The following is a 144,179-nucleotide window of genomic DNA, read 5'->3' as shown; positions in this document are numbered from 1 at the left end:
CATGATAATGGAGCAAGCAAAAGAATTCCACATGTCTGAATTTGAAACTGTTGAAAACATCAGAATTAACTGTGGTTCTCTCTGCACTTGTTTCTGTCAGGTTTACTTCTGCAATTCCTCGGAGGACGGATGCCAGGACGGCCGGACCTCACGATTGTTAGAACATAACCTGAGATTCGGGAGATGGGTGAAAAGACCATTCAAGAGGCCATTTACATCTCACAATAGCACATCACTACATTAGCATGGCCTCCCAGTTTAGAACTGGAACTAAATTTGCAACACAATTGTTATAGAGTAGATTCCACCCATCTCCTATGAACACTGAACACACACCTCCATCACTACACCCTCACAGCATCATCACCTGGAATAGATCAAGTCTATTCAGACTGAACACTACACATCATGAGAAGATAAAGATGACATAGAGTCCAAAAGTGTCACTTCACTAAAGATCTATTGTGCATCTTCACACTAACAGATCCAGATAGCTTCACACACATAGGATGGTAAAGCTGATCCCATGATAACCGAGGCACACATAGCATACGCTATGTATCACAACACTCTGCCAACTCATGAGAAAACACTGTAATATACATATGAATGGCTACAGTCACAAATCAATGATGCAAAAACAAAATTAAAGCAGAGGCAGACCTGCTATTAATTTTTTTTTTTTTTTTTTTTTTTTTTTTAATACAGGATGAACAAATAAAGCAAAAACAATATAAACAGAAGGGAGGAGAAGGAATTATGCATAAATACATCGCAGTTGTATGCTACATGGCTTAGACAGCTTTATACTTATACAACTTTGTCACAATATCCACGCATATTCTCAAATATAAATCATTGTATACCTGCATACCTAAAATTATATGTATGCACTAACCCCCCTATAAAAAATAAAAATAAATAAATAAATAAAAAAGAATAAATAAAAGAAAGAAAGAAAGAAAGAAAAGGAAACACTGAACAACAAAGCCAAACTGGTGAGGTTAACCATTCTGCCATTACTGTTTACTTAGCTAAAGATGTCTTTACATTCTTTATATATCAACCACTTTTCCCAGTCCCTTTTAAAAGCACCTTTTTTCATCTTTAAAATATATGTAAGTTCTTCCATAACCATGGTTTCTTCAATAATTCCAAACCATTGTTTACACTTCAAAGTAGTATCTTTAAGCCAGTTCCTAGTTATAGTTTTTTTGCAAGCCGCAAGAAGGATCTTACATAAGTATTGATCACTTTTAGGGACTATGCCTTTAATATTTCCCATTAGTAGAAACATAGAGGTTCTAGGTATTTTAAATCCAAACACTTCCGACATAACTACCTGCACATCGTCCCAAAAGGACTGGATTTTCTCACAGCTCCAAAAAATGTGTGTGTGATCCGCTTCTAACTGTCCACACTGCCTCCAGCAAGCTTGTTGTCCGGAGACTTGTTTGTTTCTGATCTTAGGTGTTATAAAGAAGCGGATAAGGCACTTCCAGCAAAACTCCCTCCATATTTGTGAACTGGTAGTAGTTTGGTGTATTGACCACAAGTCATACCAATCCGTTTCTGTTATTTCAATCTTTAGTTCTTTATCCCATTTCAATTTTATATATAATGTAGAGGACGGGCCGCTACACATCAACACTTCATACAAATAAGAAATTATTCTGGGTAGTGTATGCTCATGCTCATAGGCGTCCATCATCATTTTAGTAAGGGGATGGATATCATTTACTTTAACTTTCCTTTTTTTGTTGTAGTAGTCCCTTAACTGGAAGTATCTAAATAAATCCTGATTTCTTATTCCAAAGTTCTCCTTTATGTCCTGGAAACTTCTAATTTCACCCTCTGTAATTACACAGCACAATGCTGTTATTCCCCTATCCCTCCACTGTTGAAATATTGGGTCATCCCTTCCTGATTTAAATTCCTCATCCTGAGTAATCCACCTAAGTATTCCAATTTCTTTCTCCAATTTGAATTGTTTAACAATAGAATGCCATACCTTCAATGAGAATGTTGTTATTGGGTCCAGTTTGTCTTTAATATAACCATGGATTTTACTCTCCCCTATAAGTGACTGAACTTGAAGATCTTGTATATGTGTTTCTATGTTTTTCCACTTGGCTATGTAACTAGAGGTACACCAATATAAGATGGGACGCAACTGTGCTGCACAGTAATAATTTTTAAGACTTGGAAGAGCCATGCCACCTTTCTCTCTAGGTAATTGGAGTGTTGAATAGCGGACTCTGGGTCTTTTACCCCCCCATTTATACCTGGATATTATTTTGTCCCATTCAAAGAATTGCTTTGGTGGGATTTCCACTGGGAGGGATTGAAACAAATACAGCAGGCGTGGTAAGACATTCATTTTTATTCCTTTTATCCTATCACTGAAGCTCATGGGATATGTGGACCACCTCTCAATGTCACTCTTTATATTATTAGTAATTAGATCGTAGTTGGCCCTATACAATTTTGTTAAGTCTTTAGTCATATTTATACCTAGGTATTTTATACATTTTGCGTCCCAATTAATGTCATAGTTTTGTTTGAGTTGCGTGTTTGGTTTACAATTAAGCATAAGAATTTGGGTTTTTGTTACATTTAATTTGTATCCAGCATATTCATTAAATTGCTCTAATACTTGCATAAGGTTTATGAAATGTTTTTTTGGGTTCAGTTAAATAGATCATAACATCGTCTGCAAAAAGACAAATTTTATGTTCCATGCCGTTAATTTCGACCCCTGGAATCAACAAGTGCTGTCTGATTGATTGAGCCAGTGGCTCTATATAGATGGCAAATAGAGAGGGACTAAGACAGCAACCCTGTCTAGTTCCTCTTTCCAGGAGGAATCTATCTGATAGAGACCCGTTTACTCTTACTCTAGCTGTTGGGTTCTGATATAATGACTTGATACACTGGATAGATTTGTCATTAAAACCCAACTTTTCTAATGCTAAGTAAAGAAATTCCCAGTTGACCCTGTCGAAGGCCTTCTCGGCATCAAGACTGATTAGGCCTATAGGTAATTTATTTCGATGAGCCTTATCTATTATATGGAGAGTTCTTCGTATATTGTCGTATGTTTGTCGACCTTTAACAAAACCTGTTTGGTCTTCGTCTATCAAGTCTGGTAAGAACAATTGTATTCTGGATGCCAAGATAGAGCTAAATATTTTATAGTCTGTATTAAGAAGTGATATGGGTCTATAGTTTTGACAATATTCCCTGTCTTTTTTCTCCTTGGGGATAACAGAAATGATAGCCTCTTTCCACGATGGAGGGGTTTTCCCTTCTTTTATGACCCAATTGAACGTGTCCCTTAGTAATGGCATCAGTTCTTTGTTGTAAGTTCTATACCACTCTGAAGGGAAACCATCGCTCCCTGGTGATTTGCCTGATTTGAATTTGCCCATGACCTGTTGTAGTTCCTCCGTGGTTATTTCTGCGGTTAGACTTTTATTTTGTACTTCACCAATAGAGGGCATATCTAATGTATTAAGGAATTCTTGTGTTTTGGTTCCATTCATACCAGAGGTCTGTTTGTATAATTCTTCATAGTACTTCTTAAATATATTTCTAATATCTGTCGGTTCGCATTTAATTTGATTCGTTTTGGGGTCTCGTATTTTGGAGATTAAATTATCAGTTTGTTGCTTCCGCATTCGTCTTGCCAATAATTTAAGTGCTCTCGGTCCTGATTCATAGTAAGTTTGTTTCACGAATCTAGCCTTTTTCTCCACTTCTGACTGCAACAAGCTGTTAACTTCCTTTCTCAATTCTCCCATTTGAGCCAACACCTCTTTATTTGATTTATGCTTATGTTTTAACTCCAATTGTTTTAATTCTGAAATAAGTCTCTCATAATGAGCTATCCTTTCTTTTTTAAGAGTGCTTGTAATAGCTATTAATTTTCCTCGAATCACTGCTTTTAATGCATCCCATAGTATAGAGGGGTCCACCTCTCCATTGTTATTTTCCTCCAAATATCTTTTTATTTCTATTCGGATTTGCTCAACTACTGATTTATTATTTAATATTCCTAGATTTAATCTCCACAACGTGTTCCTTCTTTCCTCTCCCAGAGAGATCTTCATATAAATAGCATTATGGTCTGATACGTCAGCTACCCCAATACTACAATTCTGTATCCGGTGTCTGTTTTCTTCTTGTAATAGAAAGTAATCTATTCTAGAATACACAGAATGCGTGGCAGAGTAGTGACTATAATCCTTCTCTAATGGGTGTAATTCCCTCCAGACATCAATTAGGCCCAATTCTGTACATATGTGATTCATGAATTTTGTTACATGTTTTTTGTTTCTTTTATGGCTTGTAGTATCCAGGTCATGATTAAGCACTATGTTTAGGTCCCCTCCACATATACCAACCCCCTCCATCTCCTCCGCCACAATATCAAAAAGTACTTTGAAATATTGTTTATTGCTTTCCGGTGGGGCATAAACATTTATCAAAGTTACCATGGTATTATTAATTGTTCCTTTAACAATAACATATCTCCCTTCTTTATCCTTTACTTCTTTGTGACAATCAAAGTTAACACCTTTTGGAATTAAGATAATGACCCCTCTCTTACGATGGTTTGGACATGAACTATAAAATATATTTTTAAAACCCATTTTTTTCAGTTTTTCATGTTCCTCATTCGATAAATGTGTTTCTTGGAGAAAATAAATATGTTTCTTTTCCTTTTTCAATTTGGCTATAACTTTAGCTCTTTTGACTGGGTTCCCTAGTCCATTAACATTCAAAGACATTATCTCAATGTCTCTCTCCTGCATTCAACTATCTCTATAACAATCACTGTATAATGATAACCCCACTGGCACACATTTGAACAAATACAAACTACTAAACAACTTTTACATAAACCAAAACATATTAGATTAACTGAAAAGATATCAACTGACCTCCAGATGGGTATGTTTACCCATAACTTAGGGTTTTGAGTCACTGTCTCCATAGAGAGGGAAAGCCTCGGCTGAACTGAGGGCCCCCTTCTAGATATGAGATGCAGTCTGTAAGATGTTTTTGCACCCATACTAGATATATTTTCTTCATTGTCCATGTCTCCCCTAAGTCAATGCATGTTCACAAACGCCTCTCACTGTATTATTGAATTGTTCTAAATTACGGTCATCGCGCAACATTATTTCCCATTAACCCCTTATGTATTAGTCCCTTGTTCACGTCGTCATATAGAGGGTTTCTTACTAATTCACCGTGTTTGTTCGCCGAAAATCCTCCAGCCGTTTCCGTGCTCTTTTGCTTGTCTCCGCTCTCCGTTCTCTGCCGACCCGTTGCCATGCTAAACTTTTCCGTGCCTCGAGTCGTTCCAGTAACGTTATTGGCCCGGCTGCATCTTCGGAATCCGTCACTTTATATCCTCTATCACGCAAGTCTTTCTCCACTTCTCCCGCTTCGTTGTATGTTTTTACTCCATTATCCCAATGAACTCTCATCTTTGTAAATGGAGTCTGAAATCGAATCCCCTCTTCTTTCAAAATTTTCTTGGCTTTAACATACGACTTGCGTTGCTGCACCACAGCCGAGGGGTAATCATGGTCGAAGAAAATCCTCCGCTCTCCAAGTGTGATTATTTTCTTTTCCCATGCTCTTCTCAGGACTTTCTCCTTCGTATTATACTGTAGGAAATTCACCACGATGGCCCTCGGTGGTTGATCTGTTTTAGGTTTCGGCGCCAGAGCCCTGTGCGCCCGCTGAATTTGACAGTCATTTTCAATGTCAAGTTTACTCCGGATAATTTCTTCGACGAACTGAGTAACAGACCCTTTCTCGGCCTCTTCTGGCACTCCGAAAATCCGCAGGTTATTTCTTCTGGACCGCGACTCGAGGTCCGTAAATTTTTCCATCATCTTTTTGTGTTCTTGTATGAAGTCGTGTAGTAGACCATCAGTCTCGGTGCTCCAGCACTCCATTTCTTCAACCCGCGACAAGGTGGCCTCAGCTTTTGCATTTTGTTCCTTTATTTCTTCTGTTGTTGCCACGATTTTTTTATTTATGTCCTCTTTAAACTCATCTAGCTCGCGTTTCATCTGGGTTTTGAGTTCATCTTTAAATGACCCAAGCTCCGCTTTCAGCTCGCTGCGAAATTCCTGTATCTGCTTACTAATAGCATTTAAGCCCGCGCGCAGAGCGTCTGAAGTTTCTCGGTCGCCATTTTCTCCTTTTTCTTGCATGCTGTCTGTCTCTGTTCGTTTGGAGTCTTTACCTTGCTTTTCGAGGTTTCTTTTAGCTTTATATTTGTTGCCTCCGCTCATCTCTCAGCACACGAAGATTCTCAACAAATATATATCGAGTTTAGCGGAGTTTTTAAACTGACTTAAGGGAGCTCACAGCTTAACCTGCCATCGTGCTTCACTGCCCAACCGGAAGTCCACCTGCTATTAAATTTAAAAATGTTTAAACTTTCTGATTGTTATTAGGGTGGTTGGAAGGTCAGAGGGCCCCTGATTTCTCAACAACCACTAATAACAGAAACATCATAACAAATAGATCTGAAGTGTGAGCGCTTCAAACAATTACAGAATTTACAATTCAACCCTGTCATTGACTGTGACTTAGCCAACAACAACACACACACACACACACACACACACACACACTCTCTCTCTCTCTCTCTCTTTCTCTCACACAAACTCTCACACTCACACACAGACGCACACACACACACACACCCTCACACACCCTCACACAAACACAATCTCACACCTGCTGCAAGGAATGAACAAGCATGTTCCAAGTCACTTCTTAGATTTGCATAAGTGGCTTACATTGGAAGATTCCTGAACAAACAGTGATTCTTCATATTTTTTTTATTTTTGAATATTATTGTTATTACAAGACGTATTGATGCATACCATTTATCTGATTATTTGAGTTGCACTGACCTCTTGCTGCATTTCCTTTGAATAATTCAGACCAAAAAATATATATATATTTAAGAATTGGATATTTAATATGAGACATCCTTACCATTCAGGACCTTGAGAAACATTTGAGACAGATGTACCATTCACACCTGCTGACAAGAACATGGTATTTTACATTGAATGACATGATGTTGTTTTGTTGCATTATGCGTTTCTAAGGATTTCTTCGCGAGTTCAAGTTTATATGGGTTCAATCGTGAAGCGGACATTTAAGATGCTTTTCAGGTGTCTCACACAAAGCAGTGTGAAGCCAAGGAGAACACCTTCATCCACTGAGGTCTGTCCAGACAGCCGCACCGTTGGGAAGTGACAGGATTGGTCAAGAAGGGACAGATTATCATCATGGGGAAGGTGCCAGGGAAGTGGAAGTTTCTCCATGAAGGAATGACACGTCAACTGAACAAGTCAAAAGGTCCAGATTGACTCTATGAACTTTGCTCACATCACAGGAAGAAAGCCTGAACGCCTCATCCACCTGCTGGACTCAAGCTACATACACCTGGTGAGAACAGGTGTTCTGTAGGTGAACACAGCCCTCTGAGCTTCTACAGATGCTGACATTGCAAAGACAATTGTTGAGTTACATCTCAATCACGACAAACGTCTTACTGTGACCCCTTAAGTGTCTGAATGTGACCCACGGGGTCAAGGAGGGACCTGTAAGACTGGAAAACTGGAAACTGGGTGAAGAGATAGACCACTGGTCTATGAGACAAAGGACCTTGGCAAATTAACATTTGAACTATCACACACACACACACACACTTCTTCCCCGCATCCCCCACTCTCGCAGTGACACATAAAAACTCACATAAGAATATCTATGGTTTGATGTGAATGATTATCATTGAGTATTATGTTTGGTATCATTTGAAATGTCTCAGGAATGAGTGGTACAAATGTCTCATTCCCAAAGTATAAAACAAAAGGTAATAAGGTTTTTTAGAAGTTTAGAGAAACTGGCACACAAAGAAAGGTGGACAAATGGCCTTTCTCCCCTACCCCCAAAATAAGGTGTAACCTGAATGCAAATTACCATTGAAAAGAAGTTCTGGCTATTTAATGGAATGCAGCAAGGAACCGTGGCTTTTTCTGTATTTCAGATAGCCCATGAGGTAGCTCATGTAGTTCGTAAATGTTGGGTTTGCATCTATTTCTCTAATCCTAAAACATTTGATGATTTGCATTGATTATCTTTCAATTGATTATGGAATTGTTATAATACATTTACCTGACATAATAAATTGTTATATTTGATTATTCTAACAGACTTTGACTTTATTTTCATTGGAGTTAAAAGGAATAGTCAAACATTAACGTATACTTAATGATGCACAGATATCATTGAAAAACACTTTCATTTTATGGAGTCAGATGAAACGAGTTAATACATAAGATAAATATGTATTGTATTTAATTAAAAATCCCTTTGCCATTGGAAGAGACGGAACGCGCATGTGACCTTCACCTCTAATCGAGGACCGCAGTTGGCTCGAATTAGACGGACTTACACTTTCTTTAATTTTATTCACTTGTTATTCCTCTAAAATATATCTTACCTGTTTTTCCAACTTAAACAGTGTGTCCCTGTGCTTCTTTGCTGCTAACACAGTCTCTTGAGCGAATTCTGGTCTTCTGATCGCTGGTCCATAGATTGAAGCAGTGTCTTCTTTCACGCCCCTCTGTGTCTTTTACTGAGGAGAGTGAGGGTAACACACTTGCCACGACACGGGTTACACATGGCGTATCATGAGGCAGGCGGCTCACGCTGCCAACATGTGCTGCCTTCTAGGGGTACTCCACCGTGACATAAAACTGGACAATCTACCTATTAACAGCGAGACATCTGAAGTCAAGCTGATTGACTTTGGCTGTGGGGACATTCTGAGTTCGCCGTACATGTCATACTCTGGTATGTATTGTCACTCAAAGCTGCAGTTTGGCACTTTAACTCCTGTGATGAGTTAGGCGGTAAAGGAAACGTATCAGACAAAATATATTTCCTCCAGGCACAGCAGCGTACTGTCCTCCAGAGTACCATGTCAGGGGGAAGTACTACGGCAGGCAGGCGACGGCATGGTCACTAGGGGTTCTGATGTTCGTGATGTTTCCCTAGTGACTATGACCTGATGCTGCTGAAACGGAAGCTCTGGTCCAAACCCAACCTGTCAACAGGTGAGATCTAGAGATCTATCCTTTGTTTCGCAGGCAATGAACAGATGGATCCTTCATGTCCTACCCTACCCCAGAATTCATTGCACACCAGTGACGACAGGATTTCTTGAGAGTAATTGCCGGATTACACTTTGTTACACAAGTGATGTGGATGTTATATATGTATATATATATATATATATATATATATATATATATATATATATATATATATATATTTATATATAAAAAATGTTTAACAACAATATAAACAGGCAAGAGAATAAAGAATAAGCATGCATGGAAATACCTTTGTTCAAGTATGCATTCCCTCAACAGGCATACAGCCTCTCGGTCACTGTTGGTTATTTGGTCATCCAAATCAGCATCTGTCATGCTTGTGAATCAAGACAGGGTGAATAATCTGTGAAGGACAAATGTATGCAAAAAATAAAAATATAAAACAAGAGTGGCTTGAATAAGTAATAATTGAAATCAGACATAATGTCTGCCTTATATTGACATTTTTACAATGGATATTCAAATGTGAAATCTTTCAATGAATATAGGACCAACAAGGAATCAAATATATTTTAATGTTCAATGTACCCACACTGTAAGGGAAAAAGATAAATCATGCAGTTGCAACAGAGTTGAAATTAAGCATACTTGGATAAAATGTCAAAAAACTGTAAAGTAAAGTGGATGTCAAACCATAACCATAAGTTAGGGGGACATACTGGGCGTCCACAGTGCCACATCATCCCTGAACAAGTATGTGAAACGACGTCTTGGGTAATTATAGATCTTCCTTATGTACCCAAGGGCATTGTCATAATTTTGTTTAATTGCACAATGATAATTGTCAGCCTGACTTCACTCTTTACAAACTGAAACCACATGAAAATCTATTTTTAAAATGTAAAATAAATCAATGTTACACTGAATTATTTTTAAATGTTTGTTGGCCTTCACAGATCATTCAATCTCTCAACAACCGAAGCAGCACTGTGATGAAGAAGTTTGTTGAGGCTGTTGACCACGTGTGCCATCAAAAGTCCACTGTGACCAAGGCGGAGAGAACAATGCCGTTTGTCTTTTCATGGAGGTTTTTCGAGGTTCTGACAGAGGGAGTGCTTTGTACACATTTACAAAAAGATCATATTGTGTGGGCCTAATATGATGACAGCTATCAAAGCTTCATTCCAAAACGTCAATAGAAGCTTCGAATGTAAATATGACATGACAAAAATGACATTCAGTACATCTATATATATAAATGGTCAGAATGACAGCTATGGCCATTCTAGAATTCCGGTAGCTCTAGTGTTAAAGTGGCAAGTTCTGTAAATTTCCAAACATCTTTCAGAATTGAAGTTCAAGAACGTTGTGGTGGATTTGTTTTCAATGGAATAAGAGCATGTCATTGTTAAACAATACCATTAACAATGGAAGAGGACTATGGAGATGTTGAGAAGAACCATGGATTCAACATTCATAATGATTTTTCCCTCCATAATGCATGATAAGAAAATATTTTGTGAGTAAGTAGATGCAATTCTCTGGGCAGATGTAAATTAGAGGCGTGATCAGTTAAGTTCAGTGATTGCAGTACTACAAAAGTAAACATTTGCTGCATGTTTGTGTAGGCTATGTAATTTTTTGGTGTAGGGGGAAAAACGTATAACAACCCCTCATTGAAAACTTTACAATAAACATGTATTGTCATTAGTGTATTTGTGTGTCTATAGCTGAATATGTTATAAAATCAACAGAGAACACACCTGTAGTTTTTATGATACTACATTTGCTTTTAATTAATGCATTACTAGAATAGACTGCAGTGCTTCATTATGCAGTGAGTACTGAACAGTTTCATCAACATAATGGTGTGTTTAGTGTGTTGTGTTAATTGTTTTGAGAGCAACTCAATTGAAGAAGTTCGATTGAAGGGGATTAACCCCCTCCCCCCTTTCTGATTCATGTATTTGTGTTTACAGTTGCTTTTTATTGTGTTATTGTTTTAATTGTTGTGTGTTGTTATGATTTATGTGATGCAGTTCCTGTATTTTGAGCCCAAGACAAATTTCTAATCACTAATGATTTTCTAAATTTTCAAATAAATAATACAATAATTATTTATGCTATTTATGCTCATTGTTCATTTTTAAAGACAATGTTCAAAATGTATTTTAGATTAAGTCCTGCAATTTACAATCTTAGTCTGTTCTTTGTGCTGGTGCAAGATAGCCACACCAGTAAGTCCAATGTGCCAACACGTAATTTATATATAATTTATATAATTTGCGTTATATAATTTACGCGTTAACACGTCATACGCATCAATGCGTAATTACGTGTTAAGACGTAATTACGTGTTTATATGACAGTTTCACACGTTTTGGCCTTTTGGCCTTACATACTTGACTGCAGTTTTCCGTGTACAGACCACACCTTTCTCAAAACGATCTCCATTCACACGGATCCGTGAAAACGACTAAAAGCGTTGGGTTCTGCTCATATACTGTAAGTTTCTGCTGCCAGGCCGTAAGTTGGTGATGAAACACGTAATACGCATGTGCATGATGGCATCGTTTTCGCTTTTTTGTTGTTTACACTGAGACTTGCACTTTGAAACCCTTTTCAGGCACTCAAAACACCATTGTTGTGTAAATGAATGGCCAAAACGCATAAAAAGTCTTCAGTTTTTAGTTGAAAATGGTGTTGTGTAAATGGCCCCTAAATAGCAAAGAAATTACAAATCGAAGTAAAGATGAAACAGGTGAGCAATCAGCTGAGCGAAAAGATTTTTTTAGAATAGAGACAGATCAAACATGATCATTAGAGATACAGTACTATGCAAAAGTCTTAGGCATGTTAGTATTTTCACCCCAAAAAAAAATGGTTTTAAGCCAGTTATTTATATATTTTGCTGTAGCGTCTCAGTGGGCAATATCAGTTTACATTTCCAAACATTCTCTTTACCATTAATTGTAGTAATGCAGTTAATTGTTGTATGCACAATGAGTCTGATAACAGCTGGTATGCTCCTTACAGAGATCTGATCTCACCATCATCAAGTCTGTCTGGGATTACATGAAGAAACAGAAAAAAAAAAACTGAGACAGACTAAATCCAGAAGAACTGTGGCAATGTCTCCAAGACGCTTGAAGAAATACCTACGTGAAAAACTATGTGCAAATGTAGGACTAAATCTTTTTCAAACTCAAAGGGTGCTCACACCAAATACTGATTTAATTTAGTTAATAAAAGTTAATTAATAAATGAAATATTTTTATGACATTATTTTTGAAAGCATCCTCAGCATTTTTACACAAGTGCCAAAGACTTTTAACAGTACTGTAGCTTTAGAGGTAGGTCTCTTCAAGCATCTTGGAGATGTTGCCACAGTTCAACAGACCACATTGACAATGATGCAATTTTGAAGAGTAAAAGTCCATCAATATTGAAAGAAATCTCCAGAGAATTCTAGAATTCACCTCACAAGGACATCTTTTCAATGCTTTCAGGCAATGGTTGTACTACATTCCTGATTTATTCTACATAGCATCAGCAGTCTTCAAAGGTGTGCAAGCACAGTGTCAGATTTGGTGTTTGTTGGCCCATGCAATGAGATCTTCTCTCAAAGAATTTGTTTCTCCATCCTCTTCAGAGAGAGTGACAAATACAGTGTCATGACCTGGAAAGAACTCACTGCTTTTATCTATGTAGTGTATCCTTTTGATTTAAGGATATATTTTTACTCTTTTTTAAGGAACAGCCTGTACTACACTGAAATTGATCTGGCCGAGGATGAAATATCTCTATATTTGTTTTTGGTCAGATTTTGGTGAGGATTACAAAGAATATTTTTGGCTGCTCTCCAGCGTTTCGTATATTCTCTTCTGCCAACTTGTCTTGTGTTTTCTATTCTTAAAGATAAGACATTAATGTTGTGATTTAGTGTAATTGTAGCCTATTAATTTTAATAGAATCCTAAAATTGTTTACAAGAAAAGACTCAATGTTTTTGAACGTTTACCTGAATGTGAAAATAGCCTGTTAAGTAAAGGAAAAACAATATGAGAATAAATGCTTTATTCCAACACTAGCAAATATTTATGTTACGATCAGGCAGGAATGAAGCAGAGAGTGAATCCAATCGCAAGCACTTTAATGATCCAACAAACAAGTAATCCAGGGTAAATACAGAACAAGGTACACGGAACTAGGAACCTCGCAACATCAAACAACGACCGACAAACACCAACTGAAGAACATGGGTATAAATACACAGGCAAACAAGCTAAACAAGATAACAAGGGGGCGTGGCTAATCAGAAACACCTGGGAAGACTAATAGACAGACAGGGAACCACTAAACATGACAAGACAAACCCACACCGTGACATAGCCCCCTCCCTATGGGCAGCTCCTGACGCCCATAAAACACCAAAAAGATCAGGAGGGCGGAGAAGCGGAGGCGGACTTGGGGGAGGGATGGAGGGCCAGGCCCGCACGGGGAACCGGGGCCTGGGCCATGGAACGTGGGCTGAGCAGGCTGCGCAGGCGACCAGGGCGGAGCAGGACGCGCAGGCGACCAGGGCGGAGCAGGACGCGCAGGCGACCAGGGCGGAGCTGGCAGTACGGGCGGCCACGGCGGTTAAGACCCCTCGGGCGGCCACGGCGGCGCATACGTGGCGTGAACGGTCTCTGGCTGAGCAGAGCTGACGTGAACGGTCTCTGGCTGGGCAGACGTGACGTGAACGGCCTCTTGCTCGGCCGTCTCTGGCTGGACGTGAAGCTCTGGCTGGACGTGGCTGACGTGAAGCTCTGGCTGGACGTGGCTGACGTGAAGCTCCAGCTTGGCAGGAATAAGCTCCGGCAGATCGGTATCGGCGGACAGAGAATCGGTCAGCAAAAGAGCCTGGATGATATATTCCTTCAGACTACAGCTAGGGTGATGGAGTGGCATAAAGGAGTAGAGTGGCTCGGATAGCCCTCCTCGGAAGAATACCATCAAGCACACCTCATCAAAAGATGAGACATGTGCCAGTTTAAGAGAGAGTGAATCCAATCGCAAGCACTTTAATGATCCAACAAACAAGTAATCCAGGGTAAATACAGAACAAGGTACACGGAACTAGGAACCTCGCAACATCAAACAAAGACCGACAAACACCAACTGAAGAACATGGGTATAAATACACAGGCAAACAAGCTAAACAAGATAACAAGGGGGCGTGGCTAATCAGAAACACCTGGGAAGACTAATAGACAGACAGGGAACCACTAAACATGACAAGACAAACCCACACCGTGACAATTTACATCCAAACATGATTTGCATGATTATAATGATCAGTGCATAACATACACTACAAAAGTTCAAAAGTTTGGGGTCAGCAAGATGTTTTAATGTTTTTGAAAGAAGTCAATTATTTTATTTGATCAAAAATACAGTAAAAACTGTAATATTGTAAAACCATTCTTTTAAATTGTAATAATGTTTTCTATTTTAATATATTTTAAAATGTAATTTATTCCTGTGATGGCAAAGCTGAATTTTCAGCATCATTACTCCAGTCTTCAGTGCTTTTCAGAAATCATTTTAATATGCTGATTTGCTACTCAATAAACATTTCTGATTACTATCACTTTAGTCCGTAAAGCTCAGAGCTGCTCAGTTGCTGGTTTATTTCACATAAACTTTGACTGCATCTTTTTAAAGGTGAAGGTCTGTCACAGCTATTGCTACTTCTTACAAGAGCACTCTACTGAACCAGGGAAATTAATAATAAAAAATATAAATGGAAATGGTTTTATATAAAAATAATTTTATAAATTAATTGTAAAAAAAGATATAATATTGTGTAGTCTATAATAGACAGCCGATTTAATCATTGAGAGATTTATTTGTGAGGAACTAATTGTCTTAAAGGGGTGGTTGATTAGCATAAACAACATCTGCAAAGTTACAACGCTCAAAGTTCAAAGCAAAGGAAGATATTTGCTTTTAAATAAATCATTTTTTAAAGACTACAACAAACGGCTGGTAGGGACTACACGACATTCCTCCCGGGTTAGTGACATCATCACTAACCCTAAAATTTACATAAACCCCGACCCCGGGAACGCAGTCCATGTTGAGAAGAGGAAGAGTTTGTGAGTTGCACATTTGTGAGTCTGCTCTAGGCCCTGTCCCAAATGGAACCCTAAGCACTCGCGGTCTTCCTCTGAGTCCGCACTTTCGCGACGTAACGCCGCTTTGAATGTCGGGAAGAAGTCTGCTGTGGAGTCCGCATCAGCGCGGGCTCGGCAAAAGTGCGCATCAAGGGCGCAAATCGACCGCAGAGGGGGCGCTCGCGCAGTGGCGCAGATAGGATTTTTTAACTGGGGGGGACCAAGCTGTCAGCAAATGATTTAAACTCAATTCGTTATTTTGCGTAATTTGGGCTTTAACTAGTGCTCAAGTAGTTTCTTTATGTAATTTGGGCTTTAACTAGTGCTCAAGTAGTTTCTTTATGTAATTTGGGCTAATGATTTGCACTAAAAAGCCATTGGGGGATTCTTGTTTGAAATCATGGATAAACAACAATGAACAAAGGTAAACAAAGGCCTGATAGTATGCCAATCACCCACCAAATCTTCATGTCTTCAGCAAAGTATGTTTTATTTAAACATTTGCTTATCTCAGCATACAAAGTCTATCATTATGAACAAAAAAGCAAAGAACCTATGTGCAAAAAATAAAAATAAAATAACAACAACATATTTTCTACTGTGGCTGCCCTCCTGCAGATCCTCACTTGACTGACTAGGGCCTGCCTTACTGTCATCAGAAATCGCCTGAGGCCAGGAGGACAACAGTTTAAATCTTATAATTTCAGTTAACCCTCTATACCTCTATAGAATGTGAATAAATATCAATGTGAAATACAACATATTCCTGAGAATTAATGGCTAAAACTACTATTTCAAAAATGTCTAAGAATAACTAAAAAATTTAAATTTAAGTGTTAATTACAATTTTGTTGCAATTTATAGATTAGAAATATCTTTCAAATGATGTATGACATATTAAGAAATGTTTTTCATAGCCCATAGTTTAAGAATCTATATCCTCCGTTGCTCCGTACAATAAAAAAAAACATGATTTCCTGCTATAAGAGGATGTCAAAAGTTTATGTAGGCCTTTATTTGTTGTTTGCATAAACCTTGCACCACACAAATTTACTTATAGTGGTTTACACGACAGTGAACATACCTCATCAATTTATACAGTACAATGGGTTAAATGATAAGATAAAACATTATTTCCTGACGGCGATAAAATGTTTGATTTATCCAACCATTCTTTTTGTGTTCATTCATTATTTGTCTCTGTCCACTCACCTAAATGCATAGTTATGGTCTCCACATTTTGCTGTTTACTAAGTGCAAAAGCCTTGTTGTCAGACTAGCTATTCCCCTTAACAAATCTAATCTGCCACATCTGGGAAAGTCAACAGGCATAGGATACTTACATTGTTTGTTTTTTGAAAAAACGAGGTGATTGTTTTTGTTTTTTGTCTCTTCATTGCCTTTATGTGGCATTTATACAGTTGATTTTGTTCAGTTCAGAAAATCACCGACTCAGCTCAGTCATAGATGATGGTATATGATCACTATGTTACCGCTCCGGTCCTACAGGCACGATTAAGGCAGCTACCTGCTCCTCATAGGACCCTGGCGACGTCACTCAGGAGGAGTCGTAGCACACACACACACACAGAGAGAGAGTGTAAACGTCGGTGGCATGAAGGCATCGTGTGTTTATTGACAACAGAACAGCGTGTAGTGAGAACGTGGGCACAAAGTAATGGTGACCGGTGTAGATCAGCCTGCGTCTGCCCCGACCCGATTCTGAAGATTCTGAAACTCTACTTTGGCTAATGTACATATAGCGAAAACATTGGTTAATCCTCTGTTTTACCGATTTTGGTCACCTTTTGTAGGGATAGTGAGGGGGGGACGGATCGGGTCACTATAAATCTGGGGGGGTCATGTCCCCCCCGTTCCCAGTGCCATCTGCGCCCTTGCGCTCGCGAGCACCCTTCTGAGATCTAAAAATGACAAATGGGACACACTGCGGTCTCACGGACTTAACGGACACGCGGCAGCCATTGTAAGTCCACAAGACCGAAAGTGCACATGAAGTGTGCCATCTGGGATTGGGCCCTACTGTAGCATCTAACTTTTCACATGCAATACAGTACGCAACACAAATGCAATAGCATGTCACTCTGTAAGCATCTTGTAACAGTTCCCACACAAGCGATTTTATAGATTATCATGACAGAATATGCTAATCAAAGACTTGAAGATAGTTAACTCCACATCAGCAACATAAATTCATCAACTAACCATTCAGAAACGTCCTGTTACATTCTAAGTGTTGTCACTTCTTCTTGAGTCTCTCCATTATTGTCCGACTCCAGTTTAAACATAAAAGGCAAAACAGTTTCTGACATTTTAGTGTGTGTCTGCATGAGGTAATCGGAGCTGCTAACACACACACACACACACACACACACACACACAAGCTCTTGAAGCTCCGCCCTCTGTGCCGGAAGCAGCAGCTCATTTGCATTTAAAGGGACACACACAAAACGACATGTTTTTGCTTACCCTCAAAAAGGGACCATTTTAACATGCTGTAAAAAATAATCTGTGGGGTATTTTCAGCTAAAACTTCACATACACACTCTGGGGACATCAGAGACTTATTTTACATCTTGTGAAAAGGGGCATTATACCACCCCTTTAACATTTTATTGGAGCCTTACACACATACAATTGGTGACAGCTATTATACATGCGGCTTGATGCAGTGCAGGAGATGCAAATGTATAAAATTAAATGATGACATTATGTACAAAATGAAATTATGTTTTATTAACAAAGTTTGGGAGGAGCACGTTCAAATGATCTATCCAATCAGCACGAGAGGAGGCCTATACTGTATATATATCGTCACCTATGTTCCTCAGCTTTCTGCATCCCTCCGCCAGACCGACGACTCACTCTTGGCTAGTTCCTATCACAGCCAGGGATACGGGGGTACAGGGTACTCTGGGTTCGGGCCAAAATACAGAGCTCGGAGCCCTCTCCAGACAGCACGCCAAATATGCATACTCTTTACTCTATCCGATTATTTGTAAGTGTGAACGAGTTAAATGAATAGCTTATTCATAAATTAGGTCAGCTGGAACCGAGAACACTTCCTATAACACCCAATGTACCCGATGTTACAGAAGAATGGCATCTAAGCTAATATTAGTCTCTCTGTTTATCCTGAGGTTAACATAGTCGGGTGGATCGAGATCAGATGGAGGACCTAGACACGACCACAACGCATCCCTGAAGTGTCAGCAGAGATTGTGTCAACTAGACTCTCCTCTCTGAAGGCTTCATCGACACGACAGCCATCATCCTCAACAAACCCGACTCCATACCGGTGTGACTCCGATCTTCAACCAGATGGAACTGGATAATATTCTGAACGTTCCAATCCAATCAAATCTGACTTCTGACCTATAATGCTGCCTGAATCATAATCAATTCAATTCAATTCAAATTTATTTGTATAGCGCTTTTCACAATACACATTGTTTCAAAGCAGCTTTACAGAAAGTGCATTTCAGAAATGTACATTGAAAAAATACAGTTAGTTAATCATGTATTAATTTAGGGCATAACACATCGAGTGGTCGCTGCCGAAGGAACCCGCGCCGAACAGGCTCGACGGATGTTTCCTGCAAAGTCGCCGCCGTTCAGCCCCAGCAAGCAGGCCCGCTCCGTTCCTACCGGAGCTTTACACGGAGTTGACAAAGTCGTGGAACACACCCTTCTCTTCGAGGCTTCAGTCTCAGACCTCCGCGTCGCTCTCCCAAGTGGACGGCGCCGCCGAGAGAGGATACACGGCTATTCCTCCTGTGGAAGAGACGGTCGCAGCGCACCTTTGTCCGCCCTCCGCGAGATGGCGGTCAAGGTCAGCCCTCCCGTCCAAAGCATGCAGAGCCATGTCCGCCTTGGTCGGCCGCGCATATGCCGCCTCCGGCCAGGCCGCGTCTGCTCTCCACTCCATGGCTGTTTTACAAATCCTGCAAGCCGACCTCCTCCGTGAATGGGACGAGAAGGGCCAGGACCCAGCTGCGGTTACAGATCTGAGAAGCGCGACGGATCTCTCTCTCCGCGCCACCAAGACCGCAGCTCAAGCCATCGGACGAGCCATGGCCGCGTTGACTGTGACAGAGAGGCACCTCTGGTTAACGCTTGCGGATATGAGGGAGGCTGAGTGCGCCACCTTCCTGAACGCGCCGCTCTCCCCTACTGGTCTCTTCGGCCCAGCGGTGAACGGGATCGTTGACCGTTTTTCTGAGGTACAGAAGACCACGCAGGCCATGAACCTCTTCCTGCCGCGACGCTCAAGCTCCGCCACAGGCCGCTCTCGCGAGAGACAGAGCCAGCCTCCGGTGCGAACCAGCACCCAGCGTCAAGCACAGCCTCAGCCTTCGCAGCGACGCCAGGGCGGCCGCCCTAGGTCGCGCTCAGACAGCCGTCACAGACCGCCACCCCCCAGAGGGCCTCGGCAAAAGATCACGCTGAAGTCTGAGCACGCGAAGCCGTCCTAACCAAGAGAGAGAAAAGACGCGCGCGTCCCGCTGCGGCCGGACCGCCGTCAAAGGTTATTTCCCTGACAGTCCCCTTCAAACAGGCTACTGCAGTGGTTCATTCGGCAGCCAACGAGCCGGTTCATTTACCCTCTCGCCTGCACACAAACGCCGTTTTCACGGCGACCCAGAGAAATCTCAAAAAGAGTATAATGTCTGGTCCGGCTCACGCCGTTGGTGTTTTAAGTGTAGTGAAAGTGCCCACGCCCCAGTGTTCACCCCTACACACAAGCACATCAAATCTCGTGTCACGCACAGAGCACACTCTCATAAAGCGCAGAAAAGCCGCTCGAGTGTTGAATATAAGAAATGTGTCCACAGGTCTGTGCCCACTATCTGCCCGCTCTGTTACACGGTCAATAAAACAGGTTATGAATGTAAGTCTCGTGCCCGCCGGAGAGCGTTCACGCTTACTAACACACACCTCCCCCCGGGCGCCGCCCGCGCGTTTAAATGTTATCACAAAACGCAGGGCATTGATAAGACGCTCCCCATCCGTTATGATCGGGGCGTCAAATACACTTGTAAGTCTCGTGCCCGCGCACACGCGCTCACGCTTACAGAAAGCTTTTCCGCCCAAAGCGCTGCTCGCGCGTCAAAAAGTGAGAATAAAATGCTCCCCATCCCTTATGATTGGGACACCTCACATAAATCAGACGGTCTCGGCTTTCAGCGAGCAGCCATTGCCCAGAACCGAGAGCGCGCGCGCCGCGCTTTCGGCTCCGGCTCAGTTTCACAAGCCCGCAAATGGCGGCGATCTGAACCCGGAGGCCATTCGCCCCCTAGCGGCTCGTATAGCTGCGTGGGAAACTATCCCAGGGATTTCAGAATGGGTTCTGAGCACAATAAAGCAGGGCTATACACTTCAATTCATTCGCCGTCCCCCGCGCTTTCGAGCCCGGACCGCGACGATAGTGAATGCGGAAGTAGCACACCTACTTCACGCAGAAATAGCAAAACTGCTGTGCAAAGGGGCTATAGAAAAAGTACCGCCTTCTCTGAGCGAGTCAGGCTTTTACAGCCGATATTTTCTCGTACCCAAGAAGGACGGAGCTTTCAGACCTATCCTAGATCTGAGACATTTGAACAAAGTGCTTGCAATAAGACCGTTCAAAATGCTTACGACCAGAAAAATCCTCGCGCACGTTCGCACGAGGGACTGGTTTATTTCTCTAGATCTGAAGGATGACTATTTTCAGATTCAGATATTACCCCGTCACAGGCAATTTTTGAGATTCGCCTTCGACGGTCAGGTATATCAATACACCGTCCTGCCGTTCGGACTGTCTCTAGCATCCCGTACATTTACGAAGTGCATGGACGCGGCGCTCGCCCCCCTGAGAACTCAGGGGCTGCGAATAATGAACTATCTGGACGATTGGCTGATATTGGCACAGTCAGAGACGGAGCTGTTATCTCACAGAACAGTGCTTCTCAGTCACCTGGAAAGCTTGGGTCTCACGGTCAACTGGACCAAGAGCTCATTAATGCCCAGTCAGTCAATTTCCTTTTTAGGAATAGAACTGAATTCTGTGGCCATGACGGCTCGTTTGTCGACACAGCGCGCGCGCCGTGTTCGCCGCCTAGCCGCGTCTCTCCAGAAGGGCAGCTTTCTCCCTTTGAAAACGTTTCAAAGGATGCTGGGCTGTATGGCTTCAGCGGCAGCGGTGCTCCAGCTGGGCCTACTGTGCATGCGCCCGCTCCAACGCTGGTTGAATGCTCGCGCGTCTCGCCGAGCCTGGGTTTCTGGCGGCCAGAAAATCAGAGTGACTCAGACCTGCATAGCGGCTCTGCAGCCCTGGTTAGTAGCCGACTGGTACCAGCAGGGAGTGATGATGGGAACCATCTCTTATCAGAAAGTCATTTCGACAGACGCGTCCAACTCGGGTTTGGGCGCGCTGTTCGAGGGCAGACCGGCCTTTGGCCAGTGGTCAGACCAAGAGAAGTGTTTTCACATAAACTGTCTGGAAATGATAGCGGTCGAGAACGCGCTGAAGTGCTTCCTCCCGTTCATACAGAACCAACATGTTCTCGTCCGCTCGGACAACATGTCTGTGGTTTCCTATGTAAACCGTCAGGGCGGTGTCAGATCCAGAAACCTCTGCAATCTGACGGAACGCATCCTTATTTGGTCCCAGATGCACCTGCGCTCGCTGAGGGCGGCGCATGTGCCTGGCCATTTGAACGACGGCCCAGACAAACTGTCCAGGGACAACGTTCCCCCAGGGAAATGGTCCCTGCACCCCCAAACAGTCCAGAAACTGTGGCGCCTATTCGGCAGAGCGGAAGTCGACCTATTTGCGTCAAAAGAGAACGCTCATTGCCCGATGTTCTTTTCGAAGAACGAGGACGCGCTGGCCCAGGTCTGGCCCAGCCTCCCACTGTATGCTTTCCCTCCGGTCTCCCTGTAACCACAGGTGATCAAGAGAATCAGGGAAACGCGCCACTCGGTGCTCCTCATAGCTCCGCACTGGGAGAATCAGAATTGGTTCCCGGAACTAGCACGGCTGTCACATGCAGCTCCGTGGCCTATTCCGGTGAGGCCAGATCTCCTCTCTCAGGCTCGCGGCTCGATCTGGCATCCCCATCCAGAGCGCTGGTCTCTGCACGCATGGTTGATCAACGGGTACTCGTTGCCCTGCCAGAAAGAGTGATGAACACGATCACGCAGTCTAGAGCTCCTTCCTCGAGAAGGCTCTACGCGTCTAAATGGTCTGTGTTCTCCAAGTGGTGCACCGACAGAGATCTGGACCCGCGGACGTGCGAGGTTGCGCATCTGCTCACTTTCCTACAAGAGCTGATGGATAAAGGGAGGTCCCCATCCACGCTCAAAGTTTATGTGGCGGCCGTGGCGGATTTCGCAGAATCGACGCACGGCCAGTCACTGGGAAGACATGAGCTGGTCATCCGCTTCCTTAGGGGAGCTAGAAGGATAAATCCGCCGCGCCCCCCAGTCGGTTCCTATGTGGGATCTTACCTTGGTCCTCGAGGCCCTGAAAGCCTACCCATTTGAGCCACTAGACTCCGTGGAGTTAAAATACCTATCACTAAAAAACGTTTTTCTGACCGCGCTGTCATCAGTCAAACGTGTGGGGGACCTGCACGCGCTGTCAATCAGCGCGACGTGTCTTGAGTTCGGGCCGAATGACTCTAAAGTCATCCTCAAACCTAGACATGGCTCTGTTCCAAAAGTGATGGGCACTCCTTTCAGAGCGCAAGTCATTTCACTGTCGGCTCTGCCAGCGTCAGACAGTGAGACAGACGTGAATCTCCTTTGCCCGGTCAGGGCGCTGAGGTTTTACACTACGCGCTCCGCCTCTTTCAGGCGCACGGAGCAGCTGTTTGTTTCGTTTAGTGGGCGCACCAAAGGTCTCGCTGCCTCGAAACAGACTCTGTCCAGATGGATAGTGGACGCTATAGCGACCGCTTACACGTCAAAAGGTCTGCAATGCCCTCTGGGCATCAGGGCTCATTCCACTAGAGGCATGGCCTCATCGTGGGCGTGGTCCAGCGGGATTTCTATCCACGACATATGTGTAGCGGCGGGCTGGAGCTCCCCGTCTACCTTTGTCAGGTTCTATAACCTAGAAGTTCCCGCCCTGCAGGCTAAACTTCTGTCAGTCTAATCGAGTTGTGCGTTCTGCCCAGATATATCATGCTCAGACCACTCTCACGTGACTCAGCTCTCCTGGTTGAGCTGCACTAGTAGGGATGTGCTATATGCTTATACAGACCAGTGCTCTGCTCTGTATTCCCTATGTGTGCTTATGTACGAGTGATGGCCCGCGTGGCTGGCCACCTTATTTTTTCCACTTATTGGGTTCCCCGAGAAACCACGGCGACTCATGGGTGGTTGCTTGGCGCGCACGGCGTTGACAAAAAGTTCCCGTAGCGTAAGCTAAACTTACGCAATACGAGAGAACCTCTCGTAAGAGAACGTACTCGGTTACTAACGTAACCTCGGTTCTCTCTAGAGAGGGAACGAGTATTGCGTAACCGGCCGTGCTCGCGCCACGAGCGACTTCGCTTCAGTTGACGAAAACCAGGGAATTCAGCCTACAGCCCCTTCTTTTATACGCTAAGCCACGCCCATTCTGGCGGGCTATGACGCTATGAAGGCGCGGGCGCCCTTCATTGGGCGTGACGTCACGCGGGGCTCACTGGTAGGCTGCAGCAGATGCCCGCAGGGCAGCCAATGAGCACGCAAGACTGCCTGCTCTAGGTCTGCTAGCTGCTGCACTGCGTTGACAATGAATACAAAATTAAGGATAATTTTTTGGTTTCAATATCTCGAGAAGATGAATCTTTCCCGTAGCGTAAGCTAAACTTACGCAATACTCGTTCCCTCTCTAGAGAGAACCGAGGTTACGTTAGTAACCGAGTACGTTTTGGTTCCTTGCCACTGTCACCTTTTTCGCCTTTATTCGCCATTGGCTTTTGGCTTGCTTAGTTGGGGACATTTAATTCACATAATACTCAACAATAATATTCAACAATATTATTGATCTACCTGCATTGACACCATTATATGAGAATTGAACTGAGACGGACGATGGCATCACGGTTTTCCCCAGAACGGCTATATATTAACTAAATTAATAACTTTTTTACAACAAAAATGAAACATCACTGAACTTACTTAAGCTGGACTGTGATGCTATTTTCTTCTAGAAACAAACGTTGTTGCATTATTTCCCTGTTATCTCTGTAAAGCTGTTTTGAAACAATCTATTGTAAAAAGCACTATATAAATAAAGGTGACTTGACTATTTCTTTCCCCCAAAAAATAAAATAAAAATTCTTACTGACCCCAAACTTTTGTTTAATGTTACAAAAGCTTTCTATTTCAGATAAATGCTGTTCTTTTGAACTTTCTATTCATCAAAGAATCCTGAAATAAAAATGTAAATAACTGTTTCCAACATTGATAATAATGAGAAATGTTTCTTGAGCACTAAATCGTCATACTATAATTATTTCAAAAGAATCATGTGACACTGACTGAAGACTGGAGGAATGATGCTGAAAATTTATGGAATTATTTTTGTGCCGATAAAAATGAACGTAACTTTTCAAGAAATCAATGAAAATATAAATTGAAACTGAATAAAATATCTTTGAAACTGAAAAAGAATGAATCGCAGGCAATTTTTTTTTACTTTGTTTTTAATGCACTGCATGTTTTGCTAACTATTCCTCATATTTCTTTTACTGATCTAAACTTACAAATGCGCTTCAAGAGTTTTCATTTACGCTTCTGAAGTTTTCGTTTACGCTCCCTGAGTTTTCGTTCGCTGTTCTGACACAATTCTCTCGTGGGGGCGGGGCTAGTAGCAGTGTGTTCTCATTGGTTACTGAGTTTTTGATTGACAGCTTTCTTGACCTGGAAGTGAAGACGTCAGTGTTGTGTTTACATGTGTGGATCTATTTTTTACAGTCTATGGTGTGGATGTGAGCGTCTGTAAGCGCAGCTTTCTGTTTCATTTAGGTGATATTAAGTTTATATCTGTATTTATTTACTGCTACACTATATTGTTGAGATGATTTCTTATAGAAGGAATAGTACAGACAAATGATATAATTTGTCATCGTCGATATCAGAATACTGGATAGCCTACTCGTGGTAAGTCAGATTTTTTATTTTTTTATTATTAATTAATACTAAACTAATACTATTTATAATACAGTACTTGCTTTTTCAGGTGGAGAGGCATATTAGAGCTCAGTGAGAGCCCATAACATTATACAGCAGTGTCGTCTTGATTTAATTGGTAAGTTAGCCCAATCATTACATGACTTATCTAACGTTACATACGGTTACATTACAGTCTTCGATTAGATCATATTTCCCCCTGCCACCCCAAACAACATTGGGCTAGAGTACTGTACAGTATCTGTACTGTAGCCTACAGTACAAAAAGTACTGTATCAGACAATGACCGATGCCATTGGATCAGAGCGCTGTCAATCACTGCCCGATTCAACTTTGGCAATGTAAAGCCAATTCCTGATTAATTTGCGATGCAGAGTTTTTAAAAGAGGAGAGACAGGACTTGACCACATTCCATGTCTCTATTCATAATATGTAAACACTCAATTATTTTGAAGTATCACCCTAGGCGCAATATTTATTCTGCAAAATGCAACAAAATGCTTTTTCTGTGTCCATATTTGAGCAATAATAATGCAAAAAAGAAAAATGTTGAATTTTCAATAATCTTTAATAATAAATATATGTCCAAATGCAAACCCTAATACATGCAAGTAATTATGACTGAAAACATCCAGCAACTAGGGAATACACAGCCATGGATAAATGTTTATAGGGCTATACAGCCATCTACTGGTTACACAACAGTATTACAGATGATAAATGGTGCATGACTCGGAGGTAAACATTTAGTACTGTAAAATCCCTTAAAACATTTATATAATTTGTTTGAAATAATTAATTTAAGTCTGCAACTTGTTACTGCATGTGGGAGTTCAAAGCAGTTTGTATTGTTAGATTATAATACATTTCCTTTCTCATTTTCCAGGGAGTTGAGCAACTTTTCCATAAACAAAATTCTGATGCTGACAGAGGATGGAGTGATAATACCAGAGATCAACTGTCTCCATCAGACAATAATGTTGCTTTGTTCAGACATATCACCTTTGAATGACTGGGATCCTGATCTTCAGACACCTGATGTATTTTATTTTAATATTATAAAATAGCAAATATTTTAATTTCTTTGGAGCTCTAGATTAAAACAAACACAGTTTACAAGTACACAAGAGGTTGCAGTGTATTCTTATTAGTCTATGCTGATCATGGATTAGCATACCAACAGCATATGAATGGGATAGTTCACCCAAAAATAAAATTCTCACTTATTTTACTCACCCTCATGCTGTCCCAGATGCATTTTACTTTCTTTCAACAGATAAATACGAATTAAGATTTTAAGGAAAGTAATCCATCTCTGCGAGTCCTAAAGATGCTTTAAAAACCACACACAGTGACCGTGATGTCCATGCGACCTCAGTGGATGAATCAATGCCTTCTGGAGTGAAACAATAGGATAAGAAAAATACTAATAATGTAAACCGTATTAAAAATCACTTCCGACCAACTGTCATACATGGGTTACAATCCACTTGTCTTTTATATGGACTCACAGAGATGGATTATTTCCTTAAAAATCTTTGTAATTATGCATTTTGTATGTATATTATGAGAATACTGTGCATTACATGTATAGTATGCAGTTAATGTTTTGTGAATTCTGGTCTTTTCTGTCACAACATAATCGCATCCAAGACTTTCACTTTGATACTTGTGTATATGCTGTAGTGACAATAAAGAATGTAAATTTATTTGATTTTTTAATTAAATTCATTTAACTGATTTTATAAGTCATAATTGAACCTGTTGATGATTGTTCAAATATATTTACCATTTTAAATATTAGAAGATAATATTAACTAAATGAAATAAATAAAATTATCAGCATGATTAAAAAAATGGCAACAAAAATATTCTTTGTGTGAAATATGTAATGAAATGCCCTTTGAGGTCTGTATCATCTGACAGCATGCAAGCCACGATTGTAATTTTCATAGTTTAAATTCCTCTTATTTAAGTGATCATACATTTTGATGGTGTAAATGCATATGGTAACAATGAGAAATTTGATGGCCATGGTTGCCAACCTTGATTACCTGGTTGAAGTGAAACTTTCTTGACGGCTGAATAAATCACAGACGTATACTAGTAGGCTATTCTCTTGCACAACCTAATCAGAGCCTAACATGCAAAAAAATCATCAGGAATAAACAAATATTCTGCTAAAACATTGGACACAATATTTTAAGTAGGCATATACAGTAGGCCTACTTTGATGTACAATTACACCTGAATAGACTGAAGAGATCTCTTGCGCTCCTAAAATGTTCTGTTGACAAAGTAGTAGCAGCAGCAGGTAAATACAGATAAAATTCAAAAACAAACATAACTTAATATCACTAAAATTAAATAGAAAGATGCGCTTACAGACGCTCACATCCACACAAGTAAACGCAACACTGTAGAGTTGTGACGTTCGCGAACGAACCGATTCTTTTGAACGGCTCATAAACATGAACGATGGGAGCCGAGTCGCGGCTGGAGGGGAGCCGTTCTTTCTGTCGTTCTTTTTTCATGCGTGTTTCACACAGATGCACACAAATTAGCTCCTCAGTTATAGGGGAAGGGGCGCACCCAGCGCAGGGGTGCTACTTAGTGATGGGCGGATCGATCCTAAAGTATCGATACTTCGATACTGACGTGGTATCGAAAAGGATCGATCCTCACATAAAAATATCGATCCAAATGGGTATTTTTTTTACCAGTATTTTTTTATTAATTTAGCACGCAATTCAGTGCGAAAAATAAGCGAATGTTAGCGGGTAATTGTGTAGGATAGAACCTTTTCTCCTAGTCATCTGTATACAAGACGAAACCAATCAATCACAGAGAGCGTTCGCTGCTGGTGCTTCGCTGAGCTCACAGGCCCAGTGCGTTTGGGAAACGAAGCCTTGCTTAGACGACAGAGAAACAATCGGGAGTTATTTCGCAATAAACAAACCAAAACTGTACATAACGATTTAAAATGTTGACGTCAGTAAGATCTTTTTTATGAAATTAATATTTTTATTCAACAAGGATCGATGCATTAAATTGATCAAAAGTGACAGTCAAGGGTTTTACACTGTTAAAAAAAATCTACTTCATATAAATGCTGTTCTTTCAACTTTGTTCATCAAATAATTCTGCATAAAATGTTTCATAGTTTCCGACAAAATATGAAACTGTTTTCAACATTGATAATAATAAGAAATGTTTCCTGAGCAGCAAATCAGCATATTAAAATGAATTATCATCATGACTGGAGTAATGATGCCGAAAATTCAGCCTTGATCACATGAATAAATTACAGTTTACTATGGCATAGAAAACAGATAGCCTATGTTAAATTGTAATATTACAGTTTTTACTAAGAGAAATAAAAATCTTACAGACCCCAAACTTTTGAACAGTAGGCTAGTACTATAATTAGGGTAGTTTTGTAAAAGTCACTGACTAATTAAAGGGGAGTTGAGAGCACAAATCACAAAATAGGACTAGTAGTCATGAAAACGTGTTCAGATTTAGCATATTAATGATGCATTCACCTCATAAATCATGACACACTGCTCTAGCACAGGCAAGTGCATACAAGTTCAAATGCATGCTTTTAAAATGAAAAAGTATCGGTATCGGTATCGATATCGGCGATACTGGCCCTGTATTTACTTGGTATCGGATCGATACAGAAATTTGCAGTATCGCCCATCACTTTCTACTGCCTAACATCATGATGATAGTTGTGCACGCGCGCGCATCCTTTACGTGAGTACTCCAGTGGGAAAAAACCCTACGTGCTGTCATTGGGTAGGAGCAGAGCCAATGACTTATGCCGTCACATGGTTACTCCAGTTAAAAACAAAACAAAAAAAAAAACACTAAAGTAACACTAAGTTCCTTTGTAAATAAATACAAAGGAACTGCTTTGTATTTATTTACATTGCATTTTGTGTTCATGTTATTGTATCTACAGTATATATTTACAACTTTAAATAGTTTTTGTTTTTTATCAAAATGTTCTTGTGGTATTGTATGAATAACATAAGTCAACATAGCTTTACACATACACATACTTTGTACTAAAGGTAAATCCAAAATAGTGATATCACTTTCTAAGCAGAGGGATGTTGTGCAACCCTATGGAATATAGTCCACACATGACAAATGAGGTAATAATCAATATTTCAGAATAATTCAAACTCAGATATTGGTGTGTGATATCTGAGTTTTAATTAATTGACTACAAATCTCACCTCATCATTCCTCCCAGTGATTATTTCCAGGATAAACTGAGATTCCCCCAAGCTGGCTTCTTTAAACTGACTAAATATTTAAAAAGAGCCAAAAGAGCCGTTCTTTTGAACGGCTCTTTGAAAGGAACGGATCGCAAAGATCCGGATCTCCTCAAAGAGCCATAAATCCCATCTCTACAACACTGGCGTCTTCACTTCCAGGTCAAGAAGCTGTCAATCAAAAACTCAGTAGCCAATGAGAACACACTGCTACTAGCCCCGCCCCCACGAGAGAATTGTGTCAGAACAGCGAACGAAAACTCAGGGAGCGTAAACGAAACCTTCAGAAGCGTAAATGAAAACTCTTGAAGCGCATTTGTAAGTTTAGATCAGTAAAAGAAATATGAGGAATAGTTAGCAAAACATGCAGTGTATTAAAAACAAAGTAAAAAAATTGCTTGCGATTCATTCTTTTTCAGTTTCAAAGATATTTTATTCAATTTCAATTTTTATTTTCATTAGTTTCTTGAAAAGTTACGTTCATTATTAGCGGCACAAAAATAATTCCATAAAAATTCAGCTTTGATCACAGGAATAAATAACACTTTACTATATATTCACATAGAAAAGAGCTGTTTTAAATTATTGTAATAATATTTAATATGAAGGTTTTTTGTTTTGTTTTTGTTTTTAATCAAATAAATGCAGCCTTGATGAGCAGAAGAGACTTTTAAAAAAAACATTAAAAATCTTACCGATCCAAAACTTTTGACTGGGTGCGAAAAGGACCCGGAAATGTAGTCGCAGAGCGTTTGTTTGTAAACGGTTGCTTAATTTCTAGAGAAAGTCCAGATAATGTACACCCAGCGCTACATTAACGTTGAGCTGCATGTGGGCAAAGAATATAGAAGAACATATACGTATATATATAGTCAATATACGTTCTTTGATGTGGGCGTGTGCGTCATCCGGAAGTGAATGTGCGGGGACTATCTGTGGTGAGTTGGTTGCTATGCGACGTGTCCTGGAAGTGAATGTGTCTTGTTGTAGAGCGTTGAATCATGGCTGCTTCAACAGTCAATAATGATAGCCGTCACAAAAGACAAAAATGCAGCGAGAAGCTGCCTTTACAAGATAGAGAGATTATTAAACCCTCCATAACAGAGCTCACCAAAGAAGTGCGGACCAACATCCTCTGTACGGTGGAAGGATGCGGGAAGATTCTGCCTAACACTCCAGCACTCAACATGCATCTGGTCAAGTCCCACAGAGTCAAGGTACAACACCATGATACATTTGCTATTTAAAGTTTTTATGTCTTTTCGCCTGAGTTTTCTCTTCTGTTGTTTAGTCTGTTTATTGTAATTGTCTTTCGTGCGTGAACTCAAATTAATAGTATTTGAATTAGGCCTAGTGAACTGTTACTGTGACAGTAGTATTAGGAGAAGTGTTGTGCACCAGTAACGTTAAATGTTTTATTTTAGGAAAGCGGAAGACAGGATTAATACAACTTTAGTATTTTCTTACATAATGTGATGTATTTACATTGTATCTGTCATCATGCTGTTAGGTGGTCGGTCTGTGCATTGTTTAGATCAGGGCTGGGCAACTCTGGCCCTCGACATCTACTTTTTCCTGTAGAGTTTAGTCTAACGTTAACCCTCATCAAATACACCTGAGTCTTCAGGATAACTCGAAAGATACAGGCAGCAGGTGATTTTCAATCAAATGTTTTATTCTACTTTAAGCACAAAGCTAGCTATATAACATGCACTAGTTTTGTATTTTACACTCAATGTCAATGGTAACACTTTACAATAAGGTTCATTAGTTAACATCAAAGTATTAACTAACACGAACTAACCGTGAGCAATACATTTGTTACTGTATTTGTTCATCTTTGTTAACGTTAGTTAAAAAGGGGGGGGTGAAACACTCAGTTTCAGTCAATCTCATGTTAATCTTGAGTACCTATAGAGTAATATTGCATCCATCATATCTCCAAAAAGTCTTTAGTTTTATTATATTTATAAAATAAAGATAGGCTGTACCGAGTCTTTCCGGAAAAAGCCGAGCGGGTGGAGGCGTGCCGTGTGGGCGGAGCTAACACGCCGATAGACACACAGATATTTGAAGCAGTTCTACTCACCGCCTGCGGTTCCAACGCAAGACCGTTAACCTTTAGTGTTGGGACTGCTCCATCCTTGATAACTAAACGAGAACAAGACCACTTGCACAACTGTGTTGATGTTCTGGAAAAACAAACTCCATCCACTGGTCCCTTAACGCTTGGGTCTTTGGGAATCTGTGCAGTGTTGTCTTGCCTTGGCAACCGAAAACACACTTCTTTGGTGACATATTCGAGCGCAGCCGATGCACAGCGCTTTGATGGGCATAGGTTACGGCTATCGCTTTACAGCTGCGCGCGCGCCCTTCCGAGAGAAGTGCCCTTAGGACCGTATAAGGAAATTCCGGCGCATCTGACGTCATACGCGCCCATACTCGAAAAAAACTTTCCGAAACTTGTGACAACCAGGAAGGAGTATTTTGAGAACAGAAATACTCAATCAAACGTACAACTTAATTTTTGAAACTTTGTCCATGTTTAGCATGGGAATCCAACTCTTTAACAGTGTAAAAAACTCACTATGCATGAAATAGCATTTCACCCCCCCTTTAATAAAAAAAACAGTCATTCATTGTTTGTTCATGTTAGTTCACAGTGCATTAACTAATGTTAACAAGACTTTTTAATAATGTAGGCTATTAGTAAATGTTGAAATTAAAATTAACAAAGCAACTTATTGTAAAGTGTTGTCATGACAGTTTACTTTGAACTCTACTTTTACTAAACTAAAATTATAGTTACAAACCCCAGATAAGAAGTATTTCAGAAATGATTGTGGTTGACTGCATTTGCATAATATTAAGAGAAACCACACTGTTAATGCGATCCTGAGGATGTTAAACACCAACCATCAATGCATTGAATGAGAGCTGCTAGACGAGCTGACAGCCTGAGTGACGTAACCCAGGGCTCCCCGTTTGGAGTCTGATTTCTGAATAAGAAATTTCTAGCCATGAATAATTTCAGCTGTTAGAATTTTGCTGTTTGTTTATTTGTTGTGCAGCAAGGGAAAGCAGTGCACAGTTTTTCTTCTTGTTGCAACATGACTCGTAAATGCATAAAATCCAATCTGATCGTTCAGACTAAAAAGCATTAAAGGAATATCGTAGTGGCCAAAAGTAGTGACAGGCCTTGAAAAATGGACATCTTCACTCGTTATTCAAATTTTATTAAACATTTGTTAAAGGGTTTGTAAGCATATTGCATAGTTGTGCTTGGAGGCAATTGTTTTATTTGATTAATAAAACTTTTAAGGTCATTAAAATGATCCTTTACGGACATCACTTTTGGCCACTACTATAGTTCATCCATAAATTATAATTCTTAAATGATTTACTTATCCTCATGCTGTTTTCAGATCATTTTCTGTCACTTGTGGGAAAATGAAGATATTTGAAAATACTTGGTTTAAAATTAGTACTTTAAAAAAAAAAATTATTACCAGTATTTAACGAGTTAAAATCAATAAAGTTGAATCCACCCTTATTGTGAGAATTTGATATCACTGTATCGTCCGCTAACTGACTAATAATTATCTCTGTATTTCCAATGTTAATCCCTTTTACAGTGTATCATGTAGCTACTCTCTTTATTGGCTTACTTTTCAATTATAATGGTAACCAAGAAAAACTTCCATGAATAGTTAATATAATAATTGAAGATTTCTAGGCTGTACAGCCAGTCAGATAAATCAACAGGAAAAATATGAGAACTATGAGATAGTTCTATGAGAACACCCTCAGTGTGATGATTGGCTGTACAAAATCATTTCAATTTATTAGATGATGTTGCTAGCACCATCCACTAAGGTATCGCATCACTGATGCCTCAAAAATAACATGCTTGCGGCATCACAACTGTTTTCTTCTTCAGGAAGACTGTTTATCTGTCTGTGCCTATTTCTTTTTTTCTTTTCTCTCCATGCTTTGGATTTCATTGTGTTTGGTGACCTACGTTGTGTAGATTATTTTCTTCAGGGTGAATGCAATGGCTTTTCGACGTGTGTATCTCATATTTCCATAGCGTCAGCAACTAGTGCAGCATTGAGTACCTATGACAGTAGGGAACCAAGGTTACATGTAACCGAGATGTTTTTTGCCACTGACTGACACAAGCAATATCCTTGTTGTTTCTTTTTCATCTTTTAAAGTCATTTCTCACTGTTTCTTTTGATTTCAGGAGGGTCTGGTCAACCCTACAGTAAGAAAGGACATTAAGGATTCACAAAAGCTCTACTGTTGCCCAATAGAAGGCTGCCCAAGAGGACCACACAGGCCCTTTTCTCAGTTTTCGCTTGTTAAACAGGTACTTGCCATTGTTATATGCATGTTTCATTCTATTATTTTTTTCCTCACTGTTCCTTAAGCTAGGGCTGGGAGATATGTCAAAAATAAGAACACAATGTTTTTTTTCCATATTGATCAATATTGATATTTATCACAAATTCAATATATAATTTGATAATGCTGCCAGCTTGAATATCTTGACAATGACTAAGCCTAGAGAAACCAGAGTTTCTCGTTTATTACATTTTAGAATATATGTTAAAGGAGTAGTTCACTTTTTAAAAAACTTTTGCTGATAATTTACTCACCCCCATGTCATCCAAGATGTCCATGTCTTTCTTTCTTCAGTCGAAAAGAAATTAATGTTTTTGATGAAAACATTCCAGGATTTTTCTCCATATAATGGACTTCAATGGTAGCCAAACGGTTCAAGGTCTAAATGACCGTTTCAGTTCCGCTTCAAAGGGCTTTAACCCTCTGGGGACCAGAAACGCGCCGGCGCGTTTTGCTCGTTTTTTTTCACATAGCAGAAAAATAGACTTAAAGTACTACCATCATTTCTGTTCATATAGAGTTAAGAAATATGAAAAAATAATCTGGTAAATGTCTACTTTTTTATGTGCCCACATACAATCGAAATAAAATATTGTGCTTTTGTAAAATAAAGAAAATAAACAGGGTGTGCGTTCTGCCTCTCAGTCACCGTGAACTTTTTTTCTGGAGCACGTCTCTAATCTTCAACACAACTCAGCTAATACTATTCACCCAGCCATAAGCAATATATCTTTTAAATCATTTGAGTTTGTACTTTTAAATGATCCGATTCAAAACTAAAATTAATATTCTCCGTTTATGTCATCTATATAAAAAGAGAGACGTGTCAGCCCGTCTCATTATCGTTCTCGAGCTGATTATCTCTGGTAATGTGACACGCCCACGGAGAGCACGCGCTATTCAAACGCAAATATGTGAAGCAACACATTGAGACGCGTTAACGCCCATAAACTCTGAAAACACACATTATTTTTTAGTCAGATTAATCTACTGTCGTCTTGCGCGGCTATATGAGGAACAATCCTGGGACATTTACCACTGGGTTTATTTTCAATTCGAGGATGAACAGATTCAGCTGAGAAGTAAGTGTTTTTTGCAAGTGCTTTGTTCTAATCGCGATATAGAATAACGTAGTGTCTGTAAACGGAAAAATAGCATACTGTTTAAAATGTGAATCATGTTTGTGTGTGTGTGTGTGAATGAATGAATGAATGAACGCACAGATACGCACTGTTACAGACTAAATAACAGACAACATTTCGTTGACTCGTTTTGGATAAAGTTTTTACTCTAAAATAGACATCAAATAAGCTTTTTTTGGAGTTTCTGCTCATATGTTAAATATATAGTATGTTTTGTCAATAAACTAATCAACTAAGATGTTATAGTGTTTGTTCAAGCTATATCAAAATAATGAATCCTCAACTGTGAAATATGTATGATCAAACTAAGACATTTATGGAGAAAGACAATTTTCTTTTCAAGATATTCCAACTCTAACTTTGAACTTTGAACTGAAATAAAACCATGTCTATATGGTGAAGGGTGTGTGATAGAAGTGTCCAGACGTATGCACCCTGTATTTTCCTTATATAAATCCAAACAATCTAAAAGCCATTCTTTTTTAAATCTCCTCATTCTTTGTGCAAGGCTCCTGTAATGATATGGCCTGATAGCACCTAATAGGGCCATTATGGGGAGGGTCTTGGTCTTTCTCAGGTGTGGAATGCCACACATATTAATGAGAGATCACGCCTCCTGCATAAAGCTTTCTCAAACAAAACACGTCATTAAAAATGTAAAAGACTTTATTGACTTATCTGAATGAGTAGTCAGGATGATTCTCACATAGTTTTGGAGCAAATATTCTAGGCTATGTGATACAATTTTCAAAAGTCTTGTGAAGAAATAATCAATATGTGTTTTGTGGTCTTATTTCAGCAACTTTCATTTTTATTTTTTTCAATAACCACGCATAAACATTATTCTATTAAAAATACAAACATGTACATACATGTTGCTCAGATATCATGGTAGCCAAGTTTGTGCTATATAGAGTGAATTTACACCTTTGCCATTAACATGTTTATAAATAACTGAAAAAAGCACAAATGTCAGTGCATGTCAAAACATCCCAAGGGCCCCAAAAACACTCTGGTCCCCAGAGGGTTAAACGATACCAGACGATGAATAAGGGTCATTTCAAAAATAAATAAAAAAGTTAAAGTTTTATAGGCACAAATGCTCGCCTTGTGAACTCTCCTGTTCGAACTCGTTCATCAAAATGAACGAATCTTTTTTCGCGTCATTGACTCGTTCATCAAAATGAACAAATCTTTTTTCGAGTCAATGAACAGGAGAGTTCGCAAGGCGAGCATTTGTGCCTATAAAACTTTAACTTTTTTATTTATTTTTGAAATGACCGATCGTTTCGCTAGATAACCCTTATTCATCGTCTGGTATCGTTTAAAGCCCTTTGAAGCTGCACTGAAACGGTCATTTAGACCTTGAACCGTTTGGTGCCCAGCAAAGTGCATTATATGGAGAAAAATCCTGGAATGTTTTCATCAAAAACATTAATTTCTTTTCGACTGAAGAAAGAAAGACATGGACATCTTGGATGACATGGGGGTGAGTAAATTATCAGCAAAAGTTTTTTTTAAAAGTGAACTAATCCTTTAACAAAAATAGAATAACGTAATGTAAACTTTTAACTGAAACATGCTTTTTCTGCCTTAAAATAATAGAAGTTAGGTTGCCTTGTAACTTATTAAAATGGTTGCAGTAAAAATCTCAAATATTTGAAGAGGTACAACCAATACAAAAATTATATAAAAAACACGTTATGTGCAATTAAAATGTTTGTACAACTCAATTTGAACTATTTGAGCATTGATTATTAAATAATTGTGATTAACTAAATTTTATTTTGATTATTAATTTATTTTTTATTTATTTTCGGTTTCCAGCCAAATCCATCCGCAATTTTTGGTTTAGGCCCAGAATTTTCGTTTCTTTGCATCACTAATAAAAACTTATTCTGTGTGAACTGGCCCTTAATCTGCTCTTCGTTACTTTTTAAGAAACCCAAACCACTTCCATATAGTTGATGTTATGGTACCTCTTTTTCAACAATTTGCTCACCTTGGATGGTAACGCAAGTTCGGCTTCTCTTTCGTTCTTGTTTCCTTTGACGGCTCCCTGCAGACTGACTGGCTGTTTTTGCAATTATTTCTGGTGTGTGATATATAGACTAGTAGGGTTATGCATATCAAGTAAAAATATCCAGAGCTTATCATCATTAACGACATCAGTTTTATTTTCGATCTCAATATGATAGTTTATCTCCCAGCCTTTCTTTCAGTAAACTGACACCGTTTCATTTTTATACTTTCCTATAACTCAGTGGTTCTCAAAATGGGGTATGTGAGATGACAGAGAGGGTACACAAACAAAATGCTGAGTTTTGCCATTCTATTATTCTGCCCTGTGGTTTCTCCAGTTAATAAAATTAAATCCAAGCATGCATTTCTAACAGGCAAAATGCCGCATCTAATGTAAAAACAGGAAAAAGGTAGTGCTGTAAAAGATCAAATTAAATAATCTTTTGCTGCCTAAACTGACTGCATCCACACAAGCAGTGTGGCGGGGGCAAGACCATGAAGGGCTTTAAATGTGTTAAGGAGTATCTTGTATTGAATACGAAAGCAAACGGGTAGCCAATGGATTCTGTGTGGAATAGGAGTAATGTGGGAAGAGGACCATAACATTTTTTTATTTTCATTTAATACATCTTATAACATTATTTATGACTTTGTAATTGCATTCATACCACCTTTATACCACCATACCACTAGTATCACCTGGCTTTACATTTATAAAGGTAAAAAATGCACCTTAAAATCAATTTAAGAGGGGAAAATATTGTCCCTTAATGGTAAAGGTGTGACTGCAGTCTAAGTGGAAGAGAGGGGGTACGCAGAAGGATGTTAAGTGCCTCAGGGGGTACGCCAAAACGTTTTGGAACCACTGCTATAACTTGATATATATTTTATGTCCTGCTAGGAAAAAAACTGCTAACTAACATGTTTTCTAATCTTACTAATGGCATAGCACTTTATGAAGATGCATGCAGAAAAGAAGCACAAGTGTTTGAAGTGCAGTAATGGCTACAGCACTGAGTGGGACCTGCGGAGACATGCTGAGGATTGTGGGAGGACATACAGCTGTACTTGTGGTTGTCCTTATGCCAGTAGAGCAGCACTTCTGTCTCATGTCTACAGAACAGGCCATGAGGTTCCCAAGGAGCACAGGTACTCCGTTTATCTGGCTAAGAATCAAAACTGTGTTTTAGTGCTGGTATATTTTGTATTGGGGAAAACATGAAAAAGATTGTATGATTTCCCCCGTGGCTTGCTTAAATCATGATAATAATCTTCTTTCTAGTGGATATCATGTCTGACCTCACCTAGGACATTATCTTTTATTAATATCTTATGTCCTAGTTTAAGGTTGTTAATCATAGTGTGTCTTATTTAAAATGCTCAAAGTGTCAGTATTTGTCTTCTAGGTATCCACCAGTGAAAAAGAGGAAGATGGAAAGAATGTCAAGCAGTGCAGCAAATGGTATGCCTAATGAACAAATAAACGAAATTCCAGACTCTAAGAACAAGCTCACTGAAGGAGCATTTTCAACCATACTAGTCTCTGAAGCCCCAGACAGAGCACAACACAACACCAACCAACCTGGAAACTTCCAGAAGCTCCTTCTCCCGAAGCCCAAATTGGCCCTAGTCAACGTTCCTGTTATGCAGTTCACCCACCTGCCTGTTCTCCTCCCCTCTGCAGAGAGTAGTGCCTTGAGGTTGTTGGTCTTGTCTGTGGATGCACAAGGGTCCGTAAACACTGTGCATATTTTGTCACCGTCGGTCGAAACAGCCATGCCTGATCTGAACAACAAGACTTTCAAAGAGACCTTTCCTGTACCTACATCGGGCCCAGAAACTTTTAGCACAGGAGTACAGGTCAATCTTGAAAGTCAAGTCTCTTTGGGATATCCAAACAACAAAAGCACTTCAACAAACATTCAAACTGACATCTCGTACCTCAACAAAGGGATGGATGCTGGACCAGTGACTGTTTCCCCCTGCTGTGAGGCCTCAGTATCCTCTTGCTCTCAGACAGACATCAGTGTAAGCGCTCAGATTCAGCTGCCTATTAGTGTGCAAACCCAGACACTACCCTCACGAATCAAAGCCACTTTTTCCATTGGGGCACAGACAGATGTTTTCAGTTTCTCGTCCTTTAATGTGACCCGAGAAACACAAACAAGCTGTTCTGTAGCTCCAATGCATGAAAGCCAGATGGACCAAGCGATGTGCACAAATCTTTTTGATACTGATACACTCAGTGTCTCTACTCAGACTGCAATGGCTGATGCGACTTTTAGAACCAGTAGTTTAGAAGATCATCTAACCAGCACTGGAGCAGGGCTTTTTGAGGACAAGGCTGCTGCATCCATGTGTTTTGGGGCCCAGACTGACATTTTGCACCAAAACACAGTTGCAGACAACCAGACTCAGACCATGATACTCTTTCGTGACCTTGAGAATATATTATCTGACACCATAACTGGGGCAGCTTCGAGCTGTGGTTCAGGTTTAGCTGCGCATGAACCGCATCACACTGGTATTGACTTTGACTTTGAGGAGTTCCTTAATGCAACACACATTCAGACTCAGACAGAAGAAAGTGGCTTGAACAGTCTGAACACAGAGACAACTTTGGAACTCCTGGACATTGAGACACAGACTGACTTCCTGCTCTTTGACAACCTTGGTAATGGGCACAACAGTGAGGTTGGAACAAGGGTGCAACCAAATGACCTGGAGCTGGAGATGTTTGACACCCAGACCCAGACAGACCTCAACTTCCTGCTAGAAACGAGTGGGCACATGCCTCTTGGGAGTATCCTCAGACAGTCTAGTTTCAGCATGAGCACGGAGTCCTCGGACACAGAAACACAGACTGAGATCAGGCCGGCTCCATTTTCTCTGCCTTGCTCCCATGATGGGCAGGTGAGACTCAGCAGTGCTGAAACTCAGACCATCTCCAGTTCCTTTCACAGCCTTGGCCACCTCTTCCACACTAGCAATGAGACCCAGACAGCAGTCGATGACTTTCTTTCAGCAGACTTGGCCTGGAACATGGAGTCTCACTTTAGCTCGGTGGAAACCCAAACGTGCGAGGAGCTCATCTCATTGTTTCGACACAATGAGAAAGCCAAAAGCTGAAGGATCCATCAAATGTGATTTGATTGGTTTAGTTTACATAATGGAGTCATTCCTAGTATCTCCCTCAGCAAGGGTGGCAGAACTTAAAAACAGTCCCTTAAAATCATCTAGAACTCAGTCTGTCAGATAATATTTGTATGAATACTGTAGAATCGTAGACATAATTCAACAATAAGGTATTGCATATCTGCCCAGATCTAAGGATGTATGAATATACCTTTGCAGCACTTTATTACCTCATTATCAATGTTCAAAATATATCGGTAGTCCTAAAAGTATTTTGTTTGTTGCTGTAGATCAGGTCAGAGCCTCTCGTGGGAATGTGTAGTAAGTTGGTACTGGTGTGTGTGTGTGTGTGTGTGTAAAAAACAAGTCAAGAAATCAGAAATTATAAACATTCCTTCCACATGTAAAATGTCTTGTCTTGTAGATATACTTTCCAGTCTAATGTTTAGATGACTTGAGTCTTATTGTCTTTATACGTTTTTTTTCTTCTAAACCTTGGGCTGTTTGTTTGCTTTGTGATGTATAACAACTTATGTTACATTTATTTGTGCAATGCTCTAGACCCATCTACTAGTCACTGTGAGTAAATTTGGGTCTTGATCCATGACAGAATTCATGTAAATATTTCTTGCTGACTGTTATGGCATATTAATTTTAATCTTTACATCCTAAATCAGATCAATTTGCATATTATGCATGTTTCAGATGTCACATTTCCTTAAAAAGAGGAGCTGGGACATTGCTCTTGTTTACTGTGATGTGCATTCTGTACTGTGAGTAGATTCAAATAAGTAAATCGCAAAAGTTTACAGTAAAACAAAACCTTTAATATTTCTTTAAAAGCATGTATCAATTTTGTTGGGATATGTTCTAATGATTTCAAATACCAGTTTAAACTTGCTGTTTAAACCTTTTTGTTGATGCCTTAATTTAAGTGTTAATATGCTTTTGATGGAGATACTGAAATCACAGTGCTGCTTAACGGAGGAGAAGCAAAATTGCTGTCCTTAGTTTGAGTTTTTATTTTCTTCATTTCGTAAGAGATTTTAATGTGTATATTTATTTGGTTTTGGTTATTTTGAATATTTCATCTCTAAGTGTGGTGTAAAATCACTAGCTCATTCACTACTCCTTGGCCTTACTACACTGAAAGCCAACCATAGCTTTATTTTCATTGTGTGTGTGGGTGTGTGTATGCGCACACACACACTTAATGTACTTAATGTATATATTGGAAATTCCACAAGTAGAATGTGACGCGGTGTCTGTTTCCCTTATGACGTTACATTGGCTGCTTCTCAACATTGTAACTGCAAAAGAGCTTTAGTATTTTCATGCCAAACATTAGAGACTCTCATATTCAACCACTACATTCATTAAAATGTTATTTAGATCTTGGAATAAATACTGCAAATGAATATGTGTTCATTTTGTTTAGGCAATGATGTCATAGTAAAAACTTCCTTTAGAAAACTTGAAAGAGTCAGCTAAGCTCGTGCATGCATTTCTTTTGTGCCAAGAATAACTTTTGTGTTGCTTTTTGTCATTGTCAACATGTTTCTAACTTAACTTGGTTTAAGACATTGTTTATAATTATGTTTATTAATATTGATATAATGATTATTTTTGTTATTTGAAGGCTTGTCATTTGTACTTTATGGCTATGTTCTGTTGTTTAGGCTATGCTGATGCACATGAAACCGCAAAATAAACTGCAGAGAAGATTTTCTTGGCCATTAATCGAATCAAGCATAATGTTGTTGTTTATATTACACTAATACCATAATGTGATTTATTATTTTCTTCTTTTCTCTATTATTGTCAAGAGCAAATATTATTAGTGTCAACAAATGATTCTGTTGTAAATCAAGTAATTTTGGCACATACAGCTGGTCACAGATTTTTAGGACAAATTTCCCAGTTGTCATGGAATCGTATTATTCAAAGCTACATACAAATGGCACAGGATATAAAGTACTATTCAGCTGTATAAGGACAGAAGAGACTTTACTAGTTTGCACACCTGTATTAAGCTGTTAATCAGAATCATATTTTTTTTTTACATTTTTTATTTTAAATGGCATGGTTCTGTAGCTGACTGTAGTAAAAGTATCCTGCAGTCTAAAAAAAAAAAAAAAGAACAAGCATACTTGGAAATCTCTTTGTTGCATAATCATCTTCATTTAGCACACATATAGTACAGTCTTATGCTGTTTATAAAAAAGCAATCACAACACCTATTTACCTGTACTCCATTAGTAATATTCACACAGCCATGCGAACTGTAGTTCCAATCAGCATTAGTCGATGATCTTCAGGTCTTATCAGATCTCTTGTTTTGTGGCCAGAATACAATCTATAACTGGTGTTGTTTCTGGTGGAAGGCCTTGTCAATTCTTCCTGCCTGAGGTTTCGGCCCACAGTGCTGGAAGGTAATTCATACTTATTTTGAAAAGTGATGTTAAAAGTTGGTAGCATTTGAGTGCTGTCCTGGGATAGCCAATGTTTTGTGTTGGGAGATCCCTTAAACCTGTAGCTGTTCTCTCCTGGGATAAAGTTTGTGAGGACCTCAACGGCATTTCCTGTGGCAGCAGCGGTGACTGCATCAGTGGCCCCGGTCATCATGGCCTTGGTGACTTCTGCTTGGTGCCAGTCTGTTGACTGTGCTCTTTTAAAAACACTGTTGCTCCTTAGGTTTCTGGACTCTCGGACAGGTGGCAACACATTAACGCTTCTGATGCTAAAAGCAACTCTCTTTTCCTTCAGCATTTGACATGGTTCGGTATGGTAATGGCAGACTGATGGTAATTTGTTTTGTTTACACTGTTCATCTCCAGAATGCAATTTGTTGATTAATGGCCCTGACATATTTTGCAGAGATAGGCTGAAAGAGTATAGTTCATCTGAGGAGGTAGGGGGACGAACGGTATTTTGAGTTTCCTTTGCAAGGTCCTGAAGTGTTGGGGCAGTCTTTCTAAAAGTTTTCAGAGCATTTCCAGCAGGGTAATAAATGGGCAGATCAGAAAGTTTAAGGTCTGCACACAGGAGACAGTGAGAGTCTATGATGTCTTGCTTGTTTTTCCCCTTCCTATGCAGTTGAAGTAATACAGCAAAGGGGGGCAATCTCCCCCAACCTTCAACCTGTTAAAAAAAATGCAGTTTGTAACTCTGAAATTATTAACAGATGCAATATTTAAAATGTGGGAACACTATTGAAGCTGCATCTGAAATGTATACCACAAAGACTTTACACAGAAAAATGCATTTTCTGTGACTGTTCAATTCTGCACCGAGAGAACTTGCATTTACACTCAGTATAACTTCAGAAATAATGTTATGTAGTTAATGTGTAAACATGAAACTATGCGTATACAATTGAAGCTTGTTTCCGCGACTTTTATCTCACAATTATGACTTTTTTTCCTCACAATTGTGAGTTTACATCTTGCAATTATGACTTTTTCTAGTTATGCCATAGTAATATATCAATTTGCAATTGCGTGTTATGAATTGCGGGCCGGGTTATAGGCTAAAGTCAGAACTGTGAGATAAAAACTCTAAATTCTGACTTTTTTCTAAGAATTGCGAGGTTTTTTTTCCACAATTCTGACTTATTTTCTTTGCATTCGCTAGCAAAACCTTTGTACTCCCTCGCAAAAACTTTTGCATTTGCTCGCAAAACTTTTGTGTTATTTGCGATTAAACGCAAAGTGTATCAGGGGGGATGGTAACGCAAAACATTTGCCAAATAATTTCCGTCTCATTGTCTTTACACAGGATCAGTAGCAACCCTTTGTGTAAAGATGATACACAACACACAATTGATGATTGTCAATAATACAATAAATATTTATACAGAAAATATGACCAAATTACATACTAACATTTAGAACAACATCCTATGTCCAACATGTGTTGTTGTAAATGTTAGTACACATGTAATTGGTCATATTTTCGAAATAAATATTTATTTTATTATTGTCATAATATAGGCCTATGAGATTTATAATAAGTTGAATTATATAATTAATCCCCATGTGGTAAACAATTACTGACAAAATATAGCAGATACAAAAAGGGACAGCGAATGATATGCATACGTAAAAAGACAGATCAGGGGAAAGCACTCAATAAGTGTAATTCTTCTGTCGTGTTAATTTGACTCACCGCGTCTTCCCAGCCATTGCGGTTCTGAAACAAATGCATGTTGTGCTCCCTGCAATAATCCTCTTCACTGAGATCCAACAACTCATTGACATACTGTCTGCAGGAAGACTCTGTGTTCCCTTTTGCGCTGTCAATAGTCGCATGTTGTTTCTGAGTATCAGTTTCGTCTGATGCACAGGCTTCGGGGATGTTCATTCCGGACAGCTTCAATCACCGTCTAATACAACAACGACAACAATTTCTGCAAAGATAATTTGAGCCTTGCCCTTGAGTTAACTTACCTCTCCTAGTGATTTAGGGTACCATAATGAACTACGGAAAGACTGAAACACAGCAAAATGGGTACATAATGCGTCATACAAATAAAACATGCAATAAGTTGTCTAAATAACTTAAACTTCCAACTTACGTTGTTTTTACAACTCTAAAATCTTAAATGTAGTACTGTTAGTGGACACTAAAAAAAGTGTAAATGCATAAAATGGTATTTTGTGTGAAGTAACCGTGTGAACGGATGTTTGGAGTCCTGTTGTCATGACAACCGTTGGAGCATGACGTAGTGGAAAAAAGACAAGGCGCATGCACTTGTAAGATGCGTCTAAGCAGGTCTGAAGGAGGTTAAAAACAAATTATGTTAAAATTAAATTGAATTATTGCTTATACAATTGTTTTATAGTTTTGGTAAATTATTTTGTAATATGAGCTTTCCATTTGAGGCATTTAGAATGTTTATATTATTTTATTGTTGTATGCTCTTTTTTTCACATGAATCCCTCTTTTAGCTTTACAGAATGAATACCGGAGAGCAGATATACAGGTACATAAATGAATAGGTTTCCCAAGCGTTTTTAAAAACCAAAGTCTGTTTTAGTCAGAAGTGCCATTGCGGCGTTGTATCTAACTAGTGAGACGTGATCGAACGCACGGACTGTGTTGCTGAGGGGGTGTGTGACTACAGGGCTCATGAATATTAATTAGAAACGAGACCTTCTTCGCTTAGTACGATTGGCTGAAAGGTTAGCGTTGGTAATGAGTGCTAGTCAGCTGGCGAATTAACAAAGCTTATGAATATTAGGTACGTTTCTTGACCTCACGATTGACGAAGGTTAACAAGAAACGTCGATTTGACCTAATTAATATTCATAACCTAAAGCTTTGCCATAGTAGGCTTCAGTCGGCGGCAGCATCCACTAAGATTGGTTCAGGTATCCGCAGTACCATCAACGGTCGTAGCTTCCACTCTTCCAGTAGCCTATAATGCAGAAGGACACTTAACATCAGACCTCAACTGAAACATTTACAACGGATTTTTGCAGACTAATTTTATGGAAACCGATGCTGGGGTAATGCTGCCTCCCAAGAACTGCATCCCCAGAAACTACAGTTGTATGGCTGGGCTGTTCGGAAGCTTGGCACCATCAGAGCAAACGCTGGAGGACGGAGAAGAAGACATGGAGGGAGAGGAGGATATGAATGGAGACTGTGAACTATTAGAAATCAGCGTAGTGAATAAAAAGCCGAGAGGAAGAGAGTCATTCCTGAAGCCCCCACTAAGCCCGACGCTGCGCCGCAGGTGCAAGTCTCTCCCCACACCGGCTGAAAGAGCCAAATTAGAGATCGCACGAAACCGGAGCCCAAGCTGTCAAAAAAAGGTACGATTCGCTGACGCTCTGGGACTGGACCTGATTTCTGTCAAACACTTCGATGACACGGATATGCCTGAGGTTCCAGAACGCATTATTGACAAATTTAAAAAAGCCAGAGCTCTCCACTTGAATAACTTCGACAAGTCCAACACATCAAGCCAGTCCGTGTTTATGGAGCTGCTCTTCACCAATCCAGGATCCCTGCCGGACTTCCTGGACAGAGTTATTGCAGTGAAGGTTTTACTGGAGTCTGTTCAGGCTGATGAGTTCAGCATCTCGGGGATCGTGCGAGTTCTTAATTTGGCTTTCGAGAAAAATGTTTATTTGAGGTACACCTTAAATAACTGGACGACATTTGTGGATATTCTGGCGTATTACGTCCCCCGTTCTTGTGACGGACACACGGACAAGTTTAGCTTCAAAATCATCACCCCGACCTTTCTGGAGTTTGGGGGAACACTGCAGTTTGCCATCAGGTACTGTGTCGGAGGAGGTGAATTTTGGGACAACAACAATGGAAGTAATTACAGAGTAAGACGCCACAGGTTTAAAATTTCGCCTCCGAGGGAATGGGAAAACGGTTGGATCCATTTTATTTAGTAGCCTAAGCCTATGCGATTCAGCCGTTCCGCCATGACGATGCTTGGCTCGGAAATATTAATTATGTGACGCCTTCCATTGGCGAATTGGCTAAGTAATAATCATGAGCCAAGCCTTCGCCATAGTAATCTCTCCAACAGTATAACGTTACATTGAGGTTGACCTTCCATAAAAAACGTATGTAGCATTAGCATACCACATATTCGTTAACTGAACACCATTGTTTGTTGTTTGTCTGTGTTTTTTGTCGTAAACTGAACACCATTGATTGTTGTTGGTCTGTGCTTTTTGTCGTGGTTAAATTGATGTCAGATAGAGAAAGGGCAATTCTTATGTCAGTAGCTGCAACCGTAAATTTAGGTAGGGCAGATTCTGTGTTTTAGCGCCAGTTTATGACAAAAAAAAACATGTAAACGTAGCCTATGATATTGTAATCGCTGAACACACGCAGAGCACTCTAGGTTGCGTTCTTCAGCTTGAGGGGGGCGCTCTAATGTTGATTGGCAGGCACGACTCACGCATAACGCTATTTTAGTATTTATTGCCTCCGAATGTTTTAACATAGTACAAGTTGTGAAGGAATTCCAGTGAGGAAAATAAAGCCATGTCCATTCTCAAACAAAACAAACACAATAGGCTATTCACATGTCCTTTCTTTTTAATGTAATACGCTACTCTACATAAAAAGAACAGACATGCCAACTAGTTACTGTCCTGATGCAGACTAGACTAATATACACATAGCTGATTGATATTGTCTTGGTCTGGAGCGAGGTAAGCTAACGTGAAAATAAGCGGGGCAGGAAATGCCTCAATGGCTCTCAATTAGAGCGCCCAGTAGTTCCATTTTTCAACACAGATTTACATTGGGGAAATTGTGGGGCGCTGTAGAGCTGGGGAAGTCTCAGGCACCCGCTGGCTCGCTTAGTATAGGCTAACATGTTTTATAAATAATTAATCAATTAGGCTAATTATTAAAAATAATAATTTTTTTATATATCCTGTTCACATTACGACATAAAATAGTATTTAAAATCAGAAAAATATATATTGCAGAAATCTGAACAATTTTACAATGTATTATTGATTCAGTTTATATAGCCAGAGGTCTATTGTGTTTTTACCCCTTCCCTTACAGACGAGCCGCGGCTGGTCAGATAGCTATCTACCAAGTGACGAATGTAACATTAGGCATATTTCCATCGGTGTAAAACTGATTGTTTAGCATGTTTGTTTGTACATGGATGGTCATAGAGACAAAACCCCGGTCTGCATTCCTTAAAAAGAGCAGGACCATTTAAATGAATCCAGTTTGCATTTAGCTTCAATGCATGTAATAGGATATTGTGTTATAATTACATAATCCCCAGTGCGCCTGTTATTCTTCAGCTCAAGTGAAATCATGTTTACATGTTGCTTCAGCATCACTGTGCTTGTTTCACATTAAATTGCAGCTAAGGGTAAAGGTTAGGCTACATCTGAGGAAAATTCTGACATAATAAATCAAACCTTTTAGATGATAGAGACAAGTACGTTTACAAAGCCAGTTGACTTGCTGTAGCAACCATGTGCAGCAGTTAACTTAAACACACAATTTCTCATCCTTAGGAAACAAACAGGCTATTGATTTTGTATCTTACTATTAAAGTCAGCATGAAACTACCCTATCTCTTAAAGGGATAGTCCACACCAAAAATAAAAATTCTCTCACCATTTACTCACCCTCATGCTACCCCAGATGTGTATCTTTCTTTAGATGAACGTAAACAAATATATTTTTTTACAAATATCTCTGAGTGTTTGAGTGTCCGAATGTTGACGCTTCAAAAAGCACACACAGATATCAGGATGGTAATCCATATGACTCCAGTGGATGAATCTTCTGAAGCAAAACGATAGGTGTAAGAAAAATACTTATAGTTTTAACTTTTTAAAACTATAAACAATCACTTCCAGCGAACTGCCATATGACATTAACAAAAACTGTATTTTTATTTATTTATTTTTGGTGTGGACTATCCCTTTAAAGCACGTTATTGGTCTTATTGTAAAAGATTCATCCTTGCATAATATTTGTTGTTGTTGTTGTTGTCTTTGACATTGTAATCTTTAATCTAATCATAGACTCCGTGGGTCTTCCTGTGATATGATTTATTCTCTTTTTAATCAGATCATTATATTTCTTGAACATATTGAAGAAATATTTTTTTGGAACAAAACCAAATGAGTATAGGTATTTTCAGGGATAATTAACATTTATAAAGCCCAGTATCAGCTTTCATGCTGAAACGGTAGAAAGTGCTTAATATACCTCACATTGTGTAAGCTAGTATGTCTTGGCTGAGCCAAGCGTTATTTTTTAGTTACTTAACCTTTGTATAGTATCAGTAAAGTATTTCAAGCCATGCCTGTAATTTGGTCATTTCAATAGATTTCAATGGTGCAAGCACATTAAAACAGTTATATCAAAGAATGTTCCTATTACCTGTAGGTTTAGGCTTGTGAACTACTGCCACTGAAGCTGAGATATAAGACAGGGCAGATTCAATGCCTTCCTGATCCTCTTGTACTCTGCTACAGTGGGTTGAACATAGAAAATGATGTCACCAAAACACCATATTTCATTAGTGCCCTATTTAAACATTTTGAGCCATGAGTCAAAATTTTAACATTTTTCTTTTAAGATTTGTTTGGGTCTTCAGCAGCACTTTTGAGAAGTTTATTACTGAATGACAAATGATTGTAACGCTGAACCTTTTGCAAAAAAATGAATAGAGCATCTGCCTGAAAAGTTATACAGTTCAGAAAGGATTCAGAACCCTTATTTTTTCACATTTTGTCATGTTGCCGACTTATACTAAAATAAATCATCTCAAAGATGATCCAGAGAAATGGGATGCACCTAAACTAAATTTCAAGTGTCATAGCAAAGGGTTTGAATACATATGTCAATGTGATATTTCAGCTTTTATCCATTTTATCTTGATCTGAATGCATATGTATATGTATACTTGCACAAATGAACATCCTGTTTTGTTTAACATCCAAACATCCATTCTTTGTAATGTTTTCTTTATTGCCTGGGTTTATTCTTCTTCAGTCATTCTTCTTATAGTCACTCTTTCAAAGTAGGGATTTGTGACAGTTTGGAGGCAAATCGAAGGAATAAGCTTTCTATTTTAAGTTCTTGTTGTACTGTTGTATTGTTTAAAGGTAACTTGATCCTTGTGGAAGAAAAACCTGAAATTACCTTTTCACAAATTACATTCTGTTTGTTTTAACCTATGCAATACCTGTCTTTAATGTTTCGGTTTTGCTATTGTATCACTGTGTCATGTTGTTAATCATTGTTTTACTTTTGAATATGAATACTGTGTCTTCTGCTTGCATGTACAAAAATCACAAGGTATCAAAAATCACTGTAATACCTCATTGTTTCAGGTTGATGGGGGAAACTCATAACTCACACACCTCAATTCTCTGTTTGCTAATAAAATGCTGTTTTGGTAAAGTGTGGTCATTTGAAGTCATGTAAACCCCTATTTAGAACGTAGTTAACATCACTTACAAAATGTTCATAGCATCATTCACTTGGACAGCCAGGGTTCTGTCTTCTCATTTTGTTCTTAAGATAAAATAATAAATTACAATTAAAATTTTTAGTGTTTTGGCAATCTTATCTCTTGGTTTCTCTCAATAGAATAAAAGGTTTTCATGCTCTGGGCTGGGCTATATGGCCAAACAGGTGAACATTTCACAAATCTAAGGTTAGGGTTAGGGTTAGGGTCTTTTTTCCTTTACAAAATAAATATCTTAATAGAAAAATGCATTTCTTAGTTTCTGCATGTTCTAACGGGTGATATTGTTTCAAATCATGAAAGAGGTTTGTATTGCCTCACTTTGATGGCACTTATCGTTGGCACAGTTTGCAGTGCACTCTGCAATATTAATATTACATGTTTTGTCTCTTAAGATAGAAATGCATATTTGACTGTAGCTTGGGCTGACAGTAGCAGTAGTTTGAGTTGGGATGCAGAGGTATAGGCTGAATTGAACAAACAGCATCTGTAAAAAATGTAATATCCTCATTTTTATAGAGTAAAATTTAAATATTATGACAGTTTGAGTTAGGACTCTATTTTTATTAAAATTACCATTGCTCATATGTAGTATCATACATTTAGATTGTGTTAACCATAGGTAAAACCATGCATAGCATGTCACTACCATGGTAAAATGTAAATATGTTCCCTTTCAGTCGCTCACGTTCGACGTGACGTCGACGTGACGACGTAATTGGGATCACTTCAGGGAGCCCTATCAACTTCGAGTGTCTACAGAACGAGCCAATGAACGTTGGCGTGCGTGAGAAGCGTCACAGCGTGCGTCACACCCCGCAGTGTGGGTATAAACAGCACGCACTCATTGTCTTTCACTTCGGAGCTTTCGTTTTGACTCTGAGTTTCTGCAGACTGCTGCATCGTTGGAGACTTCAAAGAGAATACTCTGTTCCAGTGCTGGTGTGAAGGCGCGATCAGCGGTGGCCGCGAGCATTACAGCTCACAACTGCTGTTTTCACAGCATTGCTTGTGTGTGTGTGTGTGTCTGTGTGTGTCGGTCTCGGTGGGCGTTCCTCTCGTGAGTGTGTACCCCGATTACACCACGGCTATCCCTGGGTGCTTCAGCACTGAGAGAGTTATTTTTTCTTTTTTTATATTTTTTGTTTTCAACTAAAATAGCAACACAAGTGTGTGACCCTGCGTCCTTTTCAGGATGTCACTCCGCTTGTGTGTTTCTGGATGCGGTCGTTCCCTGGCGCCAGCAGACGGCCACAATAGTTGCCTCTCGTGTTTTGGCATTCAGCACGCTGAGGCAGCTTTTGTGAATAGTTCATGTTCCCATTGCGGGAATATGACTATGACAGCGCTGAGATCGAGACTCGCTTACCTCAAGGGAGGTGCAGTCCCCTCGCCTATGCCCCGATCTAGCAGTCTATTCTGGACCTCAGAATAGACCTACTTCTGTGCATGGTCAGGGTGATCTGAGGATTACCGTGAGGGCTTCCTCGCCGAGGCAATCTCCGTGGGTCCCTCACGCCTCACAAGCGCTGCCGCTGTTGGAGCCTCCAAAGGAACGCGCTGGTCCTTCTCATGGACGACCAGCCGTGTCCTTTGGAGCTCCACCTGACGACCAGATGTCTATCGCAGCATCGGAGGGGGAGCTTCAGTCCTCTGGAGATGAAGATTCGGCTGCGTTACTTCGGGGACTGTAGCGTTGCCCGAGTCTGATCCAGAATGGGCGGCTATGCTTTCCCGGGCCGCCGAGAAGGTCGGGCTTGTGTGGAACCCTCCACCACGTCCCGAACCTTCTCGGTTGGATGATTGGTTTCTCGGGGCGGGCCGTGCTGGTTCTCAGCGCGCCGCCCCGGTACCATTCTTTCCGGAAGTGCATGAGGAGCTTACTAGGACGTGGACGGCACCGTATAGTGCCAGAAGCCGTCCTAGTGGCTCATCCCTCCTCACCACCCTCGACGGCGGAGCAGCTAAGGGGTATGTGGATGTCCCGCCGGTGGAGAGTGCCGTCGCGATGCACCTGTGTCCGGCGTCCGCTTCCTCCTGGCGGGGCAATCCACGCCTCCCGTCCAAGGCATGTAAGTTTTCGTCCGGTCTCACGGCGAAGGCTTACAGAGCCTGTGGACAGGCTGCTTCCTCCCTCCATGCCATGGCGCTTCTGCAGGTCCACCAGGCCCAGGCGCTCATGGACATGAACGAGGGTGGTTCTGACCCAGAGCTCCTCCGGGAGCTCCGTGTGGCAACTGACCTCGCTCTCCGAGCGACGAAAGAAACCGCACGTTCAGTCGGTCAGGCGATGTCCACCTTGGTGGTCCAGGAGCACCACCTTTGGCTCAAGCTGGCGGACATGAGGGACACCGATAAATATCGGTTCCTGGATGCCCCTCTCTCCCAGGTTGGGTTATTCGGCGACGCGGTCGAGAGCTTTGCCCAACAGTTCTCGGCCGCCCAGAAGCAGACGGAGGCCATCCGACACATCCTGCCCCGGCGGACCGCTGCTGCTCCCACCCGTCCGCCGGCCGCAGACCCTCCGTCCGCTCGTACCCGAGGTCGACCTCCTGCGGCGTCCTCCGCTCCCGCTAAGCCTCAGCAGCAGCAGCCACCATCCAGGCCTCAGCGTGGAGCAGGCCGCAGGAAGTTGACCACGCCCGTCCAGGCCGCTGCCAAACCAGGAGGCAAGCGCAGGTGCAAACGATCCTGAGACGGGCGACCCAGAGGTGGACCAAGTTGCTCTTCAGGAGGTGGTGAAGGCACCGCTCCTTCCCCCGGTGGAGGGCCGGGCGGAGAATCTTTTGTTTCCTTTTCTTTCTGTTCCGCCACTGACCCACGGGCCAGTGGTACCCACATTTTCAACAAAAGAGCAATTTCTGAAACCTCTGGGTCCCAAGAGGGCGCTGGTTCTTGGCGGTCGACGACGCTATGTCTTGTCACCCTCAAGCCCCTCTTTCATCGCCAGTGAGCAGCAGTGGCTGTGTTCCGGACGCACTGACGCCTCCGCACACTCACTCTGCCCTTCAACGGAAGTGTTGACGTGTTGCACCACACACTCAGACCCCACTCTGGGCCGCTATGCCGTCCGAGTCGGGTCCCTGCATTCCGCCGCGCTGCCCCACCCCGGGTACGTCTGTGGTGCCGTTGGTCCCGCTTGCGCGGTGTCTGGGAGCCTGGCTAGCGCTTCCCAGCCCGTCTCGCTGGCTCATCCGTACTGTCAGACTCGGCTATGCGATTCAGTTCGCCCGGCGTCCCCCTGTGTTCAAGGGCATTCTGTTCACCCATGTTCTGGCGGACAGTGCCCCTGTGCTCAGGGCAGAGATCGCAGTCCTACTGGTGAAGGACGCGATCGAGCCGGTCCCTCCAGCCGATATGAAGACCGGTTTCTACAGCCCGTACTTCATTGTACCCAAGAAAGGTGGTGGGTTACAGCCAATCTTGGACTTGCGTGTCCAGAACCGGTCCCTTCACAGGCTGACGTGCAAGATGCTTACGCAGAAACGCATCCGTCCCCAAGATTGGTTTGCAGCGATCGACCTGAAGGATGCGTACTTTCATGTCTCGATTCTCCCTCGACACAGACCGTTTCTTTGCTTTGCGTTCGAGCGACGGGTATATCAGTACAAAGTCTTACCCTTCGGGCTGGCCCTGTCGCCCCGTGTCTTCACGAAAGTCGCGGAGGCGGCCATTGCTCCCATGTGCGAGCGTGGTGTTCGCATTCTCAACTACCTCGACGACTGGCTTATTCTCGCCCAGTCGAGAGAGCAGTTATGCGAACACAGGGACTTCGGGCTTCGGGTCAACTGGGAAAAGAGCAAACTCACCCCTGGGCAGAGGATCTCTTTTCTCGGAATGGAGTTGGACTCGATCAACATGACAGCGCGCCTCACCGAGGCCCGCGTCCAGTCAGTGTTGAACTGCATGAGCACGCTCAGACGCAGAACAGCGGCACCACTGAAACTATTTCAGAGGCTCCTGGGGCATATGGCATCTGCAGCCACTGTAACGCTGCTCGGATTGCTTCATATGAGACTGCTCCAACACTGGCTCCACGATCGAGTCCCGAGATGGGCGTGGCAGAACGGCTCGTGCCGGGTCCATATAACCCTGCACTGTCGCCAAACTCTCAGCTTGTGGTCGGACCCTTCGTTCCTGCGGGCAGGTGTTCCCCTAAAACACGTGTCCAGGCACTCTGTGGTAACCACGGATGCCTCTGCCATCGGCTGGGGGGCCACGTACAACGGCCATGCAGCTTCAGGTCTGTGGACGGGGCCTCAACTGCATTGGCACATCAACTGCCTCGAGTTGTTAGCAGTACATTTTGCGTTGGGCCACTTCAAAATGCCGCTACAAGGCAAGCATGTACTGGTCTGTACGGACAGCACTGCGACCGTTGCGTACATCAGCCGTCAGGGTGGTCTACTCTCCCGCCGCATGTCACAACTCGCCCGCCATCTCCTCCTTTGGAGTCAGAAGCATCTGAGGTCGCTTCGTGCCATTTATATTCCTGGCCTGCTCAACCGTGCAGCCGACGAGCTCTCACGGCAGCAGGTGCTACCGGGAGAATGGCGACTCCATCCCCAGGTGGTCCAGCTGATTTTCAGGCGCTTCGGGACCGCACAGATAGATCTGTTTGCCGCCCCGGACATGTCTCATTGCCAGTTGTTCTATTCCCTGACCGAGGGGACCCTCGGCACGGATGCCCTGGCACATAGCTGGCCCCTGGGCCTATGCAAATATGCGTTTCCCCCAGTGAGCCTTCTTGCACAGACCTTGTGCAAGGTCAGGGAGGACGAAGAGCAGGTCTTGTTAGTTGCGCCGTATTGGCCCAACCGGACCTGGTTCCCCGAACTAGTGCTCCTCGGGACAGCCCCTCCTTGGCCCATTCCTCTGAGAGAGGACCTGCTCTCTCAGAGACGGGGCACCCTTTGGCACCCGCGTCCAGACCTCTGGAAACTCCATGTCTGGTCCCTGGGTGGGACGCGGAGGTTCTAGGTGACCTACCCCCAGCGGTAGTTGACACCATCACTTCCGCTAGAGCCCCCTCTACGAGGCGCCTCTATGCATTGAAGTGGAACCTATTCGTTGATTGGTGTTCTTCTCACGAGGTGAACCCCCGAACTTGCTCGATCAGAGTCGTGCTTTCCTTCCTGCAAGATGGGTTCGAGCGAAGGCTGTCTCCCTCCACCCTTAAAGTGTATGTTGCCGCTATTGCCGCACATCACGATGCAGTTGAAGGTAAGTCGTTGGGAAAGCACGACCTGATCGTCAGATTCCTGAAGGGGGCGAGGAGACTAAATCCTCCTCGCCCGCTCTCTATACCCTCTTGGGATTTGTCTCTGGTCCTTTCGGCTCTTCAGAGACCACCCTTTGAGCCTTTGCAGTCAGCTGAGTTAAAAATTCTGTCCTGTAAAACAGTACTCCTGGTTGCATTGGCCTCCATCAAGAGGGTAGGGGATCTGCATGCATTTTCGGTCGACGAATCGTGCCTAGAATTCAGCCCGGCTAACTCTCACGTGATCCTGAGACCCCGGCCCGGATACGTGCCCAAGGTTCCTACCACTCCCTTCCGGGACCAGGTGGTGAACCTGGAAGCGCTGCCTTCGGAGGAGGCAGACCCAGCCCTGGCTTTTCTCTGTCCTGTCCGCGCTCTGCGCCTGTACGTGGACAGAACGCAAAGCATCAGGACCTCAGATCAGCTCTTCGTCTGTTACGGAGGCCAGCAGAAGGGAAATGCTGTCTCCAAGCAGAGGATGGCTTACGAAGCCTTGGCGTGCCTTGACCGCCCGGGTTGAGAGCCCACTCCACTAGGAGTGTCGCTTCTTCTTAGATATCTGTAGAGCTGCGGGCTGGGCGACACCTAACACGTTCGCTAGGTTTTATAGCCTACGTGTTGAGCGGGTTTCTTCCTGTGTGCTCGCTTCAACCAGCCGGTAACACCGAAGTTCCCGCTCTAGTGTCGGCTTGCTGCGCCACTCCCCTCCACGGAGCGGATACGTGCGCTTTTTGCTCCAGTCGAGTTCCCCACTCAGGCGAACCCTGTGAGTTCCTCCGCACCCCTTCGGCAGTCAGACGTTGCGGAGCGTCCGACGCCAGGCCTAGTGCTCGTATGCTTGTATAACTTGTGCTAGGCTGGGTTCCATATGTGGTGATCCCTGTGGCGATCCCATATGAGTTTTCTTCCACGACCAGCTCCCTGCGGTGAGCCCGTGTCTTTCCCTTGGCAGAGTTCGCTCTGCCGTCACTGTCTGGTGTAGCCTCCCCCTTCTTAGGCTGGAGCCACCCCAGTGACATTCCATATGTTGCACTGCCCCTACCGGCCAGTCCATATGTGTATTCTCCACGTTACCTCCCTTCGGGCAAGATGTGGCGTCCGCAGCGTCCCCTTCCCCTGGAAAGGCACGCTTTCCCAATGTTATCCAAGAGTTCCACTGTGTGGGTTATAACGGAGCAGCAGTCCAAACTCCCTCTACGCAGGCCTTCCGCCCCAGCCAGTTGGGGGTCTGAGAGTCTTGCGTAGGGCGCTGGATGTGGCAGCAACCGATGGCGTTTTCCATGGGATCCCAATTACGTCGTCACGTCGAACGTGAGCGACTGAAAGGGAACGTCTCGGTTACTGATGTAACCCTCGTTCCCTGAAGGAGGGAACGGGAGACGTGACGTCTCGCCGCCACAGTTGCTGACCATCGCTGTACGGCCGTCACAATCTCGGCTCCTCAGCGAAAAACAATGAGTGCGTGCACCCGCTTCCTGTTTATACCCGCGCTGCGGGGCGGGGCGCAGGACGCTTCTCACGCACGCCAACGTTCATTGGCTCATTCTGTAGACACTCGAAGTTGATAAGGCTCCCTGAAGTGATCCCAATTACGTCGTCACGTCTCCCGTTCCCTCCTTCAGGGAACGAGGGTTACATCAGTAACCGAGACGTTTTCTGTGGTAAAAAAATAAACAGTAACCTAAAAATATTTTACAAATGCTATACCTTAATAACAAAAATACTTTATGCCACAATACCATGATGCAGATGGTGTTACTACAGTAAATCCATGGTAAATGTTGGTGATTTGAAGATCGAAAAGCCTTCTAAATGGAACGTTCATGGCATAATATTTCTCCTGTTTTCGCGTGCTGTAGAGAATGTCAGCACTGTTTCATCTGGCTTTAAACTAGTTTAAATCACAGAGACATTTGTGTTCAAGCGCTTCTCACAGTGCTGTTAGTGGTCGCGTGATCGTGACATCAGCAAGTAAACTCAGAGCTCTGTTAGTACTCAAGAATGCAGTCAAATCCCGGCAGCGGCAGGTTGCAGCGGCACTTCCGGTGGCAGCCCCAGCTGCTCTGTAAAAACTACACTTTTGTTTTTTTGTAAAAAGAAGATTTGATGATGCATACTTTATACCAGTAAGCAGATGAGACCAGAATATGAACCCAATGAGCTAAATTGCAAAAGCATTTTTCCATAATGAACATACACACACAAAAGCAGTGCCCAGCTGCCAGTATACACACCCAAATACGTATATATACACTCACCGGCCACTTTATTAGGTACCCCATGCTAGTAACGGGTTGGACCCCCTTTTGCCTTCAGAACTGCCTCAATTCTTCGTGGCATAGATTCAACAAGGTGCTGGAAGCATTCCTCAGGGAGTTTGGTCCATATTGACATGATGGCATCACACAGTTGCCGCAGATTTGTCGGCTGCACATCCATGATGCGAATCTCCCGTTCCACCACATCCCAAAGATGCTCTATTGGGTTGAGATCTGGTGACTCTGGAGGCCATTTTAGTACAGTGAACTCATTGTCATGTTCAAGAAACCAATTTGAAATGATTAGAGCTTTGTGACATGGTGGAAGTAGCCATCAGAGGATGGGTACATGGTGGCCATAAAGGGATGGACATGGTCAGAAACAATGCTCAGGTAGGCCGTGGCATTTAAACGATGCCCAATTGGCACTAAGGGGCCTAAAGTGTGCCAGGAAAACATCCCCCACACCATTACACCACCACCACCAGCCTGCACAGTGGTAACAAGGCATGATGGTTCCATGTTCTCATTCTGTTTACGCCAAATTCTGACTCTAACATCTGAATGTCTCAACAGAAATCGAGACTCATCAGACCAGGCAACATTTTTCCAGTCTTCAACTGTTCAATTTTGGTGAGCTCTTGCAAATTGTAGCCTCTTTTTCCTATTTGTAGTGGAGATGAGTGGTACCCGGTGGAGTCTTCTGCTGTTGTAGCCCATCCGCCTCAAGGTTGTGCGTGTTGTGGCTTCACAAATGCTTTGCTGCATACCTCGGTTGTAACGAGTGGTTATTTCAGTCACTGTTGCCCTTCTATCAGCTCGAACCAGTCTGGCCATTCTCCTCTGACCTCTGGCATCAACAAGGCATTTCCGCCCACAGAACTGCCGCTCACTGGATGTTTTTTCTTTTTCGGACCATTCTCTGTAAACCCTAGAGATGGTTGTGCGTGAAAATCCCAGTAGATTAGCAGTTTCTGAAATACTCAGACCAGCCCTTCTGGCACCAACAATCATGCCACGTTCAAAGTCACTCAAATCAACTTTCTTCCCCATACTGATGCTCGGTTTGAACTGCAGGAGATTGTCTTGACCATGTCTACATGCCTAAATGCACTGAGTTGCCGCCATGTGATTGGCTGCTTAGAAATTAAGTGTTAACGAGCAGTTGGACAGGTGTACCTAATAAAGTGGCCGGTGAGTGTATACTGTATATATATGCATACATACATACATACATACATATCAGTGGTGTGCGGTGGTGTTTTAAAATGAGGAGGCAAGTCTTAATTTTTTTTTTTAAATGTATCAAATGTAACTTCATGTCCCTGCTACAGTTAATGTTGTCACATTTTCCTGGTTAAATAAACATTACATAAAAAAGAGACCAAATACAATTCTATTTTGTATTTTTACACTATGTCATACACTGTTTATTAAAACCAAGTATAAATCACATCAAGTTAGTGTTTTTATGCATTTTTACATCCATTATTTTTACATTCCAAAATAATAACTAAAGGCTAATGAATTATTTATTAATTAAAATAACAGTAAAAAAAATAGTTTGCAACAAAACTTACGAAAATTACACATGGTTTTACAACAAATAATAGAAAAAATGTTTATCACAGTTAAAGCTCCAGTCCGTAACTTTTCCTCTTTGTCGCCATCTGTCTGTTCGAAATCTGTAACTGCAGTGATTCGCGGAATTATTATCTTTACGTGGGTTGTAAATCGGCATGAAACAGCGCGGATGAACACAGTGCTTTGAGGCGAGTGCTGCTGTCAGTCACCGCGCTGTGTGGATATTGTCATACAGAATCACAGATTCACTTTTTGAAAGTTTGACCAACATAAGAATTTTCATAAGAAAATGTCTTCTGAACAAGTAAGTAACATCCATTTTTGTTCTGACCAACTAAGGGGGAAAAAGCATTCGACATGATAAGCTTCGTTAGATTTAATCAACGCGATTTACAGCAACCGTGCAAATTATAGCCTACTTTGTTCTCAAATTCATGTTAACAACATCACATCAGCATTGCGTGACTAATGTTAAATTTAATGTGTTTTATGGTTACCTGTGTAGTTCAGAATTCATATTCTCCATAATAGCAAAACGAGAAAGGCACAACAAAGGAAACTCCATAACTGTGTGAATTAAGAAAACGTACTGTTACACGATTGAACTATTGAAATGTCTTAACTTACTTGTTCAGCAGAAAAAAGCCGTCTCTTCTTCCGTTTTGAACCCCTTCAAAACACGGAGTTCACACACTTTTCAAAAGCCCCGCTGATGTTTAAATCCTTGTGTTCGCATGAGACGGTTTCTTTCTCTTTCTCTAGCCACCTTAAATCCGAAGTACGAAGTCTTTTGGGTTTTATAACTGCTGAATCTCCAGTTGACACTGATGATTGTTGTTTGGATCTTTCTGGATGCCATAAGTTTAATTATGTAAAGTGCTGCGAGAAAAGCCTATACATCTAAACATCTCGTCACGCGCAGTATAGCCGGCTAGCCGAAACTCCTTCTTTATGTGTACGGGTGTGACGTAATGACGCAAAGACATGCTCGAATTTCCCGCGGAAACCCACCAGTACCACTGGAATTAAAATCATTATTACAAGCTAACCGTTTTGAATCTAGCTATGGCAAGCAGATAGTTTTGACCACTGGCAGAATAAGTTTTTTTTAATATAATTATTTTGGATTATTTAAACTGAAGCTGGAGCTTTAAAACACGGCAACCACAAATTAACCATGGTTTTGCTACACTCACCATAGTTTAACAAAGCTATTTGTTGTAAAACCGTGGTTATACAAATGTTAATCATCAAAAAAAAACATGGCTACTACTTTTACTATAGTAAAACCATGGGTAGTTGACCAAGGGTTGTCAGACCTTGATCAATATGCATGTTATTAAATGTGTCCTGTGAGTGCACATAAGCTGCTTTATGTTTTATAGATGCTATAATGATCAACCAACAGACAATACATATTATGATATTTTATATGAAAGGCTAAAACATTTATATTATTTATTGGTCTTGCCCTATGTATATGTTTTTGGTGATCCAACTTTAATTTTTGTAGCTATAACAAAAAGTCTAATTCATTTAAATGATTTTAAAAATTTTTTAAAGGTAAGTTTTGTTGTCCAATGCTTCACTTGCATTACTTGGTAGGCTACAAAGTGCTAAGAAAATGTTTTCATGGAAAACATCTTGGATTACAAATGTAACCTTGGTTCCCTGATTCGTCTGAAGGTACCATGCAAGCAGCCCAGAAGCATGGCAATGAGGCGCAGTGTCTTATTCTCATTGCCCTTCTCAGGGAACCAAGGTTACATTTGTAACCCGACACGTTCCCTTTCGAATGGGAACATGCACTGCGTCCTAGGACGCTAATGGAAAACAAATGCCCACGCCACTGAGGGGAATGCATGCCAGATTGGCTGACTAAGCATAAGAAAATTAACTCAAATGGCCTGAAAAGCCAGAGTTAAATTCCATAAAGGTACATACCAGTATTCCACTGTTGATGACATGACTTACTACGGCCACTGCCCAAGCTACATGCCTCAATGAGGAAGTACAATCTTACCATTCACCTCGCAAGGTCAAAAGAGAGCCTACAACTCAAAGCTACTTCTCCTCTTAAAACCTCTTAAAAATAATTTAACATAGCTAATAACGAAGCAATGGGGAAAAGAGATCTCAGCAAAAATTACTCTCATCCCTGAGAGGAGACCTAACAATGCTCACACCTGTTTACATGAAGTCAAGTCAAGTCACCTTCATTTATAAAGCGCTTTTAACTGTTTCAAAGCAGCTTTACAGTTATAATAGAAATTACCGTAACAGATTGTTTAGGCTTTACAACAGCATTAGGATAAAGTTATTGTCCAGCTAAAGTTAGTTTTGATTGATTCACTTCCATTGCGAAGATTATTAGTTATTAACTTAGGGGCCACTAACACGACAACGTTCTAACAGAAAAACGTGAAAACGCAGATTGTGCACACATTCGCATCATGTGTTCAGTCCATAGGTATACACGTTGGAATGTGTGCAGGCGTGTAGTCCTTCTTCACAAATCAACCCTCAACAAACCACTCGTCTGGTCTTAAAAATGTATAATACTGAAATGTTTGTCGCGTCTGCGTAGCCACGTGAACCAGAATTATCCCGACAACGTTTTATCTGTACAGAAGTAAAGGGAGGGAGGCCTTCACAGGGGAGAGACTAGTTGACACTTCAGGACTGCGTTGTTTTCGTGTGCAGGCGCTGGTCCTTCATCAGATCTGGATATGGCCTGGATCCGGCGGACTGCGGTAAACCTTGGGATAAACAGAGAGACTAATATTAGCATAGACGCCATCCTTCTTATGATGTACCAAGTACATCAGGATTTATGGGAAGTGTTCCCGGTTCCGGCTGATCTAAACTATGCTCCCTAACATTGAATTATAGAAGTCTATGATGTGTTATGTGTATGTTAGTCCAAAGAGATGTGTTTTTAGTCTAGATTTGAACTGACAGACCGTGTCTACTTCCCGGACAATGTTAGGAAGATTGTTCCAAAGTTTTGGTGCTAAATAGGAAAAGGATCTACCGCCAGCAGTCAATTTTGATATTCTAGGTATTATCAACTGGCCGGAATTTTGAGATCGCAATAAACGTGAAGGACTAGAATGCGTTAAGAGCTCGCTCAAGTACTGGGGAGCTAAACCATTTAGTGCTTTGTAAGCAATATTTTAAAAATGTTATGATGCTTAATAGGGAGCTAATTCAGTGTTTACAGATCCGGGCTAATATGGTCATACTTCCTGGTTCTGGTAAGATAGTTTATTTATTCTATAGTTTATTAAACGTGCAGGGCAACCACCCAGTAGAGCATTACAATAATCTAGCCTTGATTAACTAATTGTCCTGCATTTTTAATTGAGACAAATGATGTAATTTATATATATTTTTAAGATGAAAAAATGCGGTTTTACAGATACTAGACACGTGACTTTCAAATGAAAGATTGGTATCAAAGAGCACACCCAGGTTCCTAACCGACAACGAGGACTTAAGTGGGACCATCAAGTGTTCTGATCGGGTACGGCAACAACACAAGGACAAAACGCAGCAGAGCTGCAGTACACCATTTCTCCAAAGGGGGGCTCCAAAACACCAAACTCAATACAGCTGCTTAATTACGGTGAGGACCCGTCCAGCAGGGTCGAGCTCCAGCTCGCACCAGGGCTCTTCTCGGCCCAACAAGATAAGGGGGAAGGGTCAGCCCCTCGTTGGAGTAATTCCAAATAATGGTAGACGGGGCTTACGACTGGATAGGCCTACTTCGGCCAGACGAGGTAGGTAGGTCAGTACTGTCACTCCTCGGGTCAACTTCGAGTAGCAAGGGACAGAGACAGGTGAGATCCCTCGTTGGAATAATTCCAGGTAATAGGGAGCTGGGGCTTACGGCTAGATGGACGCCCTTCCGCCACGTCAGGCAAGTAGGTCGGTATAGTTCCCTTCCAGAATAACTCTCAAGTGACCAGAGACAAGAACTTGCAGCTGGGTGGATACACTCAAGCCAGATGAGGCGAGTAGGACGGTATGGTCCCCCTTTAGACGAACTTCAAGTGACAAAACAGGGGCGTACAGCTGGATGGGCACACTCAAGCCAGACAAGGTGAGTAGGCCGGTATGGTTCCTCTTTAGACGAACTCCAAGTGACAGGACAGGGGCGTACAGCTGGATGGACACACTCAAGCCAGACGAGGTGAGTGGGCCGGTATGGTTCCTCTTCAGACGAACTTCAAGTGACAGGACAGGGGCATACAGCTGGATGGAGACACTCAAGCCAGACGAGGTGAGTAGGCCGGTATGATTCCTCTTCAGACGAACTCCAAGATAACACGGGACAAAGACTTACGATTGAATGGACCCGCTCCGGTCAATGAAAGGTGGGTTTTACATTGATCCTCAGCGGACACACCCTCAAGCTGGGCTGGTCTTCTCCATTCCCCTTTGACTGGACAGCACCGTGAGGGTCAGAATTGTGAGCAACAGCAAGGTTATGTTCCACACTCAATAATTCTTCACTTCAACAAAACTTCCGTGACTCACATCAACTTCAACACTGCACTCCGCACACTGGGTGAAATAAGGCCATCGCTCACACTCTAACCTGACTCCTCTGCCACAATCCGGAATGGGGTCTGGGTGTCAGAGGGGTGAACTGGAGACCCAGGAGACACACAATTACGGTTTAATTTTCAGCACTTTGTCCAAGCACACTGGGACAGCGGTCTGGGATAGAGGTAATGCACACACATAACTACTGGGAGAAGAGAGCAAAAGATCATGAGCCAGTTATCCTCAAGACTGGATTTTATGCAGTATTTCTTTCTCCATTAACACATCTACCATTCCCCATATCCATATAACAGCAGTACTGAAGGCTTGGATAAAGTCAATGAGTACTTATCTTTCTCAAGTGCAACGATGTTTTCCAGTTCACCCAATTCCTCTCCCTCTAATTGGAACAACACTCCTCAATGATCTTCCTTGGAGGCGATGAATAAAAAGTCCAATAGCCAGCCCGTGAATAACAACTCCGACCGTATCGTCCTGTCTCTCCAGCTGAATTGAACTCCCTCTTCAGTCTCAGCGATCCCTTTTTATCAGCCGGATTCCTCATACGTGTCCCAATCATTGATCGCGGAGCTCTCGTGCACACCTGTTGTGTATTTCCTCATCAATGGCCGCTCTTCCGATGACTCGCAAGCGGCCGGAACCAGCCTGGTGTTACACCGGGGCCGTTCCGATGGGGAAACATTTGCCGCGAAATTTTAGTCCCGCTTGTTTCGGGTCACCCCGTGACAACCTCCCTCTTTGATTTTATACAAGGTTCATGTTTATAATCGTAATCTTGGGGGGTGGACTCATTTAAAGTAATGTAAATGTCTGGTTTTAGCCAGGTTTCTGTCAAACACAACACATCTAGATTATAATCTGTAATCATTAACAATAAGTGCTTTTGAAGTAAGGGATCGAATATTCAGCTTTATCATTTGTTCATTTGTATTATATCTGTTTTTTATTTGTTGAACATCAATACATTTTTTACCCTTAGATGGGTTTGGAAGTTTTTTGTATTTCCTAATTCGGGGAACAGACACAGTCTCTATATGATGATATCTACGTGAAAGAGTCTCTATGCGATGGGATTTATTTGACCTCAGTGACGTGAGACAGCTAGTAGACGGTCGGTTTAGCCAGTCTGTCTGCTTCCTGACCTGAGCCGCAGATTTCCTTGTTTGAGCTCTAAGACCATGTGCCATATTACTAGAGAGAAGAGCAGCTAGGAGGGATGAATACCATCTCTTTTCAACAGGTTAGGTCTGCCCCAAAAACTTTTCCAATTGTCTATGAATTCTATATTATTTTGCGGACACCACTTAGACAGACAGCCAGCCATTGAGTGAGGACAGTCTACTAACTATCTCATCACTCCTTCGAACAGGAAGGGGGCCAGAGCAAATTACAGTGCCTGACATCGTACTTGAGAATTCACACACCTCTTTTTTAATTATTATTTTTTTTTTACAATTTTTATTGTACAGACAAAAAAAGTCTACATTAAATCATTAAAGAGACAAGCATAAAAGAGAAAACATTGTCTGCACTTTTATCTTTTACACATTCCCTAACAACAAACCACAGCAACAACAGAGTAACCACCACCCCATTGTGTGTGCATGTTATATGTAAATAAAAAAAATAAAGTACCTAAGTAATTGACATGACTTTCATGAGTTTTTTTTAATGTAAAATACTAATAGAGGTTATGTGACCAGCCAGTGAGATAAAAAAAACTGTTAATACATACAAAATTATTAATAAAAACAAACCATTATTAAAAAGGTTTTACACAGCACTTTCAAAGTATGGTTCTTTATGGAACCTCATAAAACAGCTGTTTTTGCTACTGTTACAAGTCAAAGAACCCTAATCTGAAATCATCTAAAGTAGTCTTAAAAGTAGTCTTTGTTCTTGCCCAATCAGAGAGGAGGGGCACCGCCTTACCAACGATAATGCCTTTAGGAACACCAGATCAGATAAAGCAGAATTTAATATTTTACATATATTTGCTTGGATCATTTTTTTTTTTTAAATTCCAATTTGTTCAGCATGTACATCCAGTAAAATCTACTTAACCTTACCAGTTACAGCTACAAGACATTGCAGTTTTGCCAGTCACAATGATATGGACTGTTTCTTTGCAGTGGCAGGACCTGCAGATATTATTATTCATCTCATAACTCAACAACAAACACCTCTGGAGATAAAAATCTAGGTGTGCAAAGCTTGTCGCATCATATACAAAAAGACATTACTACTAAAAGTGTTTCAACTTAGTACTAAAGAAAGGGCTGCAGTCATCAAATGTATTAGAACCCAAAAGTTAATAAATAACAGTGGGAAGCACATGTCATGTGAAACAAATGGTACAGATGTGTAGAGTACAAGTGACTGCCTCCCCAGAACCATCCTGATCTTGAATTGTTCCAACAGTCCTCAATATGCATATCGATGAATTTCTTACAACAGATAGGCACTAGCATACTGGAATGATGAAGAGCATTGTCAGTAAGTAAAATGTATAGAGTTGCACAAATATTTGCAGCTGTACTGATATTAATAATAGGACTCTATCATTATATTAATGATATTAATGAAAATAAATATTTCACACAATTTAATTGAAGGCCACTAAATGTGTATTAAATCTTTATTACCATTTAATAGCAAAAAAATCTTACTGCTTATGTAAAGGAAACAACAAAATGTGTGCATATAAGAGTAAACCAGACAACATGGAAGGTCTCAGTAGTTTAATTCAACAAACATTCACTCTTTTTCCTCATATCACTCCATTTATAGATAGTATTGCACAACAGGGTAGTGTGACTACAAAATAATATTACATCTTGGCTCTACAAAAAAACAAAACAAAAAAAGGAAATCAGTTTTATACAAGTAAATTCCACATAAACAATCAACCCTCAAAAGAAACCATGCACCAAGTCCAGTGTTTCTGCATTGCAATAATCAGATTCATAGTAAAATATATGTAAAGCTTCTCACAATGCTTGTCTCCTTACTTATAATGGCTCCTAAAAGTTACACACTTAGCATACCAATAAAACATTAACTCAATATTCTCTCTGCACACATACAACATGAAATAACTTAGAATGGTAAAACAAAATAGCTAAAGTAAATTTAAGATTTCAGTGCATAGCCATAACATCAGATAAACGTCTAATGTCATTCTGAGTACCTGCCAATGTACATGAGGTCTCTCCATTATAAATGCTGGTGTTAAAGTCTATTGTGTAACCAGTATGACCAGTAAGTTTCAGTTCAAGGTTGAAGAAAACCACAGCTCACCATTCTGCTTTACACCATTTGAGTGAGCAACTATATAGACATTCTTACACTGTTTATTTTATGCATAACAGAAAGTTGAATTGTTTGGATTATGGGACTTCTTTTACTCTGCTTACAACAATTTGTGCAGATGTGATTCTGATGACAATTGTTCTCTAAAGAGACCAACTGAGGCACACGAAAACCAGCACATGAAGCATAAGAAGGTAGCCAATGAATATGTAGCGTGACTTTCCCCTGGATGTCAGTAGTTTGGAACAGCAGAATACACTCCTTCCTTTGAGCCACCGCTGGCACAGGTGAACCCCACTCTTCATCTAAAAAACACCAGATCGCAAAGCACAGCTTCAGATTTAGGCACACTCAAAACTGATACTGAACATTACTACAGCATGGGAGTTCACTTGTAAGCAAACGTGTAGATTTATATTCAGGAAGTACAGTTGCAAAAAGTTAGCAAACCCTCTGGAATTACCTGGATTTCTGCAATGATTACTCATAATATGTACTCTGTCTTTAATTGTGATTTAGATGAAGATCAAACACTTTCTGACTACTCAAATGATACACAACCAAGGAAAACCAAAGAGTGATCGTTGACAGGGCAGGCTGATAAAAGTTTATCACAAACATTTTTTTTTTATTGCATTTGTAGTTTTACCCCCCCCCCCAGAATGAACAGACATTGAATGGATTTTTTAAAGGTTTCTTAAAGCTGCAGTAGGGAGTTTTGAGAAAACGTTGACTTAGCCTGAAAATTTGAACAAGCACAACTTACAGGTCCCACCCCCTTGCTCTCTGCTGCGCTACAGCCCTCCCTCCACAGCTCGTCCTCCACAGCAGAGCCTGTCGTGAACACGCAGGCTAGTAAACAGGGCCACCGATAACAGCGGATAAAAAGTTATATGGCACATTCACTAATAGGGACTTAACGTCAACAATATGCTTTACATTGACTATGGCCTGCCCATACTTTGACTACAAACTTGGTCCTCAAATCATTATGTATTTTGCAATAGCCTACATGTAACTTTATAACGTTGCACTCTTTCTATAAGTTATAAATAGCTAGTAAGATAACGTTAATATAACGGTAACTAACGTTACAGTATGTAAGTAATTATTCTAGCGATATATAATGCTAGATAAGGTGTGCTAGTACATTATTTCAGCAACATGACAAGCCAGTGAATTAGCAGGTTTCAATTGTTGCTTAGCAGAGTGCGTGACATTTTATCTACATGTTATGCGGCTAGAGTTTTGACACCGAGTCAATGGGCTCTGTGTAATTCTTTCTTTTTCACTTGTTTATCGTCATCGGTCTTTTTCCTTTTACCTCTTTGTTTTATGAGCAGGTGTCACTCGAGAATTGGCAGTTTAGGTTGTTTCTCCGTCATAAGCACAGCTGCAGCACGCCGGCAATCTTGAGTTTGAACGACGGCTCGCGCTGTGCAAGAGAGGGGTGTGATCAGCGCGTACACGAGCGTGATTGACACTGCTAAGACATTCCTCCTGGCTCTGATTGGTTGTTTCTGACCGGGAGCGTGTATTTCTGCAAATGGCAATAGGACCACTGGGAGGAGCCAGAAGAGCTTGATTTTTTTCACAGATTATCTCTCTCATATTCTACTGTCAGGACATAATGACAGTTTTAACAAATATGTAAAAACTATTTTTTACAAAAGTTACCTACAGCAGCTTTAATGGAAGCTTTATTTATACGTTGATTTATACAGCACTGTTTTCTGCAGAGCTGCTTTAGAGCTACAGCAACTTTGTTTCATAATTGACAAATTTTCAACATCAACATTGAACTGACTCGAGCTGAATAACAACACTATTGTCTTCTGTAGAGTTGCTTATAGATGAACTGAACTCATTTCATAATTGATGAACTTTACAGTTATTAAACTGAATCAACACTGAACTGACTTGAGCTGAATATAATGACACTTGTTTTTCATAGAGCTGCCTTACAACAGAATTTGAATTTGTCTCATATCTGATGATGAAGTTTGCATCATTGATCGTTTTTTCCCCGTTTATTACTGTGAAGCTGCTGTATACAATAAAATCTGTATTGTATAAAGCACTGTATAAATAAAGGCGACTTGACTGATATTCAGTACCTTATGCAAGACCGTGTGCTGGCTTGGCCGAAGAATAAGATCTTCATACTGTTGCTCCTCTGTGTCCAGCTGAATACTAAAGTCCCTTTGAGCATTCCATGATTGTTTTGACTCCATGCTGAAACAAACACAAAAATGAATTTCAAATGGTGTATAAAACACTAGCACAGCAAAGCTACCTATAAAATGTTTAGATATACAACTGCTCCTATATATGTATATAATGTATATAATATATATAATGCATTATATATAATGCTGCCTGAATCATAATCATACACTGTTCGTTCGTTGGCCAGAGAAGAACTGGCCCCCGACTGAGCCTGGTTTCACCCAAGGTTTTTTCTCCATTCTGTCACCTGATTGAGTTTTAGTTCCTTGCCACTGTTGCCTTTTTCTTCTTTATTCGGCTTTGGCTTTTGGCTTGCTTAGTTGGGGACATTTAATTTAATATTCAACAATATTATTGATCTGCCTGCATTGACACCATTATATGAGAACTGAACTAAGCTGGACGATGACATCACTGTATTGTAAAAAGCGCTATATAAATAAATGTGACTTGACTTAAAGACAACTATGCAGATATTGACAACAGAGAGTATAATGGGGATAAAAGAGAAGGCTATCTATTAAGTAAACGTATCTAATAGTGAAATATTAAACAAAATATAGTAACGCCTATATAGCTGTGAGCTGATGCACAGTGGATTGAGCGCATCCCTTTTTCACAGACATCAGTGGAAAGTTTGTAGTTCGGATGGATATGTAAATGGCAAAGAAAGTACAACGAGAGGGAGAGAGAGACAGAGAAAGAGAGAGAGCACTTCTGTTGCATGCTCTTGATTGCTAATCGTTCACTGAGCACACATGCATTATTTAATCGTATATGTAGGTAAAACATGAACTGTTACGTGATTTATGTATAACGAGTGGTTCTCTACATTATTTAATGTTTTCACCATTCGTTGTGCACAAACGTAAGGACTGCAAGCACAAGAGCCATATCTGTCTCCACAACAATACGGTATTATTCAGATCTGAAGAGAACATGCAGAACTTGCCTACACCCTACTCAAAGTCAGACACAATGGCCACACTACATGAAAAGTTTGGGCAGCCTCATCACATCACCTTAAACAGAACCGACACTGTCATGAACTTGCCAGTGATCAAATGTGAAGATACAGCAGCCATTAAAGGGATAGTTCACCCAAAAATACAATTATTTAATCAATTACTCACCCTCGTGTTGTTTTAAACCCATAAGACTTTCATTCATCTTCGGAACACAAATGAAGATACATATATACAGTATGTTTAAATACAGTATGTATTTGTGATTCACGCTTTTTATTTTCTCTTCATTCATTATATGCATTCTCCAAACAACTGCATGAAGATTGCTAGAATACATCAGCAAGAACAATACAAAAATTAATTAAAATAAAATGTGCAAAAAAATGAAATAATTAAAACAACACTGTCAAACAGTTATTCACCAGATACATTAAAGAGACCCTTATAATCGTCTCCCCACCAGGTCATCCCTCAATAAATGTCAAGTATCTGCCCCACTTTCTCCTATATCCTTATCCATTGTTTTTTGCAAGTAATCTGTATGCCATTCCTTCATATGCCCAAACTTTGCCCAATTCTGTAACCCATTCTTGCAAAGATGGCGAACCTGGTGACAGCAAACTTCTCATAATAATTTGTCTCCCAATCATAATACTTATTTGAATCCATTCAGTTGGGAAAAGATGGGTCTCCAAGGACATAAAAACCTGGACAGAATGGAAAGAAACATTCTGACACCTCTTGAACATAGTTATTAACCTTAGACCAAAATTCTTGTATTTGTATGCATCAGGTCTCCGTCCTCCCTCTCACATCGCCAGCCTTCAGGCTGAGCCTAAATAACCTGCTCGGGGTCCAATAAAAACGATTCAATATTTTAAACTGGATAAATCGTAATCCCAAATTGACATTACTTTATAATTTCTGCATATTCTAATCCAGTCTTCATCACTAATTGAGACATTTGAATCCTTGCTCCAGACTCTTTTAAGAGCAGAATGGAAACTATAAGGAAACTATAGCTTTAATCCATTAGCAATCTATACTGATGCCTCATGTCTTTTTACCTCTAGTAAATAGTTAATTCTTGGAAGACAGTTCATTTTGAGAACATTCACCTTACCCCAAAGACAAGCACGGCACAGTCCTCTAGGGCTTTGAAACAAACAACTTAAACTTAGACTTCCTATTTTGATCCCCAAGGGGAAATTACAGCAGCAACAGAAAATCAAGACAACATGCAAGACAAAGATAGACAATACAGTCAATCAATAATCTGAATTTCTATCAATTAAAATACCATCTAATAAACAACAGTATGTCATCTGCATACAACAAGAATTTGTGAACTGTTCCCCCTACAGAAACCCCAGGAAAGTCTGTACTTGCTGTTATAGCTGCTGCAAGTGGTTCTAAAGCCAAGCAAAACAACAGAGGGGATAATGGAGAACCTTGCCAGGTCCCTCTTGCCAACGTAATTTAAGAGATCTGCCCATTGGTTTGATTCGCAGCTTGGGGTCGCATGTACAGTAACTTTATCCATTAAAAAAAGCCATGTCTCAAATAAATAACCCCATTCCGTATGGTCAAAAGCTTTTTCCTCGTCCAATGAAATTATTAATTATTATCAAGTCTCCTAATATTATCCCCCCCAGTTCTCCCATGTATAAAACCCACCTGATCCCCATGAACTAAGGAAGTAGCCTAATTACACTGTCCAGCCTGTTTGCCAGGATTTTAGATTTTACATCCACAGGTATCAAACAGATCGGGCAATAGCTCTTACACTCAATTGGATCTTTATCCTTTTTAAAGATAAGTGTAATTAATTTGATTTATTTAACTCAAATTACAGATATAAGGTATCCAAAACACAACTAACAATGTATTTAATAATATATATATTAAATACAAGGTTTATAGTGGCTAATATTGTTCAATAAATAATATTTTATATTATAATGTTGGCGTACTTGGTATCGAGAAAAGGTCTGATGGGGGTTTATCAGACGGGCTGCGGTGTTAATTTTGCCTGAAAAGATTGTATTTGTGTTTTTTTAAAAAAAAATGAATTGGTAATGAATGGTATTTAAATAAAGTCAAACACTTTTCAAGTACCTTTTCGTAAATATGGCTGTTTTCAAGGGTTTTCCAGGACTTAAATTTCAAAAACTCAAATTCAAATACTTTAAGCACCTTGTACGAACCCTGTTTACTGGCCATTTTCTAAACAAATAAAATAAATATATATATATATACACTTATTAATCACAAATACTCGTCTTGCACTAGCTCTGCTATTCGCCATGCATTACGTAATCACGTTGACCTTCAAACTGTTGTACCCCATTGAAGTCCACTATATGGAGAAAAATCCTGGAATGTTTTCCTCAAAAACCATAATTTCTTTTCGACTGAAGAAAGAAAGACATGAATATCTTGGATGACGTGAGGGTGGGTAAATTATCAGAAAATCTTTATTCTGAAGTGAACTAATCCTTTGACACTGCCTTCAATGCTTCCCAAACAGTTCCTGCAGAGGGCGCAGTTTCCATATTTGTCTCCTAATATATTTTAATTTCAGGAATTTCAAGCAAGATCTGAAATAATGATGGAACCAATAGAGCAGGTAGAGAAAGAGACAAGAGATTTTGATATAAAATAATAATCAATTCTAGAGTACATCTGACGAGAAGCAGAACAAAATGTATAATCTCACCCATCCGGATTCAAAAGCCTCCAAATGTCTACTAATCCAAAAGCTTTGCACATGTTTGTTAATTTTACACTAGCTTTGGACATATTACATCTAAACGAACTACTCCGATCAAGCACGGGTCGAACACCAAATTCATATCCCTACCTAAAACAATACCGTACTGCCCAGCTGCATATAAAATTTACAAAGAAAGCTGGATCATCCCTATTTGGTGCATTAAAACTACATAATACAAAGATCAAACATGAATGATCAGTCCAGTCACTGCTCCATCGCTGTAACATACTTCAATGGGCAGAAAAGAAAAACATACTTTTCTTTTGGGCAAACAAAGTGTTTATATCCCTCGTTGGTCTTAATCCAACAGTGCAAAATTCACCCCACGAGCATGAAGGATTTTTTCGGCATTCTCTGAACTTCCCTCGTTTGAGTTGCGTCACTTGCAAATTCAGGGAAAACCTGTATCCACTTTTCCTCGAAGTGTATCCCCCCTTTCTCCCGCGTAGCACAGAATCACGATCTGATGATCTTAGAAATCTTAGTTCTAGGTCTGTCCTCAGGATTAGATCGTAGGCCGAACACTGGTGAGTCCGTTCTATCTCAATCCGTTGCTCTGAAGTGTCGATAATTGTAGAGATCAGCTCCTCCATGAACTTAATCATGTTTCCGCTTTCCTTATGATAAAACGGAGATTATTCCGCCGACTCCGATTCTTCATGTCCTCCGCTTTTTCTCTTAACTGAACAAGTTCACATTTAGTTGTAGGAGGGTTCGCTCGCCAATCTTTCTTTTTCCTCAAGGAATTTCACACATTTTTTCAACATCATCGATAAGCGTGGTCAGCGCAGATAGCTTGTTTTCTACATAAGCTGTAGTTTGGCAAATCTCTTAAATGCCCTCCATATCATCCCAGATTTTCTTCAACAGTGTAAATATTCGCTGTCTTATGACCCTTCATTCTCTGAGCCCGGCTGCGGGGTGGAACTCTCGCTATCCTGAGACAGTTCAGGCACCTGTGATCTCAAGTGTCTCTTAATGCCTCCAGAATTCGAATGCGTTTTTTTGCTCATTCAGGTTTAATCAGGATACAAACTGCTTTTAGATCTGACCATCTTAGTAGGAAAATTGTCTCAATTGGCAATGTATTATGCAGCCATCTTGCCAAGATTTTTTTTTTATATATAAAATCTGAGAGATTTTTGTCCCTCCATTGAAAGAGTTTTCACCCAAAACTCTGACGGTTCAAAACATTCTTAAAGAGAATGTAAAAAAAAATCAATATGAATCGAGTGGTTTAATCCAAGTCTTCTGAAGAGACATGATACCTTTAAATGATGAACAGGCTTTTATTCACATATAAACTTTGATCAGAGAACATAAACAGAAGCTCAATCTTACTTGCTTGCTTGATGCACAAGAAAAAACCTGATTGGTTCTTACGGAACATTAAATGTGCTGGTGTGACACGAGAATGAACCTCGCTGGTTTTTGCGGGTCCTTTTAACAAATTTAGGTGTTATATGTACATTCGCTGATCAATGTTTCAATCTGGTAAGCCTCCCTATCGAGCTGCTCCAGCATGCTAAGCTTCTTATGCTGATTCATGCAAGAATGGGTTGGATGCTGCAAGGCCCTGCCTCCCTTTGTCCTGTGCAAGATGAGAGGAGATAGTAAGCATTCCCCGGTATGGAATATATGATCCGTTGAAAACAGAGGAAACAAGAGATGCACCTGTTCTAGCCATCTAAGAAAGCCATCTAACCAAGCTTCATTACAGAGAAGCAAAATGCAAAGGACCAGCAAAGTGCCAATTTTTGCAATGAGGCAATTAATTAACTTAGGAGCAGTCAAGAGGCTCAGCCCAGATGAGGAGTAGTAGCACTGAAGAGCTAGAGCTACACTACCACTTTCAATAAATTAATTCTTCTCACAAGCATTTTAGTCTTAACAGTTGTTGCAGTAATTTCCCTTATTACTGTATCAGGACTGCAATAACTGTCTGTTAAGTAAAACTGATTAAAACTGATAATCAAAAATGTCTTCAAATTTCAATATTGATTAGTCGGAATAATATGCCACAGTGAATCAAATGGGAAAGACAGCTCTCAAGTCACACACCCCTTGGAACGAGAATCAGCTGAAACCACTGAGTCTAAAGAAAACAGGCAAATATAGCACATTCCCATCAGTGGAAGGTGAGCTCATTCTCCCAAGCATCATTTTATTATTTTACTATTTTTTTATATATCAGAACTTTTAAGTTCTTATTCTCCTCAGAGATCACTTAGATCGTCATCTCTGCTATTATTAAATATCCCGAAATCACGTTTGAAAACAAAAGGTGATAGGTCCTTTTCAGTCTATGCTCCAAAACTTTGGAATACACTACCTTTATCGATCAGAGCTTCTCCTACTTTAAATGTTTTTAAAGCATCAATTAAAACCTACATTTTTTCTCAAGCTTATTAAATTGAAAAATTAGCTTAAAAATGCTTTTTGCATCTATGAAATACTACCGGGTTGCAGTTCTTGTGAGGTCGCTAGGTTTAAAATTTGTACTTATTATAAAGATTCTATTGTTTTAGGTCTACGTGGTTTGAATTTAAAAAAAAAAATGTATATGCTCTACTTAACTGTATGTGTACTTTTGATGTATCTGTGAAGCACTTTGGTCAACATTCATGTTGTTAAAAGGTGCTATAGAAATAAACTTTGACCTTGATCAGTGGATGCCACTCTTGTACAGCTGTACTGAGCTTCAGTCCCAAAGCACATTCACCTGTGACCTCCTTGGCCAGGTGCACACCACTGCACAGGCCACATTTTTAACCTAACAGTAAAAGTATCTCGGGGGCAAACATCATATTTCCTATAAGAAGATGATCATAGTCATAGTGTGCTAATATTTGCAGATGCTCTTATCTGTAAATTTAAAGAAATAAAAGTCGAAGTAAGTATTTCCATTTTTCTGTCTAAAAGGCAAGTGAGTCATTGTATGCCTGTTCAGACTAACTGCAATTGTATGGTTAAAAAGGAACTTTCTGGGTGCCGATAGCCTAGTGGGCAAGTGCGCCGCCATGTAGCGCCGTTTGAAATAACTTCCTTTTGTGATCTGACGTGGATTCACATCACAGAATGAGGCAGAATTTTATTTTATAGTCAGGGGTGCACATAACTGTTTTGGTCTGGTTCTCAAGGGAGCACCTGGAGATGCTGCTTGGTACTCACACTTTACGCGGCACACTTATCCTACAAGCTGTCGTCATCACTTTCCTCCTGACTTCTCTCCTCACTATCTTCTTTTCTTGTTTTTATTTTATTTTATTAACATTAATGACACAGGAATATTAGGCTGCTGTAACTTTAAGACTGAATGCATGGACTGAATATACTGACACACATCCGGTTTCTTTCTCAACTGTTCACTTATGGCATTACCGAGAAAATACTTGTCTAGACGGGTATTTTGACATAATTTTGTGTGTATGTGTCCATTCAAGCGCAAGTAAACGCGAAAGAGGAATCAATTCGGTGTTCGAGCGCTGTCTGAAATGCACCTCTCTTTTTCTCTCTCTCTGCGTGTGAGAGATAACAGATAACGTGCGCGAGTCCCGATATTCGCCTCTTCATCCGCATTTAAAAACGTTTGAATGTGTAAATTAGCAAGACAAAAGACGTCCAAATGATAAACTTTCACTCTATGATGGTTAAACTTAGCAGTTAATCCGCAAATCACATGCGTGCCAAACCGTGGGGCCTGGAACGCATGGATCACGGATCAACTGCGATCCGTTGCACCCCTAATAATTAGGGCTGTAATCAACCAACCTGTCTGCCTCGCTGCCTGCTGTGTGTTTGTTTGCGTCGAGGTTGTAAGCTCCGCCTGAGCCTCGTATTTCTTTCTGTTTTGAGTAGGGATGGCCCGATACCGATACTGGCATCGGGGATCGGGCCGATACTGTCCTAATATACTCGTACTCGTACTCATAAAAATTCGCCGATACCACGCACCGATACCACGTACATTTTGCAAAACGAAACTGGCCGCCGCGAGTGCTTTGTCGAGGTGAACTAAGGCATAGGAAAGTATAATGTCGGCGGTTTGGGCTCATTTCAAGATAAGGGATGATGACAACAGCAAGGCAGACTGTGAGTTATGTTCAGCTAAGGTGTCGAGAGGAGGGAAAGAAAGTACATCGTTTAACACCAGCAATCTAATTAAACATCTGAAGACGCATCATAGATCTGATGGCCGAGCGCGCGCGCGGGCGGTAATGCACTCACTCTGTGTGTGCGGGTTACGGGAGAATAAAACGATTCGCGGGACTCCCGCAAACTAGAAATATCTATGAATAATACATAAAAACTAAAAGATTTTTATTCATCTCTTGCATAAAAGCAACAAGAACAACTACAACAAAATAGAAACGATTTACAGGCCAGAGTTTCTATTCATAACATGGTTACAGCGTTGAGCGATGTAGCCAATCACAGACATATGTGTTGATTTCTTGAACGCAATGGCCAATCAGAAGCATTTAAGATAGACTCCCCTCGCCGCTCAAAACGGACTTTTTTGTTCAGTGCTGAATTCTGTATGCTGGCAAATCCTCTAATTATAACAAACAAAGTGTGGATATTATGAAAGATTGATTGTGCAGTCAGCTTCATTGATAATAACAGAGATGTGTGAGATCGCGATGAACTGTCAGCTTTTAGGATTTATTAAGGGAGCGCACTTTGCGTGCATTCAGTCATGCCAGACCATGCACGCAGTAGCCTGCTTGCTTTTATGTTAAATTAACAGTGGTTTGTGTGTTAATACATTTATTATTTTACTAATTTTTATTTATTTTTAGACTTGTTAAAACAAGCAGAGAAGAAAATAAAAACAGTCTTCTAACCTGTGTTCTAAAATAGTCGTCTTCTTTTCTGGGAGCCTATTACTTTTGCGGTAGAAATATCGGTATCGGTACTCGGTATCGGCAAGTACACAAATGTAAATACTCGTACTCGTATCGGTTTGAAAAAAAATGGTATCAGGCCATCCCTAGTTTTGAGCCATAATTTATCATTTACTATCATTTCTAGTTGTTTATACTACCAAATACAGCTTACCCAACATCTGAGATTAACCTTACATCTCTAGCTTCCGTTATTGTTAACACAGCACGCTAACTCGCTAACGTTAGCCTGTTAACGCGCACCCCGTGCGATTTATTTATTTATTTTCTCTCGCTCGCCCGCGCCTTTGAGTTCATAAGTCCAGGTAAGTAAGAATCAGTCAACAAACACGGTGAGTAATGTCTTGTCCTGTTATTGTCACCTGTGTCACATGTCATATGTTTAGTATAGCCTTCTCCGATGGCAATATAGGATTTATATGTGATAAATGCAAGGAGACAGTCAGGCTGACGGAGAAGATTTCAGAACTAGAGACACGCATCCAAACTTTAATTGAGGATGGTAAGAATGCTAGATCTTTAGATAGTGTTTTGGATGCGCCTAGCATAGTGAACTCTTTACATCATACGGTTCCGGCTGAAGTAGAGCCCGTGCAGCAGGGCAGATGGGTTACTGTGAGAGATCACCGTTCTAGTCGCGGATCAAAGAACCACTCTTCCGTTCCGATTCCCATAACAAATCGATTTGCCCCACTCAGTGAAACACCCACTGAGAATTCTGTTGATTGTGCCCTGGTAATTGGTGATTCGATCACACGGAACGTGAAAATAGAGACACCAGCCACCATAGTCACATGTTTGCCGGGAGCCAGAGCGCCTGACATCAAAGCAAATTTAAAAGTGCTGGCTAATGCTAATCGTAAATTCTCTAAGATCATTATTCATGTCGGCACTAATGATGTTCGACTCCGCCAGTCGGAGATCACCAAAATTAATATTAAAGAGGTGTGTGAACTCGCAAGTATGATGTCAGGCACTGTAATTTGCTCTGGCCCTCTTCCTGTTCACAGGAGTGATGAGATAGTTATTAGATTGGCCTCCCTGAATCGCTGGCTGTCTGAGTGGTGTCCGCTAAATAATGTAGAATTCATAGACAATTGGAAAAGTTTTTGGGGCAAGCCTGACCTGTTGAAAAGAGATGGTATTCATCCCTCCTGGGCTGGTGCTGCTCTTCTCTCTAGTAATTTGGCTCATAGTCTTAGAGCTAAAACATGACAATCTGGGGCTCAGGTCAGGAAGCAGACAGACTGGCTAAACCGACCGTCTACTAGCGGCCTCACGTCACCAAGGTCAGATAAATCCCATCACATAGAGCCTCTTTCACCTAGATATCATCATATAGAGACTGTGTCTGTTCCCCGAATTTGGAAATCCAAAAAACGTCAGGTTAAAAATTTAATTTATGTTCAACAAATAAAAAACAGATATAATACAGATGAGCAAATGATAAAGCTTGGGTTGCTGAATATTCGATCCCTTACTCCAAAATCACTCATAGTTAATGATATGATTTCAGATTATAATCTAGATGTGCTGTGTTTGACAGAAACCTGGCTAAAACCAAACGATTATATTACTTTAAATGAGTCAACCCCACAAGATTACAGTTATAAACATGAACCTCGTCTGAAAGGCAAAGGGGGAGGTGTTGCTGTAATTTATAGTAATATTTTCAAAACCACTAAGAAATCTAGTTTTAAATATACTTCTTTTGAAGTGTTGGTTCTTAATGTAAAAATATATAGTGTAAACGATAAATCACATTTGAGAATTCTGCTGGCTACTGTGTACAGGCCACTAGGGCACCATAAAGATTTTATCAAAGAATTTGCGGACTTTCTATCAGAATTAGTATTGGCTGCAGATAAAGTACTAATTGTTGGTGATTTTAATATACATGTAGATAATGAAAAAGATGCATTGGGATTGGCATTTAAAGATATTGTAAACTCAATTGGAGTTAGACAACACGTGTCAGGACCTACTCATTGTCGTAATCATACTCTAGATCTAATATTATCACATGGAATAGATGTTGATGCCGTTGAAATTCTGCAGCAGAGCGATGACATCTCAGATCATTATCTAGTCTCATGTAAATTACATTTAGCCAAGGCTGCAAAGCCGACTCCGTGTTATAAATACGTTAGACCTATAACTTCTGCCACTAAAGATTGCTTTATCAATAATCTTCCTAATCAGTTTCATCATCTCAGCATCCCAGATAGCTTAGAAGAACTCGATATTGCAACAGAAACTTTTAACTCTCTCTTTTCCAGCACTTTAGACGCAGTTGCCCCGTTGCGCTTAAAGAAGATTAAAGAAAATAGTCCAACGCCGTGGTACAACGAGCACACCCAGGCCCTTAAGAGAGCAGCCAGAAAAATGGAGCGCAACTGGAAGAAAACTAAACTAGAGGTATTTCGGATTTCATGGAAAGAGAGCTCGATTGCTTACAGAGAGGCTTTAAAAGCTGCTAGATCTGCTTATTTTTCAACCCTATTAGAAGAAAATAAATATAATCCTAGGTATTTATTTGAAACAGTAGCTAAACTAACGAAAAAGAAAGCTTCAACCCCAGAAGTGTCCAAGCAACACAGCAGTGATGACTTTATGAACTTCTTTACTTATAAGATTGATAATATCAGGGACAAAATTATAACTATGCAACCGTCTACCACAGTATCGCATCAGGGAGTGCATTGTAGTCTCCATGAGGAAAAATTTGATTCATTTGTTGCCATAGGAGAGGAAGAATTTTCTAAACTCGTTAAATCATCTAAATCGACAACATGTATGTTAGACCCTATACCGACTAAGCTACTGAAAGAGATGCTTCCAGAGGTCATAGATCCTCTTCTTACTATCATTAATTCGTCTTTGTCTCTAGGATACGTACCAAAAACCTTTAAGCTGGCTATGATAAAACCGCTTGTTAAAAAACCGCAACTTGATCATACAAAATTAGTCAATTACAGGCCGATCTCGAATCTGCCTTTTCTATCAAAGATATTAGAAAAAGCAGTATCCTCACAACTGTGTTCCTTTTTAGAAAGAAATGATATCTGCGAGGATTTTCAGTCAGGATTCAGACCGTACCACAGTACCGAGACCGCTCTCATCAGAGTCACAAATGATTTGCTCTTATCATCCGATCGTGGTTGTATCTCTCTATTAGTGTTACTTGATCTTAGTGCTGCATTTGATACTATTGACCACAACATTCTTTTAAATAGACTCGAAAATTATGTTGGCATTAGTGGAGTTGCACTAGCATGGTTTAAATCATACTTATCTGACCGTTATCAGTTTGTAGCAGTAAATGAAGATATGTCTTATCGATCACAAGTTCAGTATGGCGTACCACAAGGCTCAGTACTAGGACCGTTGCTGTTCACTCTGTACATGCTACCATTAGGAGATATCATTAGGGAACATGGAATTAGTTTTCACTGTTATGCCGATGATACTCAGCTGTATATTTCTTCACGCCCCGACGAAACTTACCAATTCACAAAATTAACGGAATGCATAGCCGATATAAAAAATTGGATGACTAGTAATTTCCTACTACTAAATTCTGAAAAAACAGAGATTCTAATTATTGGACAAAAAACTTCCACACGTAATAACCTAGAATACTGTCTAACACTTGATGGCTGCTCTGTTAAGTCTTCGTCGTCGGTTAGGAACCTGGGTGTGCTCTTTGATAACAATCTCTCATTTGAAAGTCACGTTTCTAGTATCTGTAAAACCGCATTTTTCCATCTTAAAAACATATCTAAATTACGCCATATGCTCTCATTAACAAATGCAGAACAATTAGTTCATGCGTTCATGACATCAAGGCTAGATTATTGTAATGCTCTACTGGGTGGTTGCCCTGCACGCTTAATAAACAAACTACAGCTAGTTCAAAACGCAGCAGCTCGAGTTCTTACCAGAACCAGGAAATATGACCATATTAGCCCGGTTCTGTCAACACTGCATTGGCTGCCTATTAAACATCGTATAAATTTTAAAATATTGTTGATTACTTACAAAGCACTAAATGGCTTAGCTCCGCAGTACTTGAGTGAGCTTTTAAAACATTATAGTCCTTCACGTCTATTGCGATCTCAAAATTCCGGCCAGTTGATAATACCTAGAATATCAAAATCGACTGCTGGCGGTAGATCCTTTTCTTATTTAGCACCAAAACTTTGGAATAGTCTTCCTACCATTGTCCGGGAAGCAGACACACTCTGTCAGTTCAAAGCTAGACTAAAAACACATCTCTTTGACCTAGCATACACATAATACATTATAGACTTCGATAATTCAATGTTAGGCTGCATAGATTAGGTCAGCCGGAACTGGGAACACTTCCCTTAAATCCAGATGTACTCGTTACATCATAAGAAGAATGGCATCTACGCTAACTTTAGTGTCTTTGTTTATCCCGAGGTTTTCCTGCAGCATGCCGGATCCAGGCCGTATCCAGATCTGACGAAGGAGATTCGCCTGGACTCGATGACAATGCAGTGCTGAAGTGTCAACTATCCTCTCCCTATGGAGGATCCCTTTCCCACTCTACAGATAAACCGTTGTTGAAAATCCGGTTCGCGTACCTCGAAGTGATAAAATAAAATTCTGTATCAAATTTATAGGCAAAACAAGTAGTTTGTTTAGGCATGGTTTGTTGGGAAATTACAAACCTGCGCACACATATTCAATCAAATTTAACTATAGAATCAATTTTTAATGCGCATGTGAACGCCATCAGGTCGCAGGTTCGCGTTTAAAGTCTGTTTAGAGAGAACGCCGTTGTCTTAGTGGCCCCTAATGTAATAACAAATGATAATTTTGCTGGAAGTGAATCAATCAAAACCAACTTTAGCTGGAAATAACATTATTCAAAAACGCTATAAAGCCAAAACAATCTCTGTTACCGTAAATTGTATGTTTATCTCTGTAAAGCTGCTTTGAAACAATCTCCATTGTTAAAAGCGCTATATAAATGAAGATGACTTGACTTGACTATTAAATCGTTTTTGACCTAATTATTTTGCACTGAAATGACACTTCGAGTCTGTCAGCTCTGACAGCGTTGCATCACGTGTCACTGCGCAATATTATAGCTTGCATATGATTTCCGAAAATATGTCAATGAAAAATGTCAATTAGTGATATCAGCACAAGAACTGTTGAGGAATATGCGACATAATTTAGACAATTGTTTTTGTCATATGTTATAATAACTGACAGACACCATCATTCTAGCCACTCTGTGCATGTCCTCGCACAGAGCGAGGCAGAACATAGGAGCTCAGTTTCGCGGCTGAGACACGAATAGACTATTAACTTAAAGCTTTTACTCTTAAACACAAAAGGCACATCCACTTTAATAAAAAAAAAAAATATTTATTAAACAAACCAGATCAAGACGAGAGCAGAAACGAAATAAGTGCATAACTGAAAAATAAAGCATAGGCTCAAAACAAATAACAACAGTGGGCACAGTGCAATTGCACATTAGGTTTAGGCATTGGGTTGGGCTAATCCAAAAAAAAGTGAAAACAAGGGGGGTGTTCTGAAGACAGACTGTTACCTGTGAAAGAGGGGTGTTCTGAAAACACCCCCATTATCAATTAGTGCTTTCCACCTGATGAAAATAACACGGCAAAAAATCGACCAATCAGAATTTTGGTCGAGCCAGAACGTATCGACCAATAAATCGACTAGTCGACTGGGAGATTACAGCCCTACTAATAATTAATGAACACACTGATCATCATGATTGCTATCTTACCTATCTTATATATACAATGATAAAGGCTATGTTGATTAGCAATGCAATGCATTATAGATAGATTTTATTCTACAACAACGATAACTGGATGCCTTTGTCCATATCCAGGATTTCCTGGAATGTCATATGTTTTATGAATTTATGTGTCTCACTTGTCTCACTTCAACCTCTGTAGCACCAGTGCTACGTGCTGTAAGACTGGAAAACTGGAAACTGGTTGAAGAGATAGACCACTGGTCTATGAGACGAAGGACCTTGGCAAATTAACATTTGAACTCTCTCACACACACACACACACACACACACACACACACACACACACACACACACACACACACACACACACACACACACACACACACACACACACACACACACACACACACACACACACACACACACACACACACACACACACACACACACAACACTTCTTCCCCTCATCCCCCACTCTTGCAGAGATCACCCAAACTCACATAAGAATCTATATGGTTTTAATTTGAACAACTATCATACAGTTTTATACATGTGTTTAGTATTATTTGAAATGTCTACAAGTGCGACTGGTACAAGTGTCCTATTTCCAAATAAGCAAAACAAAAGGTAATAAGGTTTTTAAGAGTTTTTAGATAACATACACACAAAGGAGGGTGGATGTGTAAACCCTCCTGCTCTCAGAAGGTGTGAACTCAATGCTAATTTCCACTGTTAGCAAATGTTACCATGTAAATCAACTTAAGTAAGTCTGGGGGTGTGAACACAGTAAATTTCCACTGTGAACTCATGTTTACATATGAAATGAGGTCTGGCTATATAATGAAATGCAACGAGAAGATCAGGGCCTTTTCTGTCTCAGATCAGCCCGTGAATGCTGAGTCGCCGAGATAGTGCTCGGTAGTGCTGCTGGCAACAAGGGAAAGACCTTGTTGACAGCCTGGAGAGACAGCTGACAGGAGGAAAGAGACCCCAATGGGGCTGGTAAGGGTTAGCTACCCTTGTCGGCAGTATCCAGCTCCGTGTTTACAGGATGCGGAAGATGGCTCAATGTTGGACAACATGGTTAACGACTTAGGAATGGAAACGGATATGAGTATGGAGAGTAAGACTAGCTCAAGATCTGCAGTTAGTAAAGTCATTGAACTCCAAGTTTGTGTCTGTGGCTGGAGCAAGGCGACAACGGTCAGGGGTTTGAAGGTTCATCAATTAAATGCTTGAGGGAGAAGGGACAAGGGCCTGGCATTGATCAGTACTTCTTACGAAGTCAGTTAAGTCAGTCGAATGAAATCCAGAGACAGGAAGCAAACCACAGCTCGCAGGATATCAGCACCCCTGTCATAGAGGAGAGGAGGGCTTGCACAGTTAGTGATGAACATATTCATACTTGTGAACCCAGTCAGACTAACCAGCATAGGAGAGAAAAGAACCTCAACGGGCATAGGCCTGGAGTTAGATGGCCAAGAGCTTGTGAGAAAACTGCATGGGACACGGTAAAAACAGATCTATGCTTTGCATTGGAAAGATTAACTGGTACAGTTGAAAAGAAGCTGGATAAATTTGGGGACATCATTTACGCATATGGAAGTGAGAGGTTTGGTGTGGAAAAAAGGAAGGAAAAAGTACAAACTACTCCTGGAATGTCTAGACGGCAGCAGAACATTGAAGGGTTAGTTAGAGAAAGGAGACAGCTGAGGAAGCAATGGAAAAGAGCAGAACAAAGTCAGAAGGAGGGACTCAATCTCTTACAAAGGGCCATAAAAGATAAGCTGGCAACATTACGCTGAGCTGAGCGCCTACGGAAACGCTACAAAAAGAAGGAACGTGCGAGGGCTAATTTCTATAAAGACCCATTCAAATTCGTAAAGAAGTTATTCACCAGGGAGAAGAATGGCACTTTAAAAGCATCTAGGGTTGAGCTAGAGAGATATTTGGAGGAAACACATACAGATGCAAAAAGGCATGAGCCTATGTCAATTCCATCAGAAATACCACCTATCAACCCACCAGAATACCAAATGGAGGTCTGTGCACCTAAGTGGAAAGAGGTAGAGCAGGCTGTGAGAAAGGCAAGGGCTTCATCATCTCCAGGGCCTAATGGAGTTCCATACAGAGTGTACAAGAGTGCTTCAGGAGTTCTGCGAATTCTGTGGAAATTGATAACAGTGGCATGGGAAAAACAGGTTGTACCTAGAGCATGGCGCAGAGCAGGTGGTGTTTTTATACCTAAAGAAAAAGATGCTACAAGCATCAGTCAGTTTCGTCCTATTTCACTATTAAACGTTGAAGGTAAGATTTTCTTCAGCATTATTGCCCAGAGATTGTCCACCTACCTATTAAAGAATGCTTCATTGACACTTCAGTTCAAAAAGCGGGCATTCCAGGGTTCTCAGGATGCTTGGAGCACATCAATGTTATCAGGCAACGAATTCAGTCAGCTAAAAAGGAGAGGAAGGAGCTCCATGTGACATTCCTGGATTTGGCTAATGCATATGGTTCAGTGCCACATGAGCTTCTTTGGGCAGCATTTGATTTTTTCAGAGTACCAATGTCAATAACAAATTTAGTGAAAGCCTATTTTGGAGATTTGCAATTTAGTTTCTCAACTCCAAAATTCAGCACTGCATGGCAATGCTTAGAGGTTGGAATAATGGCAGGATGCACCATTTCTCCACTGGCTTTTACCATGGCAATGGAAGTAATCATTAGGGCATCAAGATGGGTAGTAGGAGGAGAGCGCTTGGCTTCTGGGATGCGACTACCACCAATCAGAGCATACATGGATGACATGACAACCATGACTACAACAGTAGCCTGCACTAATCGATTAGTTAACAGATAACATTGAATGGGCACGAATGCAATTTAAGCCCTCTAAATCAAGGAGCATCTCGATAGTTAAAGGAAAGGTAGTAGATAAAACATTCTTCATTAATGGTGAGGCAATACCAACAGTTTCTGAGAAGCCAGTGAAGAGTCTTGGGAGATGGTACGATGGGGATCTAAAGGACACAGTTCGAGTGGGAGAAGTTAGACGACAAGCAGTGGAGGGGTTGAAGAGCATAAACAGCTGTGCTCTACCAGGCAAACTAATACTCTGGTGCTTTCAGTTTGGTCTACTGCCGAGGTTGCTGTGGCCACTGACTGTGTACGAGGTTTCTTTGACAACAGTGGATAAGCTGGAAGCGTTAATAAGTTCATACATCAGGAAATGGTTGGGAGTTCCACGCTGCCTCAGCAGAGTGGGACTTTATAGTAAAGGAATATTGCAGCTGCCAGTCTCTGCTTTAACCGAGGAGTTTAAGTGTGCCAAGGTCAGACTGGAAATGACCTTAGTAGAGTCACGCGACAAATGTGTAAGGGAGGCAGCCCCTGTGTTAAAAACTGGTAAAAAGTGGTCAGCAAAGAAATCTGTAGTAGAGGCAAAGGCTGACCTTCAAATTGGGGATATCGTGGGACAGGTACAGCATGGAAGAGGGGGTTTTGGGTTCAGTTTAGCTCCTCCTAAATGGCACAAGGCAGGCCCAGCTCAAAGGAGGAAGCTGGTAGTCAACGAGGTGCGAAAGCAGGAGGAGAGGATGAGGTGTATAAAGGCCATTTCCCAGGCCAAGCAGGGAGAGTGGATGAGATGGGAGAGTGTGGAACAATGCAAGATGGGCTGGCAAGACCTTTGGTCAATGGAAGAGAGTAGGATCAGTTTCCTTATTACGTCAACATATGATGTTCTCCCATCACCGCAGAACCTAAACCTCTGGGTAGGAGAGGATCCCTCTTGTCCTTTGTGTTCATCACCTGCCACATTAAGGCACATTTTGACAGGATGTAAGGTGGCTCTTAGCCAAGGTCGGTTTACTTGGCGCCATGACCAAGTACTGCGATGTTTGGATTTGGCATTGGAAGGCAAGCGTAGTATGACCAATTAGTTGCCGCCTGTTCTAGCAAAACATTACACGCAGAAGACAATATTCCTCTGCCCAGGCGAGCAACCACCAAGAAAAGGTGTTAACACCAATTCTCGCCCAGGACAACTGGAAGCTGCTAGGGACTGGAAGATGCTGGCTGATCTTGATCAACGGCTTATTTTTCCACCTGAGATTGCCACCACTAACCTACGACCAGATATTGTTTTGTGGTCTGGATCAGCACGCATTGTTCAACTGATAGAGTTAACAGTGCCATGGGAGGATGCGGTAGATGAGGCATATGAGAGGAAGAAACTGCGGTATGTTCATCTGGCCACTGAAGCAGAACAGCGAGGATGGAGAGTCCAGGTTTATCCAGTGGAAGTGGGTTGTCGAGGTTTTGTGGCACACTCTACAACCCGGTTCCTCAGAGACGTCGGATTCAGTGGCCAAGAGTTGCGTCGCACAGTAAAGAACTTATCTGAAGCAGCAGAAAGGAGCAGCAACTGGCTGTGGTTGAGACGGAAAGATTCTAGCTGGCTGTGTACAGGCTGCCACGCTAAGGTTTCGTAGAATTCTTGAAAAACTTGAAAAGTCTGTTGGTTTATTTGTATAGGTTGTATAGTATTTACAGTCATTACGTTCCTGTGTATATTGCGTGAATGACGGGTGGTTGGGCAGATATTGTGTTTTGCGGTAGGTGGTATGCCATACGGAACCGTTGCCACTGAAACTGCATTAACGCACCAGTGGGGCTCGACAGCCTTAGTCAAACGGGTTGGCGCGTATGGTTGGGTTGCGGAGAGATTGTGGTTAGGTCTCAGCAGCAGGAGGGATGTAGAGGTCAGTAAGCTGGGCTGAGTTGAGAGGGGGACGGAGGGGGGAGACTCTGGGACGCCAGAGTCACTGTCGAGCCCTCTTGAGGTGTCGTGGGCTAGTCGACGAAACACTGAGGACGGAAGGTGCCCACTTGAAGACCCTAGAGATGTCCCCTACTCGGCTCAATCCAGACGGTTGTCGTGCTGGTCCACTAGGGAGACCACACTGTAGTTGCAGCCGTCGTGTGTGCTGACACGCCAAGTACACTGCAGCCATTAACGCCGGACAGAAGGGGAGTCACACCACCATATGGAAAGAAGCGTAAATGGATGGAGAAGCATAGTTTACTGTAAAGCTACGTCTTAGTGTTGCTTATCTTGGCGAAAGTCGAGTACAAATCAGCATGACGTTTTAACATCTACTCTCGTGTAATGGAAATCATCATAATGTGGGGTAAAATATTTTATGGAGTCAGATGAAATAATGAGTTAATACATAAGATAAAATGTATTGCATTTAATTAAAAATCCCTTTGCAGGGCTCGCAAAATCGCCTGCCCGACGTCCCGGGGCTATTGTGTTTTCCAGTCGGGCTACCAAAATGTATAACCGACCTGCCCGACGGGCTATCTGAAATAATGTAATCAAATTCCCCGCTAAACTTCTGCCTCGCCCCCCTAAATATTTGTGATTAAGTGTAGGCTACACAAATTCGTGTTCGCTTCAGTCTTGTTATAATCAGATTCAGCGCGTTCTTCATCTTCAATCGGCAGCAGCGCGCGAGCACGCAACTACGCACGTCAGAAACAGAGCACAGTGTGTGTGTGTGTGTGTGTGTGTGTTTGTTTGTTCATCTGATCCTCATTGGTCTGTCACTGCTCGTCAATGTCAGAATATTTGAGATGACCAATCAAATCAAAGTAGGCGGGCTTTATGTTCACTGAAGATGCTGCGCGCGAATTTTAGCAGAGCGGCTCGACGCTTCAGTTTACGGTCAAGTGCGAGATAATGTAAGTAGCTAAACTAAACATTTCATATTTGACAGTTTTTTTAGGTCATAAATGTTAAACGAATGACAAAAATAATCAGGCAAACTAATATACTTTTGTCTAATTTCGCTATTTTGAACTGAAAATAGGCCTATTACTGTCATTGTGAGGGGACAAGAAACATTAACAAAGGCGTTTTCATCATGTTAGGCACAAGATTAATAATGAATGTGTACAAATAATCTACTGCCCGCTCACATGGATTTAAAGCTATTTCTTATAATTTTTTGGGCCTTCAAATGTCTTGAAATGCACATATCAGAGAAATAATTTTTTTTTAACACCCTAACAACCTTATTCATTCACAATATGTACACATTCATTATTGATCTTATTCCTAATACATGGCCGTAGACAGGGCTTTATAATCAGGCTACCTAGCTTTCCAAGTAGTTGACCCTACAGGTGAAACTCGAAAAATTAGAATATCGTGCAAAAGTTCATGCATTTCAGTAACTCTAATTAAAAGGTGAAACTAATATATCTAGTGTATATAACTATATACATATGCATAATTATACTTCTCAGAGGGACGACATTTCTGTATTAAAATTTTATTGATTTCCTGTAATATTCTAATTTTTTGAGATTTTGAATTTGGGGTTTTCATAAGCTGTAAGCCATAATCATCAAAATTATTAACTTTTGCACAATATTCTAATTTTTCGAGTTTCACCTGTATGTTTACTTCACTGACAGACAAAAATGAAAAGCCTATATCAGTCAAAGCTCAGCTTTAGGAGGGGAAGAGCTGGGGCAAGATAAGAACAAATAGAAAAGAGTGGGATGCTGATGAGGAGAGAAAAATAATCAGCTGTGTGACATGGTTTTAAAGCTATTGTTATCCAATTTTTTTGCATATGTAGATCAGAGAAATCAAAATTTTCTCGAACCCCCCTAACTAGCCTACCTCACATTCGGGACCTCAGTGATTATAAAACCCTGCCATCTGCATGTTAATGAAACTAGTTAATAGTGAGCATTAGACCCTTAACTAAAGTGTTACCTTTTTTAAATCATACCCTCATTGGGGGCTGAGCCACAGACAAACTGATTCATGTTCCATGGTCACACACATTCAGTTCAGTTAGAACCAGATGCGTATTTGTATTGATGATTCTAATTTGATTTTTTTATATCCAATTGTTGATATTTGTGTTTTGAAAAAGTTGTTGATTGATGTTTTGACTCCTAACCTCCTAATTTTCTACATTAAAAATTGTCTTTTTATTTGGGCTAGTAAAATTCATTTCGGGCTACCAAAATCTGAAGAGTGCCTGCCCGAAGGGCTACCAGCGATTTTGAAATTTTGCGAGCCCTGCTTTGCCACGAGAAAAGACGGAACACGCGTGAGACCTTTACCTCTAATCGAGTACCGCCATTGGATCGAATTAGACGGCCTTACAAACGTGCAAAAAAAAGTTAACGTACAGCCCTGACATGATAAACACTGTACGACTTACTAAGAATGTTTTCTATACATGACTTATATACCAAAATATAGAAATCAGTACAAGTCATACTTGTTTTCTTAAAAGTGGTATTGTGTCAACCTTAGGCATTACACTCTTACTTCCACAAAGTAATTTTGAGAATAACAAATTCCATGCACTCAGTGTCAAACACCGATTTAAAAAAAAAAAGCTTTTCTCTTGTACCTCACAACTCTCTGTTCGGTCAACCGCATGGCTTCCTCTGCGGCCTCTCTCCTTGATCTCTCCTCTTCCAAACTAGAGTTTAACTGAGACAGATGAAACTCTGCCTCAACTAGCCTGGACAAAACATTTTAAAGAGTATTACAAAAAAATCTAATAACATGAGTCATCTACAAACATTGTCGGTCTCAAACAAACCTCATCCTGAGGTCTCCGCTGTCTGATCCATCTGGGTTGAAATTTGCACGGATTGGTTCCTGAGGGGCTCCTGGTGGAACTTCTGCATAGACTGCACCCTGTTGAGAAATTAACAGAAATTACACCTTTTAAAGACTTTAAAGACATTTTCATTTTATTTCAAGGCCCTATACTATCTATTCCACTTACTGGAGTAGACAAGAACAGTTTTGAATTTTATAGTAAATATAAAGTTCTGGCATGAAACTCGCTTTCAGAAACCCTCCACCTTCCCCAGCTCCACCTGTATAGATCTGCTACTGGGGTTATTCCATGTTTGTTTTATTAGCCAGCAGCCATATCACCCTGTAGCCCAAGACTGGTTGCCCACTGAAGCTAAGCAGGGGTGAGCCTGGTTAGTACCTGGATGGGAGACCTCCTGAGAAAACCAGGTTGCTGCTGGAAGAGGTGTTAGTGAGGCCAGCAGGGGGTGCTCACCCTGTGGTCTGTGTGGGTCCTAACGCCCCAGTATAGTGACGGGGACACTATACTGTCAAAGAGCACCGTCCTTCGGATGAGACGTTAAACCGAGGCCCTGACTCTCTGTGGTCATTAAAAAATCCCATGGCACTTCTCGTAAAGAGTAGGGGTGTAACCCCGGTGTCCTGGCCACATTCCACCCATTGGCCCTTGCCAATCATGGCCTCCTAATAATCCCACTGAATTGGCTCTATTAGAGTTGGGTCCGATTCCACCTTTGTCGAGTCCGAGTCCAAAGAGGGCCGAGTCGGACTTGAGTCCGAGTCCTTAACATCCGAGTCCGAGTCGAGTCCGGCCGAGTCCACAAAGATTTAAATGATTTGAAATTGACCTTTCACAAAGGCCCGCCCCTCTTAGTTACTGTTGCTACTTCTGATAAGCCATTCCGCTCTCACTTCACATGTTCTCACACAGTGAAAAATATATTTCGGAGCAAAGAGGACACTGACAATGCGCCAACATACAAGACAGAGCAGCCTACTTTTGGTATGAAATAAAAGTTAAATTATTTTAAATAATTATTGTACTGGCTTTCCAGTGCTCTTGCCGTTGATGATAGGAGTATGCAAGTTTAGAACGCGTACAAACAGAGTCCATGCAGATGGTTGTAGATGCATAAAAAATGTATCTTTATTACTGGCTTTATTAAACATGATCACAAACTTCCTGTGGCCTTTCCTTGTTCACATATACACACAAAGCCATACCTTATAGACCGCATACAACTAAAATCCACCTTACGAGCTACTCTGCCGTGCGGTCAAAAACTGTGTGCTTCCTAATCACCAACGCACACACCTGTTGCTCAGGGGATCAAATTATACACAGCACCACCCAGTGGACAAAAACGTTACTATCCCCCAGATGGCTCCTACACACCGGCCCCTTAATTGAATATGACATATTGGCATAACAATTACAAATTCATACAAAATGGAGCCATACATACCAATTAAAACTTTGTACCAATGTATGAAATGTATGACAAAAACACTTGTTGAATGCCATATTTTAGTCTACTTCTAATAAAAGGCAAAGCTTGCTAATTGGACGTTCTAAGATATTACTTTTGGTTTGAACCTTTGCTGAACGTACCAAGCCCCTTTTGTCAGGGAAGGTCTCCACAACCTTTCCAAGTAGCCATGAACCACGTGGTGCAGTAGAATCAGCAATAATCACAATGTCTCCAGGGGAAAAACTTCTTAGTTCTTTGTTCCACTTTTGTCGCTTTTGCAACAAGGGTAAGTATTCATGTACCCATCGTTTCCAAAAGAGATTGGAAATATATTGCACCTGTCTCCATCTCTTTTTGGCATACAGATCAGATCTTTCAAACAACCCAGGCGGTAACGCAGGATTTCCTCTCATAAACAGGATGTGATTTGGCGTGAGGGCTTCCAAGTCACTAGGATCGTTGGATAGTTTAGAGATCGGTCGATCGTTCAAAATAGCTTCTGCTTCACACAAGACAGTCTGCAGGGCCTCGTCGTCCAATGTTTGTTGCCGAAGGACTGCACAAAGAACTTGTCTCACCATTCGAATTATGCGCTCCCATACTCCACCGAAATGAGAGCCTGTAGGAGGATTAAAGCTCCATTGAACTCCCTTCTGCAGTAAGGCCCTTTGAACCCTTTCATTGCTTAATGCGGTGAGAGCCTCCTTTAACTCCCGCTCAGCTCCGATGAAATTTGTCCCATTATCAGACCTCATGTGAATGACCTGTCCACGACGACAGACAAATCTGCGTAAGGCATTGATACAGGAGTCTGTATCAAGGGAGTATGCCATTTCCAAATGGACAGCTCTACTTGCCATACAAGTAAAAATCACCCCATAGCGTTTCACTTTACTTCGTCCCCTTTTCACTTCAACAGGCCCGAAAAAATCCACTCCAACGTTAGTAAAAGGTGGCAGGTCAGGAATAATCCTTTCCACTGGAAGGTCTGCCATCTTCTGTTCACCCAACCTCCCTTTACAACGTCTACAGATGACACACTTGGAAATTATCTTTCTTGCAACAGAGTTGGCGTTTATAATCCAATACTTAAACCGAAGCTTGGAAAGCATCTGATTTCTGCCACTATGCCCCAACTCTTCATGAATGTCTCGAAGTATGAGATGTGACACATGCTGATCTTTAGATAACAGGATGGGATGTTTCATTTCCATCGGCATGGCTGACTTGCCAAGTCTTCCTCCCACTAGCAACAGTCCATCACACAACACAGGATCCAGACAATAAACATTACTGTTTCTATTAACACCAACGTTTCTACCCTTGAGTTCAGCGATTTCCTTTTGGAATTGTTCTTGTTGACTGAAGCAAATTATGCCATGCTCAGTTATAGAAAGATCCTCCAGTGTCAAGCTTTGTCTGCCCAGAGATGCCTTAAATTCCTGTAACTTTTAATTCCTGTAACATCTACAGCGACACCATCAATCTGTCCCAAAGATAATTCATTTCGTTTACGTCTCAGCTCCATCAGAAGTTTCTGTAGTTTCAAATACCAAGCAACTGCAACTTTCAGACGTTTCCATTCTGAGAAGAAATGAATAAGTTGACTTGTGGCATTCTGTCCATTCTGTACAACCATAGCATTGACTTTCAACCTTTTAATCTTTGGGTCATCGGTCAATATCAGATCACTTATTGGAAAGTGTGTCTCACTCGGCTTCAAGAGAAAACTGGGACCATCAATCCATCGCTTATTGCTCAGAAAATCTTTTGCCTTCAAACCCCGAGAAGCATCATCTGCTGGGTTTTCTTTAGTGGGCACGTATCTCCACTGTTGAGGTTGTGTTCTGTCTCTTATGTACGACACCCTATTACCAACGAATGTGTGAAACCGTTTGTCTTCATTCTTGATGTAATTAAGGACAATCATGCTGTCAGTCCAAAAGACCGAATCTTCCAATGAAAGTTGCAGCTCCCGCCTTAGCATGACGTTAACTTTGACAGCCAGTACAGCCGCTGTAAGTTCCAAACGAGGTATGGTCACCGATTTTAGTGGTGTAACTCTGGCTTTGCCCAGCAAGAAAGCCACATGTACCTTGTTTGCCCTATTTTGCATCTTAATATAGGAAACTGTGCCGTATCCATCTTCACAAGCATCAGCGAAGTGATGTAAACAAGCGTGGGAGGGCAATTCAAATTCCACAGGTTTAAAACATCGGTTCACCTGGAATCCTGCAACTCTGTCCAATTCGAAAATCCAATGGTTCCATTTCTTTTGGTAAATCGATGGTATGGCATCATCCCAGCCCAAGTTCTGTCTGCACAACTCCTGCAAAAGTACCTTAGCAGGCAGAATAAGTGGTGACAGAAAACCCAAGGGATCAAAGACAGAGCTTACCACCGATAAAATGCCTCTCCTAGTGCATGGTTGACTTTTCAAGGAAGTCTTGAATTGAAAGGTGTCGGTTTCCACACTCCACTGAAGACCTAAAGCTCTCTCAACAGGCAACTTGTCCCGATCCAGATCTAATTTCTGTATATCCTTAGCTCGGTGTTCCTCAGAAACTGACTGCAACACTTTGCGACTGTTGCTAATCCACTTTGTTAAACAGAAACCTCCTTTTTGACAGAGAGCAGTGAGATTAGCAACCATAGAGATAGCCATTTCCTCAGAAGAGACGCTCTGCAGACAATCGTCTACATAAAAGTTATTGTTAATGGTGTCAATTACCTCAGCTGGAAAGTCTGCTTGATTATCCTTTGCGGTCTGTCTCAAGGCATAACAAGCACAGCTTGGAGAAGACACAGCTCCAAAAAGATGAACTGTCATCCTAAATACGATGGGCTCTCTTGCCAAGTTTCCATCAGGCCACCACAAGAACCGAAGAAAGTCTACCTCTTCTTCAGCCACTTTAACTTGATAGAACATTGCTTCAATGTCAGCCATGAAGGCTACTGGCTCTCGCCTGAATCTCATTAGCACACCTACCAAAGAATTGGTAAGGTTAGGGCCTTGCAACAATTGACTATTAAGTGATGTTCCTTTATACGTTGCTCCGCAGTCGAACACAACTCTCAGTGATCCCTTCTTGGGATGAAACACCCCGTGATGAGGAATGTACCAAACTCTGCCATCCACACGATCTAGTTGATGAGATGGTACCTTCTCTGCATAACCTTTAAGTACTACCTCAGCAAGAAAATGAGAGTGCTGTTCATGAAACCCTTTGTTTCTTTCCAGTTTCCTTTTCAGACCATTTAATCGTTGCCTAGCGACCCCGAAGTTATCGGGTAACATGACATTACCAGTCTTGAATGGCAACTGTAGGCTATAATGTCCATCCTGGAGCATGACACTGCGGGTCATTATGTCCACAAACCGAAGATCTTCCCTTGACATTTCTTCTTTATCAGCAGTCCTTTCACTGAAATCATAATTGAACTGGTTGTTGAGCAACTCTTCCAACTTAACCACGGAAATTCTGTTAACAGTAACCGCAGAATGCCCATCTTCATTCTTGCGGTCACCGTTTCCCTCCAAGTTCCCACTAACAACCCATCCCAGTAGGGTTTTAATGGCAAATGGCCCATTACCATGACTGTTTATTATTTCATATGGCTCAATCAACTTAGCTACATTAGTTCCAATCAGTAAATCAACGCCTGCTTGAATGTGCGGTATCTTAACCTTATCCAGGTATGACCATTTGGATAACTCCTCCTGTGTAATGATGTTTTCAGAGTCAACAGGCATCTTCTGCTGTGTATATACAGCAGGAAGTGGGAAGAAACAGTTGGCATCTATTCCACTGATTTCCAGTCCGTCGATAACATTGCAGGAGACATATTTTTCCTGACCCATGGTACGAAGGAGAATGTTGACCCTCTTTCCGCTCAGCTTCAACTCTTTCTGTAGAGTTTCTGAACAAAAGGTAGCTGAGCTTCCAGGGTCCAGAAAAGCATAGGTCTGCCTCACGTTGTTACCTTTTATAGCTTTTACTTGAACAGGTATGATTGGCATTAAACTCCTCTCATTACCGGCCCCTGTATGACCGCAAGTTTGAGCAGACACTACTTTACGCCTTTCCTCCAACTCTTTCCCAGATACCTCCTTGCGATAGATGTGCAGGATAGTTGGATGCACTTCTCCACAAACCTCACATATCAACCGATTGTCACACTCCTTGCTCATATGTCCTGTCTTTAGACAGCCAAAACAAATTCCCTTGGCTTTCAAGAACTCAATCTTGTCTCGCTGAGTCTTCTTCTTCAAAGTAAAACATCTTTCCAATGGATGCTGATTTGCACAGAACAAACAGTTTCCATTAGACTTAAATACAGGGCAGTATCTTTGCTGTACTGACCCAACGTCAGTCTTCTTATTTGGAATTGAAACAGCAACCTCAGTGACAAAACTACTCCCTTTAAATGTCTTGCGCGCTTGGGGTTTGAATTTACCCGTGCCCTGTTTGTCCTGGATATCTCCAAACACAGGATCAGATGCCACCCTGACCTGTTTTTCAATAAACTCCACAATATGTGAGAACTTTGCTCTGCCTTGACTGGACTCCATAATCTCACAAGCCTGAGCTCTCCATTGCTCTCTCAGCCTGTAAGGTAACTTTGTAACAACAATCTTCATGTTGCTAGGCATGTTAAGTTCTTGCATGTATGAAAGTTCATCGATGGTATTGCAACATGTACTCAAGAACAAAGCATTAGCCTGTAATCCCTGCACATCCTCTGCCTTTAAAGCAGGCCAGCCCAAGGCTTTCTCCAGATAGGCAGTAGATACCTTGAATTCATTGCCAAAATGCTCTTGAAGTAATCTTTTGGCCAATGCATAGCCTCTGTCTGGGGCCATATGCTGGCAACTGCGGACCAGATCTTTAGGTTGTCCTCTTGTAAACTGCTCGAGAAAATACAAACGATCCTTTTCATTATTCGTTTTCTCTTCAATGCCATGTTCAAATGCTCTAATAAATGCAATATACTGCAATGGGTCACCATCAAATACTGGGATCTCTCTTCTTGGTAAGATACGAGGATTTCCTTGCTGTTGAATGAGATAAGATGTTAACTCCTCTTGTCTTTTTAAGACTTCAAACAGTGGATCACCATAACTAGGAAGAGCATGTGACGTCTGATCGACTCCCATATTGCTTTGTTGCACTTGAGCAGAATATTGGAAATCAGATTGTTGAGCTGTGTGGAATATTTGTTGATTTCTCCATCCTTTCCTTTGATTCTCTGTTATGACTCGTGATACAGAGAGATCGGCCGCTCCAGCTGTATTCGTTGGCTTTGAATTCACTGGTACATATTCGTTTGCATCGGGATTCAAACACTTTGGCCGAGAAGAATCGAACTTAAGGTTATCAGCTTTATTAATCCCAATTGATTTTGATCTTGAATTGTGTGAACATTTGCTTGAATTATCAGCCCTTTGCAACACAGCGATCTTTGCGTTTGAAGCTGCTATTTGAACATCCAACTCCAATTGTTCCTTTTTCTGTCTCAAATCCTCCTCCTGAGCTTCAATTGCATGCTTGGCCTTCAACGCAGCAGCTTGTGCCATAAGTGCAGCCCTTTCTGCCTCCATTTGAATGCATGTAGATACTGTAGCTGAACTGCGGTGTGAGCTGTGTTTACTACGTTTGGAGGTAGCGTAAGACACGTTTGAGACGCTGTCTCCAGGACCAACATCACTACATACTTCACCCATTTCAGAGCTTTTCTGACCTTTTGCTGTATCTGATAACCATTTGTTCACCCGTTCAATTAACTCATTATTTGGTATCATTTTGGCTTTAAACCATATTTCATGTTTTTCAGCTTCATCAACAGGTAAAATAACCAACAGTGATTCATGTGCTTCTTTAGCCTCTGAACATAACCTCATAAATTCTTCAAAAGGCAGGCGTACCTCAGGTTCATACTCTTTGTTTTCATCAATTAGCCTGTTAATTGACTCTATTAGTTTCTGAGCCTTGTTTAACTTAGCCTTTCTTAAATTTTGCAAAGTGTCAAGTTTTTCCATTAAAGCCTTAGCTGTTAATTTAACAGGTCTTCTCCCTCTTTCAAACTCGTTTTCAACATTAGACAGCTTTTGATTTGCCTCTAGCTCTATAGCATTCATAGACGTTTCATTTTCCATTTTGCAAACAGTTGTGCACAAACATACAATTCAAACACATAAACAATGTTCGTCTGTCTTTGGCAACCAATGCTGACACCAACAAGAGAGGGAAATTTAATCCAAACGAATCTACGGAGTACAATCCAGCCAGACGTATTGACGAGACGATCCTCACGTGCAGAAACACAGAGACTTTATCCAAACAGCCTCCCTCGGTCCATTGAAACAAACGTGTTGCCTTTTAACCCAGTTGATCTCCTTTATCCAGTGAAGCAGAGTTTTTGACTTTATGTTCTGGCTTTCCAGTGCTCTTGCCGTTGATGATAGGAGTATGCAAGTTTAGAACGCGTACAAACAGAGTCCATGCAGATGGTTGTAGATGCATAAAAAATGTCTCTTTATTACTGGCTTTATTAAACATGATCGCAAACTTCCTGTGGCCTTTCCTTGTTCACATATACACACAAAGCCATACCTTATAGACCGCATACAACTAAAATCCACCTTACGAGCTACTCTGCCGTGCGGTCAAAAACTGTGTGCTTCCTAATCACCAACGCACACACCTGTTGCTCAGGGGATCTAATTATACACAGCACCACCCAGTGGACAAAAACGTTACTATCCCCCAGATGGCTCCTACAATTATTATGAAATTCAAACAATAAATACTGTTTTGTTGTGCTTTAATGTGTAGGCCTCAATTCAAGCAGCACATGAACTGATAATCTCTTCTAGTTATAGCACAAATTAAACATGAATGAAAATCAGAACTGCAAAAAGAAATCAATACACACCATTTTTTGGTGGTCCACTGACTTTAATCTACTAACTGGTTTGGTTTGTTTGTCGGACAAAAATGGCGGGTGTCTGCATTATAATTGGTCAGATCGCCTGTCAACCAAAGTCCGGCAAAAGGTCTCACCACTGAGCTCTTAAATTAATATTTTAAACCTTATAAAATTATTGCAATGTATAGTCACAGTGATACGTTTACCTATTGTACATCTTTCAGAATCTGCAATGTAATACTCAAGAATGCAACACGATGCATTAAGAGCCAGGGGGTACAATTTTTAGCAAGATGATGTGATGATTAAATTTTTCTAATATTATTTTACATGCTAATATCTTTTTTAGCCTCTGAAGGGCAGGACTAAATTAATTAATTAATTTTTAAACAAAGTAAGAACAATTTACACCAATTTACATTGTTCAAAAGTTTACACCCCCTGGCTCTTAACAGATGCTTCCTTCTTGAGCATCACTAAATGTTTGCAGGGTTTGTAATAGTTGTGTGTGAGTCCCTCAGTTGTCACCAGTGCGAAAAGATGGATCTCACAATCATAGCCACTGCTAGTAAGGAGTCAAATATGAAGAAGATGCTGGAAAAGCAAAGAATGTGCAGGAGCTGGAGGATTTTTCCTCATGAACAACCATTACAAAAACAAAAACAAAAAAACACACACAAAAAAAACAGTTGTGGATCATTCAGGTAATGACACACAATATAAAAATCAAGTAATTTGTCTTGTATTTTGTCTTGTGGACTAGGCTATTAAACATCTGTTATGTGAAAAAGCTTTTTCAGTGCAGTACTAAACAGAAACAATGTTTTTATGATCCTTTCTTATAAATAAATAAAAATTACATTTTGGAGATTCTGAAAGGTGTATGTAAACTAAAGTGTAAATGTACCAAAAATCATAAAACTATTAGACGCCAAAATGTTGCTATGGTTACTATGTCAATCATCGCAATTTCATGACTCACATGACTAAAATTTTGCGGATTCACTCCCACATTTAAATGCATTTATCACTTTTTATAATTGAACGTGAACGTAACCACTGGTCCTCTAGAAGCAAGAAAAACAAAACTATTATTTAGATTGTCAATAGCGCTCCCTTTAAGCCATCACTTACTTACCGCGTTCTGCACTCTCCCTAAAACTCTCGTCATAAACACTGAAGTTGTCCGCACTGCACAGTGAATCTCTCATTTATATCGCGTCTAGACTTTGTTGATTATGAGGGGATTTGCGAAAGGATAAAGCTTGTGCTGATTCTGAACATACATTTTGAGCGAATTCTCCGCATGTTGACTAAAACGCCTCTGATTTGCCACTGTGTTCATGCGCTTAATATACATGTCTGTGATTGGCTACAATGCTCAACGCGGAAACAACACAAGTAGTTTCGTTTCGTTTTTGAATAATATTGTGTCCTCCAGTGCCCGGACTCGACTGGACTTGGACATTTTTCCGAGTCTAAAATGTCCGAGTCCGTGTCAAGTCCGAGTACAAATTCATCCAAGTGCGTGACAAGTCCGAGTTCATTCAAAATTGGTACTCGAGTCCGGACTCGAGTCCGAGTCCGAGTTCGAGTACCCCAACTCTAGGCTCTATCACTCTCTCTCCTCTCCAACTATAGCTGGTGTGTGGTGAGCGCACTGGCGCCGTTGTACTGTGGCTGCCGTCGCATCATCCAAGTGGATGCTGCACACTGGTGCTGGTTGAGGAGAGACCCCCTGATATGATTGTAAAGCGCTTTGGGTGTACAGTAGTACATATGAAAGCGCTATATAAATGCCTCATTCATTCATTCATTCATGTGCAGCCCCAGCATGTCTTACATGCTCACAGCAATGTCTGTGAATGTATTGGCAGTAGCAAGTCTCTGTTCTTGCTCTGCAGTAGCAGAAGCGTAGCAGATCTATTTCTCCAAGACCAAATACATTAACATTAGGGGCACCGGAGGAACCTTTTCATAGTTCCTAGAACTATTGGCAAAAGAACCCGGGTGTCGGCGCCTTTGCACCGCAGGATCTAGGAACGATTTTAGTTCCAGGAACTCTTTTGGAGGAACTAATTTAGCTCCTACTTCAGATTAGGGTCTAAACCAGCACAATAGGAACTATCAGTGACGTTAGTGTTCACTGATTGGCCGAACGCACGCAAAACACCAGCACCCGCCATTAAAAAAAAAAAGCTATGTAAACACACAGATTATAGCCTATGTTTACTCCAGAAACTAACTATTCGAACATGGAAAACGGTGATAGATGGGCCTCTTAATCTTTACGCTGAGGAGAAAATCCAACGCAACTTTGAGGAGACCAAGCTAAACATCATGTATTTCTTCTCTGCTGGTGACACTGGACATCAACCACACGGCATACGCTAATAACTTTTCATATACTGTCTACTTTCTATGTATAACAGTTCTATCTAATAACATATTAGACAGGACTGTTAGACAGATCGTAAACTAATGAACACGGAGAATGCGAGCACTGTTTGTTTGCTCAGGCTCTGGCGTTCTCAGCGCCATCAAAATAAAGGTCACAGCAACGAACGCGGCTTACGTCACTTCAAAGTTTCTAATGACGAATGCAACTGGAAAACGTTCCTAGGGGAACCATTAGTTCTCGGGGAACCACCCTGGTGGATAGTTTCTAGAACTAAGTTCCTAGAACTATCCGGTGCGAAAGCCCCTATTGTCACATCCATTACCATGCCAATCTCTCAGAGAGTTGCCATGACAGAATTTGTTGTCATCATTACAACTTTTACATATCTTGTCCAATTTTCATCAGTCTCATCATAGACAACATCATCACAGAATAAAGTCATGTGATTATTGTACCATTGCACAGCAGTACCTGTACGCACCCTGACATTAAATGAACATAAAAGATCAAATAAAAATATATATTTTAAGAGTTTTTTGAACCACTCACTTTTGAACCATGTCCAAATATCAGCTAACTAACATTAACATTGTACACATTGTGTTGCCAGAAGGCATAACTGTGCAGGAGATACTTATACATGGACCCTTCTAACTTTTTTTTTTTTTTTAATTAACAGGACCCAAACTTTGCCATTTAGTGAGTTAATTGGAAACTTATATTTTTACCTAGCACTATATGACATAGGTTACATTTATTGATCAATTGACAAAGCAAGAATAAAAGAATAGATACTTGTAATAAAATCATGTTCATCTAAAGAATGAAATATCATACATATCAACTATCAGCCAGTGCTACAATTTCCAATGACCTCACATCAAAGATAAAATTGTGTATGGTAACTACCAGTGACACTGTAAGGATTTGATATTCATTCACTTTTAACCCTTTAAGACCGACGGGAGCGCCGGCGCTCCCGTTTGCGTGTGTCTGTTTAAAAGCCTATAGAAACTGAAACCAAATTGCTAGCTCAATCATTCTTTTTGCATACAAAACCAGAGATGTAACATGTTCAGATCAAGCCTCCAACATGCCCATGTTGCGTTGTTTTCACCCTCTAATCAGTCTGTACAAACTGCGTAATATGCGTTTACAAAAAAAACAACACAAAAATGCATTGCACGTCTTTGCACACATGTTCTGTAGATCTGCGATTGATAGTTACGTCTTCCGATGGCTCATTGACGTATCACGTTCTGTGCACTATGACCCCCGGGTGTGTCGCATGTTGTGACGTCAAAAGCTGCGTCATTTGACCATGCGTTTGACTCGCGTGATTTTTTTTTTCCCCAAACCACTTCAGCGGAAATCCCGCCCTGCAGCCGATTCTAAAGTTTTCATTGCTCATGTCAATCACTGTACAGATTGCCTACACCAAACACTGATCCCTAAACCTACCCGTCACTGTAACCTAAACCAATGAAATCGGCTGCAGGGCGGGATTTCCGCTAAAGTGGTTTAAAAAAAAAAAAAAAAAAATCACACGTTTGACTCCCGTTTGACTCCCATTTGCTATATGTTCCTTCTTATCGTTATTGTCTTTTTACCATTGCTTTATTTTATCATGTCTTTCTCCTTTAGACACTCACAAATACAAGCACATTCACACACACACACACACACGCGTGCGCGCACGCACGCAACGTTATGTCTAAACGAAAGTACACGGACGCAGAGGTTTTGGAAATACATATTGCGTCCGATGACGATGAACTATACGTCTGCGCATCTATTTATTTTATATTTTAACCAATTCAATGTTCAATCAATATTCAAAAGCAAAATGTTATCTGTTTGACCACAAATGTAATCGAATATTTTACATGGCATTTCCCCTCCCTTTTTTTGAATGAGTGTAAAAATGAGTGTATCTTCAAAACTAATTTATGTAAACAGTTCAAATCAATTCTGTGTAGTTTTAAATTGTTTTATGCACGTTTTTCACATTGACAAGTTTGAGGTTGACATTTATCCATTTTTTGTATTGAATAAAATATGTAAAAAATAAATAATTAAAATTGTTTTTCTTTTTGTTTATTGCACTTTTGAGATATTTATCTAGTTACTATTGATTTTTTACAAACATAGCCTTCAAATTGGGAGAGTAAGGATTATTTTGATGTATGGCATATGAAAATGCTCAAAAGAATGACAGCACAGCATGTAAAAATACAAAGATATACTCTGGTGGAATTGTTCTATGGCAGGTCATAAAGGGTTAACCAACAACCTAGTGACAAAAAATATGCAAGTTTAAATAAATAAATAAACCAAAATTTTACTAGACATACTGGAAGTTGAACTTTATCTCAGGCAGAGCAGGTACTATGAGAATATGCAGAGAATGTGTAATTACTTTAAGTCGGCATAAGACAAATGTTGCGATAGTCTTTTCTTCCCTCTTGTGATGTAACGAGAAACAAGCGCTCAGCCATTTTTAGAATTTTGTGTTTGAACTTTAGTTTTTGCGGAAAGTTTAATTAAAGTTATCATGAGCATTGTAATGTTTGAAGCGGATGTCATAACATATGTCAGTAGACCGGGAAGATTTCAAAGCGCGCGGATCATTAATAAATCCGTAAGATCTTACCTTCATGCTGGGGAAATGGCTTTTCGAACAAAGAAATCAAGAATTGATGTGAACACGTTATCAGACAAGAGAAGAGATGTCATTGCAAGACCGTTATTTTGATTAAAGATTATGAAGGCAAATTAATAAAAAATGAATTATGTGCACAGATAAATAATTTATGATAAATACAAATAATAATTGTTAATTTTGATTTCATTGTAATTTTAAGCTTGTCTGTGATTGAAGAATAATATATTTTATAATTTATTTAAAACAAAACATTGTTCTTTGTAGCCGATATTTTACAGTATTTTAGATCCACATTTACAGAAAGACACATTTAGTCACCTGTGTGGGTGAATACTGGTTTTGAAATTGTCTCTCCAGCCAACAGCAGCGATTCTGGAGCTCACTAACAGTCTGCTGTGTGTCTCTGAGCATCTTGGAAACGGTGTTCAATTGGGTCGACACCTCTTCCTTTTCCTCAATTGCCTGTTGCAACTAGTACACATACATGGATAATAATACATGCAGAGTTATTAGGAAAACAATTCATGGCAATAAATATAAGACATTATTTTGTTTTTCAGAGGTAACATTTGGATGCATACCTTGATGTTGAGTTGTTGGAGGCCAGATTCTCTTTGCTGGATCTCTAGCTGATAGTGATGCAGATTGCTATGCAACTGTTCTGGAGACACATCTTTACCCTGCAAAGTCATGGACTCCTGCAGATGCACAGAAAAAATGTACTTATGTTTCTGAGTATTCTGCAAAACAAGTGTCATGAAATACTAAAAAAAGTTTTCCAAGATACTACCTGAAATGTATATCAATGTTTTTTAAGTGCTATGACCAAATTAGCCAGACCCTCCCTGAAAAAAATGTTGCTGCATCCCAAAAACCTAAACTATAACCTAAAATTATGTCCTCTTTTTGTGGAGGAAAAGTACATTCTTTTAAGTGTGTTGCAGAAGAATAGGCAAGTTTTGGGACATACTACCACAGCATACTTGCATTTTAACAGAGTGTTTTGTTGCCTAGTTATGTGTATCCTGTCACCGTAAACTTGCCTGTGAATCATTCTGTCAAGGTTAACGTCCTTATATACAATTTCCATCAGGTTAGATATTGATTATTAATCACTCAAACCCCTTTATCTAAACCTCTCTACTTAAATCATTAGAAATTTCCTTTCTCTAACCTGAACACTTGCCAATACCCTTTCTAGAAGCATCTAGTTCATTGTTCTGTAACTTTTTCTGAGCTACACAAAAATAAAGGATTTCTTGCATCAACGTCTAAACTTCCCTGTCCTTAGACATTAACATGTTTTAAAATATCTAGATGTTGCAGAGAAAGGAGTATTCTACGCTTGTGTTTGTCAAGAACAGTAAGTCTAAATTTTTCTGTCTCTAGAAATGTTAACTCTTTTCTTATTCTTGAATTTCAACTCAGTAAGGGTATTACATTAAGCACTAACCAGGATGTAGAGCTTCTCTCTCTCCATTGTCTTATCTTCCTTCACTTCATTCATGGTGCTGGATTGCCACTTGTGTTGTACCTGGTCCTGAATTCTCTGAATCTGATAACTGGAATTTCTGCAGATCTCTTCCTTTTCCAGGACCAATTTACAGACCTCTTCTTCCTTTAATGATTTTTCATTGACAACTTTAATCAACTCCTGTTTGGTGAAATTATATTCCTCTTGGAGTTTCTTGTATAGTTCATCCAGTTTCTGCATCTGTGACTGAGCAGCAAATGTGATTAGTTCCTTCTCAGCTTGTTTTTCTCTGAGTTGTGTGATCTCTGAGGTTAATTGCTCTATTTTAAAGTTCAGTTGTGAAATGGCGTTTTCCAGTTCTGATGAACTACCTTGCAAGCACAGATACCTCTCTTTTTCCTGCATCAATAAAGAATCCTTTTCATTAATGATGCTGATGAGATGGTTATTCTTCTCTTGTAAGTTCTGTAATTCCCCCTGAAATTTAGCAATTACACCCATTTCTAATTTCAGTCTGGCTTCAGATGCCTCTGATTGTGCCAATAACGTAGTCTTAACCTGAGAAAACTCTTTATCTTTATTTAACAGCAAAACATCTTTGTTTTGCAAAGCTGTCTGCAAATTCTGAGTCTCTTCATGCAGCTCAGAGATCACTGTTATTTTCTGAGTGATTTGGTCCTCACTTTCCAACAGTTTGACCTGCATCTTATTTACATACATCTCCTGCATTCTGAAAACGTTTTCTTTTTCCTGCAGAGTGAGTTGTAAAGCTTCAAGATGAGATTGCTCCGATTTGAACTGTTCTGCCAAAGATGTCAGTTCCACTCTTTTGCTAGCCAATTCATTTTGTAGAGAAGTGATCATCTCTCGTTGTCTAAATATTTCTTCCATTGAATTCTTCAGTTCAGATTTAATTACAATATTTTGGTCATTCATTGCCTGAAAACTATCCTGATATTCCACAACCTCTATTTGTTTCTGTCTCAACTCCTCTTTTAGTCTTACATTTTCTGTCAAATGCATCTCTAAAGTATTTTTTACATTTGCATGATCAGATTCAAGCTTCACAATATTTGTATTCATAATACCAAGCTGACTAGTTAGTGAAAGCAGTGATTCATTTCTTTTGTACAATTCCTCTGAGTGATTGTGACATTCAAGATTTGTTTCTCTTAAAGTGCTTTCTTTCACTTCCAAGTCCACTTTCAGAGTGCTTATCTCTTGTTGAAGGCTAAAAACAAGTTCTCTTTCATGACTAAGTTCCTTTTGTAGCAAAACGCTTGTATTTGATTCTGTCTGCAGCAGGATGTCTTTCTCTGTCAGGCCTGATTTATGTTCATTTGCTTGTTGTTGAAGTATGGATATACTATCTTGTAAATCCTTGAGTTGGTGCCGATAAGCTTCCATTTGTGTACTTTGATCTGTTAAGACCTTTTCTTTTTCAAGGACAATATGGTTGTATTGAATGACTTGAGAAGTGGAGGATTCAAGTTCTCTCCTAAGATGATCTACTTCCTCTTTGGTCTCCCTGAGACATTGTGAGAGGGCTGCACATTCTGAAGACTTTTCCTGTAAGGTCTCAGCTCCAGACTGCTGTTTCTGTTGAATAACTTTGTATTCCTCTACTTGCAAAAGCAAACCTTCCTTTTGCTTAAGTAAACCTTCTATGATTTTGCGGTTTTCCACATCTTGCGATTCAAAAATCAAGATTTTGTTTTGTAATGTCTCTCTCTCCTTTTTTGTTTCTGTGAGTGACTTCATCTGTTCATTCGTTTGTTTCTGAAGGTTCTTGTTCTGTTCATCAAGACTGATGATTTTAGAAGAAAGTTCTTCATTTTCTTTGAGAGTTAATGTGACCTTGCTGTTCATTTCAGACACAACCTGCGTCAGTGTAAGCATTTCCTTTTGTTTCTCTTCAAACATTTCTTGTAAATGTTGAGTTTGTCTACTCAATGTCTCATTGAGTCTGACAACGGAATCTTTTTCTAACAAAATCTCAGCCATTGATTGCTTGTTTTGTTTAAGTTCTTTGTTCAATTCAGTTCCTCGGAGAGCTAGCTCTTCCTTTTCCATCTGCAAGTCTTCTGTTGTTTTAACACTTTCAAACAGCTGCAGTTCAACTTCAGATATTTTGCTTACCAACCTTTTCTTTTCATCTGAAACATCAGAAAGAGACTGGCCACTAGTCTCAATTTCCATCTTTAATTGACAATTGTCATTAGTGAGGCTTTTGACTTGTAAAAGCAAGTTGGAATTCTGATCTTGCACAGCTTGTATTTCCTCCTTAGCATTATCGAGAAGCTGCTTTTGTCTTGTAAGCTCCCCCAAATTCTGCTCAAGTGATTCTTGAAGTTTCTTCTTGTTATCGTTCACAGATTCAAAACTCTCAATTTTACCAGACAAATCTTTCTCAAGGGTTTCTTTAGCTAAATCTCGAATCTTGAGTTCTTTGTTAAATCTATCCCTCTCTGCTACTGTCTCCTCTTGAACAGCCTTCAGTTTCTGCTCCAATAGGAATATTATCTTTGACTTGTCTTGGACATCTTGCTTAAGCTGCTCTTGACATTCAACCTGCTCCTCAAGCTTTCTAGAGAACATCAAAAGCTCACTTTTATGTTTGCTGACTTCAAGCAATTTATTACGTTCCTCTTTGACAAATTCTTTTTCATGAACTTGTTCTCTATCCAATAGGTGATCTTTGACATTCATACTCAACTTCTGTATTTCCATGCGGAGATCCTGAATTGTTTTCTTATCGTCCTCTGTTTGCTTTGTGAAGTCTTTAATTGCATCACTCTTTGACTCACCTTCTTTTTTCGCAACCTTTAGATCACTTTCAGTTCTCTTCAATTGTTCAATCAGCTGAGGTATTAACACATTAAAAAACTGTTGGTCAGAAAGCTGTGGGTCTCTAAAGATTTGAACATCCCGTTCGACTTTATTCAGCACATCCTCTTTGAGCTTCATTTCCTGTTTTAATTCATGGATTTGCTCTGAATATTCTGCTGTGATGGATGATAAAGCCAGAATTTCTTTGTCCTTGTCAGTGATGACATCTTGAAGTCTATCAATTTCCCGCTCACAGCTCTGCAAGTCATGAACCAGCTGTGCTCTTTCTTCCATATGTGCTGTGTTCAGTCTGTCAAGATCATCGTTTGTTTGAGCCAGATCACTCTGTAATGATTCTATAGTTGCCTCTTGTTTCTGCATCTGAAACAATAACATTTTTTAAATGTAATGACATGTTAATGAACTTTAAAAGAAGAAATAATTGTATATAGTCAAAATATAATAGTCAAACTTGCACATAAAAACAAACAAACATTCAAGACAAGTCGGTGAGATGTTACCTTGTCTTTCAGTACACTAAGTTTGAGTGTCAGCTCTGCAACAGTTGCTTTCATCTCTGAGTTTTCCTTCTCAAAGGAGCTGCATGTCTTTTTAACTTCAGCCAGCTGCATAGCAAGGTAGTATCAATTACTCATATGTGGTTTAAAAATCACATGTATGTCATATCGTAAATGTGCGACACTGATCTTGATGCTTGGGTCGGTACTAAATTGTGTTTTTAAAAAACTAAAATGGATGCTGAATGCAAGGAAGTCTTTAAAAGCTCTAAAATGCTTGTAAAATCACATTCCTATGTTAATACAGTAAGTAAATTATTTAAATTCTGCCTGGGTGGTGAAAAGGAGGTTTTTATTTGGACATTTATTGTCCAATTATTTATACATTTAAGGTCAACTTGAAATCTATGTGACCAACTGCTGAAATGGAGCTCAATAAATATTCAATCATATAAATGAGTCCCCAAAATAGATCATGCCATCTTGTTAAACATACACACATTATTTCAATACAGTTCACATTTACCCACATTGTGTTCAGTTTGAAGAAGTTTGTCAGCGGTGTCTTGCTGTTGTTTTTCTTTTGTCTCTAAAGCCTCCCTCAGACTCTCAATACATTCCAGTTTCTCTGAGGTTCTGGCAATCGTGTGCTCCTTTTCCATGAGCGAGGACTCCAGACACTCCTGTGTGCTGCTCAGTCTGTCAACAGATGTGTTAAGAAATAATTGTTATGGCTTTTAAACACAAAATTTGTGAATTACAAAGTTACAAAACAAATAAGAATCATGAAATGTTTCAGTAATAAGGCCCCAGAAGCTCATTTTAGAGATTACCCTTGGAGTTGTTTGTTCAGACCGGTGATGAGCAGCTGATGCTTTTCTGTATCTTTAATCTGCTGACTGCGAAGGCTGACGACCTGTGCCTGCAGCCGCTCAGACTCATTCTGACACACAAGATGACAGATCATAAAGATACAAGCAAAAAAGCAAAAATGCACCCCACGGCACAACTGCGTGTCATGTCGGCATTGTAGACAAATGTGGCTTAACCTAGGGCTGCACGGTAATAAAAAAAAATGTAATTGCTCATTGTTGATCATTAGTGCAAAACAAAAACCTGATCCTTGTAGTGAACCAAGTGAAAAAGGACCCAAATCTCTTATTGGTAACTCAGATCCTTATTGGTCTTAGACCCTCTTTGTTTTCATACTTTTTGGACCAAGTCTAAGGGTGTATTCACACCTGCCTTGTTTGGTTCGATTGAATCGAACTCAAGTTCGTTTCCCCCCTTGGTGCGGATCTTTTGGGGAGGTGTGAACACCGCAATCGCACTCGAGTGCGGACCAAACAACCGTACCGAGACCCAGCTGAAGAGGTGGTCCCGGTCCGGTTCCAAACAAACTCTAATACGGTTCGTTTAAGGTGTGAACATGAACCGACCCAATTGCAGAAAGCACTGCGCCTTTTTTGACAGGGTCAAATTTTTACCATGTAATTCGGGGTGATGAAATGCCTATACATTATTAGGGGTGCAACGGATCACAGTTGATCCGTGATTCGTACGGACCAGCTGCCCCACAGTTCATCACGCACGCGATTCGCTGATTGACTGCTAAATTTAACCATCATAGAGTGAAAGTTTATCATTTCGACGTGTTTTGTCTTGCTAATTTACACATTCAAACAATTTTAAACGCAGAAGAAAAGCGAAAATCGGGACTCACGCGTTATCTGTGACCAGAGCCGCACACACCTGAAGCGCGTGCACCCAGAGAGAGAGAGAGAGAGAGAGAGAGAGAGAGAGAGAGAGAGAGAGAGAGATGCACGTTTGAGATAGCGTTAGCGTTTCCTTGCAGGACACATGCACACAAAATTATGTTAAAAATACTCGTCTAAATACCCTTCTCTGCAAGTATTCTCTCGGTTATGTCATAGTTGAGAAAGAATCCATGATGTTTGGCATGTTTTTTTCAGTATTGCATTCGGTCTTAAAGTGACAGCACACACACAATATTCCTACTGTTGTCTGTGTCATTAATGTTAATAAAACAACTAAATACAGCTTTAACAAAAACAAAAATGAAACTATATTTAATTTCTACAGTGAACAAAGTGTTATTTCTTACAAGTTATGTGCCTGAAAAGACTTTGTAACTTTGTTATTTAGTATTCATCTCTGCTTGTAATTTGTGTATTTGTTCTTATTTTACTGTTCACTTGTTTTTAATGTTTGAAATTTATCATTTAAGAGCATGTTCTCTCCACCGCAACCGTCTTGCAGCACATCTTCGTCTTCGCAAATTCCTAATAACAACATTGTATAGATGACATTGTATCATATGATGCTCATAAGTTTCTTCATACTGCGTTAGTAGCTGATGACACCAAATCAGTAAAAGAATAAAAATTCCACTAAGAAATATCTCCATAACATAAATTGCCTCTTTTTACACTTCCTGCTTTTCCCTGCTTGAGAATTTCTGTCCAATGAATGGATGACCTTAGCACACATGTGGTTTTGTTTACAAATTTTGGTTCACTTGCAAAAAGGGCAGTGTGAAAGTGAAGCGGACTTTCCTGGTGTGAATACGCCTTAATACAATGGTTGGTGTCTGATGGCTATACCCTCCAAAATGCGACCCCATTCACTTACCTCCGTGAAGTTGACAAAAACAAACGTTTGTGCTGGTTTGGTGTTTGAGATATTGAACATTATTTTATGGTTGTGTGACATCACTCTCGGTGCCATTCGCTTGTGCTCGGTTTGTGTCGTTTAGAATGATTTGGACGCAGCTCTATTTATTACAAATTATAGCTCACAAACTATATTTGTTATTTCTAACGAGGGCAAATAAATACCCTCATTAGAGGGTATTTATTTGCATGTTTTAGCAAACCGATAGCAAACCTAACTCCGACCACTAGGGCTGGGTATCGAGTTCGATACTTTTTAGGTACCGACCGAATTGTCTCGATACTACCGAGTATCGAAACATGTCTTGTTTTTCGGTACCAAATTTCGATACCTAAGGGGTTAATCTAGTCAACTTCAGTGAAACAAAAAGCATGCAGCATGATTGGCTGTGGCAGAAAAACACTAACGTTAGTTTGCGCGGTTGCCCAGAGAGACGTGGCTCGTCGCACGTGAGGCTGTAGTGTGTGTGTGAGCGTCCAACCGTCCCAACCCAGATAGATAGAAAATATCTGGAAAAGCTCAAAAGGGTACCTACCTATGTACCACACTCGATGCCAGAAGCACGCGATGCAATATTTTCGACAAGATAAATGCTGCCAAGACCGGCAACACGATAACTCTGATAAGGCACTTAAAAGCGCACAGAATACACTTGAAAGTAGAAAGTTTATCTGTCTTCGACTGCAAGAACTGGAGCGCGTCACAAATGAACCGAAACTCAGCGTTTAGGATACTTGACTCACAGACATGTAAAATAGGCCTATAGACGGTTAAAATATGTCTACTTTTAAACGAAACAATTAGAAATAATTAGTTTATGTAATCCATATACACTACCGTTCAAAAGTTTGGGGTCGGTACGATTTTAAATACTTTTAAAAGAATTCTCTTCTGCTAACCATGGCTGCGCTTATTTGATTAAAAATACAACAAAAATCAGTTATAGTATTAAATATTATTCCAGTGTAAATCAGCTGTTTTCTGTGTGAATATATAGTAAAGTGTAATTTATTCCTGTGATCAAAGCTGAATTTTCAGCATCACCAGTGTCAGTGTCTTCAGTGTCAAATGATCCTTCACAAATCAGTATAATATGAGGATTTGATGCTCAAGAAACATTTATTATTATTATCAATGTTGAAACAGTTGTTGGTCTGTCAGTTGTACAGTTTTTTGGGTTTTTTTAGGATTCTTTGATGAATAGGAAGTTCAAAAGACTTTTGTAACATTATAAATGTCTTTACTGTCACTTTCGATCAAATTAATTATTCCTTGATAAATAAAAGTATTGATTTCTTTCCTCCAAAAAATAAAAATAAAATTCTCACTGACCCCAAACTTTTGAACGGTAGTGTAGGTGCGCGTGCGTGCGTGTTCACTACAGCAGGAATGACGAGACAACATCGCCATATTCATCTTTGCAGCCAACACACTCAGTAAACACTTGTTTATTAATAAAAAATTAAAACATCTCCTTGCTATTTTATCCCGACACATCCATAATCATTAGGCTACTTTCGCCAATGCTTTGCGGCAAGCTTTATGTGTGCTGAGTGTGAGGCTTAATCCCACACCCCAGTAGCCTATATTTAATTCAATTCACATTTATTTGTATAGCATTTTTCACAAAACATATCGTTTCAAAGCAGCTTTACAGAAAATGCATGTGTCTAAATTTCAATTTAGAGTGATCTGTTATCAAAGGTGACTGTGTGCAATGCATTTCAATTAATTTTCATTCAGTTTCATTGTTAAACAATGCATTAAGTTAAGGCAGAAACAATGAGCTCATTGAAGTAAAGAATACATGTTGTTAAATGATTAGGAAACATTTAGCATTGGTGCTTTTTTACTCAAAATAGAATATATTTGCTCAAAATATGAGTGTAAAAAAGTCAACAAACTGAAAAAAAAAAAAAAAAAAATTAAGGTAATGTAATATTGTTAAAACGGATTTCCTAAAACTGGTATCGAAAAAAGTATCATTCAGGAACCGGTATCGAAGTCAAGGTATCGTATCGGTATCGAAAATTTTGTTACGATACCCAGCCCTACTGACCACCTCCCGAGATGGTGTTGGTTTGGTTCGCTTTATACGGGTCTGAGATCGTGTAGTGTTCGCGAACCATGCTAAGACCCCTAAAAAGCACCAAGTGTGAAAACACTCTAAGACAACAACTAAATTGTCACATTGGTCCTCTTGTCAGGATGAGAAAAAAAATATTCAAACTTTGAATAAATTCTATACTAAAAAGTGAGCAAAGTACGCAATCTCAGAAAAACTGGATTAGTTCTAAATAGTATTCTATAATCTTTAAGATAACTCTTTACAATTAAGCCTCGCTCACACTACAGGAGTTTTAAAATCCTAACCGATTTGGAAATCTGGTTGCAGCTCACACTTAAGGAGAATCTTTGCAGATTTTCTTACCTCAAATCTTAAACATGCTCACACTACAAGATTTGAAAATCGTGGCGCATCACACACTACACAATGTTATTAAGATTCGTGCCAGAGAAAGCGCCTCACGTGATCTCACGCAACAGATCGGAAGCGGAAAGATGGATGTAGGCTAAACAAAATATCTGTCCTTCATATCAAGTCATATTCGTGAAAAGGTTGCCGTGTGACTAAGGAAAGCGAAATCTTTAAAAAAAAATATCATCCTTTTAATAAGGATATTTCTAATGAATGGCGTCAGCTCTGTTCAATACAATGAATCAATGCCATAGATCTCTATAAGGTAACGCATCAGCAGCGTTGCTCAATGCCCATTGCTGCTCAGCTGAGCATTGTAAAGTGGAGCTCAAAGTTAAAATTAAAATAATTAACAGCTTGTTTCATTTAACCCATCTTTGAATGAATATAACTTTATAATGAATATAAATATTTTATAATGAAAATATTTTTGTGTAGGCCTAGGCCTAATTCTGTGAATTACACTGTGCAAACCAAAGTAATAGCCTAGCTACTACCCACCGGATGAAGAAAGGGCTCTCAGTCTCCACAGAACATAAAATATTCATATTATTTTATTTTTCGTGTTGGCATTTGAGGAAAAAACAATGTCACGGACATGACCGCTAAGCGACTTTAAAATATGCTTTAAAACCTTCACAAAGACATCAAACAGAAAGCACAAAACCTTTCTTTAAATCGAATTTCGTTTTGTATTAATTGTATCTTAATTTTAAACAATGTTTCATCAACCAATTGCCTGGATTTTTATAAATAAGAAGTAAATATAGCAGACGATAGATAATCACGAAACGGAGGCGTCGGCGATACTTGATAAATTAACCGAAACTCAGCGTATAAGATAGCCTACTTGCCTCACAGACATGTCTACTTTTAAACAGAACAATTCAAAACGAAAGAAAACAGACTACAGACTGCACTCTGCTTATGTAATCCGTATGAAATGTGCATTTCTCTCTGGCGCGTTCACTACTGAAGATCGCATGCATCCTGCAGAAGACGGAAGAGTTGCAGATGGTTCAGGATCGATATCGAAAAATCTATATTTTTGACAACACTAGATTGTAGGCTACTTATTATTTCAGATGCCTTTATTATGCATTTAGTATTTTATTATTATTTATTATACTGTAGGCTATTATGCTTATTTATTTAGCAATAAATGGATAAATGGAGATAATGCGCGCATCGCGCTGTTGAGTCACTCAAAATTACCTCAATGGAAATTCCTTCACCATGACAGCCCTACTTATTGGCTATTGTGACAGTACTGACGTAATCACAATCTTGCTCATCCCGATAAATATCAAACATGTTTGATATGATCGGGGCGAGCCCGATTTATGTAAGAGCAGATCGGGAGGTGCAAGATTCGATCTGTGAATGCCTCACATTACCAGATAATCTGTGCCGAACATCAGAACCGATCGAGGTCCTCGACAAGATTTTTTCTCCGATTCTCGGGAGGGGAAAATCGGGCATAAATCGGCCTAAAACTCCTGTAGTGTGAGCCAGGCTTTAGCTAATCGTGTCAGCCATAAACATAAATCACAATTATATTTTTGATTATTTGTGCAGCCCTAGCTTAACTCAAACTGTTAAAAATCACTACACACCCTGTTTGTGAACTGCACACTTATTTACTGTGTGAAGAGGACGGTGATGAAACAAGAACAAAGAGAAGGTTACACGATCAGACGTGTTTTTGGAAGCTTACACAAACATAAACAAACCTGAGATGTGGACAATGCTTGATCACCTTCATCTAAACCAAGCGTTGCCTGCGTTAGAGGAGTGTCGCATATAGTTCAGGTAATTAACTGGCAACCAAATTATACATCATACAAAGATTCAACAAGATGTCAAAAAAAAATGTTGGGGAAAAAAAAGCAGAAACTGACCTTTCAATAAGCCTCGGCATCTTAAAAATATTAGTGACAAAACATACATGGGCAACTCTTGCTGTCAACCCATTATGTTGTATGATTTTGTAGGTCTGTGATAGTTTTAAGTGTAATTTTACAGAGATGATACAAAAATATGGTAAATGTTGTTGCTGAAGCAATTACTGTACAATATTGTCCTGAGAAGCTAGACAGTTTTTTTTTCCCTTTTCTAAATCAAATATTTGTTTCTGATCGTACAAGAGTGTACAATGAATATATATATGCATTTAATGCAGTTGACTTATATCAAAAGCTCATTGGCTATCGCCTTTTTTGTGACCCGTTGCGACATGCTTGTATTTTGGATGATGTGCGGATTTCAATGAGATATGCATTCACAAATGCATCTTCTTCACGAAGTGGATCAGAATAAGATTTTCAGCAATTAACAACTTAAACTAAATCAGTGGTTCCCAAATTTAAATGAATGGCAAAACTCAGCATTTTGTTTGTGTGTATTTATTTCTACCCCACCTTAAAATAACATTAAAACCGACATATTTTTAACAGTCAAAATGCCATACCAGGTCAAATACATGACGTCCAGCATCCACAAAAGCAGCATGCATATAATGCAGAGTATAATTACATATTACATACACATTATAATTAATTATAATTACGTGCAGAGTATGATGCCTTAGCAAATCGCGCTACATTACTGCCATTCTCAACAATGCACCTTTGTAAAAGTGAGGACTTACTAGTATGAAAAACAAATACAGACAGATTGTGCATAGAGATCATTTTAAGACTCAAACTCTCTTCGATACAAAAACATACCTTGTCTGAGTTCTTGTTTTTAATGTTGATATCAAGAATGCAATTTTTCCCAAAATTACAAATGAATGACATTGATTTTATACAACAGCTTAACAAACAAAAGGGTAATATTAAGTGATGTACATTTTAAACAGTATTGTCAGAATTGTTTGCTCTATTTTGCAACAAAATAATAGTTCCAACGAAAGCCACAGCAGAACTGCAACACACAGCGGTGTTTCGTGAACGAATCTGCAGCTTTGAACGAATTGAAAGAGTCAATGATTCAATGACCTATTCATACAGTATACATGATCGAGAGGACATGTAAACACTTAATCGGATTGAAAAACAAAACTGAAAGTACTGCGCATGTGTAATGACATAGAACTGGCATAATGACATATGAAGCATAGAACGAGCGGTTGTTGTTGTTGAAAAAAGTGTAACAAATGACAAATGAACATTGACTTTCACGATTCGTTCAAAGCCGAAGATGAAAACACCGGTGTGGAACTATTTCGGAACTACACACTCTCGTTGGACCTATTATTTTGTTGCAAAATTAGCAAAAAATACTGACAATACTCTTTAAACTGAACATCGCTTAATATTACCTTTTGGTTTGCTGAACTGTTGTAAAAATCAATGTTACATTTGCAATCGTGTGGATATTCAGAAACGTTGCATTCTTGCTCATATAATATATGATCAATATTAAAAACAAGAACTCACACAGGGTATGTTTTTGTATCGAAGAGAGTTTGAATCTTAAATCGATCTCTATGCACAGTCCGTGTCTATTTTTGATCTTCATGCTAGTAAGTGCTAAATCCCCACTTTTACAAAGGTACATTGTCGAGAACGGCAGTAATGTACCGCGATTTGCTGAGGTAATTTGATTGGATGTCATGCATTTACTGCATTTTACCTACTAGAAATACATGCTCAGTTTTAATGTTATTAAGGTGGGTTAGAATTAAATGAAGGCCAAAACTCTGCATTTTTTTCACGTACCCCCTCTGTCACCTCACGTACCCCAGTTTCAGAACCACTGCCTTAATGGAAAAGCTGTGACTGCAGTCTAAGTGGAAGAGAGGGGGTACGCAGAAGAATGTTAATGCCTAAAAAGTTAGGGAACCACTATTCTAAATTATACCTCAAACAAAACTATTGTATATCAACAGAGCACACATCTCCGTTTGGACAACTTTGGTACTGATTTTTGGAATAAATTATCATGATTACACTTTTCATCGGATGGGACGTATCGCTTCTGCACGGATTATAGGAAGTTAAATAAAGTGACTAGGCATGATTCATTTCCACTTTATTTAATTATTTTTAAGGTATTTCAATCCAGTAATTTCTCTCTGCATGATTTACAGCAGCAGTAACCGAGAAAGCGGGCTTAGCAAAAGGTCAGTTGGCAAGCAGTGTAATTGCTGACACGTATAATGATAGTGCCTAATACGTACAGTCCAAACAGTTTCTGTGTACCTGTAGTAATTCAATGCGAGCCTGAAGTTGCAGACGGTCCTCTAGATCTCCACATTGTTTCTCAAGGACCAAAATCTGCTCCTGTAGTTGGTTTCTCTCCAGTTCAAGCTCCTCGACAACAGACCTCAAACCATCTAAACAAGTGAAAAAACAAACAAAAAACAAATAGTTCATCCACATGAATAATGACAAATAAAGTGAATTGTTGTAATGTTTGTGCAAGTCAATAAAGAGACATTGTTGTAAGCCAGAATTCACTTAACTGAACTGTTCTGCGCATGTCTCTTTTGCCCGCGCACTTGTACCATTTCTCAAAGGGCTAGTGCAATAAACTGAACATAACATGAATGTATTGATATGTTTTACATTAGTTCTCTTTCACCAATCATACTTTATTTTGTGTAGAGCAAAATATTTAACAAACACAAAAACAAAAACGCACATCACCAGCAAAGTGGATGCTCACCAAAAAATAAAGCAGAATGAAAAGATAGAGAGATATCACTCTGAGAAGAAAACAAAACTGATGGAAAAGTAAAGGACATAATCAAGACAGGACACCAAAAAGGCTCTTCTTATTTTGCATATTCTTAATTTAGCATTCCAATTACGCAAATATTTTCATAATGACATGGCCATCTGGAATAAAGAAAGTAAGGACTAACTGTTCGACATGATTCATATTCAAAATGGTAAGCAAACGCTGCTTTGTTTACGGTTTGTACATTTGCAGCTTCAGTTTCCCTTTTTGAAAGAATACTGCCAGCTGCTGGTATAGACAGTTATTTCCTCTCATGTAGGCACAGAAAGTACCGGTATGTGCTAGTTGGCTGTTGACTATGCAATGTGTTAAAGCGCAACTTTTTGGTCCAGATGCAAGAGATGTGAGACGACAACACAGTAGACTTTTGTCGCCACTAGTTATTTGATATCGGTTTAGTGTGTCACGGTCTTAACACAGAATCATGATTAATTTAATACATCAACAACAATCCCAGTCCCTGTTAATAAAAACATTAATGATGTTGTTATAATTACAGCAGAAATACCAGATTAAATATTTTAAAAATTGGGAGCCTTTGAGTCAAAAAGGTTCAGAACCACTGATTTGAATTGGTGTAAAAATAAAAAAATAAATAAGTGTGTATTTTCTAATTTGCATTAGACATTGTATATCTAATGTAAGTTGATAAATAATAAGTTATTTGTTTGGGTAACACTTCACAATAAGGTTCATTAGTTAAATACATTAGTTAACTTGAACTATTAATGAACTGCACTTCTACAGCATTTACTAATCTTTGTTAATGTTAATTTCAAGAGTTGAATTAGTTAACATTAGTCAATGCACTGTGAACTAACATGAACTGCTGTATTTTTATTAACTAACGTTAAAGATTAACAAATACAGTAATAAATATAATGCTGATGGTTAGTTCATGTAAGTTAATGCATTAACTAATGTTAACCTTATTGTAAAGTGTTACCATTGTTTGGAATGAAAAAATGGTTAATGAAAGAAGGCAAATCCCTCCAAATGAACATATAATCTAATATGTAAATTTAATATGATCCACTTGGACAATCATTCTTATAATGTCAATGTGAAATTCATTAGCTGGTGCCCCAAGGTAAAAAGAGGAAGGTCATCACACTGCTGTGTGACCAAAACAAGACCAAAAACTGCACAGATCAAACATTTAGAACACGGACAGTGTCTAGTGAGTTTCACACCTGTATCTGCAGCACTGTGCTGTGGCCACCATCCACCCATATTCTCTCCATTCACATCGCAATCACTGGGACCTATCGGGTCTTGCCTATTATGAAATTCCAAGTCTTCCTGTAGAAAGAAATGAAAAAAAAAAAACATTTTTTACTACCACTTCTTTAAAATAAACAAATACCGTAATTACTTCTACGTGAGTGGGGGAAAAATCTACAAATTTAACAGGAGAGTTATTTGTGTCATCATTTATACTCACCCTCAAGTCCTTCCAAACCTGTATGGCTTTCTTTCATTCTTCCACATCTTCAAACTTTGAGATTCAAGATTGGTTAAAAGACATTTAAAAAAAAAAAAAAAATAATAATAATAGGGATGTGCCAGTTGCCAAATACCTTATGCGTAAAGGCACGGATAATGGCGTCAAAAATAATTGTACCGAATAATAGGAAAAATATTCGCCAGACAAATTTGCTGGATAACAGGTGAGCTAGGGCAGTGGTTCCCAACCTTTTTTTGTCTGAGACCCCCTTTTTCCCAAGAAAATATTTTAGGGCCCCCCTTCACATTTAATGATATTATCGCTCTTGTAAGCTTGCAGCAAGGATGACAAAATATGTTTTTTTCAAACAAACGGTATGTTTATGCACAAATAATAGCCTATAATATTGACAATACAATAACAAAAACATCAGTAGGCCCTTTGTAATTTAAAAACGTAAGCCTAGGAGAAGCCTATAAATTGGCACTATTTGAAATGCAAAAACAAAAATATTCACAGTGGTGTGTAGGTAAAAAAAAGAAAGAATATAGGCTATTACTAAATGACTACTGTCTGGGGCCTCAATACTTGCAAGTTATTTGTGAGGCTTTATCAATGTGAGGCTTTATTTTTTACACTTTTGGCGCTATAGCGAGTGATAATAAACTTCTGCATTTATTAACAGAATAATGCGTCTTTCGGAAGAACATTGTAGCCGGAACTACATCTCTCTGTGTACGTCTATGACGAGTCATGCAGGTACTGGGCTACTCCGCAGCGGCAGCGATCCGAACCAGTGTAAAATAGTCCCAAATGTAAACACTTATTATAGGTGTACCATAGTGGTTCAGGATAAGACCCGGATTGGAAAATGGATTCATGATGAACTCGCTCATTATATACATTTTGTAAATTTTGAACAGAAAAAAGTTAAGGACTTTTATTTAATGCTCATTGCTCAAACCTTTCAAAATATGACGCGACCCCCCACAGAGATCGGACGCCCCCTTGTGGGCCGCGACCCCCCTGTTGGGAACCGATGCTCTAGACCGTGCATGCACTCTTTTACTGGAGTGAGCGAAGTAATGAAGTAAACAGAACAATTTTGAACTCTGTTTTACATCTGACACATTTAGATTAAATATGCCACTCATTAATGGAGTTAAGCACTGAAATTTTATGAAATTATTATCCAAATTACAACATTTTATTAATTAAAATTTCCTGTGGCATGTTGTGTTTTAATGTTTTAACTACATCGAGGAGTGCTTGGCGCATGATAATTCCGCTTTAATTTGTGTTCTAAATAGCGCGCTCTGAGAAAATATTTTTGCGCAAGAAATAATCAATGATACGCACTTGACTCCATCTAAGCAGATGGCTTAGCAACATAGACACTATAATGACAACAGACACCGAAGGACTCGCTCAGTGTTCAAATAGTCCATTGGCAGGTTTGAATAAGTCCGATAACACAGTACTGCACAAACTTTGCTGAACGCAGCTGTGCTGTTGGTGTCCTGTCGTGCACAGACAGACAGTAGGAAACAGTAAGATATGCACATTTTATTTGCAAAATGTTTTATCAGTGACGGGTGGGTCTTACAATTATTTACACTGCAAAAAATAAGGCCTATCTGTTAACATTAAAAAATATATAAACATCCTAAAATATATGTTTACCTTATGGACAAAATTGCATTACATTTTATTTGTTTAAAGTAATGAAATACTAATTAAATGCTATTTGGCCAATGGAAAAGACTGAGAATAACTCTTCTTTGAAAACGTTCTCTGGAATGTTATACAGTTTTGATTTATTTATCCTAAAACAAGGCAAGAAAACAGAATGATTTTTTAGTAATGTAATGTGACAGCACATAGTCTGTATCTCATATTTTCTTAATGCCTTGCACCTTTGAATATGGTATCACTTGTATGGAATATGCATGGAAATGATACGCAGATGACCTTATGCATAGTAAAACGAGTTGTTGTAAGCTCCATATATGGCTATTTCGGGGAGATCTTCCGCTGACTGGGTTTTATAAAGGGAATTTTGCGCAGGTTCTGGCGTATTTAGCAAATTCTAGATTTTGTGCTTACGCACACTTTTAGGATGAAAACTACAGAAAGTTTTATACACGAGGCCCCAGGACTTTCTGAGGATGCACACCAATTTTGTAAAATGATGGCAATAGGGGGCGCTACAACACTTTAACTCCGGAACTGTATGATCTATGAAGTTGAAAACTGTAGCTAATAACTCCATAACAGTGTTGTTTCATCTGAAACCTTAAAGCTGTTCAATTCACACAAAACTTATTCATCAAGTTGCCAGACAAGACTGAAAGTATTGCCGTCCAATTAAAATGAAGAGACAATTATTGTCTATTGTACATAGAATAATACATCATACAAAGACACTTAAAAGACTCATTATATTTGAAAAGAGACATGGCCATTGCATAACTGTAATATATTTTAACATTTAGTATTATTGTTTTCATTATAAAATATTGAAATATTTATCGGGAAAGGTTACTGAGCTGGGACTTGGACTTGGGTCGCCCAAAGTGCAACTGTGTTAAATGTCAGAGCACTGCCTACGAGGCAATCAGCTCCGATGATTAGAAGTATAATTAGAATTCAAATAAAATATTTTATGAGTTATACAAGGTATATTTGTTAAATGACAACTATGAAGGGAACAGAATTACATTTAAAACAGGATTCTAGTGTAATTTTACGAACTTCTGGTTAAAGCCCTGCCCACTTCTGGTTTTAAACGAATACAAATACAGATAAAAATTATTTTGCATTTGTTACAGATACAGATATTGTCTCCAATGCACACCCCTAGTAATAACCTTTGGCTACACTGACAACCCTGACAGTGCATCTTCGCACACCATGTTTGAATGTGAATGACATTTGAGAAAGGGAAAGGGTTTCAGTGAACAATGTCTTAAATCATATGGTGTCAGAAGAGACTTATTTCACACAAGTTAATATGGACTACTTTTACAGTCCTATTTTTTTTTTTTACTTTTCAGAGCCTGGTAACTGTATGATTATATTACTGTATATGGAAAAAAAGCAGCATTACTATTCTTCAAATCATCTACTTTCTGTTCATTGGGGAAAAGTCATACAAGTTTGAAATGAAAAGGCCAAGTGAATGGTTTAAATCAATTTTTTTTTGCTAAACTACAACTTTGCAACACAGCAAAAATGTAAAAAGACTAAATGCAGATGGGTGACAAATTAAAGTTAAATCTGAAGGAACCCATGGCTGTGTGTTTGTGTGTGTAGGGGGGACATACTGCTGGCATGTTCTGGGTCCACTTGTCCCAGCATGGTTCTCCACTTTTTTGACTCAAAGGCTCCTCATTGTCCAAAACAAAATTAGAAAGCCCACCCTCATTGAATGTGCATGACCTTTATAGTGGAAAAGGACTTATTATATATATATATATATATAATAATAAAGTAATAAAGTATATAAGTATAAAAATGATGCAAAACGTGCTATGCCTTTGCAGTCACCAGGATCTCAACCCAACTAAACACCTATGGGAGATTTTGGACTGGCAGAAAGCACTCACCGCCACTATCATCAAAACACTAGTTCAAATTTTTTGGAAACTTTTGGAATCAATACCAAATTGACGGCATCAATCTGGCGGCACGTGGTGGCCTAAAACCTGACTAAGACACATTTTCCTTTAATTTGTCACTCATCTGTATGTAATTTATGTAGTAACTTTAGTTCATACCTGCAGGCTGCGTGGGGTGAAATATTTAGGCTTCCTGCTTTTCAGTCCATGGGCCTGGGCCAACTCCTCCTCCACTTCCTGTTGCCGATTGGCTAATGCTGGATCGGAGCAGCCAGGAAACAACCAGTCATCCTCAATCAGTTTTGTGCCACAAGACAAAGGTAATGGATCAAATATATTTAAGGGCAGAGTACAAAATCAGGGTTGAGGAGAGACAGCCAGGTAATTCTAGTGCAGATCAGAGAGTGGTAAAAAGTCGGAAAGCAGCAGGAAGGAGCACGCATTACAAATTCGGTTTTCAAGGCATGACTACGGAACAGAAGTTCACTCAAAGCCATCATAATAATTAAAGTGCAAATTACCATGATAAACATGTTTTTGAAGATATTTTTAAGAAGTTATAACAATTCGTCTCGGTCACAGCAATATGTGGACAAAATCACCTGAAGTGATACTTCTCTTTCTCTCACACTCCCCGTCAGGTTGGGAGGGGTGGGGGTACTGGGTCTTTTCATTTCCAACAGATAGAAATACTCAACTTTACTCTTCTCTATACAACAATAATTCTTTTGAGTTTCATGCTGTTACTGTCACAGCTCCTGTAAAACTCCATATTGTATCCACATTTATCGCCCTCCATGTCAGCTGGGAAACTTTCTAGAGGAGCTGGCTGTGCTGCTGTTCTCATTCCCTGAGGATGGCAGCCCACACTTGAAGTCTTTAGCTACTTAAAACATCCTATGAGCAATTCTGAGAGAAAACACTACTTTTCTGCATACGCCTAACCCATTTCTGGTTCTTTTGTCGAAAATGCTGTATTTTGGTCTAGTCTGACTACAGGGCCAGTTCACACTGAATGCACCAGTAACATCTGGCAAAATGCAGTGTGTTGTTTGATGACATCAAATGATTTTTCTATGGAAACCTCAAGTTGCAATTTTCCCCAAAATATTTCCAAAATTCGGAATTATAAAGAATTTGTGGAGTCTGTTTCAGTTAGTGGAAAATACGTATCAGTGAGCACCAGGTTTTAAACCAACAGACAATAAGAGGGCACAACAAATAAATATAAACAACAAAACTGGACCCCACTGAATTGTCTGGAGGAAAAAAATAAAAACTATCATCATTTACTCACCTCCATGTTGTTCCAAACCTGTATGATATTTTTTCCATGAAAGGTGTTCACAAAAAAAAAGACCCTACTAAGTGTAACTGTATGAACAAAATAAATAAATACATACTTACTTACTTACATACATACAGTGAGACAAAATCCAGTGAGGCCTAGAGGCTGATTTATACTTCTGCGTCGGACCTACGCCGGAGCCTCTACGCTGTAGTCTAAGAGTTGGTTTTCATTTATACTTCTGCGTCGTTGTCCGCATTGACGTGCAATTACACATGCAGAGGGAGCATGTGAAACCCGAGGGAGGGGTTCTAGCAGACCAATCACAGCACTTGCGTCCGCGTAGAATTGACGCGTTGTTACATTTTTGAAGAGGTGCACGTCAGGGTACGCGTGCTACACACAACCTACGGCGTAGCTACGGCGTGAGTTTGACGCAGAAGTATAAATTGGGCTTAAGACAATTTTTTTTTTTTTTTAAATCTTCGTTTTTCACATGATCCACATAAAGAAAGTCATACGGGTTCCGAATGACATGAGGGTGAGTGAATGATTACAGAATTTAAATGGCTGAAAGCCTGAACTTTACAACATCACGTAAACAGTTGCTAACGGTTCATTTTATAGCACAGTCTTGTGCAGAGATTGAAGTCAGGTAATTGGAAAAGAAAAAAAAAGGAAGACAAAATGACAGATGAAGGACAGGACCCCATGAGCCAGCCGCGTCTGTACTGCCAGAGTTTCCTTAGAGGAGGAAAAGTTGCAGAAAACTGCTGGTAGTACAGACAGGGGCGACCGATGGAGGCAATGAAACCTGCATGCACAAAACTGATGGGAAACTGTTCTCAGTGGCTGCACCCATCATGCAGAGCAGGAACAGAGGCAGAGATGGGGAGGAGGAGGGTCTCAGGGCCAATAGGTGGGAGAGAAGTGTTACAAAACAAATGTAATCAAAAAAACATTTTGAAACTCATTAAGCATGCCACCATGTCAGTAAGGCTCATTTCACACTAGATGCGTGTAGCAGGAGCAGAGTTGAAGCGGCAGTGCCGTGCAGTGCAGAATCTATTTTTGCTGCTCAGCTTACGCTCAGTTAAAGCAACACTGTATTATTCATGATTGACATGAAAAAAGAATAATTTTTACATAAAAGTATATAAGTTAGGTCTATTGTGTTTCACGTAGTCCCAATATGACTTTAATCAGTGTGTAAATGTAAGCATGTTCAACCAATTTAAATTATAGCTTAAAAAAACATGACAAAACAAATTTATATCAGACTACACACAGTTTATACAATACATTTATATAAAATTATTTAGTTTAACATGTTAAATGATTATATGGCATAAGTACGTAGGAGGAGGGAACATTGGCATATCACAGCAGCGAATGCTGCGATCGTAAACAAAAGAACATGATAGGCTGACAATGACTGGAGGACTAAAGCATCAGCTAAAGTTCGGTTGCACGCTAGAAATGATGCCAGTCTGAAAGCACAATGGGCACAAGCTGCTTCGGCTTTGCATTCTGCTTACGCTTCCAGTGTGAAAACAGGTGTAAGAAACCCAAATATCTCAGACATTTTTGTAAAGGGTTTATCCTCTTTCACAATTCATAGCAAGTAAGGACAACAGAACCTCTTAACAAATGGATAAATAAACAAATGGTAAGCAAATGTCACGCACTTGTGCAGACATCCCACCCTGCAAAAACTAATTTCCAGGAGATCGCACAACACCCCCTCAAAATCTGAACGCAAGAGGTCAGAGAAAATGCATTCGAAACACATGATACTACCAGGAGTAATGGCAATGCGTCTTGGCTGACCACTTAACGCATCTTAATACCAGGTGGAAACAGGCTTTCTCTCTCACTCGCTCGATTTCTGGGATATTGCATATAATATGTGGCCTCCAGGAAGCCGCTATCAATATGCGGGAAACTCCCGGACCTTCCAGGAGAGGTGGGATGTCTGAGTGTGCCAACAAAACAGACACACCAGAGCAAAAGCAATCAAGTGTCAAATTTATATGAAATCAATGATGAAAACTTGAATGAATTACAGTTTCAAGTTAATGAAGACTGCTCCACCAAAACGTTCATTTAAATCAAAGTTATGTTTGCAATAGCAAAATAATAAACAACACAATGCAGAAACGCATCTTTTAAATGTGTGGTCTTATGCTGCTCGCCATAGAAGCAAGGACACTAGAGGCGTAAGTACAGTACAGTACTGTAAGTACAGCATGTTATTGTGCTTGTGTTTCTTACAAAAATTGTCAAGAAGTTGGACCCTTGGTGGGTTTTCACTCTTGTTTCAGATGTCTCAAAGTGGTTCACTGAACTGAACAACAGACAAGAGAGGCACCATAGCCACTGAGGTGCTCGAAGTATGACTTGCTTAAAACACACAATGAAGGGCTGTCCAAAAAACTAAGGGCTGTTTTACAAGAAAATACTATTTCAGTCTTACTACCTAAAAAGCACTGTGATATATTAATATAGCTAATAAAATGTCACTGGTACACCCTGCAACACTTGACCGTGTAGACATGCACCCGGGGACTATTATGTCACAATTGATCATGCTTTCTGCTTTGTCTACCTAACAGCCGTCATTACATTTTAGGTAGAATCTATGATTCTTCTTTTTGAAACACTTGTGAATGTATAGCATATGCATCCTCACCCTCTCTCTCCTCCTCGATGTGGCTTATTCTGAAGGACATGACGTTCTTCTCGTGACCCTGATCACGAACCCTCTCTGCCTCCGTCACCATGGTAACCATTTCTTGCCACTCCATCACCTGCACATCATCCATGCTGCAAGTCTCACTCCCCTGTTATCAGAAATATATATATACTGTATACACAATTCAACCCACTTCACTAGACTAGTGAGGCTAGTTAAATACTATTGTTAACTTTTAAAAGTGCCATTTGAACACTCTAGTGACAAATGCTACATAAAACTTGAAATGGCTGTCCCTGACAATCATTGCTTTTATAATAAAGTCATAAAAGTAAAATAAATAAATCATTGCCTGTGATGCTGCCCTCTTGGTCACCTGCTCAAGGTCGGCCTGCATCTTCCTCTGCTGTTCCTTATATTCCATAAGCTGTTTCTGCAGTTCATCTGTCAATACAACAAAATCTTACCGTAAGACAACATGCAAATTAGGGATAGACACAAGTACCCACATTCTCGAGAACTTGGAAGTGATTAGTCTAATCGAATGGTTGATGCATTTTGTTTGTTTGTGGCAAGAAAAATGTATGGTAAAACTATCAGGATTTTACATGGAATGTTTCAAATTTGAAAGTGATGTTCCTTTTTGACACACATGTTTGTAGAATTTTTAATTCCAAAAAAAAGTCACTTAATGCATCAACCAATTTATATACTATGAACAAACTTCATGAAATCAGCCCCAATGTTGGAAGAAGTTTCTATCAAATCTCAAACCGAATAACCGATGGGACCAGATTGTTTATACCCATTGCAGAATAGGCCATTCCAGGATGACGCACATGTTTTTAATACTAGGAGAAGATCCACCAAAATGTTCTTTCTGTCAAAACTCTTTATCATTGAAGCATGTTTTATTCGATTATGCTGGTTTTGAAGAAGTTTTTAACAAAGTTAACCCAAATATAGTTAAGCAAAAATAAATAGTAACAACCAAATTTCAGCAAACTCCCTAAGCTAAAAGTTGTGTTAATATTTTTAAATGAAAGACGAAATATTAAATCCCATGGATCAATATTTATTGAGTACTTCATTCTTACTAGCAGTAAGTTCAAATGAGAATAGGAATGACTTTGATGGCAGCATCTTTATTTTATTTTTATAAAATACAAATACTTTTTACTACAAAGTAGTTTACTTTGGCAATCTACGTTACATTATATGGCAATGATGACAGTTCAAACATGGGGGGAAAATACTTATCGTGTTTCGGTTCAGTCCCAGAAGTATCGGAATCTGAATGTGGCTCCAAGAATAAATTGTTGAATTGAAAACATTTTCAGGGGTCAAAAAACAAATGTGGGTCACTTTGCATAGAGTTGATTTTTTTTTCAGGAACTTTTTTGTAAATGGGGTTGTACATATATCCAACTGACACATACAGTATGCATATATCCCAATAATTAAAAACAGTGCATATAATTATAATATACCTGATATTTTAATTGTTGGTCTATAATACTAGCCCAAACACTCAAAACACTGAAACACTGGTTCCACTTATTTATACCATTTTTTGCCTTCATATCTTCATACAGCTCCAGTTTACTGAGCATTTCCTCTCTCTCCTCTTGCAATTCAGTAATGCGACCATGTAAGGACATGATGTCAGGGGACATATCAAGAGATACTCCAGACTGAAGTCAAAAACAGAAAGAAGATAATTAAATTTAGCCGAGTATTTACGTGCAAATCTGACGAAAAATGCAATATACTTTCTCACCTGAACTTTTTTGAGTTCCTGCTCGAGCTGCCTAATTCGAGACTTGGACCATGCTTTCATCTTTAAGAACTTTGCCTCTGCTTTACTGACCTCGGAATCTTTCAGTTTCACTTTAGCTAAATTGGACAGAAGAGAACAGAAAGAAATATAAAAACAAAGCCACTGAGAGATTCAACAATGCGGTGACAGGAGGACACAGCAATCCTAAAATCATCCCACAAAATAAAATTACAAAAGTAACTACCCAGGCTGTGCATGTTTTAGTGTGTTTATCTGATTCATCTAATAAGGTTTGAAAAATGAATTGCCCTAATAAAAGGCAAAAAAATCAGTTAAAATCAGTTATGGGGGCAAATAATGCCTCATAGTGGAAAAGTTAATTTCTGTCACTGCAGTTAACAGACTACAGCACAGAATATAAAAGGTTTTGGGATCCAGCTGTCCTCAAAAGGCCTAAACCAGCCAAGATACCAGCATAAACACACACAAAATATTGTCGAATGATTGTTATTATTGACAAAATCACAGAAAATATTGGTGGGCTTTGTCAATATCACACAACCCTACTAAGAACATGTTTATTGGTGTCTAAACCAATAAAGTCACTGGGATGGGACAGGGGTTTAAGGTCATTTGAGAAACAAAGGTCAAACTGCAGATGACATTCTGCAAGTATGTGGCATAGTTGACTACCTTGCAGCTCTGTGACTCTCTGAGCTGTGATGCAGGTGGATTGGTTTGCTGAGGCGTCTGCAGGTAGTGATATAGAGCGCTGAAGAGTCTCAAGCTGTCTGCGTAAGGCCTGCTCCTTCTCTGACATCTCAGCCTCGTGTTTATTAGCAGCCCTGAGGAGCTCAGCCTCATGTTTCTCCATTAGATCTCTGACCCGAGCCCGAGTAATGTGACGCTCTGCCTCCAGCTTTGACTGAAAGTTTTCTCTCTCGCTCCGCAAGAGTTGCATTTGTTCTGTCAGCTCCTACCAAAAAAAAAAAAACACATACAAGTCACATGACAAATCGAATAAGATAAATGTGAGCACCACAGACTTAAAAGTGTATAGGACTGACTATTTCATATCCTTATGTGTGCACAAAACATACAAACAGACAGGACTTCTGCAGTCCTAACAGACGCCCATTAAAGGGATAGTTCACACAAAAATTTTTATTCTGTCATTAATTACTCGCCCTCACGTCATTCCAAACCCGTAAGACATTCGTCTTGTGTTCATCCTCAGAACACAAATTAAGATATATTTGATGAAATCTGAGAGCTTTCTGACCCGACATAGACTGCAAAGTAAACATCACTTTCAAGGCCCAGAAAGTTAATAAAGACATAGTTAAAATAGTCCATGTGACTACAGTGGTTCAACCTTAATTTTAAACCTTAAAAAAGACGAGAATACTTGTTGTTCGCAAAAAAACGAAAACTTTATTAAACAATTTCTTCTCTTCCGTGTGAGTCTCCGACTCCGTTCACGTGAGCACTATGCGTGTGGTGCTGACGCAGGCACCAGCCAATACTGACCCGGTCTTATGGGTTTGGAATGACATGAGGGTGAGTATTTAATGACAGAATTTTCATTTATGGGTCAACTTAACCCTTTAACGGGATAGTTCAACCAAAAAAAGTTAATCATTTATTCACCCTCAAGTTGATCCAAGCCTGTATGAATTTCTTTCTTCTGCTGAACACAATAGAAGATATTTTGAAAAATGTTGGTAACCAAACAGTTGTGGGGCACCATTGACTTCCATTGTATTTTTTTCTTTCATACTATGGAAGTCTCAATGGTCCATCAACTGTTTGGTTACCCTTATTCTTCTAAATATCCTCCTTTAACTTCAACTAAAGAAAAATTCATACAGGTTTGGAACAACTTGAGGGTGAGTTAATGATGACAGAATTTTAATTTTTAGGTGAACTATCCCTTTAAATACAGACATGAATTTTAATTTAAAAAAATTGAAAATCGCATCAAATTTCAATTCATTCTAGACTGATTTTTAGAAGCTCCTAAAAGCGTGAAATTTACTCTCAGTTAAAGACATCACAGCTCATGCACAAGCCTCTGGAATGGATCAAGCAGAGCTACAGAACCTCTTATTTAAACATTAATATATTAGAAATAGCAGCGATTATAGAGTGATAAAAACATATTGTGAATCAATTTGTAATATGTGATAATTCAATCAGGAATTATTCTTTTTTTATTATTTAAAGGGGTTATGTAATGGAAAATGTCCTTGATGTTTAAACATAGGAGGTTGAAGAAAATAAAGTCAGTAATAAAATAAGAAACAAATAATCAAATTACAAGCAATAGCCACAAATAAATACAATAGAACAAAGATACAAATAAAAAAACAGTGATTTCAGGCAGGTATAACAATAGTTTTCAGGTACAGAAATATAGTTAAATGTTAAGTAATACTGAACTCTTCACTGAATCACTTAAATATAAACTTAATCCTTATTGCATTTACAAAACATTGCTGTCAGTTGGAAACCTAATGTCCGTATCTTGTCATTTATTATTTTTTACTTCAAGTGTCACACCTATTTTGGACATTTGAAACAAGAGCAAATAAAGAACTGGTTTCTTGAATAAGTACAGCACATGTACAGTATACACACACACACACAGTACTATGCAAAAGTCTTAGGCACATTAGTATTTTCACCAAAAAAAAAAAAATGTTTTAAGCCAGTTATTTATACATTTTGCTATAGTGTGTCAGTAGGAAAAATCTGTTTACATTTCCAAACATTCCTTTCGCCATTAATTGTAATAATCCTTTGAGATTTTTGTATGTACAAGGACAGTGGCAATGTCCCCAAGACGCTTGAAGAAACCTACCTACAAAGCTACAGTACTGTGAAAAGTGTTATGCACTTGTGTAAAAATTAGTGCTGGGCAAGTTAACGCGTTATTATCGCGTTAACGCATTTATTAATTAATGCCGACAATTTTTTTATCGCGCGTTAACGCAGTTTTTTTTATTATTATTATTTTGAAAGTCCGTTGCTCACTGGCTCTGAATACACATAGGCCTACAGTCAAACCATGATCACAGGAGGGGTGGGATGTTGGTCAGCCAGCAAATAACCCACCCAAACAAGCAGTGGAGAGGCTTTGGCAGGTTCTCTCAGGTGAACAGAAAGGGAGACAGCGCCCCGCGAGTGAATGACAGGCGCTCTATGGATAGTAACCATGCAACGGCTTCTGTGCGCTACGCAGCTGTAGTCTTTTTAACTTAAATTAAAATTATACATAACTTTACCTGATAGGCCTGCGTTTAGTTTAGCGGGGATGCTCTGCCATGTGAATTCCCTCCTGTTGATGTCCTGATAACTATTTAGATTCTGGAAACTCACAAACAGCGAGCCAAGGATCAGTCTCTCTTCCAATGATTTGTGCTGCGCGTCGTGTACAAAAAGTTAGACAATTCAACTTCGGCAACGCGCGGGCGCGTGCGTGAGGCGAGCATGACCGCAACAGTTTCACAGGAACGCACCCGCTTGTCGCTGCACCTGTGCTCGACCACTTCACCTCACTCTAGGCTGATTTATACTTCTGCGTCGGACTTAAGCCGGAGCCTCTACGCTATAGACTACGCGTTGGTTTTCATTTATAAATCTGCGTCGTTGACGCGCAATTACACATGCAGAGGGAGAGTGTGAAACCCGGGGAGCGGTTCTAGCAATCACAGCGCTTGCAGTACGCGTAGAATTGACGTTAAATTTTTGGAGAGATGCACGTCAGGGTACGCGCGCTACACAGCTACGGCTAGGGCTGTGCGATATGACGATATATATCGGATGGACGATATAAAAAGCCTATCGTTTCATATTATGCCATATCGTTTATATCGTGGTGTCGCAAAAAAACATTGTTTACGGCAAAAATTTGGATGACTGCAATCTTTCACGCCACCATGGGGATGCAGGCAGAAACGTGAATAACAGCATGAATGAAGGGGTGACAGAACCGGGTGTTTCCGAGCAGGAGAAGAACCAGCCAGAACAAACCGAGGAGCTCGTTCCTAAACGAGGGGCTAGATGGTTTGGTTAACTTTCTATTTGTTGTATTGACCATTTTAGGGTGGTTTGGATAAATAAACGCCAGTCTCAAATAGAGGCCTGGTCTGTTTTTTAGTTTCGGTTTGTATTTAATCTTCTAAAACCCGTCAGATCGTCTGTTTAAACCAGTTCTGTGGTGCAGATTGCGCGCATCTGGGCGGAGTTGTTAGCGCAAGCAGAGTTAGCGGAGGCCGGAGAGAGAAGGAGATCGTTTTACAGGGTATAGCCTTCATTCTTTCTTGTTGATGTGTTTCGGGCAACAAGTTCATAGGCTCGATGGATATTACCAGTAATGTATTGTTCAGCCCATGGCTGTCACATCGTTTCGTTTTTTTTAATTCTGCCAATAATCTAAAAGCTATGGTTATATTAAATGTACAATTATCGTTATATACTGACTTCACCCTGTGCTGCAACATACATTTAGTTGTACATTCATTTACAGAAATCAGCTGGTTGAATTCAAATTGATGCTGTTATTATCGGATTTTCAGGTGATATTCCCAATTCATTCAGTTAACGGACGCTCTGGGGTAAAGTGTTCAGACTGCAGACTAAGCAACGATTGTATTTAATTGTACAGTACTATCATAACATAGTACAGACATGATCTTAATTCCATAATGTCCTTAAACATAACAATTTGCTGGCCATAAACTGACAGCGCGCGTCCGGTGTGCGATACCTCGAGTTGCTATAGACACGGCGCGCGCGCTTCTCGTCCGGTGAGCGACCCCCTTTAGACATAATAAAGTAGCCTAGGCTAATTCTTAGATTAACGGATTTGTTAAACACATTTATAAATAAAACGTAATCTTCGTTATCTCTAGGCCTACACTAAATGAAAGGCCTGTCTCATAGACGCCTGCCTCAAATACAAGCCGGTGCAGTTCGGCGATTTGGGAAAATAAAAGCCCGGGCTATTATTTGAAGTTTTACAGTATATCGTGATATATATCGTTATCGGGATATGAGATGACTTCTATCGTGATATGAGATTTTGGTCATATCGCCCAGCCCTAGCTACGGCGTGAGTTCGATGCAGAAGTATAAATTGGGCTTTACCTCTGTTTAATGTAATCTTACGTGGGAAACCATGGCATGCCATGACCAAACCTAAGCTGCTATCAGAGAAGTAACGTTGGTCGACTTATATCTGTAGTAGTGATCATGACCCTTTGACTACATAGACTGTTTCTGCTGCTCCCTGATACAAGATACCTGTTCAGAAAAAAAAAAGAAAAGAAAACTGGACTCTTTTTAACAAGCTAGATAAAAGGTAATGCCCTGGCAGTGGCAAATAGCTTTGTTTAAATATTTGATTTGATTACGTTAATGTTTAAGTTGAGATTTACAAGAAATATTTTATTGATACTGTGTAAAGGGAATACTGCTGGTATAAAAGCACCTTATTTGTTTAAAGTTTTTGCAAACCACATGTTATTGCACTTTTGTAGCAGTACATTTAAATCAAAAGTGCGCAATACACTACTTTAGAATTCATTATTCAATATTGCGCGTAACAATGCGATTAATCGCAAGAAATCATGCGATTAATCGCGATTAAATTTTTTAATCGTTGCCCAGCACTAGTAAAAATCCTGTAAAGTTTTGATGATTTTAAAAAATAATGTCATAAATAGATTTGATTTATCCATTCACTTCTATTAACTAAATCAAATCAATATTTGGTGTGAGCACCCTTTGCGTTTAAAACAGCTTTTGTTCTAGGTACATTTGCACATAGTTTTTCAGGTAGGTATTTCTTCAAGCGTCTTGGAGACATTGCCACAGTTCTTCTGGATTCAGTCTGTATCAGTTTTTTTTTTTTTTTTTTTTTCTTCATGTAATCCCAGACAGACTTGATGATGGTGAGATCAGATCTCTGTATGGAGCATACCAGCTGTCATCAGACTCATTGTGCATACAACAATTAACTGCATTACTACAATTAATGGCAAAGAGAATGTTTGGAAATGTAAACTGATATTTCGGTAACACTTTACAATAAGGTTCATTAGTTAATGTAGCCTATTAACTAACATGAACTAAAAATGAGCAATACATTTGTTACGGTATTTATTCATCTTTGTTAATGTTAGTTAATAAAAATACAACTGTCCATTAACTAATGTTAACAAATGCAACCGTTGATTTTAATAACTTATTAGTAAATGTTGAAATTAATATTAACTAAGATTAATAAATGCTGAAGAATTATTGTTCGTTCTTAGTTCATGTTAACTAAGGTAGTTAACTAATGACCCTTATTATGAAAGTGTTACCGATATTTCTTAATGATGACACACTACAGAAAAATATATAAATAACTTTTATATCTTTTGTATAAGATATATATTCAGCATAATTGAAGGCGCTTTCCCTAAAGACAGTGCTTCTACTCGTGCTCGTGTCAATGAAGCGAGTGGGTGACAGTTAATGAGTAGGAGTAGTGTAAACATATTGAAGACGTGCCTGCACATGAATACAGTGAGGATCTGGTAGGTGCAGTTATTCTTTGTCCATGTATATTTTCTTTGATATTTTCTCATTTGAAACCATAACATGCAGTTGTATGCCGCTTTTAACAGTACGCCATGCACACAAGGGTCTAGAGTAAAACTGCATTGGTATGTTGTTTTATATTTAATTTATGTGGTTCTGTGTGTACGTTGAGATTGAGAAGACATTTTTATGTGCCACATCATGCGTCATGTGACACCCGCTCCCTGAACAAAGTGCAATGAGCAATATTGTCAGCATCCAGATGACAGACTTTCAGGGTAACTGCGCTAGCAGAGTAGACGCCATTGAAAATAATGGAGATGCTGACAGAAGGCTTTTTAGTTGTTTTTTTTAGCTCCTTGGGGCTGTAATTCTTGTGCAATTTAAGATTTTACCGTTTATGAATTGTAAAGTGTTATATAAGTTAAACATTAAAAGTCCAAGAACACGGAAAGCAATAGAAATTACACAAAATTTTGGAACTAAGCCAAGTTTAGTTTTATTTCCTCCCAAATATGTTTTGTCATACAGGTGAAACTCGAAAAATTTGAATATCGTGCAAAAGTTCATTTATTTCAGTAATTCAACTTATGAAAACCCCAAATTCAAAATTAGAATATTGTGAAAAGGTTTTCATAGCTGTAAGCCATAATCATCAAAATTATAACAAATAAAGGCTTGAAATATCTCACTTTGCATGTAATGAGTCTATATAATATATTAGTTTCACCTTTTAAGTTGAATTACTGAAATAAATGAACTTTTGCACGATATTCTAATTTTTCGAGTTTCACCTGTATATCCTGCTCTGCACTTCGAGGGGGATGGGCAATATGAGCAGGACAGGGCTCTTCTTAAAAACATGTTTCAAGTAATTGTATGTTTGAACAGCATCTTAATGCATTTTTGAATAAATTAAATAAAAACAGTGGGCATCAGGCCACTGAACCATCGAACATATTTTTCAGAATTGAAAGTTACCTTGACTTGTTCATCTTTATTGCCGAGTGCTGCATCCTTCTCCCTGATCAACTCTTTTAGATGAGCCACAAGTTCCTGCATTTGCGTCAGCTGCTCAGTGATCTCAGAAAATCTTATATCGGTGCCTCCGGTGTCCACCGACGGGGAGCCAGGAGCCTGAGACAAGCAAAAAATCTATTAATGACCATGAACATACATGTAATGGATAATATACACTCAGAAGGTTGTTATCATAAATCACCCAGGGTGATCAGGATCCCACCGTGGAAGGTGTGTGTTTGGGGTCTTGCGTTACCCTGAAGGGGTTTATTTTGCGATAATAACCGGATGACTAGATTACTACACGGCATCTCACCAAATAAATACATACGTTGACATGACACATTTAGAATTATTTCTCAAAAAAAGATGCAGTTCACTCCAAGACATTCCCACATTAAACACTCCCAGGCAGAGGCATTAAATATACATCACAACAAATAATCTGTATTATGAGATATTTTAACAAAAGCATGTTTAATACTCACTCCATGAGCAGAGCCGGACTCATCTGCCGAAAACCACTTCAGCATTGTTTACACAACCTATGGCCTAGGACAGGTTTTAAATAAATGAAAGCAAATTCTACACAAAACTCATTTTACTGTCATCCCACTGAAGGGTTCTTCAAATCCAGTCCTGGAGTTCCACTGCCCTGTATTAAATTAAAATAATTAATATGCGTTAATATATATATTATATTAATGACATGTTCATATGCAAATAAATACATTAATTAATCATGTTTATGAAGTTATTTAAAATAAGTAACGTTAACGTTATAATCCCAGAGAGCGTTATACAGGTGCATTATATATCTATGTCATCTAATTGAAGCTTTTTCAGTCAGGGGATGAACATCATAAATTAATATTTTAACAATGCTAACCATCATCAACAATCACAACCTACTAAAGCGATAGAAAAAAAGACAAGAAAAAAATAACAACAACATCAACGGAACAATTCGCACATCTTCACATACCTCATAATGTTGGTAGAAATCTGATACTAAGCGCATAAAATTTAAACCATGACTTGCAGCAACTATGATGAATATTTAAAAATGAAATGCCAGTTACACTCTCTACCTAATCTTACCTGCCTCCCAATAACATGGAATTATATCGCGTCACATTTCGAAAATAGTACATGACAATATGCTCACTCGTACATGTTTTAAGATGCCACATATATATATACGTGTTGTGTTTAAAAGCGGCGATCCAGAAACTTCATTTTCTATAGGTTAATCAAGTCATCTCTTGCTCTGCTCTTGCTAATGCTCAAGTTCTTCTTCTTGTTGTTTAATGGCCGCTCACTGCTTTGGAGTATTACCGCCGCCTACTGTACATTGTGCCTGGTCGCCAGAGTCTAGTTGCTTCACTCAGTGACTGATACCAGTCTTTGAATTAATTAAACTTCAGTAAATTAATTTAAAAACAAATGTTAAACATACTACTGTAAATTAAATTAAATTAAATTAAATTAATTAAATTAAATAATATAATCTAAACTAAGCTAAACTGATTTAATTTAAAAGAAATAGCCTATATTAAATTATGTGTAAAAACTTTCTTAAATTAAATTAAGGGTAATGTATTCATTTTATTGTGTGTATTCTTTTGTGTACACATTTATTGTGTGTATTTTATTGTGTGATGTAGTCAGCCGGATCAGGGCCGTATCCAGATCAGATGGAGGACCTGCGCCTAGACACGACCACAACGCATCCCTGAAGTGTCAGCAGAGATTGTGTCAACTAGACTCTCCTCTGTGAAGGCCTCATCGACACGACAGCCATCGGCACTGATCCTCAACAAACCCGACTCCATACCGGTGTGACTCCGATCTTCAACCAGATGAAACTAGATAATATTCTGAATGTTCCAATCCAATCTGACTTATGACCTATAATGCTGCCTCAAGAACTGGCCCCTGACTGAGCCTGGTCTCTCCCAAGGTTTTTTTCTCCATTCTGTCAGCTGACGGAGTTTTGGTTCCTTGCCACTGTCACCTTTTTCGCCTTTTTTGCCTTTGTCGCCTTTGGCTTTTGGCTTGCTTGGGGACATTTAATTTAATATTCAACAATATTATTGATCTGCCTGCATTGACACCATTATATGAGTAATATAGCTGTAATATAGCTGTTTGTGAATATAAACGTTCTGAAAAGTTGTAAAGTCGAAAGTGCACGATAAATAAAGTTATTGTCTCCCAAAAGAAAAATCAACTCTGAACCGTCAATATGAGTCCTTTTTTATTCGAATCATACTGCTTTACGGTTCTATGTCACTAGAAGATACATTTGCATAATGCCCGCCTATGTTGTACGTTGTCTGCCCGTGAGCAACATGACCAGTCCTCAAACGTCATTTTACTGACGACTGCTTCTCAAATTCAACACGGGATTCGCAAAACGCTTGCTATTGAAATATGAGTCAGTACCCAGTTTATTTGGACCAGCTTGCTCCTCAGAATCACAACCTGTAAGTATGAATAATTATTGATGTAGGCCTATATATTTTCTATCATGCAGGTGTTCAAAATACTTAGTTTTGTGTTTTATACTGTGTAAGTTTCTGGCTAACCGACGTTATTACTGTCTTACTGAAATACTTATGCTAAGCAGCTGTGAGTGCAGATTGTCAGTCGTTCTTACTACTTTGAGTAAAGATAAAGGATGGAGCAAGATTTGTTTTACAAACGTTTGTTACATCAGTCATTCACGTTAGTGCTGGGCGGACATATGCACCGTTATTGATACAGTTCCTGCATGTGCACCGCAATAAATTAGAAATACGCACATCGGTTTGTTGGACAAACTCTTGTTAATGCTGATGGTGAGAACTTACAGTTGCAACATCTCATAATGTACCTCAAACTGAGTAGTGTATCACTGAGATATGTCCTGCTCAAGTTGTCCTTGCGATGGAGGTTCGGGTTGAATAACTAGTTTGCGCTCGGATTGATATGGTAAACATTGACATGGTAAACGTCATTGTTACTGTCTTTACAGTTCAATCGCTGAGCTGTAGGAAGCATCAGGACAGAGCTGACGTTCAGTTATGGTACACTGTAAAAAATGATCGTAATTTTAACGGTAAAAGACTGTAAAAATGCTACAGTGCAAAACTGTTAATTGGTTAACAGAAAGTTTCCTTACTATATACGGTAAATAACTGTGATAGATCTAACGGTACATTTAATGTAATTTTTACAGTAAAATACCGTTAAATTTACAGTTTTTGAAAGTGAAAAGAACAACTCATTGTATAATTTAAAGTGAAAAACCGTAAATTGACATTCCCACAATTCCCTGCATGACACTTCACATTTGGTTTATTTTTGTTGAAATAACTATGTTTCTTCTTAGTTTTCTTAGTTATTTTCTAATAAGTTATGTACATTAGGGTTTTATGTTACATTTAATGTTGTTAAATTAATGTTTATTGCATTTTTAAAATTTCATGTGTGTTACCATGTTGGTGTTTAATGTTTGTGTGAATAACACTGTGCAGCTTCAATATAATAGTATTAACATTCTTGTGGAAGATCTGCTTGTGATGAGCTTTGATTCATCATGTGACTCTCATCACTGTTGTGATGGTTGTTGGTTGTCAGTGTATTGTAATGGTACAAAACAGATATTAATACTACAAAAGGTTGAAAAATTATCATTATTTCAGCTAATGAATTACGGTTTATTACTGTAAATTTGAAGTTATGTCTGTAAAACCAAAAACGTTGATGCCGTATTTTTGACGGTATATTTCTGGTAACCACAGCTGCCAGTTTTTTTCCGTAAAAACAACGGGATTTTTTTTACAGTGTAATGTGTGTAGCTTCCGACAGGCGCTGTACGCGGTAGACAATCACAACAGACTGGGCCATCTGGCCATTCAGAGCAGAGCAGATTCTGGGAAAGGAGGGATTTAGAGAGACTGATTCATCCGACAAGTCGTTTGAGAATCATTAAACAATGTGTATTATGAGAAAATAAAAGTATTTTTTTACTTCTGTCACAATGGGTTGCAAAAGAAAAAAAAAAGAAGGTTGGATTTAAATGCAGCACTTCTTCTTTATAACAAACTCAAAGGAACCAAAACACTCACGAATATCACCCACGAAACCACAGAAACAGAACAACCAAGCATAGAGGAGAACGAACCATGAATTAATCCAAACCAAGGCTATAAATACACAGGGTCAGGTGTAATTAAATCAGTAAATATGAGATTTTTATTAAAAATTTAATGAATTTATACTCATACTCAGGCGAGAATGAACAGTAGCTGTGTTTCCATTACCCTCCAAATTGCGCAAAGTGAAACTGCAAATTTAAAATACGTTCAATGGAAACACGACAATTTCACAAAAACTTCCATTTATCACAAAAAAAAAAAGTATTTACTCTCGCATGAGGTGATTTTTCAGGCAATACGAAAAAGGAATATTTCGCAAAAGTGCAATGGAAACAGTTTTTTCGCATTTAGCCTACAGGTTACCTGGCCTACGTAAAAGTTGATTATTCTTTAACGATGGCGCGGTATGTTTGGACAGAAGACGAGACAGAGTTCTTTATTACAATCATAAAAGACAAAATAATTATTGGAAAATGGATTCTAAACAACAAAGCATTGCCACAATTTATCAAGACCTCGAAGAAGATAGGAGGGATAAACACCCAGAAACATCTCATACCTGGCTACTCCCAAGTATAAGGGGCCTTCCTAGGGTCTTCGTCGATTAAAAATAATGGCAAGTGCAGTGTCACAATTATGTTCAGTCAGTGTTGTTATCGTGGACTTTTAGTTTGTATTCTCTAGTTTCTGTGTTACTTTGATTTTCCTGCTTCTCTTTTGTTGTCATGGTTACTGATATGATTAGTTCTCTTAGTTCAGCTGTGTCATTATTTACCCTCGTTTGTCTACATTTAAGTTGCTGTGTTCTCATTTGTCCGGTCACACTTACGCTGAAGTGTTTGCTACCGCTCTTGTATTATTTGGACTTATGGATTTTTTTTTTATCACACTTTGTGTTAAACTCATCATTGTAATCTTCTTCTGTCTGTGGAACACTGTGTAGCAGAAGACCGGAACAAGAAATGGATAATGCAGCAAAATGTGATTGCCCAAAAGGCTGTTGATTTTTAAAAAAATTGTATACAGAACAATTCTGCTGTCTTGCCGTCACCTTCCCCTACGGTGATGACGAGACCCTCAAATCGTTGTTCTGGATCGGGGCCAACTACCTCACCCTGTAGACTTCCCAGACACCTCAGGACTTGACTGGATGGAGGCCATAATCAGGTCTAGAGAACGTCTCTCCCTGATCCAGGACACAGCCAGACCCAGAGCCCAGCCATACCACCCTCGACAGCGGAGAATTCGCTAGAGCCCCCCACAGACGGAAAGCGGCTGCCCACCGCAATGAGTGAGCCAGAGGAAGGGACAGTGCCGACCATCGCTCCGGAGCCGGAGCCCCAGAGTGAGTCTGACCAGGGGTGTGAGCAAGCTTACCTCTGTCACCTTCACCGCAAATCTCAGCCAGTCCTTCAGCCCCGCCTCTGCTGGATGCCTGCAGCCCATCGTCTTCCCCGGGAACACCTTGCTGTGATGTGAAGCCTTAGGTCATGCAACCACCAGCCTTGCCTGAGCGAGAGGATCTTGTGGCTCCGTCTCAAGCCACTAGCCGCGTTTCCACTGCCGGGCTGGGGCCGGGCCAGGGCTAACAGCGAGCCGAGCCGAGCCGAGC

At 39.9% G+C, this 144,179-nt stretch overlaps 4 protein-coding genes and 1 long non-coding RNA gene across 8 annotated transcripts; 3 read left to right on the top strand and 2 right to left on the bottom strand.

Moving 5' to 3' along the window:
* Positions 1–25,308: 25,308 nt before the first annotated feature.
* Positions 25,309–26,750, top strand: LOC130069406 (uncharacterized). Its single transcript, XR_008803758.1, has 2 exons — positions 25,309–25,627; positions 26,396–26,750. It is a non-coding gene; the product is annotated as an uncharacterized LOC130069406 (long non-coding RNA).
* Positions 26,751–30,693: 3,943 nt separating this feature from the next.
* On the top strand, positions 30,694–40,855 carry atmin (ATM interactor). Of its 2 annotated transcripts, none has more exons than XM_056233265.1 (4): positions 30,694–31,015; positions 34,045–34,170; positions 38,319–38,518; positions 38,776–40,855. In XM_056233265.1, the coding sequence occupies exons 1-4, from the start codon at positions 30,800–30,802 to the stop codon at positions 40,496–40,498; spliced, it is 2,265 nt and encodes a 754-aa protein (XP_056089240.1). In that variant the 5' UTR covers positions 30,694–30,799; the 3' UTR covers positions 40,499–40,855. The 2 variants fall into 2 exon arrangements, with proteins under 2 accessions (XP_056089240.1, XP_056089241.1); XM_056233266.1 differs by lacking the exon at positions 30,694–31,015 and adding an exon at positions 38,149–38,210 and having other exon boundaries at positions 34,064–34,170.
* Positions 40,856–42,651: 1,796 nt separating this feature from the next.
* si:ch73-103b9.2 (uncharacterized protein LOC100150067 homolog) lies at positions 42,652–45,187 on the bottom strand. The gene is made up of 2 exons (XM_056233268.1): positions 44,672–45,187; positions 42,652–43,645 (listed from the first exon to the last, which is right to left on the bottom strand). The coding sequence occupies exons 1-2, from the start codon at positions 44,864–44,866 to the stop codon at positions 42,770–42,772; spliced, it is 1,071 nt and encodes a 356-aa protein (XP_056089243.1). The 5' UTR covers positions 44,867–45,187; the 3' UTR covers positions 42,652–42,769.
* Positions 45,188–45,682: 495 nt separating this feature from the next.
* Positions 45,683–47,333, top strand: LOC130069404 (protein phosphatase 1 regulatory subunit 3E). The gene has a single exon (XM_056233270.1). It carries the CDS (start codon positions 45,997–45,999, stop codon positions 46,915–46,917), a length of 921 nt encoding a protein of 306 aa, XP_056089245.1. The 5' UTR covers positions 45,683–45,996; the 3' UTR covers positions 46,918–47,333.
* Positions 47,334–66,895: 19,562 nt separating this feature from the next.
* On the bottom strand, positions 66,896–139,641 carry si:ch211-220f16.2 (golgin subfamily A member 4). Of its 3 annotated transcripts, none has more exons than XM_056233260.1 (21): positions 139,626–139,641; positions 138,911–139,077; positions 138,384–138,539; positions 131,505–131,787; positions 130,812–130,927; positions 130,599–130,725; positions 129,384–129,475; positions 129,029–129,179; positions 125,208–125,305; positions 121,175–121,283; positions 119,441–119,574; positions 110,893–111,002; positions 110,590–110,758; positions 110,063–110,167; positions 106,692–109,922; positions 105,820–105,936; positions 105,557–105,709; positions 91,769–91,866; positions 91,574–91,687; positions 69,599–69,716; positions 66,896–67,786 (listed from the first exon to the last, which is right to left on the bottom strand). In XM_056233260.1, exons 2-21 carry the CDS (start codon positions 138,953–138,955, stop codon positions 67,625–67,627), a joined length of 5,688 nt encoding a protein of 1,895 aa, XP_056089235.1. In that variant the 5' UTR covers positions 138,956–139,077; positions 139,626–139,641; the 3' UTR covers positions 66,896–67,624. The 3 variants fall into 3 exon arrangements, with proteins under 3 accessions (XP_056089235.1, XP_056089234.1, XP_056089236.1); XM_056233259.1 differs by lacking the exon at positions 139,626–139,641 and adding an exon at positions 139,524–139,538; XM_056233261.1 differs by lacking the exon at positions 139,626–139,641 and adding an exon at positions 139,524–139,538 and having other exon boundaries at positions 129,408–129,475.
* Between the last annotated feature and the right edge of the window lie 4,538 nt (positions 139,642–144,179).

The sequence above is a fragment of the Rhinichthys klamathensis genome, unplaced genomic scaffold (assembly GCF_029890125.1).
Source record: "Rhinichthys klamathensis goyatoka isolate OS25496 unplaced genomic scaffold, OSU_Roscu_1.1 h1tg000365l_1, whole genome shotgun sequence".
Taxonomy (NCBI): Eukaryota; Metazoa; Chordata; class Actinopteri; order Cypriniformes; family Leuciscidae; genus Rhinichthys; species Rhinichthys klamathensis.
Note: the sequence above shows the minus strand (reverse complement) of the source record. Positions and strands in the feature narration are given on the sequence as shown.

Coding starts and splice junctions, on each gene's coding strand:
- si:ch73-103b9.2 (XM_056233268.1), bottom strand. CDS start 44,866: ATGAACATCCCCGAAGCCTGTGCATCAGACGAAACTGATACTCAGAAA. Junction 43,646..44,671: donor GCAATGGCTGGGAAGACGCG/GTGAGTCAAATT, acceptor TTTTTTTAACAG/GTTGAAGGTTGGGGGAGATT.
- atmin (XM_056233265.1), top strand. CDS start 30,800: ATGGCTGCTTCAACAGTCAATAATGATAGCCGTCACAAAAGACAAAAA. Junction 34,171..38,318: donor AGTTTTCGCTTGTTAAACAG/GTACTTGCCATT, acceptor CTAATGGCATAG/CACTTTATGAAGATGCATGC. Junction 38,519..38,775: donor GAGGTTCCCAAGGAGCACAG/GTACTCCGTTTA, acceptor TTTGTCTTCTAG/GTATCCACCAGTGAAAAAGA.
- LOC130069404 (XM_056233270.1), top strand. CDS start 45,997: ATGGAAACCGATGCTGGGGTAATGCTGCCTCCCAAGAACTGCATCCCC.
- si:ch211-220f16.2 (XM_056233260.1), bottom strand. CDS start 138,955: ATGCTGAAGTGGTTTTCGGCAGATGAGTCCGGCTCTGCTCATGGA. Junction 131,788..138,383: donor ATAAAGATGAACAAGTCAAG/GTAACTTTCAAT, acceptor TTTTTTTGGTAG/GAGCTGACAGAACAAATGCA. Junction 119,575..121,174: donor GCACAGTGCTGCAGATACAG/GTGTGAAACTCA, acceptor TCACTTGTTTAG/ATGGTTTGAGGTCTGTTGTC.